The following is a 144,179-nucleotide window of genomic DNA, read 5'->3' on the forward strand; positions in this document are numbered from 1 at the left end:
TTACTAGTTTTTGCCTGAGTCTGACAGCTAACATGCAGGTGGACCTAAGTTATTGTCTGGGGAGATGGTGTCATAGCTGGAAAAAGGACTAGAAAGTTGGATCAGGGAAGAGAGTAGCTCCCAAATATGGGGAAAATATATAAATATTGTTGACTGTAAACCCCATCGATTTGATCTGGGGCACATATTGGGTCACTAGTTTTATCAACAAGTGTATCCTTCTATTTTCCTCCCAAGGGAGATTATTCATTTTTTTGTTAACTAAAGTTTAAAACCAATCTCCTCCCCAACAGAGAAGAAAGTTATCTCTTAGTTTATTACTCTGTGATATAAGTAATTGTCTCTGGAGAAATGTGTCTCTACATATGTCTAGAGAGATATGCTATTATCTAGCTTCTTGGGCTATTTTCTGTTTAAATATGATCTTTGTTAAGAAGACCCACCATATACAAACATGCTAAAAATATGTTTTCCAACATGAAGATGGGGAAGAACTAAATAATAAAGTTTATGGAAGAGTACTGTGTGAAAGAACAAAACAAAACCCCAAACCCTGGAAGTTGATTCAATGATTCAATAAATCTGTGGTGAGGGAAAGACACTGAAGGAGCCACGCAGTATGTTTTCAGTTTCTGATTTCATTCTCTCTCTCTCTCTCTCTTTCTGTCTCTTCTCTGTCTCTTAAGCCAGAGCACTTCTTAGCTCTGGCTTGTGGTGGTGCTGGGGATTGATTCTGGGACCTTTGGTGCCTCAGGCACAGGAGATTGTTGTGTAATCATTATGCTGTCTCCCTCAGCTCTGATTTCATTTCCTCTGGTGGTAGGTACATCATAAGAGAGGGGGAACAACTTCATTTTTGAGGTGGTAGTGATAATGGCGAGTGTGTGTGTGAACACAAGACAGTGTGTCTTAATGTAAGTACAAGCTTGAACATTTAGATATTTGTTTGTATAAATTGGCTATACATAAAGATACTGTAGTGTTCTATCATTTATATCTGCTATTGTTAAAATGGTAGGAAAGGCAATGCAGAGGGAGTCAGAGTTCCACACAGAATGTGGGCTTAGATTGTGTTTGAAAATTGGCTGCTATTATCCTTGAAGAGAAGAACAGCTAAGAATTCCATATTACTTAGCTTGTATTGGATTCAGAGAGGATTCAAACTTGTTTGGAACAGAGTTGCTAAATCTCCCAAATTGCTTCAGAGCCATTACTCCTAGAAAGCAGTCTCTTGACAAGTTCTGGACTTCACATCTGGAGAAGTAATATAGTATAGAGTAGGAATTACCTAGTCCTATAAGAGCTTCTTATGAATTACTGTAGTGGTGGATTCTCGGAGTTCTAGAATGTATTTTTCATTTTTTCTCGAGTGGGTGGGTACAGCTAGGTATGAGGAAAATAACACTGGACTGGGAGTTTGAGGGTGAGGGTGGTAGTCTACCCACATCATTGACTAGTTAGTCAGAGGAACCTGAGGATTGGTAGACTTCCCAAGCTTGTCATTAGTCACCTTTAAAATGGGGAGGAGACTGCCTGCTCTTTAGTGCCATGATGTGAAAAATATTTAATCAACTTTGATGAGATTGAAGATGTAATTTATTATCACGGTTATAGCTATTCCCACTGCATTTGAATCTGAATTCTGTAAACATCCAGTGAACATGCTCAATACATATTAGGTATTTGAAATAAAAGATATTGATACTAATCTTTTTCTTCTCTTTATTTACAAGAGATATTTGTCTTTCTCTTTTCCAAAGCCTGTGAGGTGGGTAATCAAGGTAAATGTATGTATCTTCCTTTGCTATGAATCCAGATTATAGAGAACTGTAGTTAAGTCAGTATAAGGTAAGTAGGAACTTGCAATGTAGTAGGTAAGGCATAATCTTTTCATCCTTCTGAGGGTTTAACACTTGAGTGAGCTTCTTGGTGGGAAAGGAGCCTATATGTTTTTCCTGGTAAGATTTACTTTTAAGTGGAAGCTTTCTTTTTCTTTGGCATCTATGGTATTTAAAATACAATTTTATTAGCTTCAGTATCAAGTAACTGTACATTTATCCAACTTGCAAAAAGTACTTTGTCTGGATTGTTATTAAAATGTCAATTATGATTACATCACTTTAGGGCTTAGATATCTACTCTGCAAAAATAAACTAAACTTATACCCCCTCCTGTATTACAGGATTTAGATTCTAATTTTCTTGCTAGTATATAGGTACTAATTGCTAAATACATGAGACTCTACTTGATTCCAGTGTAATATAGTAGACCTTTGTTATAACTTGTCTTCAAAAGTTTGCATGCTTTTTCTCCTTAGTCAGTTTAAAACACTACAAATCACTTTTATCTTTAATTTTTGTTCTTTTGTATAATAATTACATAGGCCAGCTCTGGGTACGTATAATTTCAGTACTGTTTAACTTCCTTTGCAAAATGTTTATATTTTTATTTGAGAAAGGAGAGAGAGAGAGAGAGAGAGAGAGAGAGAGGGACTTGCATGTGCATGACTCCACTGCTCTTGGGTAATTTTTTATTATTTTTTCAAGTATATGTGTGTGTGCACATGCGCGTATCTTTATGCATAGTTATCTCTTTCTCTCTCTTCTCTCTCTACATCTCAGTCAATCTATTATCAATCTGTATCAGTATCTATATTGAGAGATATGTAGAAAGAAGGAGACAGGAAGAAGAGCTTTCCTCAGTATAATAGTGCTACTGTAGAGTTCAGGGTTTGGACTCAGGGCTTCATGCCTGGTTAATGTTCAAAACCCTACTAGTTAAGTGATCTCCCAGCCTCTATGCATTTTTTTCAAACTAATCTTGAGCAACTATTTAAGTTGGGATGTTGAAGAAAACCTGGTTCAGTTTCCAAGTACAAATAATGACATTTAAAAGACCTCATTCCAGCATAGAGTCAGTCCATGAGGTGTGGAAAAATGGTTAACAAGAGGAGTAACAATATGTTTTAGAAAAGCATGACAACACAATTTTAGTATTGTCAGGGATCTAAGTGCTGCTCTAATCCAAAGAAATCAATTAAGCCAGCTCCTATGAAGAGATTATCAGGGGCAAAGGTAGGAAGGAATTTTGTTCCAAGTTGTCTCTTGTATCATCTTTGGTCTCTAGATTGTGTTCCTCTGTCTAAAAATGAGAGGAAGGGCACTAAAGAAGGGAGAGCCAAGGATGAAGTGAAATGTCAGCTTAGGGAAAAGGTGTTAATGGAATTTAGCTCAGATGTCATTTCATGGGAAAGAGATCAGCCAGTGTTATGAACTACTAAATGTGACTAGATTGCTTAAAACCAGTGAAGATTTATAAACTCATTTGGGTTATTTCCTCTGCATTGCAAGAGATTTTTATGCAGTTCTTCCAGTTTCAAGCACTTTGCCTGAATAACAAATCTGAGATTTTTGAGCTGTTTTATTTCATCCCTGTTAAGAGTTAATAAATTTCAGCCCCACCCCCTTTTGAAAACAATTTTCAAGTAATTTAGACTTTGGATATTACAAATACAGTCTTTGCACTTGGGACTTAAAACAGCAACTTGACCAGTTGTGAGAATAATCACCCAAGTTCAAAACACCTGGAATTCTCATCAGTCCTTGAGAAACACTGCCATCATTGTGCTTTGAGTAGTGTGAGCTAATTGTAGAGTTACTGTGCAATAACCCTTTATTTGAGACTAATAAAATCATAACCTCATTGGAAAGTATGGTGCTTACCTGTTAATCATGCCTGCACTGAGAAGAGAAGAGAAGAGAGAGAGAGAAAGAGAGAGAAAGAGAGAGAGAGAGAGAGAGAGAGAGAGAGAGAGAGAGAATGGAAGAAGACATAGATATTTATACTATAAGGGTCTAGCTAGAATAGTTTTTTGAGCAATGTGTGTGTGTGTGTGTGTGTGTATGTATACACATACATGTATGGGGATGAGGAAGCATAACCTTTTATAAAGAATTAAAAAAGCTTAGAAGGCCTGGAGCCAGAAGTATTGCAATGTGGAGGTACATGGCAGTGTCAATGTGGATGTACATGGGAGTGTATTTGGTTATAGTGAGGAGAGCTTGTCTCTATCTCATTTCAACTTAATAGCAGGAGGCAGCACAGCTGAATTTAACCCCCAGTGGCTAAAGATATAGCCATTTTCAGTATCACTGAATAGACTGATCATTAAGAGCTCTCATTTTTTTTTTTTTTTTATTAAAGAGACAGCTTACTGACAAGCAGAATGGGTATTTAAAAATCACTAACAGAGAACGAAATCAGAGAGACTAAAAGGAAACTATTGGGTTGTCAGGAAAATCATGATGTATTTTTCTATGTTTTTCTATGCAAAGGTGCTTTCTAACTTATTTTTTGACAACCCAATATTAAATACATTGTTTTGGAAAGTGTTGCTATCTTTTTTTTTTTTTTTTTAAGGTTTTCATTCTGAGAAACAGTAATGCTGTAAATTGATGGACAAATTTCACAAATATGATAAGGTCTCCATTGATACCTCAGTGGAATCTCTTTGTTTTTTTTGTTTTTTTTTTTTAATAGCAGAACCAAGAGAAACTGAGAGGGAGAGGGGGAGATAGGGAGAAAGACAGAGACACCTGCAGTACTGTTTTGTCACACCTGAACATGACCCCTTCAGGTGGAAACTGGGGACTTGAGCCTGGGTCCTTGTGTATGGTAATGTATGCACTCAACCAGGTAGACTACCACCTAGACCCACTCTTCTTATTTTTATTTCCAGTGGTACCTATATTCTGTGTCTTTTATTTCTTGAAGAAATGCATCATGTTTGATCCAATTTTCACTCACCATTTAAATCTTTTGCTGTAGCTTGATTTTATCTTTGGTGGTAAGATGCTCATAGGCTAGTTGGATATACCATTCTTTCTTATGCATCTTATTTTTTTTCTTAGCATAAAGATCTAGATAGGGTGGGTGGCTAAACATGTTTATTGACTTGATTAGCTATGGAATAGCTTCCATAGAATTAAAGAAGCGATTTTGGTCCTTTTCACATTAGTAAATGGCTATTAGTCTATCTTTGTAAGATTTCCAAGGACCCGTTTTTCATACTAATAGTAAGTGTGAGTCATCTGTCAAGAAAACAAAATCATCACAGTCCTAAAGGAATATTTATGTTTTAGCCTATCTGTATGGCCCCGATTCTTCAAATAACAACTTATTCCTATACCTGGTATTTATGTTCTTGATTAACAGGAAAATCAGTTCTAAAGTCAATTCTAAAAAAGGCTGAAAATGTGCTCTAAATATAGACTAATAGTGAGTAAAATGCAAGGATAGTTTTGGAAACATTTCTTAGAAAAAAAAATCAATAAACATTCCAGCCTGAGTCCTGAGCTCCAGGACTAGATCACGGGGTGAAGACTTACACTCGGGTCTGTAAGTGATTAAGATTACAGGTTGCTCCAAGCATCAACCTCCTTGTCCAGAAATGTTTCTGCTCACAAGGTCAGCTACAGTGAGGCTTGTGCTACCATTCTGTGTGCTCCTGACCCTGGGAAGTTTAAAGAATTCTTAATCAGTCGATTTCATGTTTTTAGGCTAATTCCATTTCCTATCCTTAAGACCGGAGGAAAAAGATCAGTGCTTAAAAAAAACAGCTTAGAATTCTTGCTTTTATCTTCCAGAATGTGATTATTAATGGCTATTTTAGAAGTGCTTTTAAATTTGGAGGCATTTTTCCTCTCCTTTCTTATTCATGAATCCCGAAGCTGCAACCAGTAAGGCTTCTCTGCTTTCTTCCAGACTCTTCCTTCTTGCTATTTCAGACCCTCAGGCAAGGCTTTCATCTTCCTTCTGTGTGCCACAAAATAGAGGGGTTAGACTGAGGCCTGTAGCTTTTAGTCTATGTGTCAAAGGAAGGAATCCAGACTTCTGTAATGCAGCAGCACCTATTGATCAATCCATCTCACTCTTTTCTGTAACTAACAGCCATCCCCTCAAAGTCTCTTGCTACCCCCTTCCTTGAAACCCAGGCCCAAGGAGGTCAGACAGTCTCTCTTGCTTTGCCAAGCATCACTCAACCTCAGCTGAAGTAATGTTTACATATATGATCATTCCATGCCATTTAAAATATGTAATGGATACTGTGAAAACAATAGACATATTCAAGCTCCAAAGCTGTGCACAAATGAGAGAAATATTCCAATACTCATATCAGAGCCTAATAGGTATAATTTTGCTCATGATAGAGTAATACGCAGCAGCTTTCCCCAGACTACTGAGTGAAACAAAGAAGTGGTTGTCAACCTTTTCAGAATCAGATGTTAATGATATTTCGTGTCTTTGTTGAGTCTGTGGAAAGCAGCTACTGCACCTAGAAGGGAAATGATTTCCATACCAACTGCCCTCAGCCAAAGTCATTCTGACTGGGGAAGCTGGACCAAGTCCATATTTACATTGCAGAAAGAGGTGTGAAAGAAGATTTCAAGACAGAATTGACTGAGCTGCCTCCCATTTGCCTTATCCTGTGTGCAATCTTATCAGTGCTACGAGGGGTCTGATTATTTCCAACATATAGAAATGCTGGGGGGGGGATAATGTAAATAAAGGGTCTGACATATTTTGGCAAAGGAGACAAGTGTTTTCTGCATTTCATGTATTTTTGGAAACTCCTGAAATCCCAAAGTCATACGTCTTCCAAGATTTGGAGGAGGGTTTACTCAAGTATTGCCTGTACTCAGCAGCCTGGAGAACTGTACTTTACCACTTTTCTTTCTTTCTTTCTTTTTTTTTTTTTAGAACTGTTATGAAGAGCTACGTCTGCTTGGTAGCTTGCTTTTTTCAGTTCTTCTTAAACTTTTCTTTTTTCATCATTACAATAGATCCTCACTTCAACAAAATTTTTGTTTGTTTTAAAGAGAGGTTGTCAGCGTAAAAAAGTAGGACTTTCTGACTGTATTTCCAACTACTGGGAATTAGGCTTATTTTTTAAAATAATTGTAATGTTAAATTTTTGGACACTGTACAGCTGTTAACATTCTGGCAGATATAGCTTCAAGAATTCAAGTCACACCATTCATGTGAAAATACAAGCTTGACCAAAAATTTTAAAGGAAGAAATTAAACCACAGTCACCTTTCTGCTTATATTGAAATCCCATTTTGACAGTGATTGTGATATATCTTTAAATATAGACCTTTCCACAGTTGTTCAAATTATAACCAGGGGCTAGTTCCTGATCATGTGTGCCCACTCATGAAGATTATGTTAGCCCATCTCTCTAGCTGTGAATTGTTTTATTACATAAACCACAAGCAACATAGCTTATGTTTATATATGTATTCATGTCAGAGATCCATATAAATTCTAAAATACTTTGTAGACATGATTGTGATTGTACAATGCGTTGAGTAAGACATTTTCCAGATCTGGTCAATTAACGGGACTTTGGCACAACAAATTCAATCATTTCAGTCATTTCGAAGTCTGTTTCTGATTGCTGTAGCTTAGCATCTTGCTACTCCAATTATAGTTTGTGTACCAGCAGCATCAGCAGCAACTAAAGCTTGTTTGCACAAATGAAAACTTGGGTCCCAGTAAGACTTACTAAATCAAGTGCCAACACTGCTTCCCTGCCCACTAGACTTGAATAACAATGACCAGAGGTTTCTAAATTAAATCATTTTGAGTATTAGACAGATTTGGAATTACATAACCTTTTTTGTGGTGAGGAGGAAATTATTTTACATATGATTAAATTATGAATTAACATCTCTGTTGTGTGATAAGAATTGGCTTAACTGGGAGTCGGGCTGTAGCGCAGCGGGTTAAGCGCAGGTGGCACAAAGCACAAGGACCGGCATAAGGATCCTGGTTCGAACCCCGGCTCCCCACCTGCAGGGGCGTCGCTTCACAGGTGGTGAAGCAGGTCTGCAGGTGTCTATCTTTCTCTCCTCCTCTCTGTCTTCCCCTCCTCTCTCCATTTTCTCTGTCCTATCCAACAACGACAACAACAATAATAACTACAACAATAAAACAACAAGGGCAACAAAAGGGAATAAATAAATAAAATAAATATAAAAAAAAGAATTGGCTTAATTTTGGGGGGAAGTATGCTTTTTGATAAATAAGTATGCTTATTTAATAGAATCTAACTCACTTATTTATCAATTTATGAATTCCCAACAATGACATTTAAGAAGACTATGAAATATCTTGTATCTTGTACATTTACAGTCACACACATGAACACACACACACACACACACACATCAATGTTTTCTTTTCTTTCTTTTTGCCATTAGAGATATTGCTGGGGCTTTGTGCTGGCACTAGAAATCCATTGCTCCCAGTGGCCAATTTTTCCTTCTAAATTTTATTAGATATGACAGCGAAATTGTGAGAGAATATGAAGATAAAGAGGAAGAGAGAAAAAATAGGCACCTGCTGACCTGCTTCACCATTCCTGAAGTGGCTCCCTGAGGTGGGGACCAAGGGCTCAAACCCAGGTCCTTATACTTGGTAATATGTGCACTTAACCACATGCACCACCACCAGGGCCCTCAATGCTTTATATTTTTTAAAAACCTTTTTTTTTTTTTTTTTTTTTTTTTTTGTTAAATGAGAGGATAAGATGTCAAATGAGAGAGTAAGACTGGTGCTAGGGCTTGAACTAATGCTTACTTACTTCCTTGGTTTGTCTTACTGTGTTAAATGGCAGTGCACCTGGTTAAGTGCAGATACTGTCATGAACTAGGACCCATATTTGAGCCCCTGCTCCTCACCTGCAGGGTGAAAGTTTCTTGAGCAAAGAAGCAAAATACTGCAGGTGTCTCTTTGTCTCACTCTCTGTCTCCCACTTTCCTCTCAACTTCTCTCTGTCCTATACATAGGGAAAAAATAATTGGTAATATGCAACAGATTTTTTTTTTGTTTTTTTCAGGTGCTTTTCTTATAGCACTTTAGGCAAATGAGCTAGTTGAATCTTCTTGATAATTCTGTGAGCTATTTAATTATGTCCACTTTTCAGATTAGGGAATTGAAACAGAATGACTTATACAATTTCACATAGTTAAAAAGTGAAGGAATTTAAATTATTTTGATTCCCCTTTATGATACCAATTGACAATGACTTTAAGCTGTCTTGATTTTCTAGAGCCTCATGCACTGCATTTTACATATGATAAAAATGAGGTGGAGGAAAATTATGGGGTTTTCATAAAATTACTTTTAAATTTGTGCCACTCCAACGTGTATCTTAACTCCCTTATAACTTATATGGTTAGTCTTCACAGGCTCCTAGAAAATGGACAGTTGCTCTCATATCAAACAGATGATGCTCCTATTCTTATTTCACTAGTAAGGAAGGAAGTTTGCAAAAGCAAGGTTGTAATGAACATTAGTTGGCTATTTCTTGTGTGAAAGAATTGTTCTCTTTTTTGTGTTTCTACTTAGTCCTGTCCAAATGCATGCTTGTGTTCTAATTACCCTGATTTGCATTATTTTTACATTATCTGCTCCACACCAAGGCTTGAGAGGTAAAGCTATGTTTTTTCTTTATTTATGACTCCAGTTTTGCTATGAAGCATATTAAAATAATAAACCCTCAATAAATTACTGTCATATGGATAAAAAAAAGACTCCGCACTATTACTTCAGATATGCAATCTAGGTAGATGTGAGGACAATTTGGTTCAGACCTGAAAGAAAGCATCTAAGTTGATCTTCTAAGGCAAAGATGAACATGGTGACAGAAAGTAAAGTTTTCAGGGACATTAGTTAGTGGTACTAACTGGTACTAACCTGGCATGGAAGAGCACATTGCCAGCAATACAGTAGTTTGTACATGTATAGCATTTATTAGTTATCCACATAACAAGTCAACTCCTTCTAGGTCCTCTGCCATCATGTTCCAGGACCTGAACCCTCCCCTCACCCTCACCATCACAGAGCTATTTACTTTGGTGCAATACACCAAACTCAGTCCAAGTTCTGATTTGTTATTTCTTATTTTTCAACTTCTTTTTTTTTAAATTTCTTATTAGTGATTTACTAATGATCGTCAAGATTGTGGGATAAGAGGGGTACAATTTCATACAGTTCCCACCACCAGAGTGCCATACCCCATCCCCTCCACTGGAAGGTTCTCTATTCTTTATCCCTCTAGGAGTATTGACCGAAGGTCTCTAAGGGGCACAGAAGGTTGTCGGTCTGGCTTCTGTAATTGCTTCCCCACTGGATGACCATATATCTTTTCTTTTCTTGTATTTTTCCTATTTTGGCAATAAATTTCCAAACACAGTAACTCCTTTCTTTACTTCCTTTGTATAGGACTTAACTTTCAACAACATTCAGATGGGCTGGGAGATAACTCATTTGATGGAGAGCACACGTTACCATGCCTGAGGACTCCAGTTGGAGCTTCTAGATGCCACATGGGCACACCTGTGTAGGAGAAAATTCATGAGCGGTGCAATAAAGTTGTGTCATCTTCACTCTCCCTCTCTCTCACCCTTGACCCCCCACCACCAAAAAAAGAATTCTGTTGGTCTTTTGGAAATGTGCAGGCACAGAATGCCAGTGGTCATCTTGTTGGCAAACACAGCACAAGTTTTCAGTCCCTCTGTGTGTTGTTTCAAGCCAGGTCCTTTGCAAAAAGACTGATGAAATCTTAACATGTAATTTGGAAATTTTACATTATCCTCTTCTTTTTTAAATATTATTTTTTTATTAGATAAAGACAGAAGTCAAGAAGAGAGGGAGAGACAGACACCTACAGCCCTGCTTCACCACTTGTAAAGCTCCCCTCACCGCAGGTGGGGACCAGGGGCTTGAGCCTGGGTCCTTGTGCACTGTAATGTGTGCACTTAACCAGGTGTGCCACCGCCTGGCCCCACATTATCCTCTTCTAAGGAATGTTCTCTGTGAAGAATTTTATGTTTTTTAACTAGGTGAATGGAATAAGCATTAGGTGAATCTGCTTGTCAAGATCACTGGGGATACATATAGGTATTTCTTTTTTTCCATTAGTTTGTAGTTTTAAAATAAAGTTGCAATTACTTTTAATGATTGAGTGAATCCTTATTAGTACAAACAGTCTATCTTGGCGTTACTCTCGATCGCACTCTGTCATTTCACGAACATCTCATAAAAACTGCAGCAAAGGTGGGCGCGAAAAATAACATCATTGCAAGACTGGCCAGCTCCTCATGGGGCTCGAGCGCTTCCACACTACGATCATCATCTCTGGCATTATGCTATTCCACTGCAGAATACTGTGCCCCAGTATGGTTCTGTAGCCCCCATGTCCACTTGGTCGATTCCAAATTATATTCCTCCATGAGGATAATTTCTGGAACCATCCGTTCCACCCCGGTTCCATGGCTGCCAGTTCTTAGCAACATTGCCCCGCCAGATATTCGTCGGGATGCGGCATCATCTAAGTTCATTTCCCACGTCTACGCTCAACCGGACCTGCCAATATACGCGGATATCTTCGCCCACCCTGTCCAACGCTTGACTTCTCGTCACCCAATCTGGTCCCCTACGCCTACACTGAACTTCTCTGTTCCAGACTCTTGGAAACAGAGTTGGCAGTCAGCTGAGGTAAAGAACAAACACCTCATCACAGACCCCTGCAAGCGTCAACCCGGCTTTGACCTAGCACATTATGATTGGGCCCTCTTCAATTGCTATCGAACAGGCCATGGCCGGTGCGCCAATATGTTCCATCGCTGGGGAGCCAGAGACGACCCAAACTGCCCCTGCGGCTACAGACAATGACCCACATAGTCAATGACTGCCACCTCTCCGGATTCAAAGGAGGTCTCGAAACTTTACATCAGGCTCAACCTGACGCTGTTGACTGGCTACGGAAGAAGGGCAAACGCTAGAAGAAGTACAAACAATCTATGGTTAGAGTATTTCCCAGTTGTTTGGGAGTACCCAAAATGTTTGTCAATACATCTCCATAAAGCATCTATAGTTCACTTGGTTGTAGTGAACACTTTTATCACTTGACTCTTCCTACTTCTTTTGTTCTTACCCACAAAAGCTGTCTATTAAGTGCCTGTGTGGAGAAGTGTCCTGAAATTGCTGACTAACATGTATAAGGAAAAGCGAAGTAAATCTTAAGGATAATCAGCCTTGCCTGATCAGATTAATTTTTAAAGTTTAAATTATTTTGAAATAATTTATAGCATGGTTATAAAGATTGTTCAGCTGGACTGGCCATGTGACTCACTTGAATAGTAAGCTGTTTTACTGTGAGTTCAACCCTGACCCTCTACACTAAAGGAAGCTTCAGTGCTGTGGTGTCTTTTCTTCTTTTTCTGTCTCTCTGATTATATCTGAAAAAGTTAGTACAGAGTGATGAAGCCTTTCTTGGTGTGGACTTCATGAGTTTTATCTTAAGACTCACTTAGCTTCTTGAATTTGGAGATATGTATCTTTTTGAATACTTGGGAAGTTTTTTGGCAATTCTTTCCTTTTTAAAATTTTTTCATATTTATTTATTTTCCTTTTATTGCCTTTGTTTTTCATTGTTGCATAGTTATAATTTGTTGCTGTTATTTGGCAGTTATTTCTATGAATATATCTTCATATCAACTCCCAACCCCCATTCCTTTTGGGAATATGATGAGATCAATGTTACATTGTTCATTACAGTACTACAGCTCCATGACGTTCTTCATTCTTTTCAAACTATTTAGCCTTTATTTTTTTTCTGATTAGATAATTTGTTCTCTCCATTCAGTGATTAAATCATCTGTTTCCTCCATTTTGATTTGAGATAATCTGTTCAGTTTCAAATTTTTCTTATAGTTGTCAACTAGTTAACTTAAATATGGTTCTATTTATACTACCTATTTTGTTACTGATATTGTTTACATTTAGATGAACTTATAATTATACATTACAATTTTCTGTAATACATATTAGATAAAATCCTTCAGATATCATTTTGGTGTTACTTTCTATTGATAGTCTTATTCTTATTCCCTTTGAGATCTTCCTGATTATTTATGAGTGTATAATATTTGATTGATTGAAACCCATTTTGAATTTTACTTCATGAGACTCTCAGCCTTACTTTTTATTTTGTTTATTTTGACATCATTTTATTGGGGAGGGGGGGGTCATTAGATTACGGTTGTTGCCACCTGCATACATTTTCTCATGATAGGTGTCTGTAAAACACTCTCACCTTTATTTAGATCTTTTTCTGCCACCATGTACCATGACCTTCAATCTTAATTAAACCTGTTTTTGACTGTTTTATTTTAATACTGCTTTAAGTAAGGGAAGAGGAGGAAATACCACAGTCCTGGTCTATGAGGATAGAAGTTCAAGTTACCCACTAATCTCTATAGTTACTTGAGCAGAAATAAGTGTCTCTTTGATATTACTCAATGTGGTTGGGAGTTCCAACTCTAGTCTAGACCTCTGTGATAACTCCTTGACTAGCTTAAGTAAAAGAGTTTCTTTCTTTCTTTCTTTTTTTTTTTTTTTTTTTTGAGTCACAGCATGGCTCTACTGATATCACTGGAGTATGAGTAGTAGTCTCATTAATACTGGATAGTCATTTAGAACCTTAACTCTTCTAGTTATCCTATATCACAACTTCAATGAGGATTTTTTGGGTTACCACCTTCCTCTTTTGTGGAGGTTAAAGTTTCTTGGTTAGGCTTTAGTTGATTTGGGTGGAGATGTGGTTTACACTTTCTGTTTCAATGGTACTTTACTAAAGAGATGTGTTCCCTCCCCTGCCTTTTTTTCCCCTCTCAATCTAGCTTGCCTCTTTCTAGACCTATGACTCGAAAATGGAAGTTTTGATTATTTCAGTAGATGCAGAGAAAGCTTTTGACAAGATCAAACACTCTTTCATGATCAAAACATTAAAAATTTGGGAGTTGATGGAAAATTTCTAAATCTGGTATAGTCTAGTCAAGTCAAATATACGTATACCAAGTCCACAACCAACATCATACTCAATGGAATGAAACTTAAAGTTCTTTTTTGTCCTCTTACAAGACACAATACTTAACTGTACACTATCACCATTAATGTTCACTGATGTCTTGGAAGTCCTACCCGCAACAATTAGACGAAATATAGGAGTAAAAGGGATATATATCTAGTGAATATCATAATTATTTCAATATTATGTTTTTCAATCCATTTACAATTTTAGCAACATTCTTCTGTTGCTAAACAGAAGCTTTTGTTGCTGTATAACAGAGGCTATGTTTCATTCAACAAGGCTGAAAATTAGACTCATATCATAGAAGAAATGAATATTTGTTGGCCATTATGAGGTGAGGTATATGCTAAGTGATTGTCAAAATATAACACATTGTTTTCCCAAATAACATCAATTTTAAAGTGGGATGGAGGAGGATAATGAAGTTTAAGTGATTTGTCAAGGATCCATATACAGGGGCTGGGTGGTAGCACACCTTATTGAGTACACATGTTATAATGTGCAAGGACTTGGGTTCAAGCCACCAGAAAAGCTTTGCAGGGGGAAAGCTTTGTGAGTGGTAAAGTAGTGCTGCCAGTATCTCTCTGCCTCTCTCCCTGTCTAAATCCTTCTTCCCTCTCAATTTTGGCTGTCTCTATCCTCTAAATAAATAAAGATAATAATAAAAGAAAGAAAAAAACTGTTTTAAATGCATATACAGAGACCTGAGTTTGTGTTCATTCAAATCCTTAGAAACCCATACACTTTTCTTTAAATCTTTTGTTTTTGATAGATCTTTTAATTTTCCTTCTACTACATTTTTTTAAATGGTGCTGCATGCCATTTACTCTATTTTATGAGCCAGTATTTGGGAGTGAAAAACACTTTTCTTAGAAGGCAAAATGGATCACAGTGAAGACTATTTTCTGACATATCATAACACATTCTTTTTATTTTCTACCATTGTCCTGCCCAGAGCTCCCTATACATTTCATTCTTGAAAATTTTTTTGAGCTTGAACATTTCTGTTCTCTGTCATCACTGCAGTGGCTCAGAAAAGAATCCCATTGCATATGATTCCAGGCATTCAAGAAACCAAGACATGAAAACCTGGAATTTGTCATTACCCATTTTGTCTCTGGTTCATTTCATCCAGTAGCTTGCCTCCAAGACAGATAAGACTTTAATTCCTTTAAAGAATCCTTTGTATTATATATTTGGCTAATTTAAAAACATTGAATTTCTTAAGGTAAAAGATTCTGCTTCATTTGGATAACAACCAAGTCTGCCATATGGCATTGAAAATAATTTAGTGAGTTGAACATAAGAAATCATGGTCTTTGTATTCCTTCAGATGGCTTTATAAGGGATACGAGGTAAAATCTTTTTGAGTGTCAGTGTATAACTCTTTAAATATGTATTCCCTTGCCTCTTATACTAAGATTTGAGAACTTGACAAATATAAAGGAGATGCTCTGTTTCTGATCACCAGGGATTGTTAACCGTTGCAATACTCTACCCAAAGTTTGTTATTTCATCTCTTCTCATATTATGTACTAGTCCATTTGTTAAATGTACTAAGTACTTTTAAGGTCTTACAGATGATGGTTTTACTGCAGGGGGAAAAAAAAAACACGTATCAACAAAAGCTAATGACAGGCTCAGGGAGATAGCAAAATGGTTATGCAAAAAACTTTCATGCCTGAGGCTTGAGGTTCAATCCTCAGCATCACTATAGGAATAACTGAGTTAAAAAATAGAAAGCCAGTGAAATTTTTTCCCATATTTACCTTTTTATTTTCCATGTACTATCTTTGGCAAGATGACCCACTCAAGAAAAAAAAATATACTACTAAGATATATGGCAGAACCAATGACAAAGTGACACTAAGCCAAATTGGAGTAAGAATTTTATTTATCTACTTATTTCTGTGGCAACTATATCTATTGAGAACAAATATTAGAAAAGATATATATGTATACATATATTCTTTTCCTAACACTGAGGCAAGAGATAGAGAAAGGAGTCTGAACATCCTATGGTATCAGACCAGGTGACCACATGAACTGTTTAATAAGTAATATATGTTGTCAAGAAGTCCCAAGAACTGAAAAGAAAATAACCTGAATTTCAAGAAATGTGGAGTAATACTTGGCTGAGATTTCCAAGAAATGTGCTGGCTAGATTGATAACTATTACAGGTAGACAAATTTAAGAAATTAGTGAGTTGCAAAAATATTTATTACTTTCTGGAAACTATAGGAATCTTAAGTGATGATTTTTATTCATTTTCTGAAATTGTGTAGGTACTTCAAAGTGGTCATGTCCACTCACATTGTCTTCCTGGGATGATTCAACCTTTAGAAATGTCAAAGATTTCATAGTCCCTAAAGGAGCCTTTGCAAATTCATTTATACTACTTATATAAAGGTCTTATTATTCTAAATACAATGTAAAAATCACTCCTATGGAGAACAGGATAAATATTTCCAAGATAAATATAAGTAGAATTATATTTAGAGTCAATGAAAATTAACAAGTAATTTAATTTCCTTCAATCTTTGTGTATTTGTGAAACTCAGAGGGCAGACACCACCAATCAAAAATACGTGTGGGCTGGACAATGTCATACCTGATAGAGCAGAAGTGTTACAATGCACAAGGACTTTGGTTCAAGCTCCTGGTTCCTACCTGCAGGAGGAAAGTTTTATGGGTGGTGGAGTAGTATTACAGATGTCTCTCTCCGCTTCGCTATTTCCCCCATTCCTCTCAATTTTTTGGCCTTAGATAAATAAAAAAGTAAGACATGAGACATTGTGGTTGTATGATAACATTTTTATCTCCACACTTATCTGCAGAATATTCATTAGTGTACTTAGGTATTTGACAAGGTAATAGACAAATAAGTTGAAAAACATCCTCTGGAGCCATTGCCACACAAGAAGTATAATAGATCTTTTGTTTACAAAATACTACTTTTGTACCACATTCATCATACTTCAACATCTCATTTGATGACATGATTTTATAGAGGTTCAGGAGCTATTTATTGCTCAGAAGGATATCTTTGTTTATCACTAGATAGATTTGCCATTTTACCAATGTTCAAAATTTGGTTACAAGAGACAAGCTATTAAAAATGTATACATAAAATGTCTGGGAGGTGACTAAGTAGATTAGCAGAGGAATGGCATTCATGAGAGTTTAATCTCTGTTATGGATATGATCTTCTTTATGAAATTAATGACTTTTAAAAATTCACCTGGGGAGTCGGTGCAGTGAGTACAATGTCTGAATTACAAGCATGGGATCTCCAATTCCATTCATGACATCACATATGCCCAAGTAATATTTTGGTTCTGCTTCTCTCACTCATAACTCAATAGCTTGGAAAGTTCATTAGAAATGGGATTACATTTTTTGGTCATGAAATGTAAATTTGGTCTGTGATCACATTTTTGTTACTTGCTTATACTTTCTTAATCCAGATAAGATTTTACTCTATGCTGAGTTAGTAAACATCAACATATTCTTGAGATTCGACCATATTGAAAACATGTTAGGACAGTGACTTCTTTTTTGGCCAGATTTGTGACATAAGTGAAGAGAATTTAATAGGCGTTATATTGCATGTAGTAAATTTGCCTGGAAGTTTAGGTACTTTGCAGGAAAATGCCATGATATAATTCTTTTAACTCATTACAGTACGTTTTACCCTTTTCAAGAGAGGGATATGTTTAGGGAGATGTAGGGAGTACTTTTTGCATATTCACCGAGACACTGTTATGCCATGGCAAATACGATATGGAGGCCATTGTGGCTGGTTTCTCTTAATACCATATTATTAGCATGTGAAGGGACATCAGAGGGGTTAATGCATAACCACAATTTTTAAGATCACATTTATTTGATTTAATCACCTTTAAATATCTGAAAAGCAATTAAGAGATCCGGTTCATATCTTGAGGTGCTTCATATAATAAAATATTATGACAGGTTTAGGCACATTGGATTTTATAGCATCTTTATTCTAAACATTTCACATTGATCATTTCTAACTGATAAAACTTTAATTAGTCAGGTTACTTAAATGTGAAATAGTGACCTAATGGAGCTTTACATATAGTAAGCAGACAGAAGAGAACAGATGACTAACAATCCCTGTTCTACAGATAGATAAGCTAGTTTCTATTTTTACCTTTCAAAAAATGAATAGAGTAACCGCTCTTACATCAGTTCTGATCATTTTTGGTCATTATAATTTATAGTAAATATTCTGTACATGAGCATATACAGTAAAGAAACTATTATGGGAGAAGTTTAAAATAGCATCAGACTGATAAACTTAGCTCAAACATCTATGGATTAATATATATATGTCTATAATAAAAAATAATTAAAAAGTAAATCCCACTACATGTAAAGACTTTATAATCCCATAATATAGGAGAGAAATTTATAGATAGTGGAAATTATAGAAATATAAGGAGAAGAGGGAAAAAGATAATTAAGTTAAAACTTAATGACAAAGTATTGGATGAGGAAACATATTAAGTAGGAGAAGAGCGTTTTGTGGGATGCCAGTCAAATATTGACAACATGGCTTCTAACTTCATTGTGTGTAACTGAAATTTGGTGATCAGATAAATTAAAAATGTAAATTTAAATACTGAGGTAAAATCTATGGTGGAAATAAATTTTGGAAAAAAAACACCTTAAGAACATGGCAAGGCAAGTGTGGAGATGAGAGACAACATATAATCCAAAATACTTCCATCATCTATGAAGTTTGATAAGTATTGAGTAGCAAGGTAGGCTATCATGCCAAAGACCTGGATGAGAGTCTGATGTTGTCCCAAAGAAACATGGGTAAGCAGGACTCTATTCAAAGAATAAAAGATATAAGTCCATTTAAACAACTTGTAAAACATTGAGCTGAAATGAATAGAATATTCTTATTCTATCATATAAATTTGAGAGAATAAATACTAATGTCAAAAGTAGCAATCTATCTTTGCATTTTCTTTGGCAGAATAAAAATCAATGTTTGCAATAAAGCATGTTCTTTTTGAGACTTCAAATAGTGGTTTACTTGGCCTATTGTTTTAAGCTTTCATTTATTTACTAGATGTTTCTGCAAATAATTAACAAAGAAAGTATATACGCTTATGTATGTAGTGTTTGTTGAAATATAAAGTTTAGTTGATTTAAGAATTAATTGTATTCTAAAGTATAATCAGTTGGCCATTTGATAGACTTCATGTATAGCCTGGTAATGTAAATGTCTTATTGTATTACGTTAGTTTTTCTCATCTGTTTTATTGCCACACTCAAAGTAGTCTCTTCTTGTCTCCATTTTTTTGACATCATGTTTACCATCTAGTTAAAAAGTGATTTCAGTTAAAGGTTCATTTCTTTTTTTTTTATTTAAGAAAGGATTAATTAAAACCATAGGGTAGGAGGGGTACAGTTCCACACAATTCCCACCACCCAATCTCCATTTCCCACCCCCTCCCCTGATAGCTTTCCCATTCTCTATCCCTCTGGGAGCATGGACCCAGGGTCATTGAGGGTTGCAGAAGGTAGAAGGTCTGGCTTCTGTAACTGCTTCCCCGCTGAACATGGGCGTTGACTGGTCGGTCCATACTCCCAGTCTGCCTCTCTCTTTCCCTTAAAGGTTCATTTCTTACCAAGAGTCATTGGCATTTGTTCTTCTACTTCTCCCCTCCTCCCCCATGCACAAACCTTTTGATCTCATTCAGTAGCTGTTGACTTTTTAATTTGATTGTATAGAAATAAGTAGCATTTAGTGACCATTTAATCTACTTAGACTATTTACTAAATTATGTCAGATATTGTACTAAGAAATTCCATCAGTTGCTTCCTGAAGTTCCTCCATAACAAAGGTTAGAGGGAAGTGTTGTAGTCAAGGGCTTTCTCCAATATTGGGCTTGGACACAGTTTGGGTGGTTTACAGTGGTTAACTTTCCTCTTGGAATCAATTCCAGCTGTAGTTCTGTAACAGTAAAGGGGGAAAAAAGAGGAAAAAGGAACAAAGCCTTGACTTTCACAAAGGAAATCATTTTAGTATAGTGGGTAGAATCCATAAACCACGCTTGGAAGTGATATCAGACATAGAAACATCTTAACAAAGGATATGATTTTGCCTATAAATGTAAAGTGGACTGTTTTATCTGGCAAGGAAATATTTTTGGCCTGCATTATCTGGTTATCTGTCCATAATGCTAATACATCAGTCAAGGAATTATAATTGTGTTATGTAGAACTGATGGAAAGGCTAAGGCAGGAGAGATGAAATGACCGTCCACCCCAAGGCACATCCCAAGATGACACTCTGACCCATCTGCTCATATGCTCTCTGTTCCCTACTCATTTTTTCATTCTCTCTTTTGTATTCTTGTTCTCTCCTCCTCCTTCCCTTTTTTCTGTCTTTAGAAACCTTTGTTGAAGTCAGAGCATAAACAGGTTGTTGTGACCAGGGTCAGAGAGAAGAAAGACACTGTTTCTGTTCAAACCTTCCATGTTTGTCCTCCCTTCCAGGAAGCATCATATAATAACTCTATAGGATACACATGTTCTCGCCATCACCCTCTCTTTCTCTTATTTTGAGTCAGAACAGAACTCCAGAAAACTCTTGCCAAGTGGCTGTTGCCCAAAGAGACTGTAGAATTCCTGGCACTAGGCAGAATCCATGGCTGCAGCCAAGTGGTTGCTGCTGAACTTACCTGTGTGGAAAGGTCAGCCTTGAGGTGCTAAGGCTGGGCACAGTCACTGAAGGCAAATTGGATTGTGAAGGGAAGCCCTGAGGCATGTTCTGCACTTTGCAGCCGGTCTGGCAGGCTCACCAACTAAGTCCACCACAGGCATGGGAAACACCTGGACAGCAACAAGGCAGGTAAGACAACTTTCCCAAGGTAAAACATCCACTACCTTTGTTTTGCACACAGAACATATAGTAATGGCCACATTTCTAGCACATGATTTTTCTTTTAAATATTACCTTTATTTATTTATTGGGTAGGGACAGTCAAAAATTGAGAAGGAAGCAGGAGATAAAGAGGAAGAGAGGCAGAGAGACACCTACAGCCCTGCTTCACCACTCACAAAGCTTTCCCCCTGCAGGTGGGGACTAGGGGCTCCAGCCTGGGTCCTTGGACATTGTAACATGTGTGCTCAACCAGGTGCACCACCACCCAGACCCACACATGATTTTCTTTTTTTTTTTTTCTTTTATTTTTATTTATTTATTTATTTTTTATTTAAGAAAGGATTAATTAACAAAACCATAGGGTAGGAGCGGTACAACTCCACACAATTCCCACCACCCAATCTCCATATCCCACCCCCTCCCCCGATAGCTTTCCCACTCTATCCCTCTGGGAGCATGGACCCAGGGTCATTGAGGGTTGCAGAAGGTAGAAGGTCTGGCTTCTGTAATTGCTTCCTCGCTGAACATGGGCGTTGACTGGTCGGTCCATACTCCCAGTCTGCCTCTCTCTTTCCCTAGTAGGATGGGTCTCTGGGGAAGCTGAGCTCCAAGACACATTGGTGGTGTCTTCAATCCAGGGAAGTCTGGCCGGCATCCTGATGACACCTGGAACCTGGTGACTGAAAAGAGAGTTAACATACAAAGCCAAACAAATTGTTGAGCAATCATGGACCCAAAGCTTGGAAAAGTGGAGAGGAAGTATTAGGGTGGGTGGGTGGGTGGGGAGAACACAGGTCCATGAAAAATGATGAATGAAATAGTGGGGGTTGTATTGCTAAATGGGAATCTGGGGAATGTTATGCATGTAAAAAAAAAAAAAAGAAGTAAAAACGCAAAGCAGAAATTGACTGAGTTTGGAGTACGGCACCAAAGTAAGAAAGCAGAAGTATACTAGAGTTTGCAGTGAGTACCTCCACACATGATTTTCTAATGCACTGTGTCTTGATTAAAAAGTGTTAAATATTTTTATGAGGTATTTCCTTCAAAACTTAAACTCTTACATGTTGGAGTGGTTTCTGTAATAGTTTTTAGTTTTAAACAAATGTTGCCAATTTGAGAAAGGACTAATGACTACAAACTGTTTTGTGTGCATGTTTACATGTGTTTGTGAATATTTATGGATAGGTTCATAGATATTTTTTTTAAAAAAAAGAATCATGAGCTATCACACTAGTGCACCAAAGTGTAAGAGCCAAAGTAATTTAACCAATTCCTAGCACCACCACAAGACATAATGTTCTTCTTTTTGCTGTATCTCTCTCCTAAAAATAAATAACTTAAAATGAACTACATATAAAACATATTTAACCATTGCCCAATTTTTTGTCATTTCTTTTCTTCCAAATGAAAAATTAAAACAAGAGAAAACTGCTGTTTAATTTGTAAGAGACAAAGAGGCATATAGATGAACTGGTGACTTGTTCACAAATCAAATGGCAATCATCAGATGGGAACTCCTTCAACCTCGTATGACTGACTCAGTGCCATCCTCTCCTGCTCCTTGCTTGCTATCATGCAAAATGAATTTCTCCTTTTCATTATATCATCTCAGTCTAATCCCTCCACCTCCTCCATCACATCTCCTTTTATCTTGTCAGAACCTCTCTCTCTCTCTTCTCATAATTTCGACACACTTCTTCCCATTAATATTTACAATATGACCCAGTCTTTCTCAAATTCTTCCGTTTCTGACTTATTTCACTTAATATGATTTCTTCAAGATCCATCCATGATGGGCTGGAAATGGTGAAATCACCATTTTTACTCTGAAAATGTCCAATACTTCTATTTTCTCTTTCTCTTTATTTAGCTCCCTCATTTCTTTATTGATTTTCTGTCTGGATGATCTGTCAAGTTGAGAGAATGGGGTATTGAAGTCCCTACTATCACCAAGTTGCTGTTAATATATTGCTGTAGCTCTTTCAGTAGATGTTTGATCTAAAGATGGCCTCTCCTTGGGTGCATAGGTGCTGATAATCATTAAGTCCTCTTGACTGATGGATCCTCTGAGCACTAAGTAATGTCCATCCCTGTCTTTTGAAATTTTATTTATTTTAAGGTCTATCATGTCAAATGTGAGCATAGCAGTTCCTGCCCTTTTTTTCTGGTCCATCAGCTTGTATTATCGTTTTCTAGCCTTTCATATTCTTTTTAAAAAATATATTTATTTATTTATTCCCTTTTGTTGCCCTAGTTGTTTTAGTGTTGTAGTTGCTGTTGGATAGGACAGAGAGAAATGGAGAGAGGAGGAGAAGACAGAGAGGGGGAGAGAAAGACAGACACCTGTAGACCTGCTTTACTGCCTGTGAAGCGACTCCCCTGCAGGTGGGAAGCCAGGGTCTTGAACTGGGATTCTTATGCTGGGCCTTGTGCTTCATGCTATTTGCGCTTAACCCACTGTATCCTTTCATTTTATGTTGTACCATTTCTTGTAACTGCTATTCAATTTATTTTATTGTTTTATTTATTTATTATTGGTTAATGACAGAGAGAAACTGACAGGGAAAATGGAGACAGAGAGGGAACGAGACAGAGAGACACCTGAAGCTCTACTTCACCACTTGTGAAGCTTTCCCCCTGCACATAGGCACCAGAGGCTTGATCTCAGGTCCTTGTGCACTTTAGCATGTGTGTTTAACCAAGTACACCACTACCTGGCCTCCTTCAAGTTTATTCTTACCCATCTATTTATTAAAAAAAAATGCTAACCTTTTCCTTAGTACTACTAGTTTATTTTAGTTGGAGACCTCATGAAATCATCACAGCATTTCCCCTAGTTTAATTTTGAAACTACTCTACTGGTCTCATTTTGCAGCATTCATGTTACAGTTATTGAGCACTTTCTGTGTGAAAGTTATTATTTTTACTTATTTATTATTATTTTTTTAGATAGAGGTAGAAAGGCAGAGTGTGTGAAAGAGAGTGCAGCACTGCAACTTCATTCAGTAGGATGGGAGCTTGAGTCAAACCTGTGTTGTTCACATGGCAAAACAGCACATGATCCAATCAAGCTATTTCCCTGGACTCATATGTTACCATTTCTCTTTACCTCCCTCAACTCCAATTTTAGGTGTCATATAGAAATAATAGTGATTACTCTGGTCTATATAACAACTTGGCAGGGTGGTAGTCCTTACAACCCAACAACACATTACCAGTAGCCTAAGTCCATGCTCTATTTCCACCATACAGTCTTACAGTTTTTTCTATAACCCACTATTTTTGTTTGGAGTACTGCATTTTAAGAATGTCAAAATAGTTAAATGATGACCTCTTTTAAAAAATTTTTTTTTTATTTAAGAAAGGATTAATTAACAAAACCATAGGATAGGAGGGGTACAACTCCACACAATTCCCACCACCCAATCTCCATATCCCACCCCCTCCCCTGATAGCTTTCCTATTCTCTATCCCTCTGGGAGCATGGACCCAGGGTCACTGAGGGTTGCAGAAGGTAGAAGGTCTGGCTTCTGTAATTGCTTCCCCGCTGAACATGGGTGTTGACTGGTCGGTCCATACTCCTAGTCTGCCTCTCTCTTTCCCTAGTAGGGTGTGTCTCTGGGGAAGCTGAGCTCCAGGACACATTGGTAGGGTCTTCAATCCAGGGAAGCCTGGCTGGCATCCTGATGGCATCTGGAACCTGGTGGTTGAAAAGAGAGTTAACATACGAAGCCAAACAAATTGTTGAGCAATCATGGACCCAAAGCTTGGAATAGTGGAGAGGAAGTGTTAGGGAGGTACTCACTGCAAACTCTAGTGTACTTCTGCTTTCAGGTATATATTTTGCAGTAGTTTATGGATACGTGTGCACATAAGCTCTCTCTCACAGAAACTGGTGTATATCTAGGTTTTGGGACTTTGTTAGAAAGTGAACCACCTGAGATGAAATTAGAGTGTACTATAAAAGGAAAGGTCTCACCCGAGTAATGAAGCTGAAGGGTTGTCATTCCACACGTGAAGTCTCTGGACACAGTCTGAGGTGAAGCATGTTGAGGTGGCAGTCGTTGCGTTGGTTAGGTTGTGATCGGCGGATGTAATATTATTTGGTATGGATTGGGAGAGGCATACAGGAAAGTGGGCCCTATCCAAGGGTTCCAGGACTGGGGGAAGTAGGGGCTCTATAGTGGAGATGTGAGGTTCCTGCTGTCTTAGGGTTCAAAAAGACAATCGATAGTTAATGTTATCATCACATTATTTGGTAATTGGGTTAACTTTGAAAAGTCCTTTTGTTAGGGTTTGCTATACAGTACCCAGTATCTTGTATATAGCTGTGCTATTGGATGCTTCTAATCTACTTGGTCTAGGCTTTTGAGAGAGTCCGCATAAAATGATGACCTCTTATCTGGTGATTTCTACTCATTTTCTTTGAACTATTACAGGTAAAACCAACACTGAAATTCTCAGAGACCACTTTTTTTGTTGTTGCATTCACCAGAAATGTGTATTAGATTTCCTTGGTAGACCCCCACCTGTAGGGGGAAAGCTTCGCGAGTGGTGAAGCAGGGCTGCAGGTGTCTCTCTGTCTCTCTCCCTCACCATCTCTCCTTCCCTCTCAATTTCTGACTATATTTATTGAATAAGTAAAGATAATACAAAAGAATTGGTAGAGAGGGAGGTATATTGACACCCATTTTGGGGCAGTGTGGAACTGTACCTCTGTGGCAACAGTCCTGTATGCCAACATCTCAGTGAGTGCTTTGAAAACACCCTCTCCTCATTTTGGTTGCTGATTATTGAGTCTGACATGTTTTTAGTCCAGCACATCTAAACAAATTAACTCTAAAAAGCTAACAGACACTGATTGTTCCCAAACTTGACACAGGTGTTGTATAGAGCTGATACCAGGAACCTGTTAGAGAATAATAGATAAAACTGCTTAACTGAAGGGGAATGCCTTGACCAGGGCGAGGGGAGTTATTTTCCCCTCCTTATCCCCTAGGTAACATTGATAGTATCTGGATATGTTCTGAGATTGGGCACTGCTACTAGCAACTACTGGGGAGACTAGGGATAATGCCAGGCTTTGTAAAATGCATAGAGAGTTCTTTTCCCAAGACTCAGAGTTTTCAGGCTCAAAATGTCAACAATACAAAGGGCATCTAAGAGGCCCTGCTGTAAAGGAAAGGGCAAAGGGGAGAGAAAAGGTGACATTGCAAGTCTGAGTCTCTGTGTCTACAGACAAGGAGATTTCGTTGCGAGCAACGAAATTAGAAGCTTAGAAGTTTTGCTAAATTATTGGATAAGGTGATGAGTCATTCCAACCAGCTTGAGCTTGAGGTTAATCTGAGAGATACAGTTGGCAGAACTAGTAGGCAGAAATGTTGTTGAAATGAAGCAAATAGGAGAGGAAATGCGCATGTAGAAGCAATTCATCCTGGGGTGATAGTTGAGACCACAGAAGTGCTTAAAATGTTCAAAGACATGTGGGAAAGAAGAGTAGAGGCATTTTATTGATGATTTAGAAACATAAATAGTGAATTTTAAAGTGATATACAATCAGGATTATTCTTGTTATGCCCATCTGTTTCAACAGGAGGAATTAAAATTTGAATATGAACCTTTCCAAAATAAAGGTTCCTGGGCAGATTTAATTTTACTAATAATGTTAACAGTTGGCTTTTCTTACCTGGATGCCACTTTTTCCCCCCTAATTGAAGAAGAGGTTATCAATTTCAGTATTTACTTTTACTTTTGGTTTACATGTTAATTTTACAAGGCATTAATAGTATGAATAGTTGAAATATATATATATATATATATATATTTTTTTTTTTCTGTAAATCAAAATAAGAAAAAGAGGATATCCATGAAGGAGAGGTGTAACCGAGCCTTTTCAGTTTGTCTGCTTTTCTGGCTTAGTTTCAAAGTACTTAATAGTTTCAGCTTATAATTGCTAAACATGGAAACATTGAAACGCCACACCCTTGTGTTGCTTATAATGAATAGTGTCTTTTGCACAAACATATTTTTATCAAAGCACATAGAGACAGCCAGCCACACCCGTCACATTAATCAGTCACATTCCCTGATAGATGTCTCATATGTTTTACTTTGGAAAAAGTTGTGGAGGTGAGGACTCCTGAATTAAGTAACCTGCAACTGAAAAATTATTATTACTATTATTTCTATTTTTTTAAATTTTTTTTATTTAAGAAAGGATTAATTAACAAAACCATAGGATAGGAGGGGTACAACTCCACACAATTCCCACCACCCAATCTCCATATCCCACCCCCTCCCCCAATAGTTTTCCCATTCTCTATCCCTCTGGGAGCATGGACCCAGGGTCACTGAGGGTTGCAGAAGGTAGAAGGTCTGGCTTCTGTAATTACTTCCCCGCTGAACATGGGTGTTGACTGGTTGCTCCATGCACCCAGTCTGCCTCTCTCTTTCCCTAGTAGGGTGTGTCTCTGGGGAAGCTGAGCTCCAGGAAACACTGGTGGGGTCTTCAATCCAGGGAAGCCTGGCTAGCATCCTGGTGGCGTCTGGAACCTGGTGATTGAAAAGAGAGTTAACATATGAAGCCAAACAAATTGTTGAGCAATCATGGACCCAAAGCTTGGAATAGTGGAGAGGAAGTGTTAGGGAGGTACTCACTGCAAACTCTAGTGTACTTCTGCTTTCAGGTATATATTTTGCAGTAGTTTATGGATACGTGTGAACATAAGCTCTCTCTCACAGAAACTGGTGTATATCTAGGTTTTGGGACTTTGTTAGAAAGTGAACTACCTGAGATGAAATTAGAGTGTACTATAAAAGGAAAGGTCTCACCCGAGTAATGAAGCTGAAGGGTTGTCATTCCACACGTGAAGTCTCTGGACACAGTCTGAGGTGAAGCATGTTGAGGTGGCAGTCGTTGCGTTGGTTAGGTTGTGATCGGCGGATGTAATATTATTTGGTATGGATTGGGAGAGGCATACAGGAAAGTGGGCCCTATCCAAGGGTTCCAGGACTGGGGGAAGTAGGGGCTCTATAGTGGAGATGTGAGGTTCCTGCTGTCTTAGGGTTCAAAAAGACAATCGATAGTTAATGTTATCATCACATTATTTGGTAATTGGGTTAACTTTGAAAAGTCCTTTTGTTAGGGTTTGCTATACAGTACCCAGTATCTTGTATATAGCTGTGCTATTGGATGCTTCTAATCTACTTGGTCTAGGCTTTTTTTATTTATATTTTTATTGGTGATTTACTGATGATCAATAACAATCCCATACAATTGCCTCCACCAGAGTTCTGTATCCTATCCCCTCCCCTGATAGCTTTCCTATTCTTTATCCCTCTGGGAGTATGGACCAAAGATCTTCATGCTCTCCCTTACACCTGTCTCCTTTCTTCCCTTCCCCTGTCCTTCTTATTTTTATTATCTGTATTTATTTCGTGGATAAAGACAGCCAGAAATCAAGAAGGAAGGGGGAAATAGAGAGGGAGAGAGACAAACACCTGCAGACACATTCTACTGAATGTTCCAGATTGAAGTACAGTTTATTGCAGGCCTTTCTGCATCTAAAGCAAGACTCATAACCAAATTAAAAAGATTTTATATAGGGGTACTTGTAGCTTCACTTATCTGATCCTAGAAAATTCTTAGGTTACTCGGTAATGTTGGTAGTGGAGAATGAAATACAGGTGGACATGACAACCATTGGTACTGTAGGATGAGTTGGCAACAACTCAGCCCTCCAAGGACTTCAGGCGCAGTGAGGCTTGGAATTTTCCAGACTGGATGCACCAGTTTGATTCATCTTCGCTTCTAAGAAAAAATTTTTAGCTTTATTGCTCTTGGCCGGTGAGTGTTCAATTTCATCTGCTCTGTCTTGAAATATAATTACAGCTTTGTTAGCTATAGCCTTAAAAAGAATCGTAATCTTACTGTCCAAATCGGTGTCTCATAATGCTGAGTAACACATGACCCACACATACTAAGAATAAACTAGATGGTGCCTTGAGATCTTCCACCCACGGTACTGGAGATACATGGAATGTAAAATTGGATTCCAGCTGAGTGCTGTCTGCAGAGACAGCTCTTCATGGAAGTTAAAGGAAGTCACTTACTCATAATTCAGTAGAGGAACGCGGAAATGTCCTGACTGGAAAATCTTTCTTCACACTCATTGTTATAGCTAACGTTCTCACAACTATCTAGTAAATTCTTTGCCCAAGATACAGTTCTATAATAGCTTCTTTAAAATCCAGAGAACTATGCACAAGACTAGGAACAGAGATTAGATATTTTTTACAAAGTTTATTATTGTTATTTGTTTATTAGATAGAGATAATCAGAAATTGAGAGGGATGGGGAGATAGAATGGGAGACAGAGAGACATCGGCAACCCTGCTTCATCACTTACAAAGCTTTCCCCTGCAGGTGGGGGCTGAGGACTTGAACCTGGGCCCTTGCACATTGTAAGGTGTGTACTCAACCATGTGAACGCCTGCCGTCTGGTCCTTTGAAGTCTATTTTTAATTTAGCACATATAGGTTTTAATTTATTTTTCTATTTTTAAACTCTTTCGTAGAAAAATAGAACACTCAGGAGGTATAGTATACCAGATTTGAGGTCCAAGATGGCCTAATCCGCAGTACCGCCATGTACCAGATTTCAACAAGGCTCTGGTTGTTCTGCCTCTCATATAGTTAAATAAGAAACTCTTTAAAAAACATAGAAAGTTAATGCCATGATGATATAGAATTTGAGAGACTAATCCCCCAATAAAGAAATTAAAAAAAAAAAGAAGACTATATGACTAAGGTAAAAAGTCAGCAGTGTTGAGGCATCGTGGGCATTCCTAGTGGATGAGAGTAAAACACTTGGTATTTGGTCTGATGTGTTGCATGAAAGAATATGCTTCTGGGGGACCCTGCCTTTAGAGACTATTCTTGAGTGAGAAAATATGAGTTATTTGCATAATAGCAACGTTACTATTAATAATAGTAACTTCAAGTACCATTTATTGGACTTTGGGACCATAGCTATGTATTTTCTACATTCATTACCTTATTTAATTGCAGCAGCAACAGATGAATCAACAGGCTGAGAAAGGGCAAAGCCTGCTCTGGTCTCAAGGTAACTGAAGGGTTATTTGCGTTGAGTTGATGTTCAAAGTAAGATTGGGATGATCCTCAATTCATGATATAAATCATTATTTATATTATCTCTGTACTATTTTCCCTTATTCTTTCTCCCTCTTGTTATTCCTTTAATTATATGGTATTCACCCTACTGATTGTTTTAGTGCAAAGACTAGGTGAAATGTTACCTGTTGGTTTCCTTCTTCCCTTCCTTCCTACTTGATGGGCTAGAGAGAAATTGAGGGGACAGGGGAGATAGAGAGGGTGAGAAAGAGAGACACCTGCAGCCATTTGTGTAGCTACACAATCCCCTACAGGAACTGGAGCCCAGGTCCTTGAGCATAGTAACATGTACACTCAATAGTGTGCACTCAATCACATGTGCCATGGCCTAGTCCTGTTAACACCTATTTTAAACAATTTTTCTTTAATGGGAGAGGCAGCTCTATCTCTTGCCAGATTGGGAGACACTTAAGACAGGGAGTTTTCTTATTAGTATTCAATTTTTTATTAGTAATTAGTATTTGTAGCATGGAGTTTTATTTTATCCAGTGAACATACTAAAAATCAATAGATACTTGCTGAGCAATTTGATCAGAGGTGTCATATAAAGTTGGGAAACAATTTTTACCCTCAAGTTTCCAATAAAAGATTAAATTCTGCCCTCTAGAATCTGTTTTAGAATATAGGAAGTAGCATAGCAGTTATACATTTGTTTTCCATTTTTTAACTAGCTAAAATTAGTTATGTAGTTTTTTTTATCAAGGACACTGATTTTCTTATGAATAGATAACTGAATTTTGATTTATGTCTTTAGATTAAAAAAAGATAGAAAAAACTCTTTGTGTTGTGTGTATGTTGGGAACCTATAATCATGAAACTTCTGCCAAAGAGGAATATACCATAATGTAAGCACCATATGAATGAGGAAAACAAAGTGCTTGCCAATTTATTATTCAAGGAATTTATGAATAAAGTGTATGAATGGGTGTGGAGTGATATAAATATATATCCTATACATAGAAAAAGATAATAAATAACTTTAAAGAGGCATATAAAGGTACTGTGAGCATGGGAAATAAAGCACGTGGCTCTAGAAACATAATATATAAAAATCAAAGAACATATGAGTGTTTTTATGGTTCTAGGTATCAAGGAATGTATGTGTATTTCTCTATTTTAAAAAGAGAGATAAAAAACTTTAATGGTAACAATACTTTTTATTAATTTTTAAAGGGACCAGGCAGTGGTGTACCCGGTTAAGTACACAAATTACAGTGTACAAGGTTCTAGGTTCAAGACCCTGGTCCCCCCCACCTGGAAAGGGAAAGCTTCACAAGTGGTACAGCAGAGCTGCAGGTATATCTCTGTCTCTCTCCCTCTCTACCTACTTCTCCCCTCTTAATTTCTATCTATAGCCTATAAAAATAAAATTATAATTAACAATTTTTGAGAGATGAATATCTTCCTATTTATACATCTTTAAACAAGTAACTATTTCTGTTTTAAATGTCTCAATGAAATATACATATTATAAATATTACTTCTGAACAGGAGAAAGTATGTGTGTGGGGGGGTCCTTCTTGTACCTTCATATTAGCTTGCCTTTGTCTTTAGCCTATGGTAAATATTTTAGTGGTTCAGTTAAACTAAATTATTCACAGTGTGAGGGAGGAAGGCAGAGGAGAAAGGGAGACAACATGTATAAGTGTATCTCACCTTGCTCTTTTTTATATAAAAACTTAAGGCAGGTGATTTTTCTGCAGGAACTATAGGATATGAACACTATACATTCAGCATCTATTCAGACTATCCTCTGGTTTGAGTATGAACATCACATGTCCATTTATTTCAAGTAATCATTAGTCAGGTACATTGCTTAGGTAATGGGTACAGGTAAAAATGTAGCAAACTTGATCAGGGATATTTTAAAATATGATGGCATAGCCACAGTTATAAACCTAAAAAAATTCTAAGAAAAGTTTTTGCATTTGATATTACTTTAATCTTAGATTTTAGATAAGGGATTTATTTAAAATGTTTTCTCAGGAGTTACCCACTTTTGATCTCTGTATATTACGTGATTCTTGACTGTGTGAGAATTCTTTACATGTTAAAAGTAAGTAGCACCAGAAAAATGGCCCAAGATTTATGGCTCCTATCTTAGTTTACACTATTAACATTAATCCACCAAAGAGTTATGCCATGGGGACTTATTGTCCTAAATGTTACTCATATAATTGACAAGCCCTTTATCTACGATCTAATACTCGACTAGCAGAGAACACTAGACAATGTGAGAATTGGTAATTTATTTTTAATGGCATCTCAAGATAGAGCATTTTAAAATTCCTACTTTTGTATCATTGTGTGCAGAGAGGGCCTAAGCCTATCCCCATTCACTCTGTTTATCTGCTTTAATTTACAGGGTGTTTTGTTTAGTTATTATATAGGTAGTCTTGAAGAAAGGCTTTCTATATTCAGCTCTTATGTCCATAACTTATTGCCTGTGTGACTTCTGGAAATGTGTTTATTCACTAGTCATTTTATCAACTGTTAATGTAAAATAGCAACACCTGTTAATAAGGTGGTTGTGTAGATTTAGTTAACTGTTGCATGTAAAATAATTAGAACATTGTATGCCACACAGATGGTGCTATTATTACACTGCCAAGTTTTTGGTAGACAGCATAACTTAAGAGAAGTATCCCTCCCAGAGAGATGTGCATTTTAACAAACTTATTAAAAAAACATGGCTTCTAGTCAGCTTACTAAAAACATGACTTTTCCATCTATAGGTATACTTTTCTGATGGTGAATTTCTCCTCTCTCAATTTTTATTTATAAAAAGCAAACATGGACAGGACCATAGGATAAGAGGGATACAAATCCACACAGTTCCCACCACCAGAACTCCCATGACAGCTTTTCTATTCTTTAACCCTCTGGGAGTATGGACCCAGGGTCACTATGGGGTGCAGAAGGTGGAAGGTCTGGCTTCTATAATTGCTTCCCCACTGAACATGGGCTTTGGCAGGTTGATTCATATTCCCAACCTGTCTCTCTCTTTCCCTAGTGGGACAGGGCTCTGGGGAAGTGGGGGCTCCAGGACACATTGGTGGGGTCATACACCCAGGAAGTACAATTGGCATCATGGTAGCATCTGGTACCTGGTGGCTGAAAAAAGAGTTAACGTATAAAGCCAAACAAATTGTTGACTAATCATGAACCTAAAGGCTGGAATCTTGCAGATTAAGATTTGGGGTCTCCAATTTTTTGATAGCCAGTAGGACTATTTTAGTTATGTTCTAGAGGGCCCATGTTTTCTAGGCATTGTGATAGAAGAGTTTAGATTTCCTATAGTTAATTGACAAATTCAAGACATCTTATTTAATATTACCTTTGGCAATCTTCTGGAGCAAATCTTTTCAACAAAAAGACTGTCTAGTTCTCACTAAAGGACCACTGGATTCCTACAATTATGATCAATAAATGAGCTCATGATCAAAGATCCTTAGCGATATACAGACATAAACATATCATCTTAGAATTCCAGGGTCAACAGTTAAAACCTTATGATTTTTGTTTGTTTCAGATATATAATATTAATACAGAATATTACATAACATGTTACAGATCTATCCTTTCTGGTCATTTGGAGTTTCTGCTATTGCTCTGTGTATTTCTCAGTTTTCACATTTAGTGTGGCTTTTGTCATTGTACCAGCAGGAGTTGCTGTGGTTTATGTGTTAGGATTTCTCTGATTCTATCCTGGTTGGGGAGGGGAGATTTTATACTGTGTTACCAGTCTGGTTTAACATCTGTGATGTCAACAGGGTCTCTCTGCAGTAGTTTCAGCCTCTGGCAGGGTGAGGTGGGGGAGTGGTGGTGGTAGTAATATCTTTTTCCTTAGTGTTCAAAGAAAAAAGCAGAATTTATTTCTCTAGCTGGGTGCTAGTGCCTGTGTAGCTCCTGCAGGATTAGTTTTCAGTCAGGTTTTTGCCATAAATCCTGGTAACCTTTGTGGGCAGTTCAATATTTTGACCCCCCTGTGTTCATAATTTAAGGTCCCTAAAATTCCCTTTCTTTCTTCCTTTGGCCATGTGCTCTGTTTTTTAAGTACCAAAATAGTACCTGGTACCTCTAAGCAGGACTTTTAAAGTCTTGAATACCTCTCCCTCACTCTTGATCATACTTGCTTTTACTCATTTATGGCTAAGTGAGTTACTTAAGAAATCACAGGTGTAAATTGCCAAGCTTTTAAGTGATTCTTTCTCTTTTCTTTTTTTCATTCATTCATTCTTTCTTTCTTCTTCTTCTTCTTCTTCTTCTTCTTCTTCTTCTTCTTCTTCTTCTTCTTCTTCTTCTTCTTCTTCTTCTTCTTCTTCTTCTTCTTCTTCTTCTTCTTCCTTTCCTCCTCCTCCTTCTTCTCCTCCTTCTTTTTTTCTTCTTCTTCCTCTTTTTCTTCCTCTTCCTTTTCCCCTTCCCCTCCCCCTCCCCCTCCCCCTCCTCCTCCTCCTCCTCCTCCTCCTTATCCTTCTTCTTTTTACAGTTGTTGTTACTTTAACTCTGTTAGAGTCAGTGTAGGGATCGATACAGAGTCAGACTTGGAAATCAGGAGCATCTGGAACATGGACACTTTTATGTGCTATACCAACACACATGTTCTCCATGCCACTGGGGAAGGAAACAAATGTTGCCCAGGAAATGGGAGTGTTAACAACTGTGAGTGTGGCTCAGAAATAAAGTGAAGAAGACTGGATTTGTGAAGTACTCCAAGTGACATCCCTCAGCTGCTAATCCTTTGCCATGCTGCCAGAAGTTGGCAGGGATTTATTTTTCTAGCTATCTGTAGGAGCCTGAGCAGATCAGAGGGCTTTAATTTTAGCCAAACTTTTCCTTTAACCACTAGTGGGTCCTTGTGGGCAGTTCAATATCCTGTTGCCATTGAGTTTATAGGTTAAGCACCCAGATCTACTTTCTTGCCACTGACAATGTGTTGTGCTGTGTAACTCCCAATATGGCACCAGCTGCCACTGAATATGGCTTTTTGAGTCCTGAGAATCTCTCCCTCACGCCTTTTTCCATCCACTAACCACACATGTCTGCATTTACATGTGGCTTAGTGAGTTTCTGAAGAAATTCTGGATGTGATTTGTTGATTTTTCAGGTGATTTTTTTCATCGTTTTTCTATTTGATTAGGAGAAGAGATGTGAGACAGCTGTTACTCCATAGCCACACCTCCAGAAGTCAACCTACATAGTATGTTACATATAGAGACTTTATGTAATAATTATAGAGGCAAAAGATGTAAAGTATTTTAGAATCAAAGGACTATATTAGAGAAGGGGGCTGGAGTGTGGCATACCTGGCTAAGCACACACGTCATCATGTGCAAGGACCTGGGTTTGAGTCTCCACTCCTCATTTATAGGGGGGATGCTCCACGAGTGGTGAAGCAGGTCTGTAAGTGTGTATCTTTCTCTCACATTCTCTATCTCCTCCACCTCTTTTGATTTCTCTCTGTCCTACTTAATAAAATAGAAAAAAAGTTGGCTGCCTGTGAGTGGTAGATTTGTAGTGATGGCACTGAGCCCCAGTGATAACCTTGGTGACAGAAAAAAAAAGTATATTAGGGAATAACATGAAAATAAAAGGGTAAATTCTATATTTGAAAAATATTTTTAAAGTAGTGATAAAATAAAACAAACTATTGTTGAAAAAGGAAAATAGCTTTTATTGAGCATAGATGATGCACGTTTAAAATGAGGAATGAATTGAAACCATAGTAACAATCCTAATAATAGCAGAGGTTATTTATTGAAAACTATAACTCATTATGTATTATGTTAAACACTAATATTTTTTCTATTTTTATTAGTAACTTAATAATATCATCTTATAAGACTAGAGGAATATATTTCCACACCTCACCCACCACTAAATTCCTGTGTCCCTCCTCTGCTCCCAGTGATAATTACCATTGTTTTTACAAAGTAATAGAGAATTTATTTTGATGGGGGCTTTGCTCAAGCCTGAGTCATGGATATGGCAGGTAGCACACTAGCCTAGTGAGCTGTTTCACTGCCTTACTAAGCACTAACCTTTAATCTTGACATCCCACTAGTAGCATCACTGATTTTGATCTATCTTTTTTAAAGCTGAGAAAACTGAGGCCCACAAACGTGCCTAAATTAACAAAGTAACAGATGAACATATGATTCAGAAACATAAAATCTGACAGTAGAGACTGAATTGAAATAAAATGTTCTCTAAAGACAGAAAATTAAAAAAAAACAACAAAGGGATGGAGGATAACTTTGATAAAGAGATAATAAATACTGCAATGTGTGTCTAGTTCTTTTATGGCTTAAGATATTATGGAGCATTCTAAAAATTGCTATTATTATGAGGCTTACAATCTTGCAGAAATAGAAAGTCTTAGGTAATGAGAAATATATAAGTTGCAGTACCCAAATTATGCTTTTGATCATGGCCTTTTAAGACAATGGCATAGTAGTAGAGCAGTCTGGGAAACAGTCATGGAAGAAAAAAAATTGAGGCCATTCTGGAAGATGAGTGGACTTTGTATTGATAGAGAGATGGCAGAAGGGTATTTCAGTGAACTGATGAGCAATAGGTAAATGATGGAGTAATTCTAACCTATAGAGGGGATCCTAACAAAATTTACTTGACATATAAAGGCAACTTTTAAAACAAATTTGAGTCTGGCAAATCCTGAATCTGGTTAAGAATGTGAAAGTGCTTGAATATCAAAAAGGAAATGCATCTCAAAACTTAGAGAAAAAAAAAAGGATTTTGTGCAAGATCCAGTGCTGTGAAAACAGTGACTCATCCACAAGAGTAATCACCAGACAATGCCAATTGTTTAATGTTGTAGAGAACACATTTGAAAGATCAGTCCATCTTGTAATAAAGGAAATGAAAGTTGTTATAGATATTTTGAAGCTTCAAGTTGACTGTGTTCTGTGAGTCTCCTAGCCTTTATTTTTAAGCAGATAACAGAGCAGTTATAATGATCTCCTGCCTGTGTGGTCTTTTGCAGTGGCTTTATTTTTTTCGTCTAAGTCAATTTTCTCTATATTCATCTGGTTGCCAAATTTTCATGTTTGTCTTTGACATGAGCTTTGTGTTGCTGAAAAATGCTTGATGTAGCTATATTATCCAGGAAATAAATTCAGTGTGGTGAAGGAACAAACACTCTCAAGACCTTTTTTTTGGCTGCTCTTATTGATTACACATGACCTGGATCAGTTCTTTCTTCCTTAATCTTTTCATCTCTGACCTGGAGAGAGTAGATACATGACTGCTAGGTAATGTTGAAAACACTAATCTTTCCAATAAAAATAGGATTGTTAGAAGTCATGGACTAAAATCTTAAAACTCTTATTATTTTAAGCAACCGTGTGCTGTGCATTGTATTTCAGTTATGCTTTTGGGGAATAAAGGAGTCTCTTGTCATAGCTCCTTATTTGTCACTTGTTAGCCAGAGGGCTCCCAGCATGACTTCTCAAGAAGAGCAGAGCCCTGCAGCTGATGTCCCTATGGGTTTTCAATAGGAAAACTACTTGGCAAAATCTGGGCATAGGATATAAAGTATATATGCTTCAGTAGGGGTATGGGTTATACCTTAATAAATTTAAGAGATGGGAGAAAGAGTCCTGTATTTTCTAATGATGCAAGAACAGGACAAACATTTAGGACTCCAGAATAATTCTAAAAGGCCATATCTGGTTAAGTTAAATATTTTGGGCACATTTAAGATAGTGATGTGAGATAGGTCTCATATGTAAAGGGACATTCTCTAAATGATTTGCTGCTCAAGCATGTAAAGTCTGATTTTTTTTCTATTTTGTCAGAATTCTTTTAAAGACTCTTTGACTTTTGGATTATGTCTTTAAAACTTACTTTGCCACTGTTCACTGGAAATAACATTTGTGAACTAAGACTATAATAATGCTTATTTTTTATTTTTTGTTATCCTAACTACTTTCTGTCTTATCATCCACCAAGCTTTACATTATTTGCTTTTAATGCTGAGATGAGAAAAATCAAAGATTTTCAGAGAGACAGATACATGCTTAAATATACACTCACTCTATTTTGTTTGAACTGAAGGGAGAAGAATAACTCTGAAAAGAGGATGTTTTTATGATGTCCCATCCCATTTCCATGTAGCAGAAACTACTCACAACTTCAGTTCTCCCAGACTACCATACTCTTAGTTGGTCATAATAAATCCTGTTGGCTTCCCACAGTTTGCCAGAAGATACAGTACTTACTTATTTATTTTGGGCTGGAATTCTGCTTACTGTGATTCTAAATTAAGATACTGCCCAGTAGAGATTTTAGCTGTAAGTTAAATTCTGTTTAATTACACTTCCGCCTCTTTATTAATGCATGTAGAATCCTCAAACAATAGTTGAGATAATTTTTGCTCATTGTCAGATTCATCTTCTACTACCAGAACTTCAGTTCATCTCTGGAGTGTAATACAGTTATATTGTGGCTTCTGTCTATCTGGTCCCTCCAGTGTGGCACTAAAAACTATGAGATCAGAGATGTCAAATGGCTCACTTGGATAGTGTACAGCTTTGCATATGCTTGACATAGGATTAAGCCACTATACTGAAGGTAGCTTCAGGGATGAGATCTCTCCTCACTCCTCACCCACCCCCTCCTTTCTGCCTCTTTGTCTCTGTTTATACCAGAGAAAGTATCCTGGTGTGGGAAAGTCCCAGTGATGACCAAAAAAAAAAACAAAAAAAAAACAAAAACTATGAAAACAATTGATCCATGACAGAGGAAAAGGAGGGTTAAAGGAAATGAAAGGGGGACTATTCACAATTTTAAAAGATTCACAGAAAATGGAGATTTTCTTTTTTGACAAAACCTCATTTAATGACCTTACCCTCTCTCATTTCAGAGATTTGGTAGATCAGATGTGTTGCATATGTAAGGCTCTGGGTTCTATCCCTGGTTGCACACAAGAGCATCAAAGGCAGACAAGGTGGAACTTTATGGATAATAAATTGATGCTTTGGTCTCTTTTTCTTTCTTTCTCTATAAGTCATAAAGTCATAAAAACTTTCCCAGAGAGGTGGCACAGTGGCAGATGCATGGGACTCTGATTCAATTGCTGGCACTGCATTAAAAATACATATATTTATGAGGCAAACATAACTTTCTAGTGCTAGAAATGAAATATTTACCATTCAACTTTTGTAGTAGGCAAACAAGTCATCTTAGGAATTGAGTAATAAACTGCTGTCTTCTGATTAAACAACCATTCTGTTTATGAATCTAATGTTTTTCTTTTATTCTTTATAATGAATTTCTTCTGTAATGAGATTTTTGTTTTTCCTTCTCCCCATACCCTTCTTTAAAACATGTGTATGCATTGCATCATCTATATAAACAGCCATACGTGTGCTTAAAAAGAACTTCCAGTTACAGAAACAGAAAAAAATATATGACTTCCTTTGATATGACATTAGTATTTTGTAGCTAAACTGAGTCAAAGCCTCAACAGGACAGAAAGTAATATCAACTTTTTGACTGACTGTACAGATCCTCTAATAGCTCTAATAGTAGATTCTCACCCTTGCAGATAGTACCAAAGTGAGAGATCTAGGTCCTAGTGACAAATGTCTGTCCTTTTCTTGTGTTAGTCTTAGTTCCATGTGGTCATGTTAGGTAGATAAGGACGTGAAAGTAGTAAAGAATCTCGGAGGGGGTCTGATGTTAGTCCACCAGGTTAATGCACATGGTGGCATGGTGCAAGGACCAACATAAAGATCCCGGTTCAAGCCTCCAGCTTCCCACCTGAGGGGGGTGGCTTCACAAGCAGTGAAGCAGGTCTGCAGGTGTTCTTTCCCCTTCTCTGTCTTCCCCTCCTCTCTCCATTTCTCTCTGTCCTATCCAACAATGACATCAACAACAACAACAATAATCACAACAACGATAAAAAACAACAATGATAAAAACAACAACAATGGAAACAAAAGGGGGAAAAAAAGAATATTGGAGCCAATTTCTTCCAAGTGTGCATCATTTTCTCCCTAGTAAACTGTGAAAGCTTTTATTCTTACCGATTTTTCACTTGATAAAATGCTTAGTCCTCAACTAATATTTTAATCTCTTACATACTTCATCATTTACTATGCCTTTGGCTCTGTCTTCCTCCTTGTCCTATTAGCTACCTCCTCAGAATCAACTACTCCTCCTAAATTACACTATACAAATATTTGCCTCTGACCTACTTATTGAACATGTCCAGAAATTTGATGCTATAATTACTCTGAGAATTAGCAAATTGATTCATCCCACACTAACCTTGTAGTCACTGTTCAAAGTAGAAACAGCAAGTGTCTTTTGATTACCCATTAAGTTTTTTGTTTGAATAAACAAATAAATATTTCATTGCTACATCATCTGTAGCTTGATTTGGTTTCAATGGGAATGCAACTACATGCCTTCAGTACCTGCCTTTAAACAATTAAGCCCTGTCTCCACCTTACCAATTTACCCATTAGTCACTGTGAACATTTGTCCTTACTTGTTGGTAGCTGAGAAAACAGATATTTTTTTAAACTCACAATTCCCATATATTCTCTCCATCATGGTGATAAGGGTTTTCTTGCTTATGGTTAACCGGTAGAGTGGAAGCTCCATATCATGGATAAATATTACTCCATCCATCTACATCTATATGACTTTCATCAAATTGAAAGCATAAATGTGGGTGTTGTAGGTCATGAAATTGTTTTTTTTTTTCTTTGCTTGCTTGCTTTCAGGGTTGTTGCTGGGACTTGGTGCTATGAACCCACTGCTTCTGGTGGCCATTCTGCCCCCCCCCCATTTTATTGGATAGGAGAGAAATTGAGAGGGATGGGGGAGACAGACAGAGAGATAGAGGGAGAGAGACAGAGAGACACCTATAGACCTGCTTCACTGCTTGTGAAACATCCCCCCCTGAAGATAGGGAGCTGGAGGCTTGAACCTGTATCCTTATGAGGACCCTTGCATTTAGTATTTTGTGTGCTTAACCAGGTATGCCATTGCTCAGCCCCCTAAATCTTTTTTTTTTTTTTAATATTTAGATACATACATTTCTTAGATTACTACTCCTCACAAAAGAAAAAAAATGTACTGGCCATAGACTAAAATTGAGTTATTAATTTTTTTAAAACCCATTCACCCTTTTTGGAATTAATAAACTGTCTAGTTTCCTCATTTTTTATCACTCCTCTGAGAACTCTGTTTGAGCTGAATACGTTTTGTTTTGGACTTGCTTGGGGGGATCTAGCTCAGCATACATTTGGATGCCTCATTTTGATGATACAGACACACAGGTGTGTGCTGGTGTAAGAGTTTTACATCAGCATTTTAGGATTCTTTTTTTTTTTTTTTTTACATTTCAAAGGTTGATTCTAGTAAGTATGTACTTTTGTTGGTGACTTAACATCATCTTTCTCAGCTGTAAGAATGGCTTAGTGAAGATTACTCATTGTGAACCCAAGTCAGCCTACTTCTTATACAGAGCTGGCATGATTTGTGGGGAGCTGAGAAAGCTTGAAAATAATTCTTCAACTCAGTTGCCACACAGACTGAAATCTAAAACATGCAGATCTATTCCTTTGGGTTCCTTGTGGAGGTGGTATGTGGGGCTCCTTCTTGTCTTCTCTTGTTTGCCTACATTCTCCTTTTAAATAATCACAATTTTTAAAATGCTTAAGTACTATTTGTGATCTGCTTTAAAGAATACCTGGAATTTTATTTTTATTCAGCTCTGTTGAGACCAGTAACTCAGGACTCTGTGGCCACTGGAAGATAGTTTGTTATTCATAGTTCCAAGAGAAGGGGGCTGTCTTGTTATACATGACCACTTAAGGAAGTACCAGCATTCCTCAGGGAGTAGAAGGAGCTAAGGAGGGAGTAGGTGAGGCAGGACAAGCAAACTGAAGATTTAGTCTTTTAAAAAATATTTATTTATTTATCTATTTATTTCCTTTTTGTTGCCCTTGATTTTATTGTTGTTGGATAGGACAGAGAGAAATGGAGAGAGAAGGGGAAGACAGAGAGGGGGAGAGAAAGATAGACACCTGCAGACCTGCTTCACCGCTTGTGAAGCGACTCCCCTGCAGGTGGGGAGCCGGGGGCTTGAACCAGTATCCTTATGCTGGTCCTTGCGCTTTGCACCACATGTGCTTAACCCTCTGGCTACAGCCTGGTTTAGGTTTTGTGTAGTTTAGATAAATATTTCATGTCTCCTCTGACTACTAGGGTGGTTCCTAATTGTTTGGCACCTGGTGGTTGATTAGAATAAGGGGAATGAATAATAGTTTGATGCCTGAGAGCTCTATGAAAGAGGTCTGTGGTTGTGGATTATGGATTGGTTAGTTTACATATGTTAGGTTTGTTTACAGGGGATATGTCTTTTACTATCTATAGTCTTCACTCTCATGCATATTCATCTATCCAGCTGTCTTCATTTAGATTCCTTAGAGCATTTCAAAATTAACCTGCTTGGCAGGCTGGGGGGTATGGATCCACCTGCCAACACCCATGTCCAGCAGAGAAGCAATTATGAAGCCAGGCTTCCCACATTCTGCAACCCATAACAAGATCTTTGGTCCATACTCCCAGAGGGATAAAGAATAAGGAAACTTCCAATGGAGGGGATGGGATATGGCATGCTGGTGGTGGGAACTGTATGAACTGTATCCCTTTCATTCCACAATCTTTTCCATCATTCACCAATAATAAATAAAAACAGAAGAAGTTGAAAAATGAGAAATCACAAATCAAAACTTAGACTGGGCTTGGTGGTGGGGGTGGGAGTGGGTTAGGTCCTGGAATATTATGTCAGAGGACCTAGAGAAGGCTGAATTTTTTAAAAAAAATATTTTTAATTATTTTTATTTATTGGGTAAAGTCAGAAATCGAGAGAGAAAGGAGGATATAGAGAGAGATGGGAGAGACTGAGAGAGAGGCACCTGCAGTACTACTTCACCACTCATAAAGCATAAAGTTTTCCCCCTGCGGGTGGGGACTGGGGGCTTGAACCTGGGTCCTTGCTCATTGTAACCAGGTATACCACCACCCAACCCCTGAGGAGGTTGAATTGTTATGTGTAAATCTGTGAAATGTTATACATGTACAAACTGCTGTATTTTGTTTTTGTTACTGTACTTTATGGTTGACTATAAACCATTAATCCCCCCAAATAAAAATAAAAAGTCAAATCACTGGACTTACAACTAAAACAAAAAAATTAACCTGCCTGATAATCAAGTACAATTCTGACTCTTCAATTCTTTACCATCTCAGTAAATACTATCTCCCTCACAATAAAATTGGAAACTGGGGCTGGCACAAGGATCTAAGTTTGTGCCCCCTGGCTCCCCACCTGCAAGAGGATACTTCATAAGTTGTGAAGCAGGTCTGTAGGTATCTTTCTCTATCTGATTTTCCTCTCTCAATTTTGAAAAATAAACAAACAAACAAAACAACTAGGAACCTGAACGCATCTTCTTTTTTTCTTTTTGCTTCTGTTATATAACCTGTCTGCCACTCTTCCAGTCCACATCTAGAATATATTTTGTGTTTGCACAGTTATAATGCAAGAGGCAATATCTGACAAGATTGGGCGTGTTCAGGGTAGCATGTCCATAGAGTAAGGAGAAACATCTTAGCCACTGTTAGTGTGCCAGTCTCATGTAATACTGCTTATCTGCTTTTCATTCATCTGGACTTCTTGGGGTAGAAAACATAAGAAACACAATAAATCAACAGTTTTAAAATAATAACAAAAATATCACCCACTCCCTCCCTAGTCTCCTTCTACCTCCTGACCAATGTTGGTACTTCAAGTAGTCTTGAATAAAAAAAACAGCTCTTTTTTCTTGGAACTATAAATAGCAAACTATCTTTAACGATGTAAAATATATACACACTGCGGTTCTCCATTCATCTCAATCCCATTACCACTGTTTTCAGTAAAATTAAGAATCTATTACCCAATAATATGTAAGAGTAAGCCTTTAAAATATTATAATTGGAGGAAGATAGTTAAAAGATAGAAAATCCCAGTGATAACATAAATAAATAAAGGTGTAATGTAAAACATGGTGAGTATACTAATAGTCTGTATAACATACAGGGAAATTGCTAAAAAAGTAAATTTTGTGTTCTCATCACAAAGACATTTTCTCCTATGTATATTTTTTCTTTATCTCTATGAGATGATTGTTTGCTGAACATTTACCATAATCATGTAACAATATATAACTCAAACTGTTGTTTTAAATGCCTTAAATTTTTACAGTGATCTATGCCAATTATTTCTTAGTAAAGCAGAAAAGAATAATTAAACAGAACATACCCCTGCATTACACAAAGGTTTGTAGAGCTATAAATTTTAAACATGCTCAGTATTTGACTCACCCTAATTTAGTTCTCTGATTTATTGTAATGGTAATCTTTTAAATTCACAAACTTCTATGACTCAGTTGAGGGTAAACTCTATGTGAAAGTATTTTCTTTTTTAAAATTTTTGAATTTATTTTAAAAAGGAGACATTAACAAAACCATAGGATAGGAGAGATACAACTCCACACAGTTCCCACCAGCAGATCTCCATATCCCATCCCCTCCCCTGATAGCTTTTCTATTCTTAGCCCTCTGGGAGTCTGGACCCAAGGTCATTGTGGGATGCAGAAGGTGGAAGGTCTGGCTTCTGTAATTCCTTCCCAGCTGAATATGAGCATTGACTGGTCGATCCATACTCCCAGCCTGCCTCTCTCTTTCCCTAGTAGGGTGGAGCTCTGAGGACACATTGGTGGGGTTATCTGTCCAGGGAAGTCTGGTCAGCATCCTTCTAGCATCTGGAACCTGGTGTCTGGAAAGAGAGGTAACATACAAAGCCAAACAAACTGTTGAGCAATCATGGACCTAAAGGCTGGAATAGTGCAGATGAAGAGTTGGGGGGTCCTCCATTTTGTAGATAGCTAGTAGGCATATTTTAGTTATATTTCAAAGGACCTGTGGCTATACTAGCTTTGTTTTTTTTTTTTCTCTGAGCCTGAAATCTGATATGCATATGGATCCAAGTTATTGTCTGGGGATATGATGTCATGGCTGGAAAAAGGACCAGAAAGCTGGATCAGCGAAGAGATTAGCTCCCTAATATGGAGAAGGGGTATAAATATTGTTGACTGTAAACCCCATCGACTTGATTTGGTCTGGGGACCATATTTAGTTTAGGAGCCTATGTGACTTCTGCATCCCTATAGATCTGAGCTCACATTCTGTATTCATGAGTAGGAACGTTCCAAGCTGCCCCAATATTAGGACCCATCTTCCTCAGGTGGAAGATAGAGTATGTTGTCCAACCTCCCTTTGGAGGATGGAACATTCTCTACCGTTGTTGATCCACGTTGAGGGCAAGGTCCTATGGGAGGCCCACAAAGGTTTTTTTTTTGTTGTTGTTGTTTCTGATAGAGATGACCTGTAACAATGGAGAAAGGGATTTATTCAAGGTATAGGCCCATCATGTCTGTTTGGAAATCTGAGGACTCCCCGACTAGGGCCCCAGCTGATGGGGTGGCCTGATAGTGACTTCTTCTTCTTCTAGCGTTTGCCCTTCTTCCGTAGCCAGTCAACAGCATCAGGTTGAGCCTGATGTCTGCTTGTTGCTGGCTTTGAAAGTGACTGGGATCCATGTGGATTCAGTCGGCTAGGAAGGATCATCAGTTTCCACACTAAAGAGTCATCATTGAAGTATGCCAGTCTCTTGACCTTATTCAGCTTTTTCAGTTCTTGCTTTGATAAGGTTAGCTTTGGAGTGAGTGAGGGAAGTATAATAGGAAGTAGGTGAGGAGGGTATCTAAGTAGATACTATTTCATTATGAACTTTATACTGACTCATTGCACACTATTATGTACTTTTACTTTCAGGTATATATTTAGCCCTAGTGTATGGATACCTGTGAACATATGCCCTATCTCATGGGACCAGGTCTATATCTAGGTTTTGGGACTTTGTTAGGAGGTGAACCACCTGGAATGGAATTAGAGAATTCTATGAGAAAGGAAAGGTCTCACCTGAGTAATGAAGCTGAAGGGTTGTCATTCCACACCTGAATTCTCTGGACACAGTCTCAAGTGAAGCATGCTGAGGTGGTACTCGTTGCCTTTATTAAGTTGGAGTTGGCGGATGCAATATTATTTTGTATGAATTGAGAGAAACATGCAGGAAAGTGCGCCCCCACTGTAAGGTTCCAGGACTGGGGAAATATAGGCTCTACAGAGGAAGCAGGAGGTTCCTGCTGTCTTAAGGTTCATGAAGACAATAGATAGTTATTGTTATAATCAAATTATTTGGTAATTGGGTTAACTTTGAAAAATCCCTTTGTTAGGATTTGCTGTATAATACCCAACATCACCATAATTTATTTTCTTTGACATTATTTGTATATAGCTGGCCACCCTGCTGCTTCTGTTCTCCCTGCTCTAGGCTTTTCAGTGAGTCAACATATCAAAGACTCAGCCTATGTATTAAAAAGACTCAGTCTGTGCTTTAAAAACTTTGAGACATACAATCAATTTTTCTCCTCTCATATTAATTAACTAGTGATTTATATTGACTACAAATTAATAGGAGTGTACATAAACATCATTCCAACCAACAAAAGACTGTGTCCCATCCCACCCACCCACCCCCTGCCCTGGGAAGCTGAATATCCACCCTCACCCTCACCCCAAGGTTTTTACTTTGGTGCCCTAGTTCAGATTTAGTCAAATCCTGCTTTTAGTTTCCCTTAATGTTCTTCTTTCTCACCTTCTGTTGATGAGTGGGATCATCCCATACTCATCTTTATCTTTCTCACTTAGCTCACTTAAGACAGTTCCTTCTAGCTCTGTCCAAGATGGGTCAGAGAAGGTGGGTTCATTGTTCTTAAAATAGCTTCATAGTATTCCATTGTGTATATATACCAGAGCTTTCTCAGCGACTCATCTGCTGTTGGGCACCTGAGTTGCTTCCATGTTTCAGCTATTAACACTGAATTTCTGGAACCATCCGTTCCACCCCAGTTCCATGGCTGCCAGTTCTTAGCAACATCGCCCCGCCAGATATTCGTCGGGATGCGGCATCATCTAAGTTCATTTCCCACGTCTACGCTCGACTGGACCTGCCAATATACTCGGATATCTTCGCCCACCCTGTCCAACGCTTGACGTCTCGTCACCCAATCTGGTCCCCTATGCCTACACTGAACTTCTCTGTTCCAGACTCTTGGAAACAGAGTTGGCAGTCAGCTGAGGTAAAAAACAAACACCTCATCACAGACCCCTGCAAGCGTCAACCCGGCTTTGACCTAGCACATTATGATTGGGCCCTCTTCAATCGCTATCGAACAGGCCATGGCCAGTGCGCCACTATGTTCCATCGCTGGGGAGCCAGAGACGACCCGAACTGCCCCTGCGGCTACAGACAGACTATGACCCACATAGTCAACGACTGACACCTCTCCAGATTCAAAGGAGGTCTCAAAACTTTACATCAGGCTCAACCTGACGCTGTTGACTGGCTACGGAAGAAGGGCAAACGCTAGAAGAAGAAGGAGCTATTACGCATTGAGCTGCTATAAGCATAGGTGTACAAATATATTTTTGGTTGGGTGTTATTGAGTCCTTGGGGTATATCCCTAAGAGAGGAATTACTGGGTCATATGGTAGGTCCATGACTAGCTTTGTGAGAGTTCTCCAGACTGATCTCCACCAGCAGTGTACAAGGATTCCTCTGTCCCCACAGCCTCTCCAGCATTTGTTGCTGCTGTCCTTTTTGATGTATGCCATTCTCACAGGGGTGAGGTGGTATCTCAATGTAGTCTTCATTTGCATTTCTCTGACAATCAGCAACCTGGAGCAATTTTTCATGTGTTTGTTAGCCTTTTGGATCTCTTCTGTATTCAATATTCTGTTCATATCCTCTGCCGATTTTTGAATGGGGTCATTTGCTTTTTTATTGCTAAGTTTGCTGAGCTCTTTGCATATTTTGGTGTTTAGTCTCTTGTCTGATGTATGGCATGTGAAGATCTTCTCCCAGTCTGTGAGTGGTCTCTTTGTGTGATAGTTTCTTTGGCTTTGCAGAAGCTTTTCAATTTGATGTAGTCCCATTGGTTTGTTTCTGCTTTAGTCTTCCTTGCAATTTGGTTTGTTTCATCAAAGATATCCTTGAGGTTTAGGTGGGAAAGTTCCACCAATGTTTTCCTCTAAGTATTTGATACTTTCTTGTCTAACATCCAGGTCCTTGATCCATTTTGCATTGATTTTTGTTTCTGGTGAGATAAGGTCGTTCAGTTTCGTTCTTCTGCATGTTTCATCCCAGTTTTCCTAGCACTATTTATTGAAGAGAGCCTCCTTCTTCCATTTAATACTTTGGGACTCTTATCAAAGATTAGATATCCATAGGTTTTGGGGTTTAGTTCTGGGCTTTCAATTCTATTCCACTTGTCTGTGTGCCTATTTTTTGTTCCAGTACTAGGCTGTTTTGATAATGATGGCCTTATTATATAGTTTGAAATCTGGGAGTGTGATGCTCCCATTTCTGTTTCTATTCCTCAAGATGGTTTTGGCAATTCTGGCTCTTTTCTGGTTCCAGATAAATGATTACAGTTTATGTTCTATTCTCTTAAAGAAGCTTGGTGGAACTTTGATGGGTGTTGAATTAAATTTTTATATGTCTCTAGGGAGAATATTCATTTTTATGATATTAATTCTTCCAATCCATTAGCATGGGATGTCTTCCCATTTCTTAGTATCATTTTCTATTTTCTTGAATAGTGACTCATAGTTTTCAGTATACAAGTGTTTCACTTCTTTGGTCAGCTTTACTCCTAGGTATTTTATTGCTTTTGCTGCAACAGTGAATGGAAGTGATTTCTGGATATCTTCTTCATCAGATTTAGTGTTTGTATAAAGAAATTCCACTGACTTTTGTACATTGATTTTTGTCAGGACACCTTGCTATATTGCCTATTAACTTCCAGTAGTTTTCTGCTGGATTCTTTAGGTTTTTCTATGTATATTATCATATCATCTGCAAATAGTGAGAGCTTCACTTCTTCCCTTCCAATCTTTATTTCTCTGATTTCCTACTCTTTCCTGATTGCTATGGCAAGAACTTCCAGTACTATGTTGAAGAGTAATGGTGAAAGTGGACAACCCTGTCTAGTCCCCAATCTGAGGGGTAATACTTTCAGCTTCTGTCCATTGAGTATGATGTTGGCTGTAGGTTTGCTATATAGGGATTCTACTATCTTGAGGAATTTTTCATCTATTCCCATTTTTGTAGTGTTTTGAGCATGAATGGGTATTGGATATTGTCAAAGGCTTTCTCTGCATCTTTTGAGATAATCATGTGGTGCTTGGTTTTGCTTTTATTGATGTGATGAATGACATTGACTGACTTATGTATGTTGAACCAGCCTTGCATTCCTGGATAAATCCCACTTGGTTGTAATGAACAATCTTTTTATATACTGTTGTATCCAGTTGGCCAGGATCTTGCTTAATATTAATATTAAACAATAATTAGTTAGTATTAATCAATATTAATTTTGGCATCTATGTTCATGAGAGATACTGGTCTGTAGTTTTCCTTTTTTGTTGTGTCCCTATCTGCTTTTGGTATCAGGGTGATGTCTTCATAGAAGGTGGAAGGTGTTTCTTTGATCTTGTGGAAGAGCTTTAGAAGTATAGGTATTAGCTGTTTCCTAAAGCTTTTGTAGAATATGTTTGTGAAGCCATCTGGTTCAGGACTTTTGTTGTTGTTTTTAATATTTTTTATTCCCTTTTGTTTCCCTTGTTGTTTTATTGTTGTAGTTATTATTGCTGTTGTTCTTTATATCAATTTCTTCATCTGTGATTGGTGTATTTAGGTTTTGTAGTTCTCCTTGGTTCAATTTTGGAAGAGTATATGGTTCCAGGAGTTCTTCCATTTCTTCCTGATTCTCTAGCTTGGTGGCATATAGTTCTTTGTAGAAATTTCACATGATTTTCTGGATTACTGTGGTTTCAGTTGTGATATCTCCTGTATTGTTTACAATTCTATTTATTTGTGTCTTCTCCCCCCCCCTTTTTTTTTTTAGTGAGTTTGGCTAGGGGTTTGTCAATCTTGTTTAATTTTTCAAAGAACCAACATTTGGCTTTATTGATCTTTTGTATGGCTCTCTTATTTTCGATGTTGTTTATTTCTGCTCTAATTTTAATGATTTCTGTCCTTCTGGTTGCTTTAGGGTCATTTTGTTCTTCTTCCTCTAAGTCCTTAAGACACACAGGTGTCTTAAGGTAAGACCTGTAAGGTCATTTATTTGAGCTTTTATTGTTCTCTAATATGTGATTGTATGGCTATGAGTTTCCCTCTCAATACTGCTTTAGCTGTGTCCCAAATATTTTGATAACTTGTGTCTTTGTTTTCATTTGTTTCCAGGCACATTTGAATTTCTTGCTTGAGTGCCTCTGTGAACTAGTGGTTCTTAAGCAATATGTTGAGTTTCCAAACCCTGTGACTTTTAGTAATTTTCTTTTTGCTGTTGAATCTTAGCTTTCCATCACTGCAGTCTGAGAAGGTACTTGGGATCATTTCATGAATTTGTTGATTCTATCTTTGTGGCCTAACATGTGTTCTATCCCTGAGGATATGCTGTGTGGATTTGAAAATAAGGTGTATTCCAATTTTGGGGGGGTGAAGAACTCTGAAAATATCCAGGAGGTCTAGTCTGTCCATCTATTCATTTAATTCTCTTGTTTCTATGTTGATTCTCTGCTTCATTGATCTGTCTAAGTGTGAGAGTGGGGTATTAAAGTCTCCCACTATTATTGTATTACTATTGATGTATTTTTTTAGTTCTTTCAGTAGGTATTTGATGTATTTAAATGGTCCCTCATTGGGTGCATAGATGTTAATAATTGTTAAATCTTCTTGGTTGACTGATCCTATGATCATTATACAATGGCCTTGCCTATCTTTTATTACTTTATTTATTTTAAAGTCTATGCTATCAGAGATAATAATGGCTGTTTCTGCATTTTTTTGTGGTCCATTAGTCTGTATGTTAGTTTTCCATCCTTTCACTTTATGTCTGTGTTTGTCTTGTTGGTTCAAGTGGGATTCTTACAAGCAGCATATGGTTGGGTTATGTTTTCTGATCCATCCTCCCACTCTGTGCCTTTTAATGGGTGAATTTAAGCCATTGACATTTATTGATATTAAGTATTGAATGTATTGTAGTGCCATTATTCAACAATTTTTTTTTTTTTCTGATATATGGAAAGTATTATAGTCAGGTTATTGTTTATAAGAGGTCTTTTATACCTCTTTCAGGGCAGGCTTGGTGATGGTTGCCTCCTTTAACTGTTGTCTGTCTGAGAAGGTTTTGATCCCTCCATCTAGTTTGAATGAAAGTCTAGCAGGATATATTATCCTTGGTTGAAACCCTTTTTCATTCAGGGCTCAATATATATCTTGTCATTCTCTTCTGGCTTTTAGAATGGAGAAGTATGCTGATAATCTTATCGGTTTTCCCCTGTATGTGACTTTTTGTTTTATCTCTTGCAGCCTTTAGTATCTTTTAAAAAAAATTTCTTTATTGGGGAATTAATGTTTTACATTCAACAGGATCTTTTCTTTATCTTTACTTCTTTTCATTGTAACTATGATGTGTCTTGGTGTCTTCACGTCTGTGTTGATTCTGTTTGGGACTCTTTGGGCCTCTTGAATCTTAATATCCTTTCTGTTGTTCAGGTATGGGAAGTTTTCTTCTATTATTTCCTCTAGAATGTTTACTTCCCCTTCCTCTCTTTATTCCTCTGGTAGGCCAATTATATGAATATTACTTCTTTTGAGATCATCCCATATGTCTCTGTTGTTGTTTTCAGTGACTCTCAATCTCTTTTTGACCTCTTTTACCTCTTTCTTTGTTTTCTCTAGCTCATCATCTGTCTGCCTAATTCTGTTTTCTACTTCTGTTAATCTGCTTTCCCTTCCCTCAGCTTCTTTCTTCAGTTCTGTTATAGTATTAGCTTGTTCTGTTAGTTGCCTTTTTAGCTCAGATATTTCAGCTTTCATTTCTCTTAAGTACCTTTAGGTAGCTTGTATTTTCTTTGAGGTTCTCTTCTATTTTTTTCTCTAATTCCGATAGCCCTTCCTCCATAGTTGTCTTCATTTCTGTGATTATTAGGTTTACTATTTCTTGCATACTTTCCTTATCTCTGGGTACTTTTGACTGATTTGGAGTTTCTTCTGGGCTCCTGCCCTGATTTATTGTGGTAGCAGTTTTATTTGCTCTTGATTTAACCATTTTTTTATTGATGTGGTTTCTATTTTTCTGTTCTGTCGTTCTTCAGTTGTTGTGTTTTAAATACAAGCCATGCTATACTAAAGACCTTTATGACAAGTGTAGTCACCAACCTCAGAAATTACAAGAATAGTAACTGAGGCAAGGATTGATGCAGTTCAACTAATACCATCTAACCAAACAACATCTCCAGTCCAAGAAAAACTAGCAACCAAACAAAAGAAAAAGAAAGAGTCAGGAAAAAAGGGAAAACAAGAATAGATGATTACGCAGATCTACTGTCCACTATAAATTCAATGGATAAAAAGGGGTGAAAAGGAAGTAGAGAAGACACACACACATAGAGTCCACTCTGAGTGAGATTTCTTACCCAAAATAATTCACAAGCAAGTATCACTGAATTCAGAAAGCAAAAGGAGGAAGGAAGAAAATAATAAAAACAGTGAAAGAATGGAATTAAGAAAGACGGGAAGAAGAAAAAAGGAAGAGCAATGAAAGGAATTTTTTTTTTTAATTAGCTAGGAAGAGGGGAAAAGGAGAGTGGAGAGAAGAGGTAGAGTGAAACAAGTTCCTCTCACAATGGGTAGGACACCTAGTCACCTAGGAATGGAAAAAAACAATTCGGTTAATTTTTATCAACCAGAAGAATATGGATGGAAAGGGACACTTGTATATAATAATAGTAGTAATAAAATAAAATAGAGTAGAAAACCCCTAACAGTCAGTCTGCAGCTTGGACCACTCAATTGGCTGCAGTCAGCCTGAGCAAAGATAGCCAATTTTAAGAATTATCATTAAAAAAAAAGAAAACCCTCCAGGTAGTCTTTCCCAGGCAGAGATGAGGCTCTGATTGGTCAGATATTTTGTCACTCAAATAGAACTCCAGCCACTTAAAAAAAAGAGAGAGAAGTTAAAGGAAGAGGCCTGGAATGATACTTCATTCCAGGTGAGCCAGGAATCTTGGTAAAGAAAATAGCTCAGTGGGGAGCCTGCTAGGAACAGCTGTGCTGCCCCTGGGGGGTGGTACTGGGGTAAGGGGGGGTGAGCTCAGAAATAATCAAATGATTTTCCTTTGTCCCCCTGACCTCCATTTGTCAGCCCAAGAGAGAGTTACAGGACTGTATTTTGTTGTCACTTTGACCAGCCCGTGTTCATCTTCCTATAGACAGCCCTTTATCCTACCCTATTCAGCATATCCTGGGTGGCAAGTTGCTGCCTTTTGGAGCTCACAGGCAGCTTCAGCTCCAAAGTTGCCTTCGTGGCTCCACCATGAAAATATTTTTTATACTTTGTGTTCATATGACTTCTTAACAATATTATTTGCTTTATGATAGATAGACCAGAGCATTTCTCAGCTCAACTCTGGTATATGGTGGTATCAAGGATCAAACCTGGAGTCTCAACTATATAAGTCCTGTGTTCTAGACTTAGGAAATCTCTCCCACCCTGTATCAGGGTCCTAAGGTGTCTGCAGAACAATTTTTTTTTGAGATGATGTTATGATCATACTCTTATAAACCTCCCATTCCTATTCTACACTAAGTACTTTTTCTTATGTTATTCAGATGTTTGCTTATCTGTTTATTGTTTTTTGCTTATGGTATCATCTCTGTAAATTCCAGATGAATCAGCCTTCTTTACTTTCTTACAGATGTTTCTCCTTAGTCTATGGCCATACTACCCTAAACACTCCCAATCTCATCAGATATTGCCCCTTTCATTATAATAAAAGCTTGATGAGTGACAGGTGGTGGTGCTCGACCTGGTTGAGCATACATGTTAGATTGCTCAAGGACTCAGGTTCAAGTCACTGATCCCTACCTGCAGGGGGAAAGCTTTGTGATTAGTGAAGCAGTGTTGCAGGTGTCTGTCTCCTTCTCTATCCTTCCCTTCTCTCTCATTTTCTGGCTATCTCTATACAATAAATAAATAAACATAATTTAAAAAAATTAAAAAGAGCTTGATGAATAGGATAAATGAATTACTTAAACAGTGTCTCCTCACAAGTTTCTTCTTTCAGTTTTATTAAAATAGAATCTATAAATGACATCAAGTTTAAGGGTACAACTTGATGATTTGAAATGTATGTAAACTGTGAAAAGATTAATACAATATTGTTATTTGCCAGGTTCATCACATCATATCTTAGCAGTTTTTAAGTATATAGTATAATATTCTTATCTGCAGTCACAACATTGTCATGCATATGCCCAGAATGGATTCATTTTGTAACTGGAAATATCTGTCTTTTGATCAATATGTCCCAGTCTCTTCCACCCCTTATCCCCTGACAACTACCAATGTGTTCTGTCTCTTTGAGTTTATGATTTTCCTTTTAAACAACTCCTAAAAAATGTGTGCCTAGAGAAAATTAGTTTGTTTGTTTCCCCCTTGATATTTTATAAAGCTATACAAATCTAGAGCATGGGAAGCAGAAATGAAGATTACTACATTTATGTAAAAGCATGAGAAGAAACTTGTATTGAAATGGGTGCATGGTCTTTAGCTTTTAGTTTGTTTCATCCATGTAAGTACTTATTTAGTAGAAGCTTATGGTGTGCTAAGTTGTGCTGTTTTAAAATTTTATCTGTTGGGCTGTCAGAAAAGGCATGATGACCTTTTGCATAGAAAGACAAAGAAAAGTATGTCATGACTTTTCCAACAGCCAAATATTAACTAATCACAGTAACTTTACAGGAGATTGGTTGCTTTCTGATATTCCAGATAAAACTTATGAAGGGGATTGGTAGTGTAATGCTTTTCGTTTGGTTTCCAAGTTTGTGTTACTTAATACCCTCCCAAAGGAGAGTGTGTGGGTACTGGAGTGACACAGGATTGGGTGTTTATTTCTCATGGCACCAATGCTTGTGTGTGACCTCAAAGGTATTAAAGATGTGTTCCTTTACTCCATCTTGGATGGAGCTTGAAGGAATAATGTTAAGTGAGGTGCACCAATGCTTGTGTGTGACCTCAAAAGTATTAAAGATGTGTTCCTTTACTCCATCTTGGATGGAGCTTGAAGGAATAATGTTAAGTGAGGTAAGTCTGAAGCAAAAGGATGACTATGGGATGATCTCACTCATAGGCAGAAGTTGAAAAAAAAAGATCGGAAGGGAAGACACTAAGCAGAACTTAGACAGGAGCTGGTGTATTGCACCAAAGTAAAAGACTCTGGGGTACCACAACGAGGCTGCAACAACTAGGGCAACAAAAGGGGGGAAAAATGGCCTCCAGGAGCGGTGGATTCATGGTGCAGGCACCGAGCCCAGCAATAACCCTGGAGGAGAAAAAAAAAAAAGACTCTGGGGTATAGGGGTAGGGTTTAGATCCTGGAACACTATGGCAGAGAAGAACCTAGTGGGGGTTGTATTGTTATGTGGAAATGTTACACATATACAGACTATTGTATTTTTCTGTTGACTATGAACCATTAATTCCCCAATGAAGAAATAATTTTTTAAAAGATGTGTTTCTTCATGTAAATGATCATAAAAACATTTATACCACATCCTAGGATTGTGGTGGTCATTAGTCTGAGTTAAATGATGGGAGAAATTACTATAACTGTGTTTGGATCATAGAAAGTGCTTTAAAATATATGATCTATTATTACCATGCCCAGCCCTATTATGTTTAAGTATCCTGAACTAAAAATCAAGTGTGTGTTTTTAGTTTAAGAGTATAAGATGCTCCAGTTTAGGAACACTGTACAATTATAGCAGATATTTCTATACTTAAGTGTCTTTGAAGTAACTTATGATACATATAATGGTTATGTTTGCACTAAATTAAAATTACTGGAAAGGCTTATAAAATGTCATAAGAACATGTAAAATATGATTCAAAATATAACTTCTGTAAATACAGTAAATGTATTAATAAGAGCTAATGAACCAATCTCATTTACCTACATATTTAGATAGAAAAAAAATCCCTTTGTTCTCTGAACTTCTAATGGCATCATTTTCGTATTAAAATTGGGAAAAAAAAAGTACTGAGATTTTCTCTTCTTTTTAAATTGCCAGTATTCTTTGACAATATCCAGATAATACAGACTTATTCTTAATAATCTATTTCCTAATCTTTGTCCAAACTTGTTTTATGGGAACTCAATGATGCAGCTGCTATTTCTCCTTTGGAAGCCAACTCCATGTGGCAATAGCTCCTTCAGCCTGTGAGGATTACCTGACACTGTATTCATTTTCTCTTTCATAATACTCTTAGCTAACACCTTTTGGGTTACCAAAGTAATTCAGCTCTTTCCTTGATGTTTGCTCTTTTCAGGTTTGCAGGACTGTTATCATGACCCCATTTAACTGTCACTTAGTAGTCAGCTTTTACGTATTTAATTTACATATTTAATTCTTTTTCATCTTTCCCCATAATTCCATTCCCTCAGGCTTGTAACCACTTTGTTATACTTCTTTGAGGCCTCTCCAGTTTGACTATCTCCTTCTGGAAATGTGGCTTCCAGAAATGACTGCATCACTAGAAATATATTCTCTGCCGAGCTCTCTCGAGTCACAGAGCTGCTTCACTGAAGAAATAATACTGCGTGAACCAACCTCAAAATGAAATGGTGCATTTCAAGCTTGTATTCCATTCCTCCTTATATTTTCTTGTGTACATAACTAATCTTCTTGCCTCACTATCAAGTTCCTTCAGAGGGGAAACTTGCATATTTTACTTTTCTTTTCGATGAATAAGTGTTTTCAACTTCAACTGCACATTGGGATCATTTGGTAATCTTTAAAAATTGCTAATACCTGATTCCCATTCCTAGAGAATTCAGCATAATTTAGAGGATGTAAGCTGGTCCTAAAAATATGCTGTTAACTTCTCAGGTGATTATAATGTGCATAAAAAATGGGGAACAGATGCCTTAACAAATATTTGACAGGTCAATGAAAACAAACAGTAACAACAAAAAACCTCACTATATTACATTCTCAACTAATATCTTAAAGTATCTCCAGGGTATACGTTTCTTTCAGCTTCCTGCTATCATTATTTATCTGTGCTTTATAGTGATGCTTCAAAGTTTCATCTCAATGATTTTTTTGAGGGCACAGCAGTGGTGGAATTGAGGCCAAACTCATGAGTGACTTCATCTGTCTTGTCCTTTTTTTCCTCAGAGATATTTCTCTGTGTGTGTGTGTGTGTGTAGGATGCATGTATGTATACATAGAGAGAGTTCTGGGTAGAGAATACTGAAGCATCTCTCATGTGCAGTGAGCATTCAGATCTGGCTCAGGCATATGGCAATGCAGGCACCCTACATGGTGAGCATTGAATGAGTGTTTGGATAGAATTTCTAGATGTCTTAGAGGGATGTGCCACATAATTTACTTTTCTGATTTCTGACAGTTTTCTCTCATTTTAAAAATTCTCTCATGTTTAAGATTTTTAAATTTATTTATAAAAAGGCAACACTGACAAAACCATAGGATAAGAGGGGTGCAACTCCAAAAAATTCCCACCACCAGAACACTGTATCCCATCCTCTCCCTTGATAGCTTTCTTATTCTTTAACTGCCTGAGAGTATAGACCCAAGGTCATTGTGGGATGCAGAAGGTGGAAGGTCTGGCTCCTGTAATTGCTTCCCTGCTGAACATGGGCATTGACAGGTTGACCCATACTCCCAGCCTTTCTCTCTCTTGCTCTAGTGGGACAGGGTTCTGGGGAATCGGAACTCCAGGACACATTGGTGGAGTTGTCTGTCCAGAGAAGTCTGTTTGGAACCATGGTAGTCTGGAACCTGGTGGCTGAAAAGAGAGTTAACATCTAAAGCAAAACAAATTGTTGAATAATGATGAACCTAAAAGCTGGAATAGTGCAGATGAAGAGTTGGGGGTGGGGTCTCCGTTTTGAAGATATCTTATAGGCATATTTTAGTGATAGTCCAAAGGGCCTGTGGCTATACTATTTTTTTTCCTTGAAATCTGATATGCAGGTGGATCCAAGTTATTGTCTGGTGAGATGATGTCATGGCTGGAAAAAGGACCAGAAACCTGGATCAGGGAAGAGAGTAACTCCCAAATATAGGAAAGGTGTATAAATATTTTTGACTGTATTCCCCATTGATTTGGTCTGATCTGGGGTCCATATTTAGCTTAGGAACCTATGTGACCTCTGCAACCCTGTAGATCTGAGCTCACATTCTGTGGTCATGAGTAGGAATGTTCCAAGCTTCCCCAATATCAAAAGCCGTCTTCCTCAGGTGTGGCATAGAGTATGTTGTTCAGCCTCCCTTTGGAGGATGGAACATTCTTTACCATTGTTGATCCAAGCTGAGGGCAAGGTCCTATGGGGACCCACAAAAAGGTCTATTGTCTTGTTCCTGATAAAGGTGACTGGGAACAATGGAGAGAGGGATTTATTCAAGGCCTAGGCCCATCATGTCTGCTTGGGACTCTAAGGACTCCCTGACTAGGGCCCCAGCTGATGGGGTGGCCGGATAGTGACTAAAGAGTCATCGTTAGAGTATGGCAGTCTCTTGACCTTATTCTGCTTTTGCAGTCCTTCCTTTCATAGGGTTAGCTTTGGAGTAAATGAGAGACCTGTAATAGGAAGTAGATTAGGAGGGTATCTAAGTCTAAGTAGACACTATTTCATTATGAACTTTATACTGACTCACTGCAGACTATTATGTACTTTTGCTTTCAGGTATATATTTAGCCCTAATTTATGGACACGTGAACATATGCTCTATCTCATGGGACTGGGTATATATCTAAGTTTTGGGACTTTGTTAGGAAGTGAACCTTCTGGAATAGAATTAGAGAATCCTGTGAGAAAGGAAAGGTCTCACCCTGAATAATCATGCTGAAGGGTTGACATTCCATGCCTGATGTCTCTGGACACAGTCTGAGGTGAAGCATGCTGAAGTGGTACTCATTGTATTGATTAGGTTGGCATCAGCAGATGCAATATCATTTGGTATGAATTGAGAGAAGCATGCAAGAAAGTCAGCCACACCATAGAGGTTCCAGGACTAGGGAAAATATAGGCTCTATAGAGGAAGCGGGAGATTCCTGCTGTCTTAAGGTTTAAGAAGACAATAGATAATTATTGCTATAATCACATTATTTAGCAATTGGGTTAATTTTGAAAAATCCCTTTGTTAGGATTTGGTGTATCATACACAACATCACCATAATTTATTTTCTTTGACATTATTTGTATATAGCTGTGCCACCTGTTGCTTCTGTTCTCCCTGGTCTAAGTTTTTAAGAGTGTCAACATATAGAAGACTCAGGCTATGGTCTGTGCATTAAAATTTTTGAGACTTTCAATCAATATTTCATGTTTCATATTAAGTAGTAATTTATATGACTACAAATTAATAGGAGTGTACATAAACACCATTCCCACCACCAAAAGACTGTGTCCCATCCCCCCTCCCCCATGAAGATGAATATCCACCCTAACCCTAACGCAGAGTTTTTACTTTGGTGCCCTACTCCAAATTCAGTCAAATCCTGCTTTGAGTTTCCCTTTCTGTTCTTCTTTCTTTACTTCTGTTGATGTGTGGGATCATCCATACTCATCTTTATCTTTCTGACTTAACTAACTTAACATAATTCCTTCTAGCTCCATTCAAGATGGGTCAGAGAAGGTGGATTCATTGTTCTTAATAGCTGCGTAGTATTCCATTGTGTATATATACTACAGCTTTCTCAGCCACTCATCTGTTGTTGGGCACCTGAGTTGCTTCCATGTTTTAGTTATTACAAATTGTGTTGCTGTGAACATAGGTGTACACATATCTTTTTGGTTGGTTGTTATGGAGTTCTTGGGGTATATTCCTAAGAGAGGCATTACTGGGTCATATGGAAGGTCCATGTTTAGCTTTGTGAGAGTTCTCCAGACTGATCTCCACAGAGGCTGGACCAATTTACATTCTCACCAGCAGTGTAGAAGGATTCCTCTGTCCCCACAGCCTCTCCGGCATTTGTTGCTGCTGTCCTTATTGATGTATGCCATTCTCACAGGGGTGAGCTGGTATCTCAATGTAGTCTTCATTTGCATTTCTCTGACAATCAGCAACCTGGAGCAATTTTTCATGTGTTTGTTAGCCTTTTGGATCTCCTCTGAGGTGAATGGTCTGTTCATATCCTCTACCCATTTTTGGATGGGGTCATTTGCTTTTTTGTAGCTAAGTTTGCTGAGCTCTTTGTATATTTTGGTTATTAGTCTCTTGTCTGATGTATGGCATGTGAAGATCTTCTCCCATTCTGTTTAAGATTTTTTATATCCTTTCATGTGCTGTGGTTGAAACAAATCAGTATTATTTATTTATTTATTTCTTCCAGAGTTTTCTCTGGGGCTCAGTGCCAGCACTACAAATCCACTGTTCTGTCAGCCATTTCTTCCGTTTTATTGCATATGACAGAGAGAAATTAAGAGAAGAGAGGGAAAGAGAAAGAAGCACACCTACTTTGCCACTTGTGAAGCAACCCCCCCCCCTCCAGGTTGTGCTCGAACCTTGTTCCTTATAATTAGTATGATGTGCTTAACTGGGTGCACCATTGCCTGGCCTCCCTTCTTATATTTATCTTTTTTCTCCCTCCCTTTCACCTTCCCTCCTTTCTCCTCTTCCCTTTCCTCCCTCTTTCCTTCCCTTTCCATTTCCTTTCTATCTCCCCTGCTCCTCTCTTAGTATTTCTCTCTCCCCCACCCTCCTTCCCTTTTGGATCTCTGTCATCTGCTCTCAACAACACACGTTACATAGAGAATTATTACATAGGGTGTTTAGAATGTGCAACATCATTGTGTTGGAGTTCTAGCTGAGTAAAAAAAAAAAAAGTTAAGTTTTGTCTGGAATCATCTGTACTTCATTCTTCTTTCCATGGACCTTATCTTATGTTTACTTTTAACACAATGGAAAGGAAGACAACTATGATACCTCTCCTACAGTCATACCACCCCAAGTAGGCATTCTAAAGGCCTTCCATTTACTGACTTTGAGATGCTAAAAAACAAACCTCTAGGATGTGAGGCTGGAAGTATGGATCGACCTGTCAATGCCCATGTTCAGCGGGGAAGCAATTACAGCAGCCTTCCACCTTCTGCACCCCACAATGACCTTGGGTCCATACTCCCATGGGGTTAAAGAATAGGAAAGCTATCAGGGGAGGGGATGGGATATGGAGTTCTGGAGGTGGGAATTGTGTGGAGTTGTACCCCTCTTATCCTATGGTTTTGTCAGTGTTTCCTTTTTACAAAAAAAATATGTGAGGCTGAGGGGGTATCATCAAAGGGACAGCTTATTGAAACAAGCAATTGACCTTCTATGACTACATTCTTGTCTTTAACATGGTTTCAATTCTTCCTTGAGGCCTTTCAAGATCTGAAGGTTCTCAGGTATCTCTGCTTCATGATTTACCTTTGGCATCCTGCTTTAACCAGTCACTAAGAGCCTGAAAACAGTAAGGAAAACAATCCACTTCTCATAGTCTTCTGGTAATATGTTTATGGATGGAAGAAGGTCCAGGTTTTGATTACTCCCAGCAATGAGCAGAATAGAGATAAGCAAGTTCATAGAGATACTCATTCAGTTTTCCATTGGTCAGATAAATACTTTACAGAGGCTAAGACTTCATGTTATCATCTAACCAACTACCTTCACTTTATGAAGAGAGAATGATCGAAATGTGAGAATGGCATCTTTATTGAAACCTATGAAGTAACTTCCCTGTGTCTAAAATTCCTTAAATTTCTGCTATTTTATCAGATATATAGCTACATGCTCTAAATAGACAGGAAGCACAGTTTGAAGACCTAGAATCATTGTTGAACTCTACCACTTTAGTGGTAAAATGTCCATAATGTCAAGGTTTACAAAGATGCTTGCAAAAGAAAACATCCATGGCACCTCTTAGAGGTCCTCAATTAATTAAAAATGTTTTAGTTTTTATTATTTTAACTTATTTATTGGGTAGAGAGAGAGAGAGCCAGAAATCAAAAGGGAAGAGAGTGATAGAGAAGGAGAAAGACAGGGACCAGGTGGTAGTGCATTGGGTTAAGTGCATACGTAACAGTACTTAAGGACCCAGGCTCAAGCCCCCAGTTACCACCTACAGAGGTAGAGCTTTGCTAGTGGTGAAGCAGTGCTGTCTCTCTATCTCTCTCCCTCTCTGTCTCCCCCTTTGTCTTGATTTCTGGTTGTCTCTATCGAATAAATAAAGATAAGAGGGGGGGGGAGGAGAAAGACAGAGAGATACCTGCAGCCTTGTTTCACCACTTGTAAAGCTTCCTCCTTGCAGGTGGAGGCCAGGAGCTTGACCCTGGATCCTTGCACATAGTAACATGCACACTCAATCAAGTATGCCACCGCCTGGCCCCTTTAATTAAAAAAAAAGTTAATAGAAAGAATTTGTCCTAATATATATTCTGTTCAAAAAGGAATAGAATGAAGCACAAGTAAAAATCTCAGGTTGACTAAGAATCATTGGGGAAGAATTTTTAGTTCTCCTAATAAAAGAAAAAGAATTCAGTACTGCTCATTAACCAACTCTAAACAGAATATTCTATTTTGCTTCTTTTAAAATGTGGTCTGAGACAATCTGTGTGGTCTGCGAAGTGCCTCCAAAATGATTTGATGCTTGGGCCTTCCTCTAAATCCATTGTATAGCCAGAAAGCTGCATTTTAAAAACATAATTCCTAGCTGTAAACTAGAACTCAGACTGTTTGCAGAATGTGAATGCGATTGGTCAGAAGGTGTTTGAAACTATATGCTTTCTCATTTTACCTTAATAATATATACATTCAAAGCTATCAGGGGAGGGGGTGGGATAAGGAGATTGGGTCGTGGGAATTGTGTGGAATTGTACCCTTCCTACCCTATGGTTTTATTAATTAATCCTTTCTTAAATAAAAAATTTAAAAAAATAATAAATAAAAAAATAAAAATATATGTCCTCAACATTTGGGGATCTTGGACAAAAAAAAAAAAAAGAAAGAAAATAATGTATACATTCACACAAGAGGTATAAACCATGACTGTAGACATTCGGGCAGTGCGTCCTTAACAATTCAGCTTGAAGTAAGTAACTACATGCAGAAAGACTCGATGTTTTTGGCTTCAAGACCTTTGCTTTTGAACTAGCATGGATCACAGGCAATTAAAATAAAGGAGCAGGAATTAAAGAGACATAATGTGGATATAATAATTTTCCTAATGGGAACATGGGATGGGATTAAGATCAGAATAACATTATAATTAAAGTTGCTTAATAACTGTAATTTATTAAGTATACTTAGGCTTATGCTTGCAAGCCAGTTCTATCATTTGAGTTCAGACCGATTTAGTTCTTCCCTCCCATTCTTAAAAAAAAGGAGTCTTTTAAAAAAGTTTTGAGTTAGCACAAGGACTGGCAGAAGGATCCCGGTTCGAACCCCTGCTCCCCACCTGCAGGGGAGTCGCTTCACAGGCAGTGAAGCAGGTCTGCAGGTGTCTATCTTTCTTTCCTCCTCTCTTTCTTCCCCTCCTCTCTCCATTTCTCTCTGTCCTATCCAACAACGACAACAACAATAATAACTACAACAATAAAACAACAAGGGCAACAAAAGGGAATAAATAAATAAAATAAATATTAAAAAAAAATTTAAAAAAAGTTTTGAGTTTTGTTAAGAGATACCTTGACTGGTTGGACCTAGTTGATTTTTTTTTTTTTTACTACCAAAGTAAAACTATGAATATAAATTGCAGAGTCAATAAAGTTGTAAGAAACTCACATGAACCTATTTTAAGAGGCTGTATTTCCATTTCAAACACTCAGTTATTGATTAAATTAGTTCTGAAATTTCACATTTATTTCTATTCCATGAAGAAGAGAGAGAGCATATTAGAAGCAAAAGGAGAGACAGCATAGCACCACTTCACCACCCATGGAGCTTCCTCTGGTATTTTAATGTTCCCATGTGGTGCTGGGGTTCATAGCTGGGGCCTTCTGTGTAGTAAAACATGCTTTCTACGGGGTCAGCTGAAGAAGTTTTGAATTTTTTGTTTGTTAAGATCAAGTTATATTATTTTTTAAAACAATTTTTTAAACCTCATTATTTCTATTATTTAGTTGTTATTGGATAAAGACAGAGAGAAATTGAGAGGGGAGGTGGAGATAGAGATGGAGAGAGACAGAGAGATACCTGCAGTCCTGCTTCACCACTTGTAGGTGGGGACCAGTGGCTTGAACCTGGGTCCTTACACACTGTAATGTGTCCTTTTAACCTGGAGCGCCACCACCCAGCCCCCTCAACTTATATTCTTTTGAACATCTTGGGTGGCAAAAATATTCAAAATGTGAGTGACTCTGATTTGTGGCTATAGCTTGAGTCTATAATCACAATAAGGGAGAAAAACCTCTCTCCCCCAAATATGACTTTGGCAAAAGGTAAATTTTATAAGTGAGAGGTTCTAAAGGGCAAGAGATAGCCTTTTAAAAAGATAGTTATATGTAAACTTCTCTCTCCTTTTTTTCCCCCAGGTTTATCTCAAGAGTAGTCCAACACTAGGAAATCTACTGCTCCTGGCAGTCATCCCCCCATGGATAGGTCAAAGATAAATTGAGAGATGAAGGGGAGACAGAGAGGGAGAAAGAGAGACACCTGCAGACCTGCTTCACTGCTTGTGAAGCAACTCCCCTGCAAGTGGGGAGCTGGGGCTTGAACCAGGATCCTTGTGCAGGTCCTTGCACTTTGTACTGTGTGTTCAACCATCTTTACTCTTGCTGGGCCCCTGTGAACTTCTCTTTATAAGGACATCTCCCTCATTCTACAGAGGAAGATCTAGTTTTTTTTCGGTCCGTCTTAACTTAAAGTTACTTGCTCTATCTTAACTTAAAATTACTTGGTTGTGCTGAGTCTCTCTATTTTATGCAGAAGGTCTATTATATCCAGAAGGAGCTTATGTTATTGAGAAACTTCTTCAGTTTTCTCATAGCAATCTGCCTGACACTTCTTTTTTTTTTTTAATATTTATTTTATTTATTTATTCCCTTTTGTTGCCCTTGTTGTTTTATTGTTGTAGTTATTATTGTTGTTGTCGTTGTTGGATAGGACGGAGAGAAATGGAGAGAGGAGGGGAAGACAGAGAGGAGGAGAGAAAGATAGACACCTGCAGACCTGCTTCACCGCCTGTGAAGCAACTCCCCTGCAGGTGGGGAGCCGGGGTTCGAACCGGGATCCTTATGCTGGTCCTTGTGCTTTGAGCCACCTGCGCTTAACCCGCTGTGCTACAGCTCGACTCCCCTGACACTTCTTTTTATCTCTTCGGCTTCTAGAGAACTCAGAGGAGTGTTGTTGATTGCCTTTGCTCTAGACATCATCTATATGTACACTCCCCCTCCTCGACTGATCAAAAACTATTGTTACTCTAAACATTAAATTGATGTTCTTATCTTTTAAATGTTTATATTATCTTTATTTACTTGATAGAGACAGAAATCAAGAAGGAAAGGGGAGATAGAGAAGGAGAGAGAGAGAGAGAGAGAGAGCCCTGGTTCACTACTCGTAAAGCTTTCCTCGTGCAGGTAGGGGATGGGGGATTGAACTTGGTACTTGTGCATTGTAGTATGTGCACTCAGCTGCCACCTCCTGGCCCCATGTGTGTGTGTGTGTGTGTGTGTGTGTGTGTGTGTGTGTGTGTGTGTGAGAGAGAGAGAGAGAGAGAGAGAGAGAGAGAGAGAGATGAAAGAACCCTGGTCTGGCTTAGAAGAATCTGTTTGAAATTATAGTTCAGCAGTTAGGGTCCATGAAACCTAAGTAACTTGCTCATTGGGAATTTTACTTTGCTCATTTTTAAAACAAACTGTCTCACAAGATTGAAGTAAGAATTAATCAAGGTGGGCGGTCTAGTAGGTGGTGCAGTGGATAAAGCAGTGGACCCTCAAGTATGAGGTCCTGAGTTTAGTCCCCAGCAGCACATGTACCCGAGTGATGGCTGGTTCTTTCTCTCTCTCTCCTACTATCTTTCTCATCAATCAATAAATAAAATCATTAAAAAGAATTAAGTAAGGTGGTATACAATAAAGCATTTTATAGAGCAAAAACAAATACCCAAACATGTTGTGATATTAATATATACTTACATCTATTTATGAACTGTTTGGTAGGAACCTGTATTTGAATCACAATTTTAGCCTTTCATTTTGTTGAATGGCTTCATGTCTTCATGGTTAATAGTTCATAATTATGTTTATTTAAACCAATATTCATTAAAGAATATTTTTCTTAAATTTATCATCTTTCAGAGACTCTCTTAGACAACTCACTGAAGTATGAAGTCATATTTCCCATACAAGATCTTGGAGCTAAGAGACAGCTCACTGCAAAGGACTTGTACCTTTGCATATTTGTAACCCCAGGTCAAACCCTGGTGCCACATGGGAGTGCCATGGCACTGAGGCAGGCTACTGTGCTGTGCTTGTTCTCTCTCTGTCAAAGTCAGGCTGGGAGCAGTGAAACTTTGACTTCCCAGGGCCCCAGCTCCACAGAACAAGAATACAGAAAACTCACCTTCCCACAGATCCTTTTATACAAGTAAATTAGAATTTCTGACATTTCTCTATCCAAACAATTGAGAATCTGGTATTTATGAACTGATTCAGTATCAAAATGAGAAAAGTGTAACTTTTAAATGAAAATGCTAGCCAACTTAGCCCTTCACTTTAAATTTCAAAAAAAGTAATTAGCAAGATCGCCACATTTATTAATTACCACTTGTTTTTTTAAAGATGCTTTCCATGTGCGATTTTATTTTTTTGTTAGTAATCACATTCTACAGAAAAATCTTTAAAACATTTTTCAGTAGTTCTGTTAACCTTTTTAAAAAATATCATTATTGGGAGTCAGGCTGTAGCGCAGCGGGTTAAGCGCAGGTGGCGCAAAGCACAAGGACCGGCATAAGGATCCCGGTTCGAGCCCCGGCTCCCCACCTGCAGGGGAGTCACTTCACAGGCGGTGAAGCAGGTCTGCAGGTGTCTATCTTTCTCTCTCCTCCTCTCTGTTTTCCCCTCCTCTCTCCATTTCTCTCTGTCCTATCCAACAACAACAACAATAATAACTACAACAATAAAAACAAGGGCAACAAAAGTGAATAAATAAATAAAAATAAATATTAAAAAAAGAAAAAAAATAACATTATTATTAAATTCCCCCCCCCCCTCTTTTTACCAGAGCATCACTTAGCTCTGGCTTATGGTGGTGTAGAGGATTGAACCTGGGTCTTTAAACCTTCAGGCATGAGAGTTCCTTTACATAACCATTATGCTATCTACCCCCACCCTCTGTTAGCCTTCTTTTTTTTCAGACTTTTTTTTTTAATTGAGGGGTAAATGGTTTACAGTGCACTCTTTCACACATTAAGTGCAACCTCTTGTATTTCCTTGATAGGTGTCTGGGAGGTCATTGCTCTCCCAATCCAGGGCCTTTCCTCTGACATATACCAAGACATCAATGTCCCTTTATCCCATCTCATTCCCTACTTCCCCAAAGTCCTTTGCTTTGGAGCCAAGTTTCACCTTATGTTTTCCCTTACTGTCCTTCTTATGTTCCACTTTGATTTAGGCCATTTGGTGTCAGTCTTTCTGGCTTATTTCAAGTTCTGAACAAGATATTGCAAGGGAGATGACCTCATTATTTTTTTAATTTAATTAATTACCTCTAGGATTATTGCTGGGGTTTGGTGCCTGCACTATGAATCCACTGCTCCTGGTGGCCATTTTTGTTTTCCATTTTTGTTGTTGCTGTTATTGTTGTTGCTGTTCTTTTTGTTGGATAGGACAGAGAGAAACTGAGGTGAGGAGAAGACAGAGAGGGAGAGAGAGAGAGAGAGATACCTGCAGATCGGCTTCACCATTTGTGAAGCAAACCCCCTGCAGGTGGGGAGCCAGGGGCTCGAACCAGGCTCCTTGTGTGAGTCCTTACACTTTGCACTATGTGTGCACATAACCTGGTGCACTACTGCCCAGCCCCCCATGACATCATTTTTAAGAACTGTAGAGCATTCTGTCATGTATATGGAACACAAATTTCTAAGTCATTCATCTGTTGTTGGACCTCTGATTGCTTCCAAGTTTGGATGATTACCAACTGTGCTGCTATAAATGTAGGTGTGCATAGGTCTTTTCATATATGTGCCTTTGTTTTTCCCTTGGTATGTCTCCAGGCAAGAGATTGCTGGGCCATAAGATAGGTCTTAGAGTTCTTATAAATCTCCAGACTGTTTTCAGCAGGGGTTGAAATAATTTACATTCCCACCAGCAATGTAGGATTGTCCCTTTAACTCCCACAGATTTTCCAGCAGTTGGTGTGTCTGTCTTTTCTAATGTGTGACATTCCCCCAGGTATAAAGTGTAATTTCATTCTTGATTTTATTTGCATTTCCCTGATCATCAGTGACTTTGAGCCTTTTTCATATGTATGTTGACCCTTTGGATCTCTTCTTTGGAGAAGACTGTGCTCATGTCTTCCTCTCATTTTTAGCAGTGGGGTTGTTTGTTCTATATTGATGAATTTGGTGAGTTCTTTGTGTTTCTTGGTTATTAGCCCTCTGTCTGATGTATGTCACATAAAGACTTACTTCCCTTCTGTGCGGAGCCTCTCTGATATGCTAGTGATTCCCTTTACTATGTGGCTTTTCAGTTTGATACAGTCCCATTGTTTTATTTATTTATTTTTTAGTATTTATTTTCCCTTTTGTTGTTCTTGTTTTATTGTTGTAGTTATTATTGTTGTTGTCATTGATGTCATCATTGTTGGATAGGACAGAGAGAAATTGAGAGAGGAGGGGAAGACAGAAGGGGAGTGAAAGACACCTGAAGATATGCTTCATTGTCTGTGAAGTGGCTGCCCTGCAGGTGGGGAGGCGGGGGCTTGAACCACAATCTTTACTTCGGTCATTGCGCTTTGTGCCATGTGCGCTTAACCCGCTGTGCTACCACCTGACCCCTAGTTTATTTATTTTTTGTTTTTTTTCTTGCCTTGCAATTGGATTTGAGTTGATGAAGATGTTTCTAAAACTTATGTTGAAGAGAGCCCTGCCTATGTTTTCCTCTAAGTACTATATTTGATGGTGTCTGGTCTAATATCCAAATCTTTGATCCATTTTAGTTCAGTTTCATTTTTCCATATTTTAACCCAGTATTCCATTGTGTCTGTAGACCACAACTTGCTCAGCCACTCATCTGTTGTTGGACACCTGAGTTGCTTCCAGGTTTTGGCTATTACAAAGTGTGCTGCTAAGAACATATGTGTACACAGATCTTTTTGGATGGGTGTGTTGGGTTCCTTAGGATATATCCCCAGGAAAGGAATTGCAGGATCATAGAGTAGGTCCATTTCTATCCTTCTGAGAGTTCTCCAGACTGTTCTTCACAGAGGTTGGACCAATTTACATTCCTACCTGCAGTGCAGGAGGGTTCCTTTGAACCCACAACCTCTCCAGCATTTGTTGCAGTTACCTTTTCTGATGTATGACAATCTCACAGGAGTGAAGGGGTATCTCATTGTTGTCTTTATTTGCATTTCTCTGACAATCAAAGACTTGGAGCATTTTTTCATGTGTTTCTCGGCCTTTTGATCTCTTCTGAATATTTCATGCAATAAATATTTCCATTCCATGAGGGGGTCTCTTGGTTTGGGTAGTAGTTTCCTTTTATTTATTTATTTATTTATTTATTTATTTATTTATTTATTTATTTAAGAAGGAGACATTAACAAAATCATAGGATGGGGGGTACAACTCCACACAACTCCCGCCACCCAATTTCCATATCTCATCCCCACCCCAACAGCTTTCCCATTCTCTGTCCCTCTGGGAGCATGGACCCAGGGTCATTGTGGGTAGAAGAAGGTGGGAGGTCTGGCTTCTGTCATTGCTTCCCCACTGAACATGGGCGTTGACAGGTCGATCCATACTCCCAGTCTTACCCTCTCTTTCCCTAGAAGAGTGAGTCTCTGGGGAAGCAGAGCTCCAGGACGCATTGGTGGGTAGTAGTTTCTTTTTTTTTTTTTTTTAATTTTTTATTTAAGAAAGGATTAATTAACAAAACCATAGGGTAGGAGGGGTACAACTCCACACAATTCCCACCACTCAATCTCCATATCCCACCCCCTCCCCTGATAGCTTTCCCATTCTCTATCCCTCTGGGAGCATGGACCCAGCGTCATTGTGGGTTGCAGAAGGTAGAAGGTCTGGCTTCTGTAATTGCTTTCCTGCTGAACATGGGCGTTGACTGGTTGATCCATACTCCCAGTTTGCCTCTCTCTTTCCTTAGTAGGGTGGGTCTCTGGGGAAGCGGAGCTCCAGGACACATTGGTGGGGTCTTCAGTCTAGGGAAGCCTGCATCCTGATGACATCTGGAACCTGGTGACTGAAAAGAGAGTTAACATACGAAGCCAAACAAATTGTTGAGCAATCATGGACTGCAAACTCTAGTGTACTTCTGCTTTCAGGTATATATTTTGCAGTAGTTTACTAATACGTGTGAACATATGCTCTCTCTCACAAAAACTGGTGTATATCTAGGTTTTGGGACTTTGTTAGAAAGTGAACCACCTGAGATGGAATTAGAGTATACTATGAAAGGAAAGGTCTCACCCGAGTAATGAAGCTGAAGGGTTGTCATTCTACACATGAAGTCTTTGGACACAGTCTGAAGTGAAGCATGTTGAGGTGGCAATCGTTGTGTTGGTTAGGTTGTGATCGGCGGATGCAATATTATTTGATATTGATTGGGAGAGGCATACGGGAAAGTGGGCCCTATCCAAGGGTTCCAGGACTGGGGGAAGTAGAGGCTTTATAGTGGAGATGTGAGGTTCCTGCTGTCTTACAGTTCAAAAAGACAATTGATAGTTAATGTTATCATCACATTAATTGGTATTGGGTTAACTTTGAAAAGTCCTTTTGTTAGGGTTTGCTGTACAGTATCCAGTATCTTGTATATAGCTGTGCTATTGGTTGCTTCTGATCTACTTGGTCTAGGCTGTTGAGAGAGTTTGCATATCAATTACACAGCCTATATATTAAAAAGATTCAGTTTGGGTTTTGAAAAACTTCGAGGCATACAATTAATTTTCCCCCTCTCGTATTAACTAGTGATTTCTATGACTATATTTTACTAGGAGTGTACATAAACACCATTCCGACCATCAAAAGACTGTGACCCATCCCTCCCACCCACTCCACCCCCCACTGTCCCAGGAAGCTGCATGTCTACCCCTCACCACAGGGTTTTTACTTTGGTGCCCTACTTGCAATTTGGTCAGGTCCTGCTTTTAGTTTCCCTTTCAGATCTTCTTACTCAACTTCTGTTGATGAGTGGGATCATCCCATACTCATCTTTATCTTTCTGACTTAGCTCACTTACCATAATTCCTTCTAGCTCAGTCCAAGATGGGTCAGAGAAGATGGGTTCATTGTTCTTGACAGCTGCATAGTATTCCATTGTGTATATATAGCACAGCTTTCTCAGCCACTCATCTGTTGTTGGGCACCTGGGTTGCTTCCAGGTTTTAGCTATTATGAATTGTGCTGCTATGAACATAGGAGTACACACCTCTTTTTGGTTGGCTGTTATGGAGTCCTTGGGGTATAACCCCAGGAGAGGAATTACTGGATCATATGGAAGGTCCATGTCTAGCCTTCTGAGAGTTTTCCAGACTGCTCTCCACAGAGGCTGTACCAATTTACATTCCCACCAGCAATGCAAAAGGGTTCCTCTGGCCCCACAACCTCTCCAGCATTTGTTGCTGCTGTCCTTTTTGATGTATGCCATTCTTACAGGAGTGAGGTGGTATCTTAGTGTTGTCTTAATTTGCATTTCTCTGACAATCAGTGACCTAGAGCAGTTTTTCATATGTTTGTTAGCCTTTTGGATCTCCTCTGTGGTGAATGTTTTGTTCATATCCTCTGCCCATTTTTGGATGGGGTCATTTGCTTTTTTGTAGCTAAGTTTGCTGAGCTCTTTATATATTTTGGTGATTAGTTTCTTATCTGATGTATGGCATGTGAAGATCTTCTCCCATTCTGTGAAGTGTCTCTCTGTTTGTTTAATAGTTTCTTTGGATGTGCAGAAGCTTTTCAATTTGATGTAGTCCCATTGGTTTGTTTCTGCTTTAGTCTTCCTTGCAATTGGGTTTGAGTCATCAAAGATGTCCTTGAGGTGTAGGTGGGAAACTGATTTACCAATGTTTTCCTCTTAGTATTTGATTGTTTCTGGTCTGACATCTAGGTCTTTGATCCATTTGGAGTTGATTTTTGTTTCTGGTGAGATAAAGTGGTTCAGTTTCATTCTTCTGCATGTTACAATCCAGTTTCCCCAGCACTATTTATTGAAGAGAGCCTCCTTTTTCCATTTAATCCTTTGGGCCCCCTTATCAAAGATTAGATGTCCATAGGTATGGGGGTTTAGTTCTGGGCTTTCAATTCTGTTCCACTGGTCTGTGTGCCTACTTTTGTTCCAGTACCAGGCTGTTTTGATGATGACGGCTTTATAATATAGTTTAAGGTCTGGGAGTGTGATGCCTCCATTTCTGTTTCTTTTCCTCAAGATGGTTTTGGCAATTCTAGGTGTTTTCAGGTTCCAGATAAATGATTGTAGTGTTTGTTCTATTCTCTTAAAGAAGCTTGGTGGAACTTTGATGGGCATTGCATTAAATTTGTATATGGCTCTGGGGAGAATATTCATTTTGATATTTATTCTTCCAATCCATGAGCATGGGATATCTTTCCATTTCTTGGTATCAGTTTCTATTTCCTTGAGTAGCGACTCATAGTTTTTAGCATACAAGTCTTTCACTTCTTTGGTCAACTTTATTCCTAGGTATTTGATTGATTTTGCTGAAACAGTAAATGGGAGTGATTTCTGGATGTCTTCTTCTTCAGATTTAGTGTTTGCATAAAGAAATGCCACTGATTTTTGTACATTGATATTTTAGCCTGATACCTTGCTATATTGCCTAATAACTTCCAGTAGTTTTCTGCTGGATTCTTTAGGTTTTTCTATGTACTATCATATCATCTGCAAATAGTGAGAGCTTGACTTCTTCCCTTCCAATCTGTATTCCTTTGATTTCTTTCTCTTGCCTGATTGCTATGGCAAGAACTTCCAATACTATGTTGAAGAGTAACGGTGACAGTCTTTCAATCTTCTCTATTTACTTAACAAGGACCAAATTTGAGACTCACTGTGGAATTCATGATTGTATTGCAAATATAAACTGTATCCAAAATAGTTCTCCTTATCTTTAAGACAAGGAAATACTTATTTTGTACTAGATATTCAAAGAGATATTGTGTTTTACACAATTGAATACCAGAAGTAAGTACGTTTCTTGCTTAAGAAATCACTTCAGTGGCCAGGAGAATAAGTCTACAGTATAACTTGAGACTTACATGACTGAAGCTCCTGGTTTGATCTTTGGCCACAATCTGAGCTAGATGGATCATTGTTCTGGTCATTCTCTTTCAGTCCCTTTCTCATGTGAAACTGTAGTTCAAATGAAGTAAGTTAAATAAATCTTAAAAAAAAATACTTCAGAAACAGAAAAATGGCCCTAGTAAGGCTTACTCTTTATCTTTTATGGCATAGTTTCCAAAATTTATTTTTAGTTCTTCTCCAGGCTGAAATTTGCTACAAATTTTATATTCCCATTAATTTATGTTTTTCTTCAATCTTTTTTTTTAAAGAGGGACCACTTTACTACTTTTTTTTGTTTCTAGTACAGTATTTTTCTCTATGTATACACAGAAAAAAAAATCTTTTTTTAATCTGAACAAATATATTTGTTAAGACTTGAGAATGAATAACAAGGAAATTTCTTACCTTTAGAAATTAATATTAACATCTCATCTATGTGCATTTTTGATAACTCTGGGATAAAGATTATTCATTAGATTTTGCCTTTCTACATTTTAGTTATGAGTAAAGACTTATGTGTGGGTTGTTGGTGGAGAGTAAGAAACTGAGCTAATGTTTTAGGTCCTGTGTCTGATCCCTGGATCCCTGACACAAAAAATAAAGACAATTATCTTGATGCAGGTAGCTAATGAATATTCACTGAATGTTTTGTGTGAAAGCATCCTCTTTTATTAATCCTCATTAATCCTCCAGATTCTAGAGCACAACCAATGCTCCCATTATCCAGAAGAGAAAGTGAAGATTTGAATATCGTGTCAAGCTCACATTGCTAAGTGCTGCAGACCTTGAGGTTGTCTCCAAATTTCCTTCCTACTAAGCACTGTTGGCAGAGGATGTGAGAGCCCAGGATGCTAATAAGGAGATTTTTAAAAATGCCGAAGATGTTAATCTCTCCAGTTTTGTTTAAACCACTCCCAAACTTCCCCAATCTATATTGTCCCAGTGATGAGAAACTATTGTAGGAAGTAGTCTTCCTCCTTGCCATTTTCCTGTCTTACTTCTGGAAACCCCACCCTGCCAACCTTTTCCTTCAATGCTTCTGCTAGTGCTCTGTGGCCAAAGGGTTAACACTGCTCTGTGCCAGTGCAGGACCAAACAACACTTGATAAACCAGTTGACTTTGACCACTGTGCCTGTCTCCTTTGTGAACTTGCTTCTTCCCCCCCCCATCCCAACCCTTTTCCAGCTGGCTTTATTGAGGACTTTTATTTTTAATTCTTTTAAAAAATATTTATTACTGGATAGAGACAGAGGGAACCTAAGAAGGGAAGAGGGGGATACAGAGGGAAAGAAACAGAGAGACACCTGCAGATCTGCTTCACCATCCTATGAATTTTTTTCCCCTGCAGATGGGGACCAGGAACTTGAACCTGGGTCCTTGAGTACTGTAATATATGCACTCAATCAGTCGTGCTACTGCCTGGCCCCTATTGAGGACATTTTGATGGAGAATGCTGCAGGTGTTTTAGGGACAAAGTTTTACATCTTTCCAAGACAGGTATCAGAATACTTCACCCACCACCTTTAATTTCACCAGGATTATCACTGGAGCTTGATGCATGAATGACAACTCCATAGCTTCCAGTGGCAACCCCCCCCTGCTTTTAAAAACTTTCTTTTGTTGATAAAATTTGAGAGGGAAGGGAGAGATAGAGGAAGAAAGAGAAAGAGATACCTGCAGCACTGTTTCACTGTTCATGAAGCTTTCCCCCTACAAGATTGGGACCTGGGGCTTGAACCCAGGTCCTTACACGTGTTTGTTTGTCTATTTATTATTTTGCCTCCAGGGTTATTGTTGGGGCTCCATGCATACACTACAGATCCACTGCTCCAGGAGGCTATTTTCTCCTTTTGATGCCATTGTTATCATTGTTGTTATTATTGCTGTCATTGTTGTTGTGTAATTGAGAAATTGAGAGAGGAAGGGAAGACAGGGGTAGAGAAAGATAGACACCTGCAGACCTGCTTCACTGCTTGTGAAGTGACCCCACTGTAGGTGGGGAGCTGGGGTTTGGAACTGGGATCCTTGTGTTTCACACCACATGCGCTTAATTAACCCTCTGCACATGTACTTTACCAGTGTTACCAGCTCCACGTCAGGGCTTTTGTAAAGCTCATTTTACTTCAGCTCATTTGTCTCTGCATCTCCCCCTTAAAATTTTTAAAAATATTTTTATTTATTTATTTTGAATTTTTTTACTTTGAAGAAATTGAAAGGGACCAGGGAGATGGAGAGGGAGAGACAGAGACACCTGCAGCACTGTTTTTAATTCTTTTTACTCTTTATTTATTTATTATTAGATAGAGACAGAGAGAAATTGAGAGGGGAGAGGTGGATAGAGAGAGAAAGAGTCAGAGAGAAGCTTTCCCCCTGCAGATGGGAGCCAGAGGATTAATCCCAGGTCCCTGTGCCCTCAATCAGGTGTGTCATTGCCTAGTCACCACGGCTCCTATTTTTTTTTTTTTTTTTTGGTAAATTGAGGAAAAGTTGGTTTGTAAATGTTTTAGGGATACAGTCACATCTTATCCAACTGTGTATTCCCATAGCTCCATGCCCTGTGCCAATATCCCCATCCTAGAGCTCAGTTCCCCCATCCCTTATAGTTTCCTCAATTCTGCGTGAGAATTCAAGGTTTGTTTTGAATTATTCTTTTCCCTTGTTTTTTTATATGTCACATATGAGTGAGATCATTTTTTTTCCTTTTTCTCTTTTTCTTTCTGGCCTGTTTTGCTTGGCATGACTCCAGGAGGTGACCCAACTAATCTCTCTCTCTCTTTCCTCCCTTTTTTTTCTTTTTTCTTTTTAACTCACTTTAAAATTGGCTTCTTTGAACATGTTCCCATTGTGAATGTCTAGCTCCTCTCTGTTTACCTCTCTCTCCTCTATTCTGATGGGCATTTCTTCAAACTTAACAGTCATGTTCAGGCATGGAACAGCTTAGATGGTCGCGAACAGGAGGTGGTAGCACAGTACACGGTGTGTGCCTGCACTATAGGCTAAATTACCTGCTGTATAGTAACTGCTTTGTTTGGAGAACAGCAGATATTATCTTGGCTTTTCTAGCTGTCTCCATTTACCAGGTCCCCTACCCCCCAGATATCTCAGAAATAAAAATTCCCACTAGACTGGGCACTTGGATGGGAATCCAGATTCTTAGACCTGATTTTCAAATGATTCCGTTTGACTGCTTACTCTGTACATTTAAAACACAGACCTTTCAGGAAAATCAACTTCATGAATATTCACGTCCCTCTTTCAGATTCAAATGCCTTAGTGAGTTGCCACATAATTCACATTTAGAAAAAACAAATGTAAACTGGCTGATGCTTTTTTTCAAGTGAGATGAATTATTTTTCTTTTCTTTCTTTTTTTTTTTTTAATTTCAGTTTCTTCTTGTTTAAAATTCTTGTCCTCCAGTATTTTTTTTTTTTTTTAATCTTTCTCTTGTTCTCTCTGGCATTCTTCCTGGAGTCCAAGACAATTTTTAAGTGGTTCTAAATTTAGGTTTTTATAATCAGCAATGCCAGATACTGTATGATTGCATGGAAGAGGAGTCACGGAAGTTTCTAAAAGTCACTTGTGGAGTCAACATGGCCTCATTGTAAACCTGAGTATCAAGTCCACATCAATCCTAAGGTACTTCCACTAGATTCAGGGGAAGCAGCCAGATGTGATTAGGAATGCTGTATTGTATGCTATTTGTTTATCTAACTCTGGGAGATGAACCCTGGGGCTTTTGCATACATAATATACTGAGCCTCTCCCTTAACCCAAGTTTCATGTTATAACAGTTAGAGCCAGTCAGAGGAAGAAGGAGGAGAAAGGAGCAAGGAGGAAATAGCAAAGCTCTTCTCCAGCTCCACTTTCCATGGAATTCCACTCTGCTGGAAGCCATGGTAATGTCCATGGTCTTGCCATGTGCTGTTCAGGGTTGTAGGCAGGGCCTTACATACAGAAAAAACTACTTATGCTCCACCACTGAGCCACCTCTTGAAATCCTGCTCGCTTGTAAATAAGGAACATTTAGAAGGACCAGTCCTTTGGGTGATGAAAAATGAGGTCCCACATATATACTAGTTGCTGTCTTTTTTTTTTTTTGTCATTTTAAATGCAGGATCTGAGACAATATGCCTTATCTTTAGAGGATGCTAAATCAAGTATTTCAATTATGGGAGCAGCACTGCTGTGGCTGTGAATTTTTATTTTCATCAGCTCTTTTTAAAATTGTTTTTAAATTTATTTAAATTTTTTTCACCACTCCCATCACCAAAGATCTGTGTCTCTATCAACTCCTTCATCATCATCATCATCATCATCATCATTTCTCTCTCCCTAGTTCCCTCCCCTTCTCTCCCTTCCCTTCCCCTCCTCTCCTTTTCCCTCCTCTATTCTCTCCTCCTCTCCCCTTCTCTTTATTTTCCTAGAAGTAAATTAAAAAAACAAAACAGAATTGCCTTTTCACTTTGTTTATTTGTTCCTATTTGCTCTGTCTATCCCCAGTTCTGTGGATTATGAGGTAGGGCTGCATTTCTGTCACATCAGCCTGATTAAACATCTATTTTATTTACTTTGTTTCTACAATCATGTGTTATTATAAAAGCATGCTCTCCCAGATTATCTTCATTTCCTAGAAGCTGATTTGGATAACAGTACAGCACAGTTGATAATATTTTTAAATTAGGAAGATGTTTCAACACTCCTCTTCAGCAGTTCATCAGTTACTAAGAATGATGATTACTATAAATGTTCCAGAATAATGACTTACCTTCATTATTCACTTCATCTAATGTGAAATTAAAGACACAAAGAGTAGCAACTATCGGCAGAACTTCCCTTTAAAGAGGAAACGCTTAATCCTCAAAATGTGGGATGCATATTGCATTTACAATTGGAAATATTAACTCTGTGGTGACCTTAGAGAAGACAGATGTCTGAACATGACTAAAAAAAAGTGCAGGAAAATTAATGCCTCAAACTGAAAGCAGTGAATCAACATCCTAGAAGAGTTGCAAACATTTGACACCTTTCCCCTAAAAGTAATAACTTCCCAAGAGTTGCTGATGGAAAATTCCTCAAGATTGGTCAGAACCTTCAAGAATTCTTTCTCTCATAAACTCCAGAGACAGACATTATACATGACATCAATAAGACTGAAAGTCAGAGGGAAAAGGTAGTGATGATATGGCCCTATATTCTTTCTATTTATTTATTTATTTATTTATTTATTTATTTATTTGCCTCCAGGGTTATTGCTGGGGCTCAGTGTCAGCACCATGAATCCACTGCTCCTGGAGGCCATTTTTTTTCCCCTTTTATTGCCCTGGTTGTTTTATCGTTGTAGTTATTATTATCGCTGTTACTGATGTCATTGTTGTTGGACAGGACAGAGAGAAATGAAGAGAAGAGGGGAAGACAGCGAGGAAGAGATAAAGATAGACACCTGCAGACCTGCTTCACCACCTGTGAAGTGACGCCCCTACAGGTGGGGAGCCGGGCCTTGAACCGGGATCCTTAACGCTGGTCCTTCTTTGTGCCATATGCGCTTAACCCACTGAGCTACCACCCGACCCTCGGTCCTATATTCTTTGCTGATTGATCTCTGTGGCTTACTCTGTTTAAGATAATTAAAAAGTAAACAAGTTCTACAAGAAACAACACTAACAGCAACCACATCCTTCCAAAACAAAGAAAAAAACTGTTGTCTTTAACATCAAATCTAATTGTTCTTGGATATGAATGCTGTTTACTTTGCTACTTGACTGCTGTGCAACTTTCAAATAATCATTTCTCTCTCTGTACTATTGTTCTCTGTAAAGTAAGAATACTGATTATTTGTGTACCAGACTTGCTGTGGCCACTGAAATTCTACTAGTAGGTATGCTCTGGAACTCAACATTCTGTGTTCAAATGCCAGTTCACTTGTTAGTCAGCTGATTGTGATATTAACACTTATCACCCAATGTTTAATCTCCTGTACAAAACATGAAGAATGCCTGCATCTATAGCATGGGGTTGTTATAAGGATAAAATATAATAAGAATGAAGATACTGTAGCCATGCAAGTTTTTCAGAATGAACTCTTAGTAAGTATCAACCATTGCTGTTGTAACAATTTTGTGTAAGTACTTGATATAATTTAGTTCTCCCAATTGCTAAAACATTCCCATTTAGTGAGCTATTTATTACCTGATATCAAAGACTTTTCTGACAAGTGATGTTGTTATATATGTTAGTTTTTGGAATAAGGGGCTCTTTGTTTCAGCTATTCTTGCACCACAGAGGATGTTACCATGACTGATTTGACCAGCAGTTAAGGATGATTGTTACAAAGATTTGGAAGGTGTGACAGGAAAGAGTACAGATTGTAGGATTAGAAGAGAGGAACTGAAGCCCAGTTCAGCCTCCTGTTTCACTATGTGCTTTAAGGGTAATCCCTCCACCCTGCACCCAGCTCCAGCCATCCTAGGTTTCATCTCTTCATCTGGAGAACTTTAATGAAAATAATGCCTATATAAAAGGTTGATCAAATGAGATCACTGATGTGAAAAGTGGCTGTGTTTTGCAAAGTATTCAGCACCGTGCAGAAGCATTTGGACACTTTAAAAAAATCATGAAAGTTATTTCTATTACTTTAAGTTTCCAGAATAGAAAATTTGGGAAGTCAGAAAGAGAAATCAGAAAACAGTGCTTTTATTGAGTGCAGCTAATGTTTTGCTTGTTTGAAAGTTTTCTCCAGGAAAATAAGTGCAAGGATGTGAATGACTTAGGATTCAGTTTTAGTTACCTTGAAAGTGACTTTTAAATCTAAACCTTTTTACTCTAACATATTGCACTTTAAAGACAGATCGTGGGCAGGTATCTGGATTTTAGTACAATTCCAGTGTTCCAATTAGGTCGTAATATAAAACGTCAGGTACACTGAACCAGACAGTGAGAAGTGACATTTGGCATGTGTTATTCCCGGTTTGATGATTATATTATGATTATGGAAAAATAGCTAAATATACCTTTCTGTTTAACATTTTATTTCTTAGGTTGAAAGCGTATAGGGCCTGTTGTTATTACATTGGCAGTGGGGATGCAGTAGACATTTTGATGCTTGCCAAGTACTAATATTTTTAGGGCTGACTCTCCTGAACACCCGGTAATGTTGAATTTCTATTTCCTTGCATTTGGCCATGTGACTGATTCCTTTTGAACAAGACCTTAATAGAAGAGAGATATGATGCTCCTAGTTTATAGCAATTTAAAGAATAGTATTTATTTATTTATTGGATGGAGATATTGAAACTGAGAGGAAAGGGGGAACTAGAGAGTGAGAAAGAGAAAACCTGTAGCATCACTTGTCAAGCCTCTCCTCTGAAGTGGAGATTAGGGGGCTTGAACCCGAGTCCTTGTGCATGGTTACATACATTCTACCAGGAGCACCACCACCTGGCCCATGGCCAATACCATTTTCAGTTTTGTTTTGAGCTCTTTAGTACTTCATTCTGTTTCATGTCAAGTGACTGACCAGCACCTTGGAAATGGGGATTCCTTTGTTGTCAGTGGCTCTGGGTGACCTGAATGGTGCACAGCCAGTGTAAGGGGGAACACAAGCATGTAATTTTAAACTGCTGGTATCTGCAAAGTCATGCCTATCCTGACTTCAAAGACAGATAGTCTTAATACTGCCACATGCTGTATATCCCTGGACATGCTACTGAATCTTTCTAAATCTTAGCTTCCTTGCATGCGTTGTTGCCAAAATTACATAAACTGCTATAGATAAAGTAATTAGGTTAGAACCTGTTATACAGGGGTCAGGTGGTGGCATACCTGGTTGAGCTCTATTACTATGTGAAACGACCTGGGTTCAAGTCCTTGGTCCCCACCTGCAGGGGTGTATGTTTGTGTGTGTGTGAGTGTGTCGGGGGTGAGGCCTCACAGCAGGTGAAGTAGTGATGAAGGCATATCTTTTTCTCCCTTTCTGTCTTCCCCCTCCTTCTCAGTGTCTCTCTGTCCTATCAAATAAACAACAATAAAGAACAGCATACTGGTTATGCACATCCATAGTCCCAGGTTCAGTCCCCTGCTCCACCATAAACCAGAGCTTAGCACTGCTGTGGTAAAAAGTGAAAATAAACAACAACAATAATAAACATGGAAAAATAGGTGCTGGGAGTGGTGGATTCAAGGTGCAAGTGCAAAACCCCATTGATACCTCTGGATGCAAAAAAAAAAAAAAAAACAAGAAGAAGCCAAACAAAACAGCCCAACAAAATCCTTTGGCATATAGCAAACATTAGCAAATGTAATTGTTATTACTGATTTTTTTTTTTAGCATTATAGACTCTTAATATCTGAATGTAAGTTGGGTTCTCTAACATGTCTTATTTTCATAAATCTAACATAGCAGTTAGATTTCACTGATTGCTGAAATAGTATTCTTTTTTAAAAAAGTCATCTTATTGGGCAGGGGAAAATAATGTTCCAAGACAGTTATTGTGACATGAGTACAGTTTCTTATCTTCCCATGATAAGTCTGCACACTGTACCCGCCAACTGAAGTCTTCCTCTGATATTCTCAGTAGGTTGTCTGTGACTCTTTCTGACATTGTATGATTTACTTTTGAAAAAAAGTTGCCTAAAAAAAAAGAAAGAAAGCAAGTTGCCTGATTTCCCTCAGATTCTTTCTCTCCTCCTCCTCCCCTCCTCCTTCTCCTCCTCCTTCTTCTCCTCCTCCTCCTTCTTCTTTCCTCCTCCTCCTTTTTCTCCTCCTCCTCCTCCTCCTCCTCCTCCTCCTCCTCCTCCTCTTCGTCCTCCTCCTCCTTCTCCTTCTCTCTCTCACCCTCTCTCTCTCTCCCTCTCTCTCTCCTTCTTTCCCTCTCTCCCTCCCTCCCTCCCTTCTTCTCTCTTTCTTGAGTGCTACTCAGCTCTGGTTTATAATGTTGTGGGAAACTGAACCTGGGACCTTGGAGGCTCAGGCATGAGAGTCTTTTTGCATAAGCACTATGCCACCTCCGCCTCTCTCCTTAGATTCTCCATGGAATTCATTTCCAAAAAAATGTTGAGCATCCCTTTTATAAGAAGTATGTTGATTCTTTCATTATAATTCCAAATGCCTTGCTTGAAACAAGTTATGGTCATGTGATACTTTTAGTATCCCTAGTGAGAGAAGGAAAAAAAACTGAATGTTACCTGCTCTATTTCCCACTGCCTTGCTCATTTGAAGATCGTGGGCATAAGTGATTGCATTGCTGAATATCTCCCCTCCCTTTTTTAAAGTTTATCATTTAGTCCCCTTGAACTTTCTTTCCTCTGAGTGTGTGAATTATGAAAATTATACTCAAGATTTCTCTGCACATTTAAGTATTAATTCTCCTCTGGTTGATAATACTGTAAATCTGGAAAAGTGTACCCAACCCCCACCACACTGAAGGAAGCTTTGCTGTGGTAGTATCTTTCCCTCTGTCTTTCTCTCTGGAAAAAAAAAAAAAAATTCAACCTGAGTGGTGAAGCCCTAGTAACAATATAGATGTAAATAAAATGTTAAGATCATGTCTAAAAGGTAAGGCCCACAGTGATTTTCATTCATTCTTAAACACACAGTCACAATATTGTTTTTCCTTATCCTTGCAAAAGGCCTTATGTTTTCTTGAGCCTTGTCAATTTTTATGGTATTTTAGGTAGGCTAATTGAATACAAAAAACTTGAAATCTAAGTAACATACTGCCCTGGCTTTTTTTTTTTTTTTTAACTGGCAGTAGTGTCGCAGATTGCTTGGAGATAATCATACACACGACTAATGGCTTGGCCCCACTTGTAGTCCTATGTGCTTATAAATATCATTTTTTCCTAACACTGTGGAGCATAGTGCTTTTGAGATAGGTATACTTATGAAGTTCAGAACTGAATATGAGAAAAGAAGAGTGAAATACCCACTGCAATAGGCATTAGTGATGCCAGTTTTGGTGATAGAAGTAAAGCAGGAAAGCTGGCAGGGTCCTTAGCAAGAACTATTATTGCTCAAGTAAACAGGCACATCTAAGTAATTAGTAACACATTCTCACAATTATTTCCTGAATGGCCAAGGCATTTGGTTTTCTAAAACAGGATTTTGAAATCTCTGATATATGTGCTTTCTGACATATATATGCACACATTTTCCTCTCTTCCCGTCTCATCTTTGAACTTCTGTATACACATACACACACACACACACACACACACACAATCCATTTATTGTCTTTGTCTCCCTGTTTTCAGCATTTGATTTGTAGCTTCCTCTCATCTCTCATCAGCACTCACATGTCTCCTCTTTCATGTTGGAGTTTTTAATTGTCTTTGTCTTATAGTTCTTTGCTGGTAAGACTTCCATCTTTATGTTTCTTCAACAAAGCCCTCAGCTTCCTATAGAGATGGAAGTCACATCAGGTTGGGAAGGAACCAGTGGAATCTTGTGGGCCTTGAAGCTTTAATGACTTTGAATCATTTAGGGATCGTGTGTGTGTGTGTGTGTGTGTGTGTGTGTGTGTGTGTGTGTGTGTGTGTGGCTTGCCTAAAGATTTCTATTTCTAAGAGGAGAAAGCATTTCTTCACAAAAGCTCAAAAGACTGGAACATCAAATAACTCTTACAAAACAACATTTTGATGAGTTAAGTGTAAATGAATCAGAAACATATGGATTGAATTTCCCTTAAAATACACATGGGTTTAAAAATTAAGGGGAAAACTGCTTGGCAAAAGTCTCTTTGGGTTTGGCCAAGTCTGATTCCTTTGAAAACTAGTTCAAGACACGATGCCAATCTCTAAATGATGCTGGGTTCACACATCTTCAGTTCAAAGTGCTCTCTTCCTCAGAATCTTTTATTTCCCTCCTTTGTTCATTGTTGTTAGAACTGTGTTCCTTCAGTAATCCTAATCAGAATGACATCTAAGAACAAAAAGTACATGTGAAAATTTTCTTTGACCCAGGAAATGCTAATTACCAAGTCTTTGCAGAGTGCATTGCACAGGCAGATTGCAGTTCCTTAACTTAGCAATCACGACGTATTGGACAGCTAGATAGCAAAGATGAATCTATATGGTAACCCAATCAGGAGACCCTCAATCTGAGGGTAAAGCAGACACACTTATGAAACAAGACAAAGAGATGGATTCTTATGGGATGAAGTTATGTGTGGGCCACAGAATTCACTCCAAATAGTTCATCTAAATTTCAGTTTTGTGATTGACATTTTGATACTTTGTAGTTCACATGCTCCTGGATTTCATACTGAAACAATTTGCAGAGGGACATACAGGCTAGAGGAAAAGGTGATGGCAAAAGTGGGTAGTCACTGTCACCCTAAAAGATCAAGGAGGAAATGGAGTTAACAGAACTCAAGGAAAGTTGAAATCACTAAGAGGTCAACACATAAGACCTATAGTTATGAGTAGGTGCAACTTGTATAATACTAGAGCAAAAGAGGGACAGAGAAGAGCTGCAAGGGAAGCTGGGATGCTGTCAGTGATATGACAAAGAATTGGTGAAGAGGGATGTTGGAGACTAAGAGAGAAACTAAGCATAGGGACAGACTGCTAGTGGAGAAATGTTTTTCTGATTTGTGACTGAGGATGACAGCTCAGATAATTTCAGGCATCTTATTTGTGCCTTGAAGATTAAGATAGGATTTGCTTTAAATAATTTTTTATTTGTTTTGAGCTGACTTTGGTTTATAAATCAAAGTGCTTTAGAAGTACAGTTGCTCCCCTTAAAATGTATTACCCAGCCTCCACCAAAGTTAATATTTCTCCACCAAAGTCCCAAATCTTGTTTGGAGTATTTTTTTTTTTGCTTTGTTTTTTGACCCCTCTCTGTGAGGCTGCCTATATTTTCATTTTATAAAAACTTCTTTAGTATTTATCGTGGGTCTGGTTTAATAATAATAAACTCTTATTGCTACTCTAAATATTATTGCTACTCTAAATAGATCTTTCCTATTATTTTTAAAACAAATATCTTTATTTATTGGATTGAGACAGCCAGAAATTGACAGGAAGGGGGAGATAGAGAGGGAGAGAGAAAGAGAGCCACCAACAACATTGCAGATGGGGACTAGGGGCTCGAAACTGGGGCCTTGTGCATTGTAATATGTGCACTCAGCCATGGTGCTCTACCACCTGAGCAGTTTATTCATTCTTCAAACTTGATTGATAACCAAGTGGCATAAGGCATTCTTTAATGAAGATCTTTTATATTCAAAATTTTGTAGCCTTTAGAGTTTCTTTCCTTTTTTTTTTTTTTTGTGCCTCCAGGTTATTGCTGGGTCTCCTCTCGGTGCCTGCACTATGAATCCACTGTTCCTGGAGGCTATTTTTTCCCTTTCATTGTCCTTGTTGTTTATCATTGTTGTTGTTATTATTATTGCTTGTCATTGTTGTTGGATAAGACAGGGAGAAATTGAGAGAGGAAGGGAAGACAGAGAGGAGGAAAGATAAGACACCTGTAGACTTGTTTGGTTCACCACTTGTGAAGTGACCCACACCGCAGGTGAGGAGCCGGGGGCTCAAACTGGGATCCTTGCACCGGTCCTTGCACTTTGTGCCACTTGCACTTAACCCGCTGCACTACATCCGCCCCCCCCCCCCCCCCCCGTCTTTAAAGTTTCTATAGAGAAATCAGCTGATAGTGTTAGAGAATTTTCCATATAGGTGACTCGTCGTTGTTTTCTACAAGCCTTTAAAATCTTCTCTTTGGGAGTCCGGCGGTGGCGCAGCGGGTTAAGCGCACTTGGCAAGCAAAGCACAAGGACCGGCGTAAGGATCCTGATTCGAGCCCCCAGCTCCCCACCTGAAGGGGAATCGCTTCACAAGTAGTGAAGCAGGTCTGCAGGTGTCTATTTTTCTCTTCCCCTCTCTGTCTTCCCCCTCCTATCTCCATTTCTCTCTGTCCTATCCAACAACAATGACATCAACAACCACAACAGTGTTAAATAACAAGGGCAACAAAAGGGAAAATAAATAAATAAATAGAAAAAATTTAAATCTTCTTCTTTGACTTTCATCTTTTCTCTTTTGATCATGCTGTGCCTTGGCGAATTTAGGTTTGGATTCATTTTTCTTGGGGCTCTTCAAGCTCCCTGTGGATCTGGGGATTGATTTCCTTCATTAAATTTAGAATAATTCTTAACTGATATTTCTGCAAATATGAATTCGTTCCCTATCTCTTCTCCTTGTATTCCTATGATATAAATGTTGCTCCTCTTCATGTTGTCCCATAACTTTTTTATCTTATTTATTTTAACGCTTTTATTTTTTGCTTTTAATTTCTTTTTTGGGGGGGGAGGTGGGGTTGGCTCCCTCAATCTTATCTTTCTGTTCTCTGCATCTCTCTTCCTGCAGGTGTTCTTTTCTGTTGTGTTTTTTAGCTTAGTCACTATATCTTTCATTCCTCTAAGCAGTGTTATAATGTTTTCCCCTGTCATTTCCCACATCATTACTCTGATCTCATTGTGGTTGTCTTCCATAGATTTTTCTCATTTTAGTGGGCTTGGAAGTCTTCTTAAGAAAACTTTTATAGCTCTATTGAATTTGGACTTTTCTTCACACTGACATCCTGGCTCATTATTGATAGGTGCTTTCCTCTGTCTTCCCATTATGTTTGAGACCCCATGAAAACTAGGGCCAGCAGTCTGTATTTGGTCATGTCTGGACAGTGATGGTCACAGGTGACTGGTTAAAGCTATATTGCCAAGGTTCTGTCAAATCAAAAGTTTGGGGTTACAAGTATAGCTCCTTTGGTGGCAGGACTCAGATACTTAATTGCAATTACCAAGTGTTTTATATCTCTTCCTCTCTCTCTCTCCTTCTCCCTCCCTCTCTCTCCACCACTCTCTCTCTCTCTCTGTCTGTCTCTCTCTCATTTACTTATTTTGTCTCTCTACTGGTATAATGTGAACACAAAGTTGTAATAGATTAAAGAGAGGTTGGATGGGCAGCAGTAGAGGTAACAAGGAAAGCAACAGGGACTGGCTTGCCACAAACAGCAGCAGTGGAGCTGCTACTGGCAGTCACAGGATCCTTGCTAGACCTGTTGGATGGTTGCAATGGATGCAGACAATGTGAGAGTTGCAGAAGTCTTGTTAGGATGAGCCATGGCAGCAGAAGAAGTCATCTGGGCTGGATGGACAGTAGTGCTGAGATTTCAGTAGGGTAGCTGGGCAAATGCTAGAAGAAGAAGTAGGGTAGCTGATAAAGCTGTAGATTGCTGACTAGATGATATGGAACCGAGCAGATCTTTAACTTTGATATAAAAGTCTTTCTGCAGGCTGGGGGTATGGATCAACTGAACTGCCAATGCCCAAATCCAGTGGAGAAGCAATTACAGAAGCTAGAACTCTTACCTTCTGCACCCCAAGAACAATTTTGATCCATACTCCCAGTGGAGGAGAAGTGATAGGAGGACAAGGATAAGAGGGTTCTGCACTCCAGATCCGTTAGGTCCCAGAGAGAGATGAAAAGGGGAGAGATATTTGGATGTAGTAATAGGGTGATGTGTGGCTTGGAGAAGAAGAGAGGACTGTACCTGGAAGAAAAATGGCACAATTATGAACAGATGTAGACAGATAGTTGTAGCAGTCAACCCATGTTTGCAACCTTGGGAAAATTGTGGTGGTTTACAATGGAGGGACTTGGAATTCAGAACTCTGGTGGTGGGAATGATGTGAAATTTTACCCCTTTTGACATATAATTTTGTAAATCAATATTGAATTAGTAATAAAAAAAGTTAAAAAATAATCAAAGTCTGTCCTTTCTGCTTAGGTTTTGGGCTTTTCTGTTTAGCTATTAGTTTATCAGAGCCCTAAACTTATATCTATGCCCCCCCCCCCCACTATGTGGTGTTTTTTGTTGTTTTGGTACTAACAAAAAAAAACAAGACCTGCTAATTTGCTACCATCTCGGCTGGAAGTTGGGCAGAATTTTTTGCTAAATAAATTTGGAGAAGGCAGGATGGAAGCATTTTCAATGCAAGATATCACACGAGAGAGCCAAGTATGTTGGTAAAAGGTGACAAGTCCATATTTATAAACAATGACTTTTTAAAATAGGGAATTAAAAAAATTTATTTTCCCTTTTGTTGCCCTTGTTGTTTTTTTACTGTTGTAGTTATTATTGTTGTTATTGATGTCATTGTTTTTAGATAGGACAGAGAGAAATGGAGAGAGGAGGGGAAGACAGAGAGGGGGAGAGAAACATAGACACCTGCAGACCTGCTTCACTACTTGTGAAGCAACTCCCCTGCAGAGAGAAACATAGACACCTGCAGACCTGCTTCACCACTTGTGAAGCAACTCCCCTGCAGGGGAGCTGGGGGCTCGAACCAGGATCCTTAGGCCAGTCTTTGTGCCATGTGCACTTAACCCACTGCTCTACGCCCGACTCCCTAAAATAGGGAATTTGAATGGCATGGCAAGGAAATAGTATTCATCAGACTTGTCTAGATTTATAGGGAGTTAGAGCATGTGATTATGGAGACTGGGCCATTTCATGACATGCCATTTTCAAGCAGAAGATGCAGGAAAACCAGTGAAGTGTGATTTCAGTTTGTACTAGTGGCACAATAGTGAAGACCGATGTCCCAACTCAATAAGAGAGAGAGAAAACAAGTGAAGAGAGGGGAGTTTTTTCTTTCTGTTCTATTTAACTTCTCAGTAGTTTAAGAGATGACCCGCAATGGGGAAGCACAGTCTACTTTATTGATTTTAAATGGTATTTCTTCTGGATTATTCTGACAACACACATAGAAATAGTATTTAACTAGATACCTGGGTACCCTTTGGCCCAGTCTTGTTTGCACATAACATTGTTACAGAGGTTGTTTTATTCATTAGACAAAATGAAACAAAGATTTTGAGCACTGGCATAATAAAATCAAAGCATTGTTTTAGGAAAGTTAGTCTGTTAACTTTGAGTGAAATGGATCAGAAAAGGAGGAGATTGAGAATCAAGTAATCAGAAGGCATGGGAATGCTTAATTTATGCACCTTGATGCTTGTATTTGTCTGTTGAGAACGATTTTTATTAAGTTTCTGATGAGTTAACACCTCTGCTTTTAGTTAAATCACAATTGGTGATTATATCATCATGAGCTGTAAATATTGTTCACTGCAGAGCCAAGCAGTGTATCAGGATTTCATCTTTTGCTTATAAAACATTTTGTTTTTCTCCTGGAGTTTCTAATTGGGTCCGTGTTTTACTTGCGTAATTTTCTAGCCACAATTTTTTTTTTATTAGTTTCAAATGTTCATCATATCAATTGTTCTATTATATTTCCCTTTTCCCTAGAGTATTTTCTTCCAGATCCCCAAGACCTCATTCTACAATCTGGGCTATTCATATTATGGCATTATTCTGAAAATTCAATATTGTTTCTTCTACAATAGGCTTTGCTTTCCTATTCTTGGGTTAATAGTTACCCCTTCCTCTTTTCTTCATTGCTAACTTATATTACTTAATGAACTTACCAACCAAGGAGAGCATGTTAGGTTAGTTTTCTACTTATTAGCATTAATTCATTCTAGTCTGTATTTGACTGGTAGCTTGATTGGTTTTAGAATGCTTGATAGGTCCCTTCTGCCATGAACATGACCCAAGGTTGAGTTCTGGTACCACATGGGAGGTATCGTGATACTGTGAAACACTTTTATGTTATGTCTCTTCCTCTCACTCTCTCTCTCTCTGTCTCTTTATTTGAATGAAATAGCTGTCCAAGAGCAGTGAAATCATACATGTGATGTCCTGCCAAAGGAAAAAAAAAAACTAATTAAATAAATAGAAGTAAAACATTGGTTTGCAACAATACATGGGCTTTGGGGGGGTGTATTTTCATCTCTTTTCAACTCCTGTGTCATCACACACCACTCCTGTCTTCCACAAAATAAAAATAATTCTCTCCCACAGTCCATTGGACTTTTCAAAACTCTCTTCCCTCTCCCATTGGTAATAATTTTCCTTGAAACTTTCAACACTTATTTATTTCTTCTTGGTTTTGATTTGTGTGTTTGTTGGCTTTGTTTCTTTTCATCCCACATATAAGTGCTATCATCTGGTGCTTGTCCTGTTTCTGAGTTATTTCACTTAGCATTCACCCCTCCAGAAGAGCTACTTCTTGCATCCTAATTGTTTCTTTCTTGTATTGTTTTCTTGGGTTAGAAAAGACTAATATTCTGACATCTCTTGGACAGAATTAATTTAAAAAAATGTATTTCTCTGTTCCCTGAAAGATTTGTTGCCTCTGTGTCTGCCCCCCCCCCCCCAGCTTTGCCTTCTCTGTTTAGGGACAGCTTTTCTTCACCATCAGTTAATTTGTTCAGATTTGAGCTAAGGTATCATAAATTGCACTCTGTCTATAATGTGGCATATTTTTCAGAAATAAGAAAAAAGAATAAACTACTGGTATGGGGAACAAGTCTGATGAATTTCAGAAATCTTACTCTATGGGAAAGAAGTGCTTCCTAAAAGTTACATACTATACACTTTTATTTAAGGAACATTTTTGAAATGAAAAAGCTACAGTGGCAAAAAGCTACATTGGCAGTTGTCATCAGTCAGGAACTGGAGAAGACTTTGACTGCAGTGAAGTATGAGGGAAGTTTTGGGCTAATGGGGGGAGTATAAATTTTTATTGTTGTAGTATGACTCTAGGATCATAGGCATCATCCATAATTCATGAAATTATATACACAGAATTGGTAAATTTAGCTTATGTAAGAGATGGATTAATATATATATATATATATGACAAAAGGAAATTGGAAACTCACTGTGTATAGAGTTGACTTGAAGTTTTTGAATTGAACTTGCCTTTTGAGAATGTCCCATGTATGGCAGTATGTGTGGAGGTGGATACATCTATTGAGCATATTATTTTTTTTATCTTTTATTTATTTACTGGATAGAGACAGCCAGAAATCAAGAGGGGCAAGGGAGAGAGAGAAGGAGAGAGACAGAGAGACACCTGCAGCACTGCTTCACCACTTGCAAAGCTTTCCCCCTGCACGTAGGGACCAGGGGCTTGAATCCTAGTCATTGTACATTGTAACATGTGAGCTCAACCAGATAGGCCACTGCCCAGTCTCCTGGAGCATCTTTAGAACAAGGAACCCTTGATTAGTATTTTGTATATGAGTTGTAGACCCCACTGGTTCCCATGAAAACTTGCAACAATCTGAATTTTTAACAAATTCCTCGTGGATACTGATGTTAATCCTGAGATCAAACATTGTCAGTGATTGCTCTAGAGCTGAAATCTACATGTGAAACATTTAACCTTTAGATGTTGTCTCTCTGCCGATCCATCTGTCTGTCTTTGCTAGGATTGCCAAACATATGGAGAATTTATTGTAATATGTACTTTCAGTACCAACATATACAATGATATTTCTCACTACCTTGCCAAAGTTGGTATATTTAAGATTACCGGTAGAGTTGGGATATAATTTTTCTTTAACATATTACTTTTCTTTTCTGTGAATTTCATATTCTTTTTTTTTTAATTCTTTTTTATTTTTTATTTTTATTTTTTCCTCCAGGGTTATTGCTGGGCTTGGTGCCTGCACCATGAATCCACTGCTCCTGGAGACCATTTTTCCCCCCTTTTGTTGCCCTTGTTGTTGTAGCCTCATTGTGGTTTTTATTATTGCCATTGTTGATGTTGTTCGTTGTTGGATAGGACAGAGTGAAATGGAGAGAGGAGGGGAAGACAGAGAGGGGGAAAGAAAGACAGACACCTGCTGTCTTAGGTTCAAAAAAGACAATTGATAGTTAATGTTATCATCACATTATTTGGTAATTGGGTTAACTTTGAAAAGTCCTTTTGTTAGGGTTTGCTGTACAGGACCCAGTATCTTGTATATAGCTGTGCTATTGGTTGCTTCTGATCTACTTGGTCTAGGCTTTTGAGAGAGTCTGCATATCAATTACACAGCCTATATATTAAAAAGATTCAGTCTGTGTTTTAAAAAACTTCGAGACATACAATTAATTTTCCCCCTCTCATATTAATTAGTGATTTATATGACTACATTTTACTAGGAGTGTACATAAACACCATTCCCACCACCAAAAGACTGTGACCCACCCCTCCCACCCACATCTCCACTATAGAGCCTCTACTTCCTCCAGTCCTGGAACCCTTGGATAGGGCCCACTTTCCCGTATGCCTCTCCCAATTCATATCAAATAATATTGCATCTGCCGATCACAACCTAACCAACGCAACTATGGCCACCTCAACATGCTTCACTTCAGACTGTGTCCAGAAACTTCAGGTGTGGAATGACAACCCTTCAGCTTCATTACTCAGGTGAGACCTTTCCTTTTATAGTACACTCTAATTCCATCTCAGGTGGTTCACTTTCTAACAAAGTCCCAAAACCTAAATATACACCAGTTTCTGTGAGAGAGAGCATATGTTCACACGTATCCATAAACTACTACAAAATATATACCTGAAAGCAGAAGTACACTAGAGTTTGCAGTGAGTACCCCCCCTAACACTTCCTCTCCACTATTCCAAGCTTTGGGTCCATGATTACTCAACAGTTTGGCTTTGTATGTTAGCTCTCTTTTCAGTCATCAGGTTCCAGATGTCATCAGGATGCCGGCCAGGCTTCCCTGGACTGAAGACCCCACCAATGTGTCCTGGAGCTCCGCTTCCCCAGAGACCCACCCTACTAGGGAAAGAGAGAGGCAGACTGGGAGTATGGACCGACCAGTCAACGCCCATGTTCAGTGGGAAAGCAATTACAGAAGCCAGACCTTCCACCTTCTACAACCCACAATGACCCTGGGTCCATGCTCCCAGAGGGATAGAGAGTGGGGAAGCTATCAGGGAAGGGGGTGGGATATGGAGATTGGGTGGTGGGAATTTTGTGGAGTTGTACCCCTCCTACCCTATGGTTTTGCTAATTAGTCCTTTCTTAAATAAAAAAGAGAGAGAGAGAGAGAGAAAAAAAAGAAAGACACCTGCAGACCTGCTTCACTGCCTGTGAAGCGATTCCCATGCAGGTGGGGAGCGGGGGGCTCGAACCGGGATCCTTATGCCGGTCCTTGCTCTTTGCGCCACATGCGTTTAACCCACTGCGCCACCGCCCGACACCCGAATTTCATATTCTTTCCAATTCTCTCTGCTATCCTCAATTAGGTTTACTGGTTTATTTCTTTAATTTTATTCCTTTATAGCATTACTTTATAGATTCTGGATACTAGTCCTTAATCTGCTAGTGGGTTCCAAATAGTCCATGACTCTTTCATTTTTTTTTTAAAATTTATTATTGGGTAGAGACAGAGAGGAATTGAGAAGTGAAGGAGAGCTAGAGAGGGAGAGATACAGAGAGACTCCTGCAGCTCTGCTTCACCACTTGTGAAGTTTTCCCCCTGTAGGTGGGGACCAGGGACTTGAACCTGGGACCTGGGTCCTTGCACACTGTAATGTGTGCACTTAACCAGATGCATCACCACCTGGCCCATTACTTTCTTTTTTTTTTTTAACAATTTATTTTAAAAAAATTTTTTATATTTATTTATTTATTTATTTTCCCTTTTGTTGCCCTTGTTGTTTTTTATTGTTGTAGTTATTATTGCTGTTGTTTTTGTCATCATTGTTGGACAGGACAGAGAGAAATGGAAGAGGGGAAGACAGAGAGGGGGAGAGAAAGACACCTGCAGACCTGCTTCACCGCCTGTGAAGTGACTCCCCTGCAGGTGGGAAGGGGGTGGGGCTGGCTTGAACCTGTTTCCTTACACCAGTCCTTGAGCTTCATGCCATGTGCACTTAACCCGCTGTGCTACCGCCCGACTCCCGGCCCATTATTTTCATTTTGTTTAATGGCATTTTTGATAATTTCTCTTAAAATATTTATTTTGTAAGAGAGAGTGAGGAGAGAAAGCGAGTACACAGTGCCACTTTGACATAGGAAGTGCCAGGAAGCAAACCCAGGAACACATCGATACAGATACAAGTCCTGCCCTCTGCCCTCTGCCCTCTGAGCCACCTCTTCCTCAGCCACTATGGCATTTTTGATGCAGAAAGGTTTAGAATTTTAATTGTAATATTTCTTTTTGTGACTTATGTTTGTAGAACTGTTTATAAAATCTGTCACTACCTTTGTCAGAACCAATTTTCATATACTTCCAGATTCTTATGTACATTCTCTTTATCATATATGTATCTCAGAGTCAATTCTGTATATTTTAGTTAAATGAAATTTAAAGTGTCTATAAAATTTCATAAAAAATATTCACCTTAATTCTCTTCTTTAAAAACCTTATTTTTTTCTTTGTGCTTTGGATGAGGTTCAACTTAAGTTGTTTGCAAAATTCAGTTTTTAGTTTTAAAGCTGTATCTGTGTCTTAATTCAGTTTTGGAAGCATTTTTCAATACAGTATCATGTGTATTTATTCAGACTTCATTCTTTTAGATTTTGTTTTTATTTACTGAGGAAATACTGTTTTGTAAGACTGTTGTCACAGGGATACAGTTTCATATCCCACCAAGATAAATATGAACACACTTCATCCACTGCCAAATTGTCATCTTTCTTCACCATAGGATACAGGTCCCCAACTCTTTTTTTTCTTTTAATTGCCACCGGTGTTATTACTACGGATCAACTGTTTCTGGTGGCCATTTTATTTAATTAGATAGGACAGAAAAAGTTGAGCGAGGATGGAGAGATAGAGAGAGGAAGAGAGAGACAGACACCTGCAGACCTGCTTCACTTCTCATGAAGTGGACCACCGAGTCCACAACTCCATTTCAACCTTTTCATACCTCCCATTTTTGAATCCTTGGATTTGCTGGAGAAGCTCATAACTTATTCATGTCTAAGCCTGTAGCTTCACTTACTTTACCTTTTCAGTCCCACATCCTCCTCTTCCTCCTCCTCCCTTTTTCTTCTTCCTCAAAAAACTAGAAGTGGATTATAAAAAGCCCACCATGCAATAGAAATAGTTATGTGTGCATATGCTGGAAAACAAAAACAGAGGGAAAATATACACAATATAAAATAGTACTAATGATAATAATAGCTATTTTTATTATTATGGGTTTTGGTCATCACCAAGGCTTCATCACTCCAGGATGACTATTCCCCCCCTCAATTTTTTTTTAGGTATACAAGCAGAGAGAGATACAAAGACAAAGAGGCAGAGAGTGACAGTAAAAGAACACACAGCACCAAACCTTCCTCCAGTGAGGTGGGGGCCTGGCTCAAAGCTGGGTCACACACAGGGCAAAGCAGAGCACTATACAAATGAACTATTTTGCCAAACCCTACCATAATGTTATCATGAATTAATTACATTAGTTAATCAATTAAATACAAAATTTACTCAGTTCTTTTCAGTAAAGATAAAGAATATATGATAAATATTTGACTTTCTGATAAAAACACACAAATTTATATGGAATAATTGTGTTCTAAGATCAAACATGTCTTATGTGAAGCATTCCTTATGGGGTGTTAGAGAAAGTGTCCTTGATAATTATTCATTAGTAAGTGCATAAATCTATAACTTATAGTGACATTGAATCATCTTAAGGTTATTAACATTAGTTACTGCAGTGCAGATGTCCCCTCTGGCTAGTGCCAGTTCCTGAGAGAGTTGGGACATTCTCGGAGCGCCTGTTCCGCCATGTTGTCCCCTCAGGCTAGTGCCAGTTCCCGCGAGAGTTAATACGATATTCTCGAAGTGCCCTTCCCAACCAATCCTGTCCCGCTCATCACTCCCGGTTTTTGCCTTATAAATCCCTTCTTCTTCCGCCCCTCTCTCTCTTGCCCGCTTTTCACTTCAGTGATTAGACGTAGGGAAGGTTGCTGCGGGAGGCGGCCATTTTTGCTACCTCCATGTGGCCCGAACCACTGCGCTCTCACCCAACTCTGATGTGCCCTCGCAAATAAAGAATTGTGTTCCCTCTCCACTCTGTATCTCCTCTCTCTCTCCTCCGCGGTGCAGCACGACAAGTTACAAATAGCTTATATGATTTATTTTACTCCATTCCCAGGGTCTAGACTGATTTAGGGATGGAAGTGAGAATATATAAATATCTTGATAAGTATACTTTTTCTTTATCTTTTCAGTTGACAAACTAGGGCTTTGGGGTCCAATCCATACTGCTACCTGTTTTTGTAAATAAAATTTCACTGGACAATAGCCACCCTCATTTGTCTACATGTTGCCCGTGATTGCTTCCTGTCAGCAATGGCAGAATTAAGCCTTTGCTCGAAGTTCATGTGACCTACAAAGCTCAAAGTGTTCACTGTCTGGCCCTTTCTAGGAAAAGTTCATCAGCCCCACCTCTGATGGATCAGTCCTTAAATTATTAATGATGTATTTACCATAGGTATATTTTTAGACCACTGTTCTTTTTTAGTTACTTTTAAGAACTGGAGATTACAGATGGAAGATATAATAGGCACAGTGGCTGAGGTGAGGCACTTTTTATGTAAGAAAAGAATATAGTCTCATTCCATATACTCTTTGTTAAATTTATTTTATGTTTAATCTTTATGTTATTTGATAAGATAGAGAGGAAATGGAGAGGGAGGGGTGATAGAGAGGGATAAAGAGAGATTCCTATAACCCTGCTTCACCAGTCTTGAAGCTTTCCCCCTGCAGGCAGTGGGGTGGCAGGGGCAGGAGCTTGAACCTGGGTCCTTGGCATGGTAATGTACACACTCAACTGGGTATGCCACAGCCTGGCCCTTATATCCTCTTTCTATTGAGGAATTTCAACACCCAAAGAGAAAAAAGTATTAAGTGCACAAAAGTTTCTTGCAATTCAAGGAGATCATCTGTTTACATTGAGCACACACAACTTTCTCTTGTTTTGTCTAGGCCATAGTTCAGCCCCTTATATCCAGCTTCCTCTCAGTCACATGGTATTGGTTGGCATGGCTTCCTGGACTCTCAGTGTGTAGGTAGGTCATGGGAATCCTGAGGTGATTTCTTACTCCTGGTTTGGACTCAAGTTCTAGTCAGCCTTGTAATTTTGCAACTTCTTTTCCCCATAGACTGAATACTTAATTCATCTTAGCAACTTGATGTTGAGTCATCTTTGTTAAAAGAACCTTTTTCTAAGGAAATGGTTAACAAAATTGCAAGAACAACAAAGTGGCAGTAGGGTCCAGCAGGGAAAGTGTGGAATTTAGAACCAGGGACATATTTTTTAATTCCTGTTTTTTAATTTATCACCATCATCATCATCATCATCATCATCATCATCATTATTATTTTGCCTCTGGTTGCTATGGATCAATGTCAGCACTATGAATCCGCCACTTCTGGTAGCCTTTTTTTTTCCTTTTTCATTCAACAGGACAGAGAGAAATTGAGAGGGAAGGGGAAAATAGAAGGAGAGAAAGACACCTGCAGGCCTGCTTCACTGCTTGTGAAGAGTCCTCACTGTAGGTAGGAAGCTGGGGGCTCTCGAACCTTCGGATCCTTGTGTGTATTCTTGCTCACGGTACTGTGTGTACTTAACCGGTGTGCCCTGGCCCCGACCCCCATGATTTTGAATTCTGAACTTTGATACTTAAGGATTGACCTTGGGTAGGTTGATAAATGCTGAGACTTGATTTTCTCTTCTGCAAACTGAGGGTCCTTATAATGCTTATTATTCCAACCTGTTAAGATTATTGAAAGAAACAAATGAGATATATGTAAACTGTGTGAGCTATAGAATAAAGTAGACATGCTCATATTATCACAGATTTTTATAGGCTTCCTTAATGACTTTTTTCCTAATCTCCAAGTGTGTTTAACTTACGTTCAGGACCAATCCATCAGTTCTCCACTGCAGCTTCCTTGACAAATAATCTTTTTTAAATTTTATTTTAAATATTTATTTATTCCATTTTGTTGCCCTTGTTATTTTATTATAGTTATTGCTATTGATGTCATCATTGTTGGATAGGACAGAGAGAAATGGAGAGAGGAGGGAAAGACAGAGAGGGAGAAAGAGAAAAATAGACACCTTCAAGCCTGCTTCACTACTTGTGAAGCGACTCCCCTGCAGGTAGGGAGCCAGGGGCTCCAACCAGGATCCTTACCTGGTCCTTGTGCTTTGTGCCACCTGTGATTAACCCACTGCGCTACCTCCCGACTCCCAACAAATGATCTTAACATTGCATTAGGAGCGGTCTTATCAGGGATAGGATGTGCTACTCTTCCAGGCACAGCAACCCTCTACAAATCACTGTTTCAGGGGCCAGACGGTGGTACACCTGGTTAAGCACACACAGTATAGTGCACAAGGACCTGGGTTCAAGCCCCTGGACCCTATCTTCATGGGAAAAGATTCTTGAGTGGTAAAGCAGGGCTACAGGTCTCTCTCTCTCTCTCTCTCTCTCTCTCTCTTCCTCTCTAGCTCCCTCTCCCCTTTTAATTTCTTTCTGTCTCTATCCAATAATAAATAAATAAAATTAAAATATAACAACAAAACCAAATCACTCTTCTAGAAACTGAATAATCTGAAACTGAGTTGTGGCTTTTGACAATGTGAGAGTGGGGAGCCATGAAAAAGTGTCACTTTCCCCTCTGATTCAATGTTATGCTATGATCCAGAGGCCCAGTGCAGTCCCGGCATACTCTCCCATGAACCCCACTCAAATGTCTTGACCAACTCTTCTGTCTGAACTCAGAGGGGAGGAGAAAGAATAGGAATGAGAGTAAGAAAGCGGAACTAGAGACACAAGAACTCCCTGGTAACTGGCTATTATCCTGATCCCACCCGTCTCTCCACTTGGTCACAGATTGGTTCTTCAAATTCCTTCCTTCATGAGATGCTTCCTCTCTCTTGACCCCTTTATGTCACCACTTTCCTACCTCTTCTCACCATGGAAGGGGTTACTGGTCACTGGGTCCATTCTTTCTGAGAACATAGGGCATTTAAGTGTGGATAGAGTCACTATGTAGCAAACAGTCCTCTATGCAAACTCCTCTGTTCTTTATTCTCCCTTATCATATATCCACTTTTAATCATGTGCAGCATTGGAAATTCAAGAATGGTCAAATTGCAGGATCTGAATTAAGTTCAGGGAATGTGGGCCTGTAAAACAGCTCACTTCCATAGTGCAAGACCCAGGTTTGAGAACTGCCCCTAATACAGTAAGGGAAACTATGGTGCTGTGGTCTTTTTTCACTACTTCTTTGCTTCTCTCTCTTTTTAAAAATTTAACTTTAATTTATTTATTAATGAAGATAAGGAGGAGGGGGGAGAGAAAAAGAGTAATAGAGAAACCAGACATCACTCTGGTACATGTGCTACTGGGGATTGAACTAGGGAACTCATGCTTGAGAGTCCAGTGATTTACTTACTGCACCACCTCCCAGACCACCTTATATGCTTCTCTATCTCTTATCTAACAAACAAACAAGTTTAGAGGGGTGGTAGGGACCCTTCATTGGCTTAGAATGGACAGTCTATCACAATTTAGTCTTATTAGAATTCTCACTGGATGTTGGATGGAAATTAATAAAAAAGTAAAGATAACTAATCTCCTCTTTCCTATTATTGGCTATTCTGTGATTATTTCTCCTAGACTTTTCATTCTATTATTTTTTAAAAAATTAAATTCTATTTATTTATTTATTGGATAGAGATAGCCAGAAGTAGAGAGTGAAGGGGGAGATAGGGAGAGAGACACCTGCAGCCCTGCTTCACCACTTGCAAAGCTTTCTTCCTGCAGGTGGGGACTGGGGGCTTGAATCCCCAGGTCCTTGAACATTGTAACATGTGAACTCAACCAGTTATACCACAATCTGGCTCCAAGTTTTCGTTATTTTATTGCCACTAGGGTTATCACTGTGATTTGGTGACTGCACAACATATGTACCACTCCCTGTGCCCATTTTTCCTTTTAATTGAGAAGAAAGAAATTAAGAGGAGGTAGGGAAATAGAGATATATAGAGAGAAAGAGAAGGGAGGTGAGGGGTGGAGAGGAAGACCTGCAGCACTGCTCCACCATTTGTGAATTTTTTTCCCTGCAGGTGGGAACTGGGGCCTTGAACCCTTGTGCTTTGTTCTTGCACATGGTAATATGTGTACTCTACCAGGTGTGCTTCTGCCCACCTCCAACTGCCTTGAACATTCATAGAAGAAGGGTTTAGTCAGTTGTCTTTGTATAGCTGATTGCTTGCATGGTTTGTATTTATGGGTTCATAAGTGAATGCCCAGAATCCCTGGTAACCTCTTTGTGGTGAATATTCTGTCCATGTCCTTCCCCCATTTTTTGGATGGGGTTGTTTTCTTGTTGAGTTTGGCAAGCTCTTTATATATTCTGGTTATTAGCCTCTTGTCTGCTGTATGACATATAAAGATCTTCTCCCATCCTGTGAGGGGTCTCTTGGCTTGGGTAGTGGTTTCTTTTGCTGTGCAGAACCTTTTTAATTTGATGTAGTCCCATAGGTTTATGCTTGTCTTAGTCTTCTTTGTAATTAGATTCATTTCATTGAAGATGTCTTCAATATTTATGCGGAAAAGAGTTCTGCCAATATTTTCCTCTAAGTATCTGATAGTTTGTGGTCTAACACCCAAGTCCTTGATCCACTTAGAATTTACTTTTGTATTTGGTGAAATATAGTGGTTCAGTTTCAGTCTTCTGCATGTTTCAACCCATTTTTTCCAACACCATTTGCTGAAGAGACTGTGCTTTCCCCATTTAATAGTCTGGGCACCTTCGTCAAAGATTAGATGTCCATGGGTATGAAGACTTACTTCTGGGCTCTCAGTTCTATTCCACTGGTCAGTGTGTCTATTCACCTTCCAGTACCAAGAAGTTTTGATGACAGTGCCCTATTATACAATTTGAGATCTGGGAGTGTGATGCCTTCAGTTCTGTTATTTCTTCTCAAGATTGTTTTGGCAATTCTAGGTCTTTTCTGGTTCCAGATAAACATTTGTAGCATTTTCTCTATTTTCCTAAAAAATGTGGTTGGGATCTTGACAGGGATAGCATTAAATTTGTATATGACTCTGGGTAGTATATTCATTTTGATGATATTAATTCTTCCAACCCATGAACATGGAATATCTTTCCACTTCTTTGTGTCTTTTTCAATTTCCTTGAGTAGTGATTCATACTTTTCAGTATACAATCTTTCACTTCTTTGGTTAGGTTTACTCCTAGATATTTTATTGTTTTTGTTGCTATAGTAAAAGGAATTGATATCTGGATTTCAACTTCTTCTACCTTAGTGTTTGCATAGAGGAATGACTTTTGAATGTTAATTTTGTAGCCGGACACCTTACTGTATTGCTTGATGATTTCCAAAATCTTTTTGCTGGATTCCTTAGATTTTTTTATGTATATTATCATGTCATCTGCAAATAGGGAGAGTTTGACTTCTTCTCTTCCAATCTGTATCCCTTTAATTCCTTGCTTCTGCCTGATTGCTATAGCAAGAACTTCCAACACTATGTTGAATAGTAATGGTGATAGTGGGCAGCCCTGTTTAGTACCTGATCTGAGAGGAAATGCTTCCAGTTTTTCACCACTTAGTATGATGTTGGCTGTAGGTTTGCTATCTATAGACACCATCATCTTCAGGAATTTTCCATCTATTGCCATTTTTGTAGTGTTTTGATCATAAAGGGATGTTGTATTTTGTCAAAGGCTTTCTCTGCATCTATTGATATGACTGTATGGTTTTTGGTCTTGCTTTTGTTGATGTGGTGGATAACGTTGATTGCTTTATGTATATTAAACCAACCTTGTATCCCTGGGATAAACCCCACTTGGTCATGATGAACAATCTTTTTATTATACTGCTGTATCCAGTTGGCTAGAATTTTGTTCAAAATTTTAGCATCTATGTTCATTATAGATATTGGCCTGTAGTTTTCTTTTTTGGTTGTGCCCCTGTCTGCTTTTGGTATCAAAGTGATGTTGGCTTCATAGAAGCTGGAAGGGAGTATTCCAGTGTCTTCAATCTTCTGGAAGACTTTTAAAAGATAGATATTAGTTCTTCTTTGAAGGTTTTATAGAATTCATTTGTAAAACCATCTGGTCCAGGACTTTTATTCTTGGGAAGGTTTTTGATAACTGTTTCAATTTCATTGGCTGTGATGAGCCTGTTCATGTTATTTAGTTCCTCTTTACTTAATTTTGGAAATTCATAGGTATCTAGGAAATCATCCATTTCTTCCAGGTTCTCTAGCTTGGTGGCATATAGTTGTTCATAGAAGTCTGGCATTATATGCTGAATTTCTGGGGTGTCTGTTGTGATATCTCCTTTTTCATTTAGTATCTGATTTATTTGGGTCTTTTCCCTTTTTTGTTTTGTGAGTCTGGCTAATGGTTTGTTGATTTTGTTCACTCTTTCGAAGAACCAACATTTACTTTCATTGATCTTTTTTATGGCTTTCTTATTTTCAATGTTTTTTTTTTTTCTGCCCTAACTTTAGTGATTTATGTCCTTCTGGTTGCTTTAGGATTACTTTCTTCTTCTTCTTCTTCCTCTTCCTCCTCTTCTTCTTCTTCTTCTTCTTCTTCTTCTTCTTCTTCTTCTTCTTCTTCTTCTTCTTCTTCCTCTTCTTCTTCTTCTTCTTCTTCTTCTTCTTCTTCTTCTTCATCTTCTTCTTCTTCTTCTTCTTCTTCTTCTTCTTCTTCTTCTTCTTCTTCTTCTTCTCCTCCTCCTCCTCCTCCTCCTCCTCCTCCTCCTCCTCCTCCTCCTCCACCTCCTCCTCCTCCTCCTCCTCCTCCTCCTCCTCCTCCTCCTCCTCCTCCTCCTCCTCCTCCTCCTCTTTCTTCTTCTAGGTCTTTAAGATGTGCAGTCAGGCTGTGCTTTTTCTTGTTTCCTAATGTGTGTTGCGTGGATATGAACTTCCGTCTCAGTATTGCCTTAAATGTGTCCCAAATATTTTGATAACTTGTGTCTTAATTTTCATTGAACTCATGAAACATTTTGATTTCTTCCTTTATTTCATCTTTGATCCAGTAGTTGTTAAGTAGTATACTGTTGAGCTTCCATATTTTGGGACTATTACTAATTCTTTGTTGATTGTTAAGTATTAGTTTAATTCCACTGTGAAGATGCTTGGGATGATTTCAATGCTCTTGAATTTGCTGATGTTGTCTTTGTGGCCTAACATATGGTCTATCCTTGAGAATGACCCATGTGGACTTGAGTAAAATGTGTTTTCCAGTTTCTCGGGATGCATGACTCTGAAAATGTCCAATAGTTCTAGTTTATGTATGTCCTCATTTAGCTCTCTCATGTTTATTGATTTTCTACCTGGATGACCTGTCAAGTTGAGAGACTGTGGTGTTGAAGTCCTGACTGTGTTGCTATTAATATATTGCGGTAGCTCTTTCAGTAGATGTTTGATGTATTTAGATGGCTTCTTATTGGGTGCACAGATGTTAATAATTATTAAGTCCTCTTGATTGACTGATTCTCTGAGCATTAAGTAGTGTCCATCCCTATCTTTTTAAATTTAATTTATTTTAAAGTCTAACCTGTCAGATATAAGAATAGCTGTTACTGCCTTTTTTTGTGGGCCATTGGCTTGTATGATAGTTTTCAATCCTTTCACTTTAAGTCTGTGTTTGTCTTATTGAGTTAGGTGTTTTTCCTGTAGACAGCATATTGTTGGTTGTGTTTTCTGATCCATCTTCCTACTCTGTGCCTTTTAGTAGGTGAATTCAGGCCATTGATATTTATTGATATCAAAGATTAAAGATATTTTAACACCATTATTGTAGATTTTTAGAGTGTTCTGTTACATGGCATATTTATAGTAGTCTGACTGTTTATAGGAGACCTTTCAGAACTTCTTTCAGGGCAGGCTTGATGATAGTTGATTATTTCAACTGTTGCTTGTCTAAGAAGATTTTTATGCCTCCATCTAGTCTGAATGACAGTCTAGCGGGATACAGTATTCTTGAGAACTTGTTTGGAGGTTCTAGCAGGGGAGTGCAGCTACTCATATACCCTCGACCAAAGACTGGTCCGTCTCTATTCGGGGAAGGCCATCCTCTTCGACTGAGCATGCAGCTTTGGGAGGGATGAACATGGAGTGGTGAGGGAGGAAGGGGACATCTGCCTAGCCAGCCAGATCAGTTGAATCAACCCTGGCGATCAATGGGGTGACAGATGTCGCAGCCAGATCACCCTCACATCCAGAATACAGTATTCTTGGTTGAAAGCCTTTCTCATTGAGCACTCAATAGATATCTTGCCATTCTCTTCTGGCCTGTAGTGTTTGCATGGAGAAGTCAGCTGCTAATCTTATGGGTTTTCCTCTGTAGATGACTCTGTTTTTCTCTTGTAGCCTTCAGAATCCTTTCTTTATCCTTATTGCTTTTCATTCTAAATATGACGTGTCTTGGTATCTTTAAGTCTGGGTTAATTCTGTTAGGGACCCTCTGGGCTTCTTGAATCTTTATGTCTTTGATGTTGTCTAGACTAGAGAAGTTTTCAGCTATTGTGTCCTGACGAATGTTTTTTCTCCTCCCTCTCTTTCTTGCTCTTGTAAGCCAATAATGAGTATATTATTTCTTTTGAAGTCATCCCATAGGTCTCTGTTGTTGTTTTCAGTATCTCTTAATCTCTTTTGAGATCTCTTACTTCTTTTTTAGTTGTCTCTAATTTGTCCTTGTTCTTTCTCACTGTCTTCAACCTCATTTATTCTATTCTTTCTCCCCTCTATTGTTTTCTGGAGTTCATCTATTTGTTACCTTGTTCTGATACTGTTTTTTCCTTGTTCAGCTAGTTGTGTTCTTAACTCAGCTATTTCAGCTTTCGGCTCTCTAACAACCTTGAGAAAATTAGTGTTTTCTTCCAGAGTCTCATTGGTTGTTTCTGCATTTCTGATGACAATTCTTTCAAAGTCTTTACTCACTCCTGTGATTATTTCCTTAACTAGTGTTTGGATGTTGACCTCATTATTCTGTGCTTCAACCTTTGGAGGGGGGCTTTTAGCTGGACTCTTGTTCTAGTTCATTTCTCCAATATTTCTTCTTGTTGGCTTAACCATTTTATATAGTATGTTATGAGGCCCCTCTCTCAGTACTTTTCAGATTACTGATTACTCTTGCCTGGATTGACTTGTGTCTATGTAAGGTACTTAAAGGGTTGACAGTTTTGGAAATTGACAGTTGTTTCAATAATATTTTAATCCGATTTGGAGCTCAGTGGTTTAAAAGCCTCTTTTGTTCTTTTTCTTCCCTATAGGCTATGGGAGCCTGAGGGCTTTTAAACTATAAGTAGGCTTCTTAGTTTAATCTCTGACCCCTGGCCAATAGATAAAGCAGGGTGGGGCAGAGATAATCCAGTGGTTATGCAAAGAGAGACTCACAGCCCCACTGCTAGGCTACCCAGCTATAGATCTTCTCCTGAGTTTCCTAGTTAGTTCTCTGTCCTCTGGTATCAGCACAGGGCCTCCCCACTGCTGCTCCAGATTCTGAGGGCAGTAGCAATGGAGACTCACTGTTGCATTTGGTGAGTCTTAGGGGAGTCCTCTCCTCCCTTCAGCTGCCTTTTTGTTGGTGAAACAGACTGGAGGTAGTGTTTCAACTGGTAAACTGCCAGACTGTTACCAGCCACTTAATCTCTTTCTAGGCTCCTTTCTGTCCTTGAGCCACACATGTTTGCACTCACCATTGATTTGGTGGGTTCCTGAAGTTGTTCTAGTCCTGTTTTGTTGTGGTCTCAGGTGTTCTCCTTTGGTATTCCTAGTTGACCTGGGAGAGGAGAAAAGAGAAACACAGCTGCTGCTGCTCTGTAGCCCCAACTCTGGAAGTTCGAGAAACTGAGTTTCAACTGACTATCTCACTTAGACTTATAAACCTAATCAGATCGCTCGTACTTTATTTATTTATTTGTTATTGATTTAATATTGATTGACAAGACCATAGGATAAAAGGGTTATAATTCCACACAGTTCCCTCCACCAGAGCTCCATATCCCATCCTCTCCATTGGAAGATTTCCTATTCTTTTTTAAAAATATTTATTTATTCATTCCCTTTTGTTGCCCTTGTTGTTTTCTGTTGTTGTAGTTATTATTGATGTCATCTTTGTTGGATAGGACAGAGAGAAATGGAGAGAGGAGGGGAAGACAGAGATGGGGAGAGAAAGATAAACACCTTCAGACCTGCTTCACCGCTTGTGAAATGACTCCCCTACAGGTAGGGAGCTGGGGGCTTGAACAGGGACCCTTACACTGGTTCTTGTGCTTTGTGCCACCTGCACTTTATCCAGTGCACTACCACTGGACTCACCAGATTTCCTAATCTTTATCTCTCTGGGAGTATGGCCCCAGGATCATTATGGGATACAGAAGGTGGGATGTCTGGCTTCTGTCATTGCTCCTCCGCTGGACATAGGCATTGACAGGCTGATCCATACCCTCAGCCTGTTTCTATCTCTCCCTAGTTGGGGAGGGCTCTGGATAGGTGGGGTTCCAAGATACACAGGTGAGATCATCTGCCCAGAGAAGTCAGGTTGGCATCATGGTAGAATCTGAAACTTGGTGGCTGAAAAAAGCATTAAGATATAAAGCAGAAAATTGTGTCTAATAATCAGGGATCTTTAGGCAAGGATGTAGCAGATGAGATTGGGGGTCTCAGTTTGGGAAAAAGCTAGTAGGTCTATTTTAGGAATTGTCCAAGGGACCCATGACTTTACTGATTTTTCCCTGAGCCTGTTAGCTAACCTGCAGGTGGCTATTTATTTATTTTATGAGAGAGAGATAATATCAACATGTTATCATATGCAGTGTCAGATAGTGAATTTATGATGGCAGATAGGCAAGTCTTGTGATTCAAAGTGATTCCTCCCTGAAGAATGTAGACCTTTATTTATAAATGGGATATGGTGATGGCTGAATCTTTGTTTTTAGGTATGTGAAAAATTGAGAAGCTTTTTCCTAGAATATTATACTGCATTGAATAGCAAAATGTGTCCCTCTGTCATTGGAGCCAATGGGAAGGGCTTCCGATTTCTGGTTCCAGGCTCAAGCATATTAAACTTGAATCTCATGATGGAAATACCTGTCTATATATATCCCTTAAGGAATTTTCTGGTCTTTCCTGGGGCTTTATCACTTTGAACTGAGTTTTTCAGATAAGTCAAGAGAAAAAGAGGCAGGAAGAGTGGGGTAGGCATCACAACATTGATGTTTTTTTTTAAATTTTTTATTTAAGAAAGGATTAATGAACAAAAACATAAGGTAGGAGGGGTACAACTCCAAACAATGATGTTTTATCCAGTGCATTGGAGGATTAGTCTCAAGCCAGGGTTATATGCATGGCAGAGCAGGCCCACTATCCAGGTGAACTCTCTTGCCAATCCTATCCCTAGAAATGTAATAGATAATTCTTTCCTAGCAAGAGTTGACACTTATTGGTTACAGACACTATTACCTTTTTCCTTGAATCACCTATTCTCTTAAAACTTGTCACCAACCTCCAAAGCCCCCCTTTTTTTTTGCCTAGAATCTGGAAATGGAAACGTTGGTGTGATCTTCTACTTTAGCCACACTTATAAATTATACCTGTAATTTCTTGAAATGGATAACTCCTCCAGGACTTTCAAAAGTTTGTTTGTGAACCATTCTTTCTTAACTCTAGGTGCTACAGAACAGAGAAACTTTTAGGTTAAATGATGCTGATGGAAGACAGTCAAACGTATTGTACCGTCCTGAAATGGTATTAACATGTGATTCAACTGATTCCAATTTCCTTTTCATTTTTTCAGGAGTTGTATCAACTCTGTCAAGAATAGTTGGGCTGGGTGGTGGCGCACCTGGTTGAGCACATGTATTACAATGTACAAGGACCTGGGTTTGAGCGCAGGGTACCCACAAAAAGGAGAAAGCTTTGCTAGTGGTGAAGCAGTGCTGCAGGTGTCTCTATGTCTTTCTTCCTCTCTATTACCGCCTTCCCTTTCAATTTCTGAGTGTCTTTATAAAAATTTTTTTTAAATAAATCAAGATAAAAAAAAAGAATGGTGACAATGGGACTAATTTAGAAGATAAAAAGAAATAACAAAAACTTTAAGGATAAATGGAAAGGCCATATTCAGAATCAAGAATATAACTTTAAAAAAGACTCAAGTCAGGGCCCAGTGGTGGCACATATGGTCAAACCCACATTATCACAGTGCATAAGGACCTGAGTTCAATCCTCTGCTCCCCACCTGCAGGTAGATGCTTCACAAGTTGTAAAGCATGTCTGTAGGTGTCTCTTTTCCTCTATCCTTCTCCGTTTCTCCTCCTCTTTCAATTTCTCTTTGTCAAATAAAATAGAAAGAAAAATAAAAATGCCAACAGAAGCAGTGGATTAGTAGTGCTGGCACCTAGCCCCAGTGATAACCCTGGTGTCAGTAAAAACAAACAAACATATAAACAAAAAAGACTCTAAGTCATGGAAGTTCATTGGGTAGGGTATGATAATTTGGTAGTTTTTTGTCATCATCAATGTCTCTGTAAGGGATAAAGACAGAATAATAGATCTTTTTCATTTTAGACAGCCAAGGTATCATTCTTGCCCGATTAGTTTCTCTTTCTCTCTTATTACTTGAAGTTCAGTTTTGCTGGATTTGGGGAGGGCATATTGCTAATTTATATGGCTTCTAGAAGATACTGATTTTAAAAGTTTCAGTGATAACTGATTTTGCCACTGCTTTCTGTTATTTGGTTTGTTTTTGTCTCTATTTCTTGCTGCCCTTATCCCTTATTTCTTCCACTTGGTACTAGTGGGACAACAATTCCTACTTGAAGCATTACAGTTGCATGATGGGAAGGTTTCTGGTCTTTGCAAAACTTGCCTTCTAAAGAAATCTATGCTCAGTAACTCCAGGAGGCAAAACTTTCTGCTCATCTGGTGAGCAGAAGGAGCATTTGAGCTGAGAAGAGAACAGTCACACCTAATTTTTCTGTAAACTGTGGGGAAACATTAAAGCAGCTTACTACTTTCACTAGTACTCTCCTCCCCACTCATTTGCAAGTGGAAATGAGGATGTGAGAAAGGAAGAGTCCTATGTATCAGAAGCAGAGTGAGCATAGCACTAAACATCTGGTAAGACAGTTACCTGGTACTTAGTCATCACACAGAGCACATTGTCAGTGGACTACAATCCTAACATATGTATGACACATGATGGAATACTACTCAGCTGTTAAAAATAATGAGGTCATCTCCTTTGTATCCTGTAGAATGAAACTTGTGTTTCGTTCATGTTGAGTGAGATAAGCCAAAAAGAGAAGGAAGAATATCAAATGATAGTGCTAATTAGTGGGACTTAATAAAATAGGACAGGAAGGGAGAGGACATAGTGAAATATGAGCTGGACATGGTATGTATTGCACCAAAGTAAAGGACTCTGGGGCAGGAGGAGGAAGGACGAATAGGAGAAAAGTTTGGTGGTCCTGTACATAATGAAACTGTATGCAAATGCACTGTAAAGCATTAACCCCATTAATTAAATAAAAATTGACCATACTAAGTTACAAATACTAGAAGGTGACTACAAATTCCAAAAGTAACTGAAACACAACAATTGACAAAATCAGGTAGGTAGACAAAAAGAGGTCTAGTTACTCTTTTAAAATTAGGAATTTCTAATCCCTGGGAGGAGGGATAAGAAAAAGGCAGTATGGTATGGTATGGTATGGCATATAGTCTAGTGTATAGTATAGTACAGTATATAGTATAGTGTATAGTATAGTGTAGTTTATAGTGTAATGTATAGTATAGTGTATAGGATAGTGTATATATAGTCTAGTTTAGAATAGTGTAGTATATAGCATAGTGCAGTGTATAGTATAGTGTGTAGTATAGTATAGTATAATATAATATAGTGCATAGTACATAATTTAGTATATTATATAGTATAGTGTATATTATAGTAAGTATACTGTATAGTATAGTATTATAAATTATAGTGTATAATATAAAGCATAGTATAGTGTGTAGTATAGTATAATATAGTATATAGTATGGTATGGTATGTTATGGCATGTTATGGTATGGTATGATATGTTATGTTATGGTAGGTATGATATGTTGTGATTTGGTATGGTCTGGTGTGGTGTGGTATGGTTGTTATGGTATGGTATGGTATGGTATGGTATGTATGGTATGTTGTGATTTGATATGGTGTGGTGTGGTGTGATGTGGTATGGTTAGTGTGGTGTGATGTGGTATGGTATGGTGTGGTGTGGTGTGGTGTGGTGTGGTGTGGTGTGGTGTGGTGTGGTGTGGTGTGGTATGGTATGGTATGGTATGGTATGGTATGGTATGGTATGGTATGGTATGGTATAGTAGAGTAATACAACTAAAAGTTGGGGTTTGAAGCTGGATAGACCTAACTTAGCATTCTCACTCTTACTTTATTAACTGTGTGACTTTCTAAAAAAATATGTCATCTGTTGAGGTCTTTTTCCTGTTTCCTGGCATAGTTATAATATACATACACATCCACACTTTATAAGGTGGTTATAAGGAACAACTGGGACATTTTTAAAAGAATTAACAGATTTCCTGGCACAGGGTGAATAAGCAATAACCACTACTCTCTATTATGAAAGCTGTAGTTCCTGGATGCATGAAAATGGAAGGCTTTGCTATGGAGGAAATACTTAAAAAAATAACCAACACGTAGATTTAGTTTTCTATCATGGATGGAAGTATAATGCATAAAAGAGGTGGATATTCATTTACCAGAAACAGCTACTCAACCAGGGACATAGTCACTGTTACTGTAACTTGTTGCTGGTCCATGGCAATGTGAGTGAAACCTCTGATACATTCTTCTCTAGGCAAATGTGAATTCATAGGGAATCATCATGAAAAGTGCATAGACTTTGAACCCCTCTTTCAAAATTTTTTTATCTTTATTTATTTATTGGATAGGGCAGGCAGAAATCGAGAGGGAAAGGGAAGATAGGGAATGAGACAGACAGACACCTATAGCACTGCTTCGCTACTCATAAAGCTTTCACCCTGTAGGTGAGTTTTGGGGGTTTGAATGTGGGTCATTGCACATTGTAACATGTGAACTTAACCAAGTACACCACCACCACCCCCTCTTAAATTGGGAATTAATGGCATACAGGACAGTATTTAATACATAGGAACATCCTCTCACTTTCACTTGATTGGTGTCAAAGATACACGACAGGACCCCAGTGTTTCTTCTCTCCTTTCTCAGAGTCCTTTGCTTTGTTGCAATATGGTACATCCAGTCTAAGTTTCACCTTATATTTGACTTACTGTTCTTTTTTTAAAAAAAAGTATTTATTTACTCCCTTTTGTTGTCCCTGTTGTTTTATTGTTGTAATTATTGATGCCGTCGTTGTTGGATAGGACAGAGAGAAATGGAGAGAGGAGAGGAAGACAGAGAGGGGGAGAGAAAGAGAGACACCTGCAGACCTGCTTCACCACCTGTGAAGGGACTCCCCTGCAGATGGGGAGCCAGGGGCTTGAACCAGGATCCTTACGCCGGTCCTTATGCTTGGCGCTACATGCGTTTAGCCTGCTGGGCTACCACCTGACTCCCCTGTTCTTTGTTCTTAAGTTCCACCTATATGTGAGATCATTTTGTACTGATCTTTCTCTTTCTGACTTGTCTCACTCAACATTATGCCTTCAAATTCTGACCATGATATTGTGAAGGAGATAACCTCATCATTTTTAACTGATGCATAGCACTCCATAATGTATGTATATATATATGTATATACCATAAAGTTCCTTAGCCATTCATCTATCATTGGGCATCTGGGTTGCTTCCATGTTTAGGCTATTACAAACTGTGCTGCTATGAACATTGATGTGCATAGGTCTTTTCAGATAGCTATCCCTGAGTAAATCCCCAGGGATTGCTGGGTCATAAGGTAGATCCATTTCTAACAAATCTTCAAACTGTTTTCATAGTGTTGGAACAACTTACATTCCCACTGGCAATGTAAGAAGGAGAGTCTTTTTTACCTCACAGCTTCTCCAACAGTTTTTTTTTTAATATTTTATTTATTTATTTATTTATTTATTTATTTATTATTGGATAGAGACATAGAGGAACTGAGAGTAGAGAGGATATAGAGAGGAAGTGAGACAGAGAGATACTGCAGCACTCATTAAGCTTTCCCCCTGCATGTGGGGACCAGAAGGTTGAACCTGCATCCTTGTACACTAATAATGCTTCTGCTCAACCAGGTGCACCACTGACTGGCCCCTTATTGTAATTTTTATTTGCATTTTCCTGATAATCAATGACTTTGAGCATTTTTTTTTCATGTTTATTGGACCTTTGGATCTCCGGAGAAAATTCTTCCCATACCTTCTCCCTATTTTTCAGTAGTGCTGTTTTTTTTCTTGTGTTTAGCGAGTTTATTCTGTATTTTGGTTATCAGTCCTCTGATATATGACACATATTTTTCTCCCACTCCAAGGGGCGTCTCTTTATTATGGTGATGATTCCATTTGTCCTGAAGAAGCTTGTCATTTTTATGTCATCCCCTTGGTCTCTGTATATGATGAAATTTTTTGGCCTACTTTCATTCTTCTGTTATTTCAACCCATTTTTTCCCAACACTATTTGTTGAATAAGCTGTTCCTTTTCCTTTTAATGTTTTGGGTGCCCTAGTCAAAAATTCATTGACTAAAGGTGTAAGGTCTCAATTCTGGGCTCTCAATTCTATTCTACTGGTCGCTGTGTCTATTTTAGTTCTAGTACTAGGCCATTTTGAATAGAATGTTCCTGCACTATGTTTTGAGGTCAGGAAGCCTAGGGCCTCCATTCTTGCTCTTTTCCTTTAGAATTGTTTTGGCTATCCTGGATATTTTCTGTCTCCAAACAAACTTTTGTGCCTTTTTTTCTGCTCTCTTAAAGAAATTTGGTCAACTTTCCTTCTACAGTTGGGTATAAGACAGGGCTGCCCACTGTCCCCATTACTATTCAACATGATCTTGGAAGTTCTAGTCATAGCAATCAGACAAGAGAAAGAGATTAAAGGGGTACAGACTGGAAGAGAGGAAGCCAAACTCCTTGCAGATGATATGATAGTGTACGTAGAAAATCCAAAGGAAGCAATTAGGAACCCCCTGGAAATTATTAAGTCTTATAGTGAGATGTCAGGCTACAAAATCAATGTAGAAAAATCAGTGGCATTTCTCTATGTAAACACCAAACAAAAACGACTACAAAAACTGATTTCATTCATCACAGCAGCAATAAATAAATAAAAAATAGCTAGTGATAGACCTAACAATGGAAGTGAAAAGCTTTTATACTGAAAACTATACAATAGTTCTCAAGGAACTATAAAATGATACAAAGAAATGGAAAGTCATTCCATGCACATGGATTGGAAGAATTAATATCATCAAAATTACTATTCTACCCAGAGCCATATTCATGTTTGAATCTACTTTTTAAAATTTCATTTCTTATTTGGGAATTAATGTTTTACAGTTGGCAGTAAACACTATAGTTTGTACATGCATAATAACATTTCCCAGTTTTCCACATAGCAATACCACCTTCACTAGCTCCTCTGCCATCCTGTTCCTCAGTCTTTTACTTTTTTGCAATACACCAACTACAGTTGAAGTTCTGCTTAGTGTTTTATATTCTGATCTTGTTTTTCAACTTCTGTCTGTGAATGAGATCATCCCATATTCATCCCTCTGTTTCTGACTTATTTCACTTAACATGATTTCTTTAAGCTCCATCTAAGATTGGCTGAAAATGGTGAAATCATCATTTTTAATAGCTGAGTAGCATTCCATTGTGTATATATACCACAACTTGCTCAGCCACTCACCTGTTTTTTGGACACCTGGATTGCTTCCAGATTTGGGCTATTACAAATTGTGCTGCTGTGAACATAGGTATACACAAATCTTTTTGGGTGGTTGTATTTGGTTCGTTCAGATGAATCTAATTTTTTGAAGTCTTTTTAAAAATGTATTTATAAAATGGAAATACTGACAAGACTATAGGATAAGAGGGGTGTTGGATAGTGGGCTCACTGTCTGGGAAGTCCAGGCCTTTGTTTCCATGAGATCTGAATGGGTAGACCCCAGGTCCCCACCCCCCACCCCGTCGAGAAAATGGCAGGTCCCCCCTGACTTCGTGAACTAATGATGGATGGCTTCTCTGGATGGGGGCTACCTTTCTGCACATGCCCCTCCACTCCCCTTAAAACAAAGGCCATGAATTACTGTATATTGTGATTGGCCAAACTTGAAAACCACCGCGCGCGCACGAACATCCTGTCACTCAACTGCCCCCCTCCTCTCCCTATCTCTGAAGTGTCTGTAATTTACTCCCAGGGAAAATTGCATTGTGAGCTTGTGATCAAACATTGTATGGTAACTCTTCACTTGTGATCAAACAGTTTGGGGGTCAAAATGTAACTATGCATTGTATTGCTTTGTGTTTGGGTTAATGATTACCTTAACCATCTCCCTGTGCAATGGGTATATCTGCTTGCTTTCTCCCTCAGTAAACGAGTTGTCCCACTGAGGCTTTTCCAGAGCTGACTGCTTGTCTCTCTGAGCACTTTGCCCTTGTCACACGAGCTAAGTATTCCATTCCCTCCTTTGAAAGCTTTCCTATTTTTTATCCCTTTGGGAGCATGGACCCAGGATCATTATGGGGTGCAGAAGCTTGGAAGTCTGGCTTCTGTAATTGCTTCTTCACTGGACATGCACATTGACAGGTGGGTCCATGGCCCCCATCCTGTTTCAGTCTTTTCCTAGTGGGGTAGGGCTCTGGGGAGGTTGAGTTTCAGGGCACATTGGTGAGGTTTTAAGCCCAGGAAAGTCAGGTTGGCTTCATGCTAGCATTTGGAACCTGGTGGCTGAAAAAGAGTTAAGATATAAAGCATAACAAATTGTTTACTAATCATGAACCTAAAGCAAAGATACAGCAGATGAGATTTGGGGTCTTCATTTTGGAAAAAGCTAGTAGGTCTATTTTAGGTATATTACAAGAGGCTTATGACGTTACTAATTTTTGCCTAAGACCAACAGTTAGCATGCAGGTAGACCAAAGGTATTACCTGGGGAGATAGAGTCAGAGCTGGGAGTAGGTCTAGAAAGCTGGATAGAGTCAGGGTAGAGAGTAGCTCTACAATATGGGAATAGTATATAAATATTGTTAACTGAATTCCCTGTTGATTTGATCTGGGCTCTATATTCATCCAAGAACCTGTGCATCCCTGTAGGTCTGAGCTTGCATTCTGTCATCATGGCTAGGATCAACTTAATTTTTAAAGTCAGTATTTATAGTGTTTTATTTAATGACTTATTATATTTGTGTAAAGTAGATGTGGGGGGATGAATATACGAATCATTTAGAAATGAAGTCGAGACACCCTCCTGACTTCCCTGAGCAGACAACCTCACCAATGTGCCCCAGAACCTCCCCTCTCCTGAAAGACAGGAGAAAGTAGGGAAAGACAGAAACAGGCTGGAGGTATGGATCCATCCGCCAATGTCCATGTCCAGTGGACAAGTAATTAAAAAAGCAAGACATCCCACCATCTGCACTCCATAAAGAATTTTGGTCCATGTTCCCAGAGGTGTAAAATATAGGGAAGAGACATGGAATTCTAGTGTGGACTTGTACTCCAGTTATCTTACAGTCTTGCTAGTCATTATTAAATCACTAACAAAAATTATTTTTAAAAATGGAGTCAAGAATAGAGACAAGGTCCTAGAATTGTGTCCTTGGCACATGATTGAAACATTCTCAGTATCGATTGCAGTTATTATTCAGCAGGGTTACAGCCAAGTGCACACAAGGCATCTGTTTTTTTCAGTCCAAAGGAACAGAGGGAGAGAAGCTCTTCAGTGCAAGACCAGTTTGCTTTCTGGCTTAGGAAAAATTAATAATTTGACGTTATTTATTCTGATTAGGTTATTGTCTGTTTTCATGATCTTCTAAAGCTCTTTGTACATAAAGCAAAGGTTGACAATTACTAGATACATCTTTCTTGAATATTCAAAAACCTTGGTGATTCTACACCATGATGGCGACTTACAGGTCTAAGTTTGCTCCCCTATTTTTTTTTCCTCTCACTATATCAATAGATTTAAGCTGATTTATCATCTGACCTATCTCCCAACTTCAGTTTCTGGGATATGCTACTATGGGAACTCTACTGAAGAATATATATATTCTCTTCATCTAACAGGGAGGCTTAAAAGATTACTGTATTCGTCCTTAATGCTTCCTCCTTTGAAGACCTGATTTGAGTCAGTGCTCTTTGATTAGTGCTATCTTTTCCACCACTGAACTATTTTGCGTCTCAATTCTGCTGGCTTTTGTTTCTGTGAGGTAGGTAAAAAAATAATAAAAGAAACAAATAAAACTTGTAAAGTGTACAGGATCGTATTACCAGTGATGAGTCTTTTCAAATGTGTCATGTTTTCTGACTAGATAAATATAAATAATCATTTTTACATCAACAATTTAAGAAAAAAAAATCTATGTATGTATGTATGGATGGATATAAATACCACAGCTGCTGGGTGCTAAGGAATGTAGTGCACTTAGGGCCTGGTAGTGGTATACCTGGTTGAGTGCACAGGTTTCTATGTGCAACGACCTGAGTTAGAGCCCCTTGTCCCCACCTGCAAGGGGAAAACTTTGCAAGTGGTAAAGCAGGGCTGCAGGTGACTCTATCTCTCTTCTTTTCTATCTCTCTTCCCCTCTTGATTTATGTCTATCTCCATCCAATAAACAAATAAAGATGGGATTCGGGCATTAGTGCAGCAGGTTAAGCGCAAGTGGCATGAAGTTGTTGTTAAAATTCGGAGGCTCTAGCTGGCCGGCTAGCTTCACGGGCGGGTAACAGGGATGTGGAGACAACGGCTGGGCAGGGAAGCTGTATTTCTTTATTCAGGAACAAAGATTCATAAACTAAGACAAACCAATCACCAAACAGAACTCTGCTGTCTCTTTGCGGCAGCGCAAGCACTCTCTCTTACTCTGTAACTCTGGAACCCTCTGAACTCCCGAACTCTCAAACTCTGGAACTCTGGCGTGGTTCCTAGGGTTCCAAGCAGGCCCGCGAAACTAACTGGACTGATCCAATTCTCTTGGTGGGGGAGAACTAGAACCCAATGTGAAGCATACAACATGAAGTGCAAAGACCAGTGTAAGGACCCAGTTTGAGGCCCTCTTCCCTCCCCACCTACAGGGGAGTCACTTCACAGGTGGTAAAGCAGGTATGCAGGTGTCTATCTTTCTCTCCCCCTCTCTGTCTTTCCCTCCTCTCTCCATTTCTCTCTGTCCTATCTAACAGTGACAACCTCAATAACAATAATAACTACAACAATAAAAACAAGGGCAACAAAAGGGAAAATAAATTTAAAAACTAAAAAAAAGAAATCACATTTAAAAAAATAAATAAAGATAAAAAAGAATATGGCTTATTTTAGCAATTGATTCTTGAAACTTAGCAGTTTTACAGAATTCTTTGTGCGTGAAGGCCTAGCAGTTTATTAAAGTATTAATTGTCCACTGTTTACTACAAGCTCCTTAGCATTAGTTACTAGAAAGTAATGATATTTTGAGGATGAAAATGAATATTTTTGTTATAATTTCATTACTTCCTTTATTTTGGGGGGGGTTTGAAATATTTAGCAGAGAAGTAGGAATCTGTGATTGATTAGATATGCTATCATATGCAAAATGTCACTGAAATTTAAGAGTTGAGGTTTATTTGGAGAAAACATTGTATAAATGAACATCCAGAATACTTTTTTAAAAAAAATATTGAGATAAGAAACATGAAATGTGGACCAGAAAGGGAGTTCACCTGGGAGGGTACCTGCCATTGCTATGTATGTGGCCTTTTTTTTTTTTTTTAATGATTTAATAATGATCGACAAGATTGTGGGATAAGAGGGCTACAATTCCATACAATTCCCACCATAGTTCCATATACTACTCCCTCCATTGAAAGCTTCACTATTCTTTATCCCTCTGGGAGTATGGACTAAAGAACTTTATAGGGAGCAGATGTTGGGAGGTCTGGCTTCTGTAATTGCTTCTCCACAGGAGTCATGGGAATTCACATGTCGATCCATACCCCTAGTATCTGTCTTTCAGTGGGGCAGGGCTCTGGAGAAGTGGGTTTCCAGGACAAATTGGTGAGGTTGTTTTCCCAGGGAAGTCAGGTTGGCGTCATGGTAGCGTCTGCAACTTGCTGGCTGAAAAGTATTAAGATACAAAGTAGAACAAATTGTTTAATAATCAGGAACCTAAAGGTCAGAATAGAGCAGATGGAACTAAAGGTCTTCCTTTGGGAAAAAGCTAGGAAGTTTATTTTAGGTATATTCCAAGGGGCCCTCGACTTTACTAAATTTTAGTAGGGTTGGACAGCCAACTTGCCAGTTGGCTAAAAGTATTGTATGGGAAGTTGGTGTCAGAGTTGAGCATGGGACTGGAAAGCTGGATCAGCTCAGAGAATAATTCCTAAATATGGGAAAAGTATATAAATACCTTAACTGTAAACCCTATTGATCTGATCTAGGACCCATGTCTATTCATATTTAGCACAGATGCCTGTGTAACATCTTTATCCCTCAGTCTGAACTTGCATTCCATGGTCATAGCTAGTAACATTCTAGGCTGTACTCATTTAAGGACCAGTCTTCCTCAAGTAACAGAGTTGGGTGAACCAGACTCCCTTTGGAGAGTGGAGCAGTCCATACCATTGTTTTTCTACATTTTAGGGGCCCACCATTTTAGAGGGTTTATGATGTTATTCCTGATGGAGATGACCAGTGTTAGTGTAGAGAGGGATCTCTCTTAGAGGTCTAGGCCCATCATATTTATGTGGGAATTCCAGGATCCCCTGACTAGAGCCCTGGATGATGGGGTGGTGGCCCAGAATTTATCTGGACCCCTTTTCATCATCCTTCAAATAAATAAAGGGGGGAAATTATATGTGAGTGTGTCATCCATCTATATGTTGTATAGACAGGCTTGCTTTCTTGACTGCTTTTGAGAATGGTACGTGAATGATGATAAAACCTGCTTTCTAAGCATCTATGATTGTCAGTAGTGGAATTGGAAGGCCTGCTATTTTGCAGTAAGTATCCTCCGAAGTCAAGCTTCTCTGAACCTTGGAAGTTTATCTTGTTATAATGTTTGCTTTTTTCAATCTGTGAAAATTCAGCTGTTTCTTTCCATACACTTTGGCATGGTCTCTGTTAGAATAACATGCATTTTATGCTTAGCTTGGGGTCAGTGATGATTATCAAACTACAAATCAGCAGGGCAAAAGAATACTCGATGTAAGTACTGCTTACAGAAGACAGTTTACAAAAGTGGAACTTCATGTCAGTGGGACAGGAAGTGTGAGGGGCATTTTGTATTGTGGGGAGATTCTTTGAATAAACTTTACTGTATGCACATCTATTATAATTCTATGCTGAAAATTCAATCCTCTTTCTAAGTACTCTTCCATTTGAAATTTCATCCTTCTCTGTAATGCTTTTTTTTTTCCTAAGCTTATTTTTCGATTACTTAAGTGATAGAAGTACCACAGGATGGTCTGTGGTCTTAGCATCCTATGTATCTGATTATGCTGTTGTTTCCTTGCAACAGCACTGTTTTATTTTCTCTGAATTCTCTTCCATCACCCTTCACTTTACCTCTTATAGGGAATAAATCTACTTTTTAATACTATATATATATATATATAGACTCTCTCTTTTTTGAAAATGTCTTCTTCTATTGGTAACATGTATAATTTGATTGTCGTTTTTCATCCTATCTCATATGTGCTATACATATAAAGAGTCTGGATTTGAGTTTTCTTTTTTTCATTGGAATATGGATACACATTATAAAGATTCTGTTATGTTTTAAATGTGCTTTCTAGGACTGTTAGAAATTACCTCAGATTAATTTTTCACTGACTAAGTGATTTTGCTTTTAGTAAACATATCAGATGAAACCAGAAATATATGTTATATGCTATAAAGGAAACAAAAGGGGGACCAGGTGGTGGCGCACCCAGTTAAACACACATAATACTAAGTACAAGGACAGGTGCAAGGATCACCTCTGCTTTCCACCTGCAAGGGGGATGTTTCACAAGTGGTAAAGCAGCTAGCTGTAAGTGTCTGTCTTTCTCTTTCTCTCTCTATCTCCTCCTCCTCTCTCAATTTCTCTCTGTCCTATTCAATAAAATGGGGAAAAATGGCCACCAGGAGTGGGGGATATATTGTGCTGGTACCAAGCCCTATCAATAACCCTGGAGGCAAAAAAGAGGTGTGTGGGGGGAGGGACAAAACTTTTCTTAAAAATATTGAAATGTCAAATACATTTGGGGAATATATAATAAAGGAATTATTGTTCCCATCCTCCTATAATAAAACTCAGTTTCTTTTCCCCAAATTACACAAAATGAAAATATATTTGGAAAATGAATTACTAAGAGGAAAGCTCTAGAAATAAAGATTTCACAATTTTATTGTTTTTTTAGATCCTTCATTCCAAATTTATAAATTATACTGTTTTGGGGGTAATTTGGTTATCACTATTAGAAATTGAGTTGGTTGAGTGAAAAAGTGAAACCCTACAATAGAAACTAGCTTATCTGTCTTTTTAAAGTCAAGAATACAAAATTGTAAAACCATCTATGGGATACCTGGAAACAGAACCAATAGATGACAGACACATTAGACATATAGTGCTATATTTTGCTGAATGTTTTGAAAACATTTAACTTTATAAATCGATACTTGAAAACTTTTTACACCATTCTAATGAGGCAGAGGAAACACAGTGTATTCAAGAATAGCATTTATTCAGAAATCTTCAAATATTCAGATCAGTTGTCTGCTAGTACAACTAAAACTCACTTCAAGGATTTAAAGACACTTTATGATAGAAGTTATAGGTATTTTGGGAGTCAGGCGGTAGCACAACGGGTTAAGCACATGTGGCGCAAAGCTCAAGGACTGGTGTAAGGATCCTGGTTCCAGCCCCCGGCTCCCCACCTGCAGGGGAGTCACAGGCAGTGAAGCAGGTCTGCAGGTGTCTATGTTTCTCTCCCCCTCTCTGTCTTCCCCTCCCCTCTCCATTTCTCTCTGTCCTATCTAATAACGGCAACATCAATAATAACTACAAAATAAAACAACAAGGACAACAAAAGGGAATAAATAAATATTAAAAAAATAAAAAAGAAGTTATAGATATTTTAAGCTACACTAATCCCAAACTTACTGCTCTTGTATTCTTCTATATTTAAACTAATGTCAGTTGGGCTCTATGTGTCTTAACCAGAGCTCAGCTCTGGCTTATGGTTGCGTAGGGGATTGAACCTGGGACCTTGGAACCTCAGGCATGAAAGTCTCTTTGCATAAACATTATGCTACCTACCCCCTGTCCAGCTTTTCTATTTCTTCTCAAAGCTTTTTTTTTTAAACTTTATTATTGCATAGAGACAGAGAAATTGATAAGGGGAGAGGGAAATAGAGAAGGAGTTAGACAGAGAGAAACCTGCAGCCCTGCTTCACCACTTGTGAAGCTTTCCCCCCTGCAGGTGGGGACCAGGGGCTTGAACCTGGGTCTTTGTGCACTGTAATGTGAGTGCTTTCTTCTCAAAGCTTTTGATATAGTGCTGGACTCTCCTCTTAAACTCTATCCAGTTTATTAGAAAGTCCTTTCAACTGTGCCATCAAAGTGTACATGGAATCTTTCTACATGCTGTACCTTTACTACTATTTGGGAATTTTTGTCCAAATAACCATTGTCTTTCCTTTGGGTATTTGTTATAGCTTCAACTGTTGCCCAACTCTTATCCCCTTTATTTTCAAATGAAAAGCAAAAAGCATTATTTAGACATAATGCAGGTCACATCTTAACACAAAGCCTCCCAATTTTGTCTCCAATCATTTTAGAAAAGTTGGTGTGTTTACAAAGGTCCACGACCCTCATTTCCTGCCTCTCTTATCTGTTACCTGTGAATCTCTCCCTCCCTCACTTGATTACGTTCCTATCACCTTCTTATTATTTCCTTAATATGCTCAGCAGTCTCTGCTTTAAGACCTGTGCTGTTGCTACTCTACCAGTAGTATGTTGTCATCATCAAAATGAAAAAAAAATCTGTTAATCTTAGTTTACATTGAGGAAAGACTGCCAGTTGTATTAGCTCTTATCATGTAATAAACTACTCCAAAACTCACTGGCCTAAAAAAAAAAATCAAACAATGATTACTATAACTCATATCTCTATGAGTCAGCTGAGTATCAAGTGTCCAAGCCCTTTTAGAATGGCTGAGTAATCCATCTTCTGGTTGGTTGTACTGGCTGAAAGTAGGTCAATTCTATGCTAAACTAATCCTTATGATAATGGAAAACATGCAATAAGGCAAGGGATACTTTCATGAGACAGTGTCAGAATATCCTGTTCATTATTATGCTAGCATACTAATATTTGTTTTAATTTATTTAAAAAAGGAGACATTGGGAGTTGGGTGGTAGCGCAGCAGGTAAGTACACGTGGCTTGAAGTACAAGGACCCGCATGAGGATCCCCGTTGAGCCACTGGTTCCCCACCTGCAGGGGAGTCGCTTCGCAGGCAGTGAAGCAGGTCTGCAGGTGTCTATCTTTCTCTCCCCCTCTCTGTCTTTCCCTCCTCTCTCCGTTTCTCTCTGTCCTATCCAACAATGATGACATCAATAACTACAACAATACAAACAACAAGGGCAACAAAAGGGAAAATAAATACATTTTTTAAAAAAGGAGACATTAACAAAACCATAGGATAGGAGGGGTACAACTCCACACAATTCCCACCACCAGATCTCCATATCCTATCTCCTCCCCTGACAGCTTTCCCATTCTTTATCCCTCTGGGAGTATGGACCCAAGGTCATTGTGGGATGCAGAATGTGGAAGGTCTGGCTTCTGTAAATGCTTCCCCGCTGAACATGGGTGTTAACTGTTCGATCCATACTCCCAGTTTGCCTCCGTCTTTCCCTAGTAGGGTGGGTCTCTGAAGAAGCAGAGCTCCAAGACACATTGGATGGGGTTCCCTGGAGTCTGTTTAGGGAACTCTGGTTGGCATCATGCTGGCATCTGGAACATGGTGGCTGGAAAGAGAGTTATCATACAAAGCCAAACAAATTGTTGAACAATTATGGACCTAAAGGCTGGAATAGTGCAGATGAAGTGTTGGGGGGTACTCACTGCAGACTATTGTGTACTTTTGCTTTCAGGTATATATTTTGCCCCAGTGTATGGTTACATGTGAACATATGCTTTATCTCAGGGGGCCTGGTCTATATCTAGGTTTTGGGACTTTGTCAGTAAGTGAACCACCTGGAATGGGATTAGAGAATACTATGAAAGGAAAAGTCTTACCCGAGTAATGAAGCTGAAGGGTTGTCATTCCATACCTGGAGTCTCTGGACACAGGCTGAAATGAAGCATGCTGAGGTGGTACTTGTTGCGTTGACTAGGTTAGGTGCAATATTATTTGGTATGAACTGAGAGAAGCATGCAGGAAAGTGGGCCCCACCCTAAGGTTTCAGGACTGGGGGAAATATAGGCTCTATAGTGGAAATGTGAGGTTTCTACTGTCTTAGGGTTCAAGAAGACAATAGATAGTTATTTTTATAGTCACATTATTTGGTAATTGGGTTAACTTTGAAAAGTCCTTTTTTTTTTTAGGATTTGCTGTATAATACCCAACATCTTGTATATATCTGTGCCACTGGTTGCTTCTGTTCTTCCTGATCTAGGCTTTTGGAGCTACTCTCTTCCCTGATCCAGCTTTTTGGTCCTTTTTCCAACTATGACACCATACCGCCCGGCCAATAATTTAGGTCACCTGAATATTAGATGTCAGGCTAAGGCAAAAGCTAGTAGGGAATATACCTAAAATAGACCTACTAGTATTTTCCAAACTGGAGACCCCAAATCTTCATCTCAATATTCTAGCCTGTAGGTTCATGGGTAGTCAACAATTTATTCTGCTTTATATCTTAACTCTTTTTCAGCCACCAGGTTCCAGAGGTTACCATGATGTGAACTGGACTTCCCAGGGCAGACAACCCCACCAATGTGTCCTGAAGCCCCACTGCACCGGAGATCTGCCCCACTAGGGAAAGAGAGAAACAGGCTGGGAGTATGGATCGACCTGTCAATGCCCATGTTCATGGGGAAGCAATTACAGAAGCCAGACCTTCCACTTTCTGTGCCCCATAATGACTCTGGGTCCATACTTTCAGAGGGCTAAAGAATAGGAAAGCTATCAGGGGTGGGGATAAAGTACGGAGTTCTGGTGGTGGGAATTGTTTGGAGTTGTACCCCTCTTATCCTAGGGTCTTATCAGTGTTTCCATTTTATAAATAAAAATTAAGAAAATAATAATAATCATGAAAATTTACTGGGAAAAGAGAAAAACTGAAAGGGACAGGAATATTAATTAAATGAACTACTTTTATTTTTAGAGCCCCCTCCCCCCCAAAAAGAGAATATACCTAAAATAGACTTCCTAGCTTCTTCCAACATGAAGATCCAAATCTCAGCTGCTATATTCTGACCTTTAGGTTCCTGATTATTAAACAGTTTGTTCTGCTTTGTATCTTAATGCTTTTCAGCTACCAAGCTGTAGATGCTACCATGATGCCAACCTGACTTCCCTGGGAAAATGACCTCACCAATGTGTCCTGGGACCCCCATCTCCCCAGAGCCCTACTCCACTGGGGAAAGACAGAAACAGGTTGGGGGTATGGAGTACTTATCCATGCCCATGTTCAGTGGAGAAGCACTTACAGAAGCCAGACCTTCCACCTTCTGCAACCCCATAATGAACCTGGGTCCATACTCCCAGAGGGATAAAGATTAGCAAAGCTTCCAATGGAGAAGATAGGATACAGAATTCTGGTGGTAGGAACTGTAGCCCTCTTATCCTACAATCTTATAGATCATTATTAAGTCAGTAATAATGATAATAATAATAATGTTATTATTATGACCTGATTGTTTTGTTATTGTTTTATTATTATGACCTGATTGTTTTGTTCCTATTGTACATCTTGTAGGATAGTATCTGAAATTCAACAGTTGTGTGACTTTCAAGCTGGGTCTTTCATACATTACTTATCTTCCCACTGAATTTCCTTTTATCCCCTCTGGATATTGTGGCTATGTGTGATCCTATTTGGGGCTCGTGGTATGAATCTTCATTATAAGAGATCCTGAGTGGTAAACCAAGTATTCCATGAGCCTTCAGGGAAGGTAGACCTATGAGGGGAATTAGTATAAAATAAAACTGAATTGCTGTCTTCTCTGGGGTGAATGGGATCTGAAATAATTAATTACCCATGAACTGGTTATTTTCTTTGATGGGTAAGACCATATAGAATGTATAGCCACTGAGCTCTTAAGCAATCATAAGCAGTGATTTTAGTTCTAAATTCTTCTCAGTATAAACTATACCTGACAATATGTATATTATATCTCTGAACTGGTTGCATTCACATTGGAGTGGGTGGAGCGAGGGAGCATCTAAGTACTATAGGATAAATGATGATGATTCCTGGCTGTTGGTGCTTCTTTACAGTGACTATTTCATGACATTGGCGATTGACAGAAGGCAAAAATATCTTCATGCTTTATGCCCATTACCAAAGGTTCATCCACTTGTTTTTCCCCCAAAATTGTTTTCTCTTCTCACCTTCCTTCTTTCCTTCCTTCCTTCCTTCCTTCCTTCCTTCCTTCCTTCCTTCCTTCCTTCTTTCCTTCCTTCCTTCCTTCCTCCTTCCTTTTTCTTTTTTTGCCTCACAAATGATCAAATATATTTTTAAGCTTATCACAGATTAGCTAGGAGAGGCATGGTTAAATAGTTCATTTGGATAGTGTGCTGACTTGTCATGTGCAGTGCCCAGGTTCAAGCCTAGCCCCCAACTAGATTGGAGGCAGGTTCAGTGCTATGGTCTCTTTCACTCACCCTCGACCTCTCTGTCTCTATCTGAGAAAAAGATACAAAACAACCAACAAATAGACAAAACAGTTTAGTGAAGAGATGTGTCACTCTCCCAAATTCTTCTATAACTATACCTTGTAATTCATTCTTAATGTCATTAAAAGACAACAAACAACTATTATTGGTAAAGTTATGATGATAAATATAATGAGCCTTGGCTCCTAAAACCAACCCCAAAGTGCACAAGGGGTTCAGTTTGGTTTAGAAGCAGTACACTTGAATAATATTTAAGAATCTTACACTAAATTAGCTCAATAGGAGCAAATATCAGTATGTTAATGACAGAATCACAGATGCTGAGTGAGTTTGTATTAACACATACAGTGGATAAATGAAAGAAATGCATTAGACTTTCCTTTAAACTGGCCAGACTTCCCTTCTCCCCCATGCAGAGTGATTATTTTGATGATGTCATTTGGGAAACAAACTGAAAATAGAGAAAGATATAAAAATCATGTCATATGAACAGATTAAGGGATAGTACAGACATAAAAATTACCAAGGAAGTTGTCATTGCCTCAAAATATTTTAAAGATTACATAAAGAAGATATATTAGTCTTGAAAATGCCTAATAAATAAAACATCAGTTTTCTTACTGTAAGGAGTCAGACTTCAGATTTATACAAGTAAATAGTTTATAACAGAGTCTAAAAGGATGCCTAAACTTCTTAGATGTTCTTAAATATTGGAAGAGTAAAATGAATGAACAAATGAGAAAAAAAGTGAAGTGAAAATTGACTACCCTGGCAGATAGGGAATTTTTCCAAGGTATTCAGATACAAGCAACATTCAGTCTGTGAATGTTGTAGTGGGCATAGAGATGGTAACACTAGAGGTACTCTATGCTTACTTCCTAGTCATGAATTCTTTTTCAATAATTCTATTCACCTTAAAGAAAAGCAGCTTGCACTTATTCAAGCCAATGTTGACAGTGTACATAGGTAGTTATATATCAGTCATAAGAACCTCTCCAAGCAAAACAATAATGTCACTTTCCCCTGGGGTAATCCAAACCAAGTTTCTGTTTTTGAAAGAAGTTTAAGAAGTTTATAATCAGTGTTTTCAGAATACATTCTGGGACATAGAGTAAACCTCACACCAACAATGCACTTTTACTCATTTATTTTTAGTTACTAGTCATGGAACAGCACAGGTACTCAGAGTTCCCTGGGCATAGAAACATGAAACTTCTGACTCTGAGAGCTTCCAGTATATATTGAGAGTAATGCAAAACAGGAAACTTGAACTTTACCACAAGAAGATGAATGGGCATCATTGATACAGTAATGTGTGATCTCTTCCAGACAATAATACTTTATTTATTCAGAGCTTCAACAAAAAGGCAACATGGCACATTTCACTCCTCTGAAATATATAACAATAAGTATTGCCACAGTTGTTTTGAGTGCACAGGGTTTATTCTGAGAATCATTTTGCTTTCTTTTCTTCATTATCATTTAAGTACCCTGTTTTCAGACTTACCAATATTTCAGACTCAGAGATATGTAGAGGATGAATATATAGTTCTTGGTCAAAATGTGTTTATATCTAGGGAAAGGGAAGCTAGCCTAACACAGAAAGCTGTTTAGATACCGGCTTCTACTCTGTGAGAAATTATTTAAACTTTGACTTCAGGTAGAGTTTAGCTCAGAACCTAGCTCTGTCACAATAGTTACTAACTCTTGTCAGTTATCTTATGTTTTTCTGAGCCTGTTTAGTTTGTAGTATGGTACTATCTAACTAGCAAGTTTATTGTGAGAATTAATTGAGATCTAGTAAGGTTAATAAAATATAAAATTTAAAGCATTGTTATAAGGGCTAAATGCATAGACTGTATCAGAGGCTTGCAGACCTTTTCTGTACAAGGCCAGGTAGTAAATAATTATCACAATAAGTATCATAACTACTCATCTTTGCTATTGTAACATGAAAGTAGCCTTAGACAATATGTAATGAATGAGTACCACAGTTTACTTGGTATATAATTTACTGAACCTTGGTGTGTACTCTTAGAAGTTAGGAAGTGTTTCAACCCATTTTTCTCAACACCATTTGTTGAAGTGACCTTCCATTCTCTATTTGATAGTTTGGGTCCCCTTGTTAAAAATTAGATGTCCATATGTGTGGGTGGCTTATTTCTGGGCTTTAGATTCTATTCCACTGGACAGTGTGTCTATTTTTGTTCCAATACCAGGCAATTTTGATTACAATGGCCTTGTAATATAGTTTGAGATCTCTTGGTATTAATCATTTTCAACTCCTTTAAATAGTTATTTTCTAGCATTAGTCTTGAAAGTCTGCATAATACAGTGGTATATTGTTCCCAATAGTTTTTGAACTTTTGCTACTGTCTACAGAGTTTCTGCTTAGGAAGACGGAAATTGCACACTCTGTCTCCACCAGACTAGCAAACTTCCCATCACCTGCCTTACCTCCTAGCACAGTTAACATCAAAATTTTTATTAGATTGGACCAGCAAGACAGACTACTTGGCTATTGTACTGTCTCTGTCATAGGTATGATCCAGGTTTGAGACTGTCCCCCCCCATACTGTGGATAGTTTGTGCTGTGCTACCTTTCTCTTTACGTCTCTATCTCTGACACTGTATGTGAAAAAGTTGGTTTAGAGGACTGACGCCCCAGTGGTGGCAACCAAAACTTTTGTGTGTGTGTGTTCTTATTTCTCTCTCTTTCTGTATATATATATAAATTTCTTTATTGGGAGATTAGTGATTTACAGTCAACAGTAAAATACAATAGTTTGTACATGAGTAACATTTCTCAGTTTTCCACATAGCAATTCAATCCCCACTAGGACCTCCTCTACCATCATGTTCCAGGACCTGAAACACCCCCCCCCAACCCCAAATCAAAGTTTTTTACTTTAGTGCAATACAAAAACTCTAGTCCAAGTTCTGCTTTGTGATTTCCCTTCTGGTTTTGTTTTTCAGCTTCTGCCTATGAGGTCATCCCTTCTCTGTCTGACTTAGCTCACTTAACATGATTCTTTCAAACTCTATCCAAGATGGAGTGAAGAAGGTGAATTCACCATTTTTAATAGTAGTATTTCATTGTGTGTGTATATATATATATATATATATATATATATATATATATATTCACAACTTTCTCAGTCACTCATCTGTTGTGGGACACCTGGGTTGCTTCCAGATTTTGGCTATTACAGATTGTGCTGCTATGAACATAGGTATACACAAATCTTTTTGAATGAGAATGTTTGGTTCCTTAGGATATATTCCATGAAAGGAATTGTAAGGTCATAGGGCAAGTTCATTTCTAGCCTTCTGAGAGTTCTCCAGACTGCTCTCCACAGGGACTGGACCAACTTATATTCCCATCAGCACTGCAAGAGGGTTCCTTTGTCCCCACAACCGCTTCAGCATTTGTTGCTGCTACCTTTCCTGATGTGCGATATTCTCATAGGGGTGAAGGAGAATCAAAACTTTTATTAGATCAATATTTAGTATTTGTGACTATGTGTAGTTAACTTCAGTTACTTAACCTTTTTCTGTTGAATGTCTTATTTTTCCTCTATTTAATCATTTTCAAAATTTATTGTATTATAGTTATAACTAGTTAATTCATGGCATCATTAGAAATTGTCTGACTATACTTAGAAGATATTTACATGCATTAGGTGCTCTCAAGAATTTTTTCCCCCTGAAGAATAATCACCTAGCACAATAGTTCTTAAATATGCACATTTATCAGTTTATCACATTGGAATAGCATGAAGGACTTGTTGGGACATAAATTCTTTGACCTCAATCTCTCTCTCTCTTTTCTTGTTCTTCCATTGAATTTTTCAGCCTTTAAAAATATTAGTGATTTGATATTGATTTACAAACTTCTAAGGTAACAGGGGTACCTTTACCAACCATCAGAGTTCTGTATCCTCATTCCCTCCATTGGAAGCTACAGCAGTTATCCCAAGGTTGCAATTATGTATTAATTATTATTTCTACATATATTTGTCTATATTTGCCCATTTCCCCCATGGTCTCATCTTCTCTTTCTTTCCAAGTCACACCTACACCTATCACTACTTTAGAATGTCTCTCCTTTATTTCTCTTCTTTCTCCGGGTCCTGATGGAGTTGGAGTTCAGAGCTCTCTGATCATCTTCGTCCTACCATTTCTCCCCCATTGGGAATATGGACCAAGTTTTTTTGGGGTGCAGAAGGTGGGAGATCTGGCTTCTGCAACTGCTTCTCTGCTGGACATGGATGTCGGTAGGTTGATCCATAATCCCAGCCTATTTCTGTCTTTCCGTAGTCAGGTAGAGGGTTCTGAGAAAGTAAAGCTCTGGCTGCACCACTGTGCCTTGACCTTAGTCTCAAAGATTGAAGTATTCTGGATAAGGCTGGAGAATTTTTATTTTAACTAGTTCCCAGGTGATTTTGATGGTGACCTTTAACCCACAATCTGAGAAGTCTTGAGAAATGCTAGTCAGTGCCTGCTACAGTCTGGACTAGTCTCCCTCTACCTGAGAAAAAACCACCAGTCCTGATGTTGCCATTAACTATTATCTTGAGAATTTCAGGGACTTCACTCACCTGTTTTCATGAGAAACTCCAAAAACTTCCTGAATTCTGATTCACTGTTTGTAACTCTTAAATAATAGCACCTTGCATTGTCAAGTAAATGTATCATATACTAGTATGTTTTACTTTCCACCTATGGGAGCTCAATTTAGGGGAGAACATGTATCAGTCATCTTCCCATCTCTCATTTCTGGCACACAGGAAACCTTCAGAGCTAAGTGCCTGGCCTAGTGGCATTCTTTCTTGATTTTTATAAAATATATTTTCTTAGAATTTTGAGGAGGGGGGGGGCTCTATGAGAGACCTGGCAGGACACCTCTTACCTTAGAAGAAATTCCAATGAAGTGTTCACTTCCTTCTAAAAGTATAGGTTCAAGTTTGTTTGGAGCCAATGTAGGAAATATAATTTTCAGTCACATGCATGCACTCTAAATGCCATGCTAAACCATGTTTGTCTGCCAGGAACTGCACAATAAAGGATTGCATGCAATTTACCTATAGGGTAAAAAAAAATGTTATACTTTGTTTCTAGAATGTGATTCCTGGCTAAATTCACAGGAACCATATGGATCATCGCGTTTCATCAAGTAACTCTATATTTCATATCCTTACATCACTCTCAGTTTCATGTCACATCCAAATCTGTAATGAAAAATTAAACAGTAGTAGGCCAGTTGTATACATCAACTTTAATATTTCATCCATACAAGAGGTAACTATATTTTCTTCCTTTTAATGTATATCATAACAGAGTATATCAAACCCACTTTGAAGATGGACTGATACAATTCCATAAGGATAACTGAGAGTGAGGACATAGACCTGCACACGAGATAACTCAGACAAGGCAGAGGAGAAGCATGATGAGAGGTCTATGATTTCTATCTTCAAATGAAAGATAAATGAGTGCAAATGCCGCATGTTGACTAGATGAACAGTCATGATGACATCCATCACTGCCAATTTGCTTTATTTTATCTGGACCGTATTGCAGTTGAATACATCTTAGGAGTTATATAGCAGTTTCTTAAAGATGAAATTCTGTGTTGTAACAGGCCAAATGTGTTTGCGGTAGGCCCATCTGTCTCGTTAGTTCTTGTTCACACACTAGTTATTTTTTCCTATTTAAGGCTATTTATTGCATATAAATATCCCAAAGCACAAATAACAGGCAGGAATATTTTAGACAAGCCAGTGACATATATCAAAGTATTAAAAGAGAAGCAAAAAAGGGGGCAAAAAAATCCCTACTGAGTATCAATAATAGGTCCTCCTGTGTCACCTAATATTTAGTTTGCCTAATATTTATTTTCTGAATCATTTGCCTAATATTTAATCCACAATTTTCAGTCCTACTAAATCAAGGTATTGTAATGATGAAATAGAGATAAATCTGAATCTGATATTCTTTTCAGTGATACAAGTTACATGTCCTTAGAAAGTATTTAAAAAAAAAGTAGGTATGGTATGGAACTATACTGTGTAATTTTATATATTTTTTCAAGATTATTTCTATTTTTTTATTAGTAATTTAATAATGATTGACAAGACTGTGGTATAAGACGACTATAATTCCATACAGTTTCCACCACCAGAGTTCTATATCCCTTCCCCTCCATTAGAAGCTTCACTATTCTTTATTCCTCTAGGAATATGGACCAAAGAACTTTATGGGGTGTAAAAGGTGTAAGGTATGGCTTCTGTAATTTCTTCTCTGCTGGACATAGGCATTTACAGGTTGACCCATATTCCCACTCTGTTTCTATATTTCCCTAGTGGGGTAGGCTCTGGGGAAGTGGAGTTCTAGGACACATTGATGAGGTAGTCTGCTCAGGGAAGTCAGGTTGGTGTCATGGTAACACCTGCAACTTGGTGGCTGAAAAGTATTAGGCTATAAAGCAGAACACATTGTTTAATAATCAGGAGCCTAAGGTTAGAATATAGCAGCTGAGATTTAGGCTCTTTGTGTTGGAAGAAGCTAGGAAGCCTGTTTTAGGTATATTCCAAGGGGCCCCTGGCTTTATTAATATTTGCTGGAGCTCCACAGATAACATGCATGTGGGATAAAAGTTGCAGATGTTACCATGACACCAACCTGACTTCCCTGGGCAGACAACCTCATCAATGTGTCCTGGAACCCCACTACGACTTCTTGAAGTTTGGTATTTGATAGCAAAGTATTGTGGAATTAACACATACCACTTCCCTTCAATCACAAAATCTTTGTTTCTGGGTCAAGATGATCAGACATAGCTAGCTCCCTTACTATACACCCTCTTCTAGAAAAATCCTTAGGAATATACACAATGAGCTTTTCAAGGAGAATATCTATTGCAATCAGGCCAAACTGTTCATTTATTTGTTTATTAAATATTTTATTTATTTATTGGATAAAGACAGCCAGAAATTGAGAGGGAGGGGGGAGAGAGACAGAAAGACAGACACCTGTAACCCTGCTTCACCATTCTCAAATATTTCCCCCTGCAGGTGGGGATCAGGTACTCAAACCTGGGTCCTTGCATACATAACATGTAACCTGGATTCTTGTGCGCAACCAGGTGTGCCACCATGTGTCCCTACCCTAACTGTTTACTACACATGATCTAGTATGCCTAGCTCTCAAGACAGGGCCCAGCAATAGCCTTTGCCAAGAAATTTTTCAACATTTGGGTGGAGAACCAACAGATATCAGTATCTACATTGGGCTCACTTAAATCTCCCCTCAAACCTGTGACTATAAAAATGAAAGTACCTTTTTTTATTAATTAGACTTAGGTATCACCATATGCTTGTAATGGTTAGTAATTTTTAGACTCAAATTTTTATTTTTTCTAAGTGTTAACAAAGGCTTTCTGACTAATGCTAGGATTAAACAACTGAGCTTTTGTTATTTCTTTTTTTTATTTATAAAAAGGAAGCATTGACAAAACTATAGGATAAGAGGGGTACAACTCCACACAATTCCCACCACCAGATCTCTGTATCCTCTCCCCTCCCCTGATAGCTTTCCTATTCTTTTTTTTTCTTTCTTTAAGATAGGAGACATTAACAAAACCATAGGATAGGAGGGGTACAACTCCACACAATTTCCACCACCCGATCTCCATATCCCATCCCCTCCCTTGATAGCTTTCCCATTCTCTGTCCCTCTGGGAGTATGGACCCAGGGTCATTGTGGGTTGCAGAAGGTGGAAGGTCTGGCTTCTGTAATTGCTTCCCTGCTGAACATGGGCATTGACTGGTCAATCTAAACTCCCAGTCTGCCTCTCTCTTTCCCTAGTAGGGTGGGTCTCTGGGAAAGCGGAGCTCCAGGTATGTTCATCAGAGATATTGGTCTGTAGTTTTCCTTTTTTGTTGTGTCCCTATCTGCTTTTGGTATCAGGTTGGTTTTTGGTGATGTTGGCTTCAAAGAAGGTGGAAGAGAGTATTCTTGTTTCTTCTATCTTGTGGAAGAGCTTTAGAACTAGAGGTATTAGCTGTTTGCAGAAGGTTTTGTAGAATTCATTTGTGAAGCCATCTTGTCCAGGGCTTTTTGTGTTGGGAAGATTCTTAATAACTGTTTTGATTTCTTTGTCTGTGATTGGTGCATTTAGGTTTGTAGTTATTCTTGGTTCAGTTTTAGAAGGGCATATGTTTCTAGGAATTATTTTGTTTTCCCTTGCAGCCTTTAGGATCCTTTCTTTATCCTTACTTCTTTTCATTGTAGCTATGATGTGTCTTGGTGTCTTCAGGTCTGGGTTGATTCTGTTTGGGACTCTCTGGGCCTCTTGAATCTCAATGTTCTTTCTGTTGTTTAGGTCTGGGAAGTTTTCTTCTGTTATTTCCTCTAGAATGTTTACTTCCCCTTCCTCTCTTTCTTCATATGGTAGGCCAATTATACAAATTTTACTTCTTTTGAGATAATACCATATTTCTCTGTTATTTTTTTTCAGTGTCTCTCAATTTCTCTTTGAGCACTTTTACCTCTTTCTTAGTTTTCTCTAGCTCATCATCTGTCTGGCTACTTCTGTTTTCTGATTCTATTAATCTGCTTTCCCTTCCCTCAGCTTCTTTCTTCAGTTCAGTTATAGTATTAGCTTGTTCTGCTTATTGGCCTTTAGTCAGCTATTTCAACTTTCAGTTCTCTAATTACCTTGAGGTAGCTAGTATTTTCCTTGAGGGTCCTCTCTGTTGTTTCCCTAATTCTGATAGCCCTTTCCTCCATATTTGTTTTCATTTCTGTGATTATTAGGTTTATTATTGCTGGCATACTTTTTTTAAATCTATGGTTACTTCTAGCTGATTTGGAGTTTCTTTTGGGGTTCTGTCATTATTCAGTGTGGACGTAGTTTTATTTGCTCTTGATTTAACCTTTTTTTTTTTAATTGATGTGGTTTTTATTTTTCTGTTCTGTTGTTCTTCAGTTGTTGCATTTTGAGTATAAGCCACGCTATACTAAAGACCTTTATGACAGATAGAGTCACCAACCTCAGAAATTACAACAATCATAACTGAAGTAAGGATTGCTGCAATTCAATACCAGTTAGTCAAACAACACCTGCAGTCCAAGAAAAATAGCAACCAAACAAAAGAAACAGAAAGAGACTGGAAAAAAAGGGTAAGCAAGAATACACAATTATGAAAATCTACTGTCCACTATAAATTCTAGGGATAGAAAGAGGAGAATGGGAAGTAGAGAACACACACACACAAACATACACACACACACACACACACACACACACACACACACACACAGTCCACTCTGAATCAGATTTTTTTCCCAAAATAATTCACAAATGAGTATCAGTGAATTTAGAAATCAAAAGAAGGAGGAAGGAAGAAAAGAATTTAAAGAAAGAAAAGAAAAAAAGGGAAGAGCAGTGAAAGAAAAGAGGTTTATTATTTTTTTTTTAAATTAGCTAGGAGGAGGGAAAAATGAGAGTGAAGGGAAGAGTTAGAGAGAAACAAGTTCATCTCACAATGAATAAGATACCCAGTCATCTAGCAATGGAAAAAACAACAGTTAATTTGGTCAACCTCAAGAAGGAGGAGGGGAAAGGGACACATGTATATAATAATAGTAATAATAAAATAAAATAGAGTGGAAAACCCTATCAATCAGTCTGCAGCTTGGACCTCTCCGGATTTGCTGCAGGGAGCCAAGACAGCCAATTATAAGAAGTATCCAAAAAAAAAACAAAAAACAAAAAAAAACAACAACAACAACCCAAAAACCTCAAGGTAGTCTTTCCCATGCTTGGTTGAGTCTATGATTGGTCAAGTATTTTGTCACTCAAATAGAGCTCCAGCCACTTAAAAAAGAAGTTAAATAAAAAGTAAAAGGCTTGGAATGACACCACTGGTGAGCCATGAATCTTAGTAAATAAAATAGCTCAACAGGCAGCCTGCTAGGAGGCTGTCTAGCCCCTGGGGGCTGGTTCTGGAGGGAGGGCTAAAGGGGGGAGCTCAGAAATAATAAAAATATTTCCTTTCTTTGTCCCCCTGGCTTCTGTTTGTCAGCCCAAGAGTGAGTTATAGGACTGTATTTTGGTGACAACATGACCAGCTCATGTTCACCCTCCCACAGACAGCCTAGTATCCTTACCCTATCCAGAGAATACTAGGTCTTAAGCTGCTGCTTGTTGGAGCTCATGGCAGCTGCTGCTCCAAAGTCACCACCTTAGCTCCACCTCTGAACTTTGTTATTTCTATATGGAAATACTCTTTTGAAATGTATTTATTTATTTATTATTGGATAGAGATAGAGAGAAATTGAGAGGGGAGAGGGAGATAGAGTGGGAAAGAGACAGAGACACCTGCTGCCCTGCTTCACCACTCGTGAAGCTTTCCCCCCTGCAGGTGGAAACAGGGACTTGAACCTGCATCCCTGCCAACTGTAATGTGTGTGCTTAACCAGGTGTGCCACTACCTGGACCCTGGAAATATATTCTTTATAGATATTCCCTAGTGCATATAAAATAGCTGAAACGTGATGGAGACTTTGCTTTCTTCCGTGGCATATAACTGCAAGCTGTAAGAATATTACCCACCTGAATGTAAATTGGCACAGCCTCTGTGGAGAGCAGTCTGGAAAACTCTCACAAGGCTAGACATGGACCTTCCATATGATCCAGTAATTCCTCTCCTGGGGTTATACCCCAAGGACTCCATAACACCCAACCAAAAAGAGGTGTGTACTCCTATGTTCATAGCAGCACAATTCATAATAGCTAAAACCTGGAAGCAACCCAGGTGCCCAACAACAGATGAGTGGCTGAGAAAGCTGTGCTATATATACACAATGGAATACTATGCAGCTATCAAGAACAATGAACCCACCTTCTCTGACCCATCTTGGACAGAGCTAGAAGGAATTATGTTAAGTGAACTAAGTCAGAAAGATAAAGATGAGTATGAGATGATCCCACTCATCAACAGAAGCTGACTTAGAAGATCTGAAAGGGAAACTAAAAGCAGGACCTGATCAAATTGTAAGTAGGGCACCAAAGTAAAAACCCAGTGGTGAAGGGTAGACATGCAGCTTCCTGGGCCAGTGGGGGGTGGGAGTGGGCGGGAGGGATGGGTCACAGTCCTTTGGTGGTGGGAATGGTGTTTATGTACACTCCTAGCAAAATGTAGACATATAAATCAGTAGTTAATTAATATGAGAGGGGGAAAATCAATTGTATGTCTCAAAGTTTCTCAAAAGACAAACTGAATCTTTTTAATATATAGGCTATGTATTTGATATGTGGACTCTCTCAAAAGCCTAGACCAAGTAGATTAGAAGCATCCAATAGCACAGCTATATACAAGATACTGGATACTGTACAGCAAACCATAACAAAGGGACTTTTCAAAGTTAACCCAATTAACAAATAATGTGATGATAATATTAACTATCGATTGTCTTTTTGAACCCTAAGACAGCAGGAACCTCACATCTCCACTATAGAGCCTCTACTTCCCCCAGTCCTGGAACCCTTGGATAGGGCCTACTTTCCCGTATGCATCTCCCAATCCAAACCAAATAATATTGCATACACCGATCACAACCTAACCAACGCAACGATTGCCACCTCAACATGCTTCACCTCAGACTGTATCCAGAGACTTCACGTGTGGAATGACAACCCTTCAGCTTCATTACTCGGGTGAGACCTTTCCTTTTATAGTACACTCTAATTTCATCTCAGGTAGTTCACTTTCTAATAAAGTCCCATAACCTAGATATACACCAGTTTCTGTGAGAGAGAGCTTATGTTCACACGTATCCATAAACTACTGCAAAATATATACCTGAAAGCAGAAGTACACTAGAGTATGCAGTGAGTATCCCCCTAACACTTCCTCTCCACTATTCCAAGCTTGGGATCCATGATTGCTCAACAAATTGTTTGCCTTTATATGTTAACTCTCTTTTCAATCACCGGGTTCCAGATGCCACCAGGATGCTGGCCAGGCTTCCCTGGATTGAAGACCCCACCAATGTGTCCTGGAGCTCAGCTTCCCCAGAGACAAACCCTGCTAGCGAAAGAGAGAGGCAGACTGGGAGTATGGACCGACCAGTCAACGCCCATGTTCAGCGGGGAAGCAATTACAGAAGCCAGACCTTCTACCTTCTGCAACCCTCAACGACCCTGGGTCCATGCTCCCAGAGGGCTAGAGAATGGGAAAGCTACCATGGGAGGGGGTGGGTTATGGGGATTGGGTGGTGGGAACTGTGTGGAGTTGTACCCCTCCTACCTTATGTTTTTGTTCATTAATCCTTTCTTAATAAAAAATTTTAAAAAAAAGGAAAAAAAAGAATATTACCCACCTAACAAAGTCTTCTCTAAGCCATTTCTATCTTAAAATTTGACACATAAGCAGATGACTGATGATATGAACTATATGTGTGTTTGTGTGTATATGCAACAGAATCCCACTCAGCTATAAAAAATGAAATCAGGGAGTTGGGCGGAAGTGCAGCAGGTTAAGCTCATGGTGGAGCAAAATGCAAGGACTGGCATAAGGATCCCAGTTCGAGCCCCTAGCTCCCCACCTGCCAGGGAGTCACTACACAAGCAGTGAACCAGATCTGCAAGTGTCTTTCTCTCCCCCTCTCTGTCTTCCTCTCCTCTCTCTTTTCTTTCTATCCTATCCAACAGTGATGACAACAATAAAAAACAAGGATAACAAAAGGGAATAAATAAGTAAATATTTAAAAATAAAATAAAATCATGCCATGTATGCCAATACAGATATTATGCTAAGGAAAATAGTCACCTCGGAATAATAGCATGTGAATATTGCTCTCATGAAAAGCAAACAGAAGAGGTCTGGGCGGTAGCCCAGTGGGTTAAGTCACATGGCGCAAAGTGCAAGAAACAGTTCAAGGATTGCAGTTTGAGCCCCCAGATCACCACCTGTAGGGGGTCATTTCACAAGCGGTGAAGCAGGTCTACAGGTGTCTTTCTCTCCTCCTCTCTGTCTTATTCTCCTTTCTCTATTTCTCTCTATCCTATCTAACAACAACAGTTAAGACAACAATAACAATAACAACTACAATAAGTACAACAACAAGGGCAACAAAATGGGGAAAATGGCCTCCAGGAGCCGTGGATTCATAGAGCAGGCACAGAGCCCCATTGATAACCCTGGAGGCAAAAAAAAAATAGACTATATGTGGCAGGCAATGTGTCCCTAACATTAAAAAAAAAAGAATGAAAAGAAAAGCAAACAGACAAAAAAAAAAGTAAGTAAGTAAATAAACAAGTGAAACTATACCAAAGAAAGTGTGGACCATGAGAATGACTGGTGACTAATAGAGGGGAGGGTGAGGTAATGTGGTGGCTAAATCAGGTAAAAGGAGCCAGTTGGAGAATGTTGAATGAAAACTAGGTAAAGATTCAGGGAAAGTTCATGAATACTTGTTGGATGGCGAACTTGTGACTAAACTTTTCTGTGCCATTTCATCAATTCATCCTGTGAATATTTATTTAGTGCCTAATTGGGAAATATTTGAGAAACATATAATCTCTGGTTCCTGAGTTCATTATGACCTTGGGAAGCTTAAAATCAGTACTTTGGTTTCTTTGTCTGTGAAATGAAATGCCATCCATGTGGCTATATGGGCTGATATGTGCAAAACATTTCAAATAGAATCTGGCACTTATAAATGATTGCTGAGTATTAATCAATACTATGATTATATGTTAACTGTACAGCTTGGTACTGTGGGGAATGAACAACCAAAAAAGAATCTTGTAGTCATTAAGCTTATATTCTAATATTGTCTTGTACAACCCTCATACAAATTTCACAGGTTGGAAACATACACTCAATGAGAGGAGTTTATTTGCCCAAGGTCACACATCATGTTTCAATATATGAACTCAAATCTCTCAAAAATATTCTAAGGGGCTGGGTGATGGCACACCTCGTTGAGTGGATGTGTTACAATGTGCAAAGACCCGGGTTCAAGTCTCTGGTCCGTACCTGCAGAGGGAAAGTTTTGTGAGTTGGGAAGCTGTGTTGCAAGTCTCTTTCTCTCTCCCTCTTTATCATCCCCATCTCTCTCTCAATTTTTGGCTATATATATCCAATAAATAAATAAAGATAATACAAAAAAAGTTTTAAAAAGTTCTGGTAACATAGTTGAATCTCAATATATTTACTGATGTCTGGACAGAAAACGAAATCATTTTCTCTTTCCCTTCATTCTTTTTTGTTTGTTTTACAAACATTCTTGAAACATTTTAAAAATTATACTTAATTTCACATTTCACATTTATTTATTTTGCTTCTGACAGTTCTGCTATCTTTATTGATGAACCAGGCCTAGTCTTCAGATACATGACATTTCTTTGAAAATGAAATGTCCACAGTGATTCATCTTGAAAGCAAATAGGGTAATGTGTACTTTGAGATTTAAAAATAGAGATGAGTCAAGAAAATCATATGTTTCTTATTAAAAAAATAAAACTTTTCAACGGTTTGGGTACCCCTCCACCCTTTACCATCATATTAATACAGGATGACCATAATTGGGAAATACATCCAATTAGAACCTAAAATAGCTCATTTCTTTCTAACTTTAGCATTTAGAAATACTGTTTATCAAAAGAATAACTTCACCTATGTCTAGCCATATTTCCCATTCATTCAGGAACTCTCAAGTGTGTTAATATTCACTGCCAGGGACTAAGACCCAAATGGAATGTGGTGAGTGTTTGGTTAATCCTCTGATACTCTCACTGTCTCTCTACCATTCACATACTAGCCGGGCTGGGCCTTGCTTACACTAATGAGACTGAATACCTTAAGGGTGGCCTGGCCATGGACTTCACACTCTCCCTCTCAGAATATGTATAACTGAGACATGAAGCTTATTGTCAAGGGATGCTGTGTTTATAAATGTATTTTCTGCTGTTGCTTCCCCAGTGATCTATCCAAATGTATTTGCGTATGAGCCACAGCTAGGCTTCTTAGGTCCCAATCTGGAAAACTGAAGAGAAAAAAAAATTCTTTGTTTTACTTTAGTGGGAAAGATAGCTTGTTAGTAGAAGCTTCATATTCTAGGATGACACTGATGGCAAAGAGATTATGATATTTCTGGGTAACTGAATTTTTCCCCTTATTTAAAAAATCATATCAAAGTACATCACTGGTCAAAATGTTTTCTCTTTGCCACTTAATGTGAAAAAGATGAAGTCTTGGCATTAAAAAAATGTGCTGTATATTTGCAATTGAAAAAGAAGTTTGTTACTAGTGTTATTGCTGGTGTTCAATGCCTGCACAATGAATTCACCACCCCCAGTGACTATTCTCTCTTTCTCTCAAAATATTACTTATTTATTTATTATTGGATAGAGACAGAAATTAAGAGAGGTCAGAGGAGGTTTAGAGAAGGGAAGAGACAGAGACACCTGCAGTCCTGGTTTACCACTTGTGAAGCTTTCCCCTTGCAGATTGGGACCAGGGGCTTGAACCTAGGTCCTTGCACACTGTAATGTGTGCACTTAACCAGACACACCACCTGAGGAAGGGCTCGTCTATCTCTATTTCTGTCTCTATCTCTATCACTTTCCCCCCCTCTGTTTCCTTCCTTCCTTCCTTCCTTCCTTCCTTCCTTCCTTCCTTCCTTCCTTCCTTCCTTCCTTCCTTCTTTCCTTCCTTCCTTTCCTTATTTCCTTCCTTTTTCTTTCATAGGAAAGAAATTGAGAGGAGATAGGGAGATAACAAGAGAAGAGACAGAGGACCCTTGCAGCTCTGCTTCACCACTTGTGAAGCTTTCCCCATGCTGGTGGGAGACAAGGGGCTTGAACCCAGGTCCTTGCTCACTCTTGGCCCCTCTATCTCTGTCACTGTCTCCCTCTCTTTCTTTGTTTCATTGGAAAGAAATTGAGAGGAGATAGCGAGATAACAAGGGAGAGATGAAATGTGAAACTTCCCCACTGCAGTGAGGACCAGGGGCTTGAACCCAGATCTTCCCACATAATAACCTGAGCACTCAATCAGATGTACCATGGCCTGCCCCCATCCTTTGAAAATATTTTATTTATTTATTAACGAGAGGGATAGGAGAAAGAAAGGGAGAGGGAGAGGGAGAGGGAGAGGGAGAGGGAGAGGGAGAACTGGACATCTCTCTGGTATATGTGTTGCTGGGGGATTGAATTTAGGACCTCATGCTTGAGAGTTCAACTTCACCACTTCCCAAGTCTCACCTGTCCAGAGCCCTACCCCATTGGAGAAAGATAGAAATAGGCTGGGCATATGATCCATCTGCCAATGCCCATGTCCAGTGGAAAATCAGTTACAAAAAACAGACTTTCCACTTTCTGCATCCCATAAAGAATTTTGTCCCATACTCCCAGAAGAACAAAGTTAGGGAAGTTTCTAATGAAAGGGATGGGACAGGGATCTCTGATGGTGTATGGAATTGTACCACTGTTACCTTACAATCTTGCTAGTCATCATTAAATCACTAATACAATAATAAAAAAAGCAGCTGTGCTTCACAATAGAACAGCAGCCAGAGCATTACTCTCTCGTTTGGTTATGCATTTACTCTCATCTCAGGAGATACATTCTTTAAGGTAGTTAGTCATCTGCCAAGACTTTTAAAGAAGAGGCAGGCAGTATTATCCCTGTTCTGCCTCATATGGAGAAAACATAATCTTGTCACTGTCTTTACCCTGCCAAATCTCTGAATGGGTTTGGCACATTTAATATGTTTACTATCAGTCAACAACATAAACCAATGAACCATCCTAGATTCCTGACTTCACACACACACACACACACACACACACACACACACCCCTCTTACTTAGATATATCAAGTAAATAGACACCCACTTTGCAATGGTGAGCAATCAGTTCTGAAAGAAATACATTAGTTATTAAGGGCACAGTGCATTCAGAAGACTGATTTAGAGACAATACAACCTTATTTGGCTTCAGGAGAAATAATGCACTGTTAGAAAGCATTGTTAGATACTGGTGGTGAGCAGAAAAATACTAATAGCTGTGAATATTTACACCAGCATCATTCACTTTGCACTGACCCAGAACCTACTCTCCCTTTTCCTGTCATGATGTTTTTTTTTCAAATATATACATATTTAATTTATTTTTAATGACTGAAAGAAAAACACAGAGAAAGATAAACACAGAGAGTTAACAGAGTACTGCTCAGTTCTGGCTTATGGTGGTACTGTGGATTGAACCCAGGACTTTGAAGCCTCAGGCATAAAAGTCTTTTGTATGAACATATGCTGTCTCCCCAGCTCCTGTCACGATGTCTTTGATGTGCTTTTCTCCTCTTACCTCTCTTCT

This window comes from Erinaceus europaeus, chromosome 1 (genome assembly GCF_950295315.1).
Source record: "Erinaceus europaeus chromosome 1, mEriEur2.1, whole genome shotgun sequence".
NCBI lineage: Eukaryota > Metazoa > Chordata > Mammalia > Eulipotyphla > Erinaceidae > Erinaceus > Erinaceus europaeus.